At 38.2% G+C, this 144179-nt stretch overlaps 9 protein-coding genes, 2 long non-coding RNA genes and 3 pseudogenes across 16 annotated transcripts in view; 3 read left to right on the top strand and 11 right to left on the bottom strand.

Moving 5' to 3' along the window:
• The first annotated feature begins 5971 nt into the window (after positions 1-5971).
• PHYC (phytochrome C) lies at positions 5972-25565 on the top strand. Of its 3 annotated transcripts, XM_077358450.1 has the most exons (5): positions 5972-6114; positions 6629-8791; positions 9310-10126; positions 23945-24238; positions 25086-25565. In XM_077358450.1, the coding sequence occupies exons 2-5, from the start codon at positions 6745-6747 to the stop codon at positions 25297-25299; spliced, it is 3372 nt and encodes a 1123-aa protein (XP_077214565.1). In that variant the 5' UTR covers positions 5972-6114; positions 6629-6744; the 3' UTR covers positions 25300-25565. The 3 variants fall into 3 exon arrangements, with proteins under 3 accessions (XP_077214565.1, XP_077214566.1, XP_077214564.1); XM_077358451.1 differs by lacking the exon at positions 5972-6114 and having other exon boundaries at positions 6155-8791; positions 25100-25249; XM_077358449.1 differs by lacking the exon at positions 5972-6114 and having other exon boundaries at positions 6159-8791.
• A 1348-nt stretch (positions 25566-26913) lies between these two features.
• On the bottom strand, positions 26914-36026 carry MAP70-5 (microtubule-associated proteins 70-5). Its single transcript, XM_077360896.1, has 11 exons — positions 35661-36026; positions 32117-32202; positions 31844-31909; positions 31573-31743; positions 31287-31457; positions 31039-31194; positions 30288-30434; positions 29832-29903; positions 29116-29727; positions 28867-29012; positions 26914-27109 (listed from the first exon to the last, which is right to left on the bottom strand). The coding sequence occupies exons 1-11, from the start codon at positions 35755-35757 to the stop codon at positions 27067-27069; spliced, it is 1767 nt and encodes a 588-aa protein (XP_077217011.1). The 5' UTR covers positions 35758-36026; the 3' UTR covers positions 26914-27066.
• Positions 36027-47821: 11795 nt separating this feature from the next.
• LOC143850150 (two pore potassium channel a-like) lies at positions 47822-50607 on the bottom strand (annotated as a pseudogene).
• Positions 50608-59568: 8961 nt separating this feature from the next.
• Positions 59569-83329, top strand: LOC143849903 (glucose-6-phosphate 1-dehydrogenase, chloroplastic-like). 2 transcript variants are annotated; one of them, XM_077359196.1, is made up of 10 exons: positions 59569-60066; positions 60666-60778; positions 60983-61077; positions 61354-61468; positions 63592-63797; positions 64216-64365; positions 64461-64581; positions 64656-64885; positions 65002-65202; positions 82784-83329. In XM_077359196.1, the coding sequence occupies exons 1-10, from the start codon at positions 59874-59876 to the stop codon at positions 83034-83036; spliced, it is 1677 nt and encodes a 558-aa protein (XP_077215311.1). In that variant the 5' UTR covers positions 59569-59873; the 3' UTR covers positions 83037-83329. The 2 variants fall into 2 exon arrangements, with proteins under 2 accessions (XP_077215311.1, XP_077215310.1); XM_077359195.1 differs by having other exon boundaries at positions 60606-60778.
• A 4394-nt stretch (positions 83330-87723) lies between these two features.
• On the bottom strand, positions 87724-88749 carry LOC143850149 (omega-hydroxypalmitate O-feruloyl transferase pseudogene; annotated as a pseudogene).
• A 3803-nt stretch (positions 88750-92552) lies between these two features.
• On the bottom strand, positions 92553-93195 carry LOC143851419 (uncharacterized). Its single transcript, XR_013236326.1, has 2 exons — positions 93055-93195; positions 92553-92911 (listed from the first exon to the last, which is right to left on the bottom strand). It is a non-coding gene; the product is annotated as an uncharacterized LOC143851419 (long non-coding RNA).
• Positions 93196-93331: 136 nt separating this feature from the next.
• On the bottom strand, positions 93332-95682 carry LOC143850147 (putative disease resistance protein RGA1). Its single transcript, XM_077359437.1, has 2 exons — positions 93521-95682; positions 93332-93458 (listed from the first exon to the last, which is right to left on the bottom strand). The coding sequence occupies exons 1-2, from the start codon at positions 95680-95682 to the stop codon at positions 93332-93334; spliced, it is 2289 nt and encodes a 762-aa protein (XP_077215552.1).
• Positions 95683-95828: 146 nt separating this feature from the next.
• Positions 95829-96617, bottom strand: LOC143850146 (disease resistance protein RGA2-like). Its single transcript, XM_077359436.1, has one exon. The coding sequence runs from the start codon at positions 96615-96617 to the stop codon at positions 95829-95831; it is 789 nt and encodes a 262-aa protein (XP_077215551.1).
• Positions 96618-103668: 7051 nt separating this feature from the next.
• On the bottom strand, positions 103669-104354 carry LOC143851607 (uncharacterized). The gene is made up of 2 exons (XR_013236426.1): positions 103859-104354; positions 103669-103756 (listed from the first exon to the last, which is right to left on the bottom strand). It is a non-coding gene; the product is annotated as an uncharacterized LOC143851607 (long non-coding RNA).
• Positions 104355-104446: 92 nt separating this feature from the next.
• Positions 104447-106069, bottom strand: LOC143850145 (putative disease resistance protein RGA1). Its single transcript, XM_077359435.1, has one exon. The coding sequence runs from the start codon at positions 106067-106069 to the stop codon at positions 104447-104449; it is 1623 nt and encodes a 540-aa protein (XP_077215550.1).
• Positions 106070-107624: 1555 nt separating this feature from the next.
• Positions 107625-108998, bottom strand: LOC143850144 (omega-hydroxypalmitate O-feruloyl transferase pseudogene; annotated as a pseudogene).
• A 4486-nt stretch (positions 108999-113484) lies between these two features.
• Positions 113485-120977, bottom strand: LOC143849779 (omega-hydroxypalmitate O-feruloyl transferase-like). 3 transcript variants are annotated; one of them, XM_077358966.1, is made up of 3 exons: positions 120819-120977; positions 119749-120202; positions 113485-114553 (listed from the first exon to the last, which is right to left on the bottom strand). In XM_077358966.1, the coding sequence occupies exons 2-3, from the start codon at positions 120190-120192 to the stop codon at positions 113693-113695; spliced, it is 1305 nt and encodes a 434-aa protein (XP_077215081.1). In that variant the 5' UTR covers positions 120193-120202; positions 120819-120977; the 3' UTR covers positions 113485-113692. The 3 variants fall into 3 exon arrangements, with proteins under 3 accessions (XP_077215081.1, XP_077215082.1, XP_077215083.1); XM_077358967.1 differs by having other exon boundaries at positions 119749-120196; positions 120819-120970; XM_077358968.1 differs by lacking the exon at positions 120819-120977 and adding an exon at positions 120693-120808.
• Positions 120978-129203: 8226 nt separating this feature from the next.
• Positions 129204-131300, bottom strand: LOC143851242 (uncharacterized). The gene is made up of 2 exons (XM_077360592.1): positions 131029-131300; positions 129204-129666 (listed from the first exon to the last, which is right to left on the bottom strand). Exons 1-2 carry the CDS (start codon positions 131249-131251, stop codon positions 129323-129325), a joined length of 567 nt encoding a protein of 188 aa, XP_077216707.1. The 5' UTR covers positions 131252-131300; the 3' UTR covers positions 129204-129322.
• An 8426-nt stretch (positions 131301-139726) lies between these two features.
• Positions 139727-144179, top strand: part of LOC143852059 (DEK domain-containing chromatin-associated protein 3-like) — a 22511-nt gene continuing 18058 nt past the window's right edge. Inside the window, exons 1-3 of the mRNA XM_077361560.1 lie at positions 139727-139850; positions 140363-141146; positions 141244-141277. Of these exons, the coding sequence (XP_077217675.1) occupies positions 140445-141146; positions 141244-141277 (736 nt within the window). The 5' untranslated portion in view covers positions 139727-139850; positions 140363-140444. The remainder of the gene's footprint in view (positions 139851-140362; positions 141147-141243; positions 141278-144179) is intronic.

The following is a 144179-nucleotide window of genomic DNA, read 5'->3' as shown; positions in this document are numbered from 1 at the left end:
GTTAATTATTACTCAATAAATTAAGAAGAATGATAGATGCAAGGGCTCTCTTTATGCAAGGGTTAAAGAAGGGCCCTTGAATAGATCAACGTCATTAAGTGTAAGTGAATTCAGCTTCTCAACCGAGTTTTAAAATGACGTGGATCTATTCAAGGGCCCTTCTCTAGGGCTGTTCATTATTCGGTTATAACTGAATAACTAAACCGAATTGGTTTGGTCGGTTCGATTCAATTTTTTTCCTTTTTGGTTCGGTTTCGATTATTTTTTTGGAAATTCGGTTATTCGGATTCGGTTATCTTTAAAAAAAAAATTGGTTAACAGAATAACCTTTATAGATGAAAACCATTATTTTTCCAAAAAAAGTGCTATATGGGCACTCCGTAGGATGATCAAAACCGTCCATTTGATTGATCTAATTAGATTGTGCTCAAAAAATCATTTCGATAAGATGATCCTGGCCCTCCGATCCAAACCAAGATTTTTCTTTTTTTCCTCTTTTTGTCCCACTATTCGGTTATAACAGAATAACTGGATTTTTAATCGGTTCAGTTTCGGTTCAGTTTTTGGAAATTTCGGTGGTTTCGGTTATCGAAATTTGATAACCAAAATTATTTCAGTTATCAAATTTCGGTCTATTCGGTTCGGTTATAACTGAACGAACACCCCTACCCTTCTCCGGCCCTTGCATCTATCATTCCTCATAAATTAATGTTACTATTAAAATAACAGCTTAGGGAGAATGCTTCCTCTTATTTAATTCCCTCCAAACTTTGTGATAAGACTCTTGAAACAAATTTCATGGGGTTTGCAAGCGTGTCCATCGCCAAAGGCATTTCGCGGATGGTCTATTGCATCTGACAGCAGCCAACTTTGTGAATGAAGACAAAATCTGCTGAAAAGTGACCCTGTGCGGCTGCTAGCAAATCCCGATTTTCCCTCCTCTATTATTCTCTCCAAGCCCAGGTGGAACTTTTTTATGATGGTGTCGTAGTCAAGGAACTTCAAGAATTGACGTTTTAAAAGCAATGATCAAAGATTTTAAGGTTCCCCTTATGTTTTTTTTTTTTTTCATTGATCATTTTTTAGTTTTACCCAAATATAATTAAAATCATAAAGATAGCATACTTGTGTCGGTGCCGCGTATGATATTTGATCCAACAACCAACTGGCATTAAAATAGACTATCAGATCAAACACTTTTTAGAATTTCCTACTTCTGCATTGTTTGATTACTCCTGTAATCACCTTAGTTAGAGTTTTATTTGGAGGGACCTTCAATTTATAATATAAAAAGTCGGGGGTTTTCAACCTAAAAACCAGCTCAAACCAAGACTTGAGTTTTGAACCCAACCCGGGGTATTTCGAGTCATTGGGTATCATGCTCTCTCAATACTAAAGGAGAAATAATAGGAAAACATTGATGTAGAATAATGAAGCTTCATTTCCACCCCTATTTTACATTATTCTTAAAAATGGATGCTAAGTACTGTAGAACTACTCAATCAGCTTACATACAAGAGACTTTATAAGGTGTAAGCCCTTATATTCCCATATTTTTCAAAAAGTATTGTACGGACCGCATCATAGGATGATCCAAACAGTCAAAAATCTCGATTTTTTTAACTTATTTAGGGTGTGTTTGGCATACCGTTTGAAATAGCGTTTAAAACTCCGTTTTGCAAAACGGTGTTTTGCCAGACGGCACTTTCATGTTTGGTTGGCCAGATAAAAAACACGTTTTAAATTGCAAACGGAGGTATTGTGTGTTTGGTTGCAAATGCCCCAAAACGGAGTTTTAGTGGTAAAATGACCAAAAAGGGCATTGTTTGGTTGGCTTCAATGTAACTCAACTACTCTCTCATTAGGCCCAATATTAAAAGGTCATTAGGATCTCATTCAAACACTATTAAAATTTAACATCATTGCCAAAAAAAAAATGGCTATACCTTTGGGGTTCTTCTCCTTCTTCTTCTCAAAGGCCGGATTTGCCGGATTTGAGGGACGAGTGGAGGCGCTGAGGCAGTGAGGCAATGAGGCGTGAGAGGGTTTGCAATTTTGCAAAGTAGATGAAATTCTTTTATCTTTAAAGAATCAAAATTAAGAGATCATATAATGATATCAGCAGCCCCTTGTTTTGAATTAAATATTAACAATTTAACAAATTTGTGTCCTCAAGAATGATATTAACACCCCCACTTTTTTTATATTTGACGTAACGCATAAAATCACACGCATATACGTAACAATGGGTTTTGGTGAGGGCAAACATGTAAAAACCCTTAGCCCAAAAACTCCGTTCAAAACGGCGTTTTGCAAACGGACCTCACCCCCTCCGTTTGCAAAACGCCGTTTTGAGGGTTCAAAACGGTGTTTCAAACGACGTTTCAAACGGTGGCTACGCACCCAAACACTCCCAAACAGCAGTTTGGCCCCAAAACGGTGTTTCAAACGCCAAACGGTGTTTTAAACGGTACGCCAAACACGCACTTAATATTCTTCCGAAATTTCTACCGAAATTACCCAATTTTCGGCTAAAATTTCAGAATTTCAGCCGAAATTTGGGATAAGATAAAATATTCTACTTAATCATTTCATGAAATTTCAATTTCGGCTGAAATTTCGGTTTCGGACCGAAATGCATTCTGAAACCGAATTTGAAACCAGATGTTTGGTATGGGTAAAGCTACCAAAAAGCTACACGGAAATCGAGTAACTAATAATGTGCCAGGTGGCAATCCCATGTGCCTCCTATGCAAACCCACATGCACATACTTCGGGACCATGCCGACCCACGTGGCAATGCACTAAAGGATACGGACAAAATTATCCTGGCACGAAAGACTGACACGTGCTACCCATACTGTAAGCACTGAATGAAAAAGAATATCCAGCAAAACGTTCTAGTTCGACGAAATGACGACTCTCTCCTCGAGATTTCTTCAAATGACTGAAATAACCTTAATTCAGTTAATTCCCATTGCCTTTAACCTTTAATTAAATAACATCACATCGTTTATACACCAAGTTTTCGGTAAAACAAATTGCAACGGTTCATCTTTTGAGTTTATCGTGTCCGTTGTCTCCCATGACCTGTTATTGATGGGTCCCACAACTGGTTCTTTTTAAATAAGTAGAATTTTAGGGCTGTCAATGGATTCACTTCCGATCGGATCCACCTATATCTTTTCAGGGGTCTGCTGGACTGTTGGGATTCTTCATCTTTCTGAGTTCGGATCACAGTCCGTTTTGAATCAGACTGTCCCCGTTTTGAATCAGACTGTCCATTGGAGTGTCTTAACTCCTGCCTATGTTAGACCTGGCAAACGGGTGTGCCAACCCGGGTTTCACCCAACACGTACAAGTCCAGATCACAAATGACTGGGAATCTTACGGATCACTATTTTGTGAACCCAGACCCCACCCATATGGGCTGGGTGGACCTGCGGGTCACCCAGTTTTTATATTTTTTTTTTGCTGTTTTTATTCCCACACTATAGGATGATCCAAACCATCCGTGTGATGAGCCATAATGTAAATAGGCTGTGCTACAAAAAAATCATTTTCATTGGATGATCCTAGCCTTCTGTTCTATGGGAGAATTGCATATTATTATTTATGGAAACCTCTATAGATCGGAGATTTAGGATCAACCTATGGAAATGCTTTTTGAGCACAACCTATTTACGTTGTGTTCCATCGCATTCAGGGTTTAGATCATCTATGATATGATCCGTACAGTAGTTTCTGAAAAATATGGGACCATAAAGGCTTACACCATATAAAATCAGGATCATTTGGGTTTTTACGAGCACCCGCTTGCTTACCCAGTCAGGCCAATTTTTATGGGTTTAGCTGGGCATGGTCAAATTTCAATGGGTCACTAATTTTGTGATGCAGACCCGTAAATTACGGGAGGGTCGGGGTGGACCCGCATGTCTGGGTCACTTTTTGCCAGGTCTAGCCTATGCTGTGCGAGTTCTTATATGGGGTCACCACGTATAATCCAGTATTTTTCCGAAAGTACTGTACGGCTTAAACCATGGGATGATCCAAACTGTCCATTTAATATGGGCCACAATGCAAATAGGTTGTGCCAAAAAATCATTTCCATAGGGTGATCCTAGTCCTCCGATCTAGAGAGGAACGGCATATTATAGAAACCTTTATAGATCAGAGGCTTAGGATCATAATAAGGAATGAGATTTTGGGCACAACTTATTTACGTTGTGGCCCATCAAAAGGACGGTTTGGATCATCCTATGGTGTAACCCATACAATACGTTTTGAAAAATACTGGATCATATGGGTTTACACCATATAAAAGCTCACGTTGTACAGTGTGTTTGGATTACTCTAATCAGGTGATGGAATCAACATCCCATTCCAACTCTGCCCGACTACAACTTTGGTTAAAAAGTGAGCAAAGTCTCAAGGTCAAGGTATGGTGAAATTTAAAGGGTATATGCCGGAATCTATATCCCTTCCCAAGAGGTGGTATTCTGAAATTTTGATAAGATGTTTTATAAAGGGAAATGATTTCAACACAGACATGTTTTTGATACATGACGCTCATGTTTATTGTCTTTTATATTTAAAGAGCTGTAAAGGTTTTTAGTGTCCCAAAAAGCAAAGCACTTACCTGACAATAAAAACTAAAAGACAAGAAACATGAGCGTCTTGTATCAAAACATGTTTGTGCTGAAATCATTTCCTTTTACAAATTAAATGTTTTATTTAGGAAAATGATATCAGCACAACTATGTTTTGTTACACGCTCATGTCTGTTGTCTTTTAATATTTAAATGGCCAGTACGAGCTTTTTGTGAAATGTAATGACCTTTTGTCAGCTCATTAAATATTAAAAGACAAGATATGTGAGCGTCTATAAGAAAACATAGTTGTGCCGATATCATTTCTCTTTATTAAATTGTGAAAAACTAAAATTTTAAGAGTGGGATATTTTAATATTACAAAAAAACACCCTTGTGAATTTATATAAATGAACCAAAAAATACATTTTCCTTCATTTCGATCTAGGACGCTCCATCCAAAATAATTTCGGACCTTAGGATATGGATCCAATTGGACACGACAGATACAACTGTGTGTGCCCAAATCCTGTCCATTAATATTCGGATCCTTTGGATCCATCGAACCGTTTTGGGTCCATTGTCAATCTTTATTGAGTATCATACATTAGAACACAAGAATATAAATCAATCTTAACCGTCCAATTGTTGCACATCCCAGCAGGCCCAGATAATCAAATGAACAGGATTGGCTCGGATAGATCAAACGTTCAGAATAGTTCCAATCAGATCGTTAAATTCGAGAATAATCCCAATCAAATCATTCAATTTTCGATAATCAACACTGCAATGATCCACAAAATCCATTGATCAGATCCAACTATCCCACAACTGATCCATCAATTGGGCGGTGTAGATTATTGTTCATGTTCAGCAATGGAACAATCAAAATGGTTTATACACTGAATTCCAATGTATATATATATACTCAGCAACGTTGTATGTAAGGAATTGCTAGCTTCCATCGCAAAATGTATTTTGCTGGTCTGTCCCATATTAGAGTTAGACCACGCATCTCTTTAATGGAGACAAAAGTTGCTGTCTCCATTCACGAGATGGCTGTTTGTCTTCATTCATGAGGTGGCTGGTCTGAGATGCGACAGAAATCAGCGAAATGTCTTTTGCGATGGACCCTAGCAAAATTGGAATTTGGAAAATGATATATTCTCCCCCCTTTTTAATTGGGGGAACCGCATCAGTCTAAAAGATAAAAAGAATAATAATAAATACACTAGAAGGCACTGTCCCAAGTAAAAAAAGGGGGTGTGAATATATCACCCCAGGTATGATAATCTTCTTAAATCTTCAGTCAGGAGACAGTGATGTTTTCCACTGTTAAAAAAAAGAAAAGAATATAATAATAAGAGAAGAAAAAGGTAAAATCATAACCCTCTTTTTGCCAAAGAGAAGACTCTGTTTTACTCTCTTCATATTTTTTCAGCCCATTTTTTTTCAGAGTATTATTGGTTGATTGAATTTCATGGGAGATTTCACCTGTTCTGACCACACTCCTTCAGATTTAATGGTCGGTCATCCTGTTCTTCTTTCTTTGTTTTTTGTTTACCCATCTTTTCCTAAATCTTTTTTATGTTTTAGTTCTTTGGATTTTAATTGATCTTTTTTTTATATAGATTTCATGTGTATATAAGGAAAACCTTTGTTATTACTTGTATTGGATGATGGGTTTTGAAGTTCTTGAAAGATAAATGAATCTTAGTGATGGGTTTTGATTTTTGTGTCCTGTATCTGGTTTTTTAGGGTTTTGTAATTTTTGTGGGTTTGGAGGGTTTTTGAGGAATTGAGGAAGAAAAAAAAAACAGATGTTTCTAGGAGAATCAAATGTTCTTTTCTGGGTTTTGTGTGGGAATTGATTCATGGGGTCAGTGTGAACTTTTATCTGCTTTTCTATTTGGACTACTCGGATAAAAGTGGTGGATTTCTTGTGATTTGATAAGTTGGGGAGTTTGGTTTTGGATTTGATTTTGTCTTGTTATATGAAAATTTGGGTGTTATGTTCAAGGGCATTGAATTATTTACAGGAAATTGCGGGTTCAGATATTTGGTAGCTTTCATGGGTTCCATCTTATTTAAGTTGTAGCAACTTCATAAAGAGTTCTATTTTGTTGAACAAGTAGAATTGATGAAGGTCTGAAAGATGTCGTCTAAATCGAATAGACCAGCATGTTCTAGGAGCAGTTCTGCTAGATCGAAACACAGTGCTCGAGTAGTTGCTCAAACCCCAATCGATGCGAAATTAGACGTAGACTTTGAAGAGTCCGAACATTTCGATTACTCTACTTCGATTGATGTCAATATCTCGAATGCAGATAGCAATGCTCTATCCTCAACTGTGTCTGCTTACCTCCGAAGGATGCAAAGAGGGCAACTCATCCAACCCTTTGGTTGTATGATTGCTGTCGAAGAACACACATTTTTAGTCCTCGCTTATAGTGAGAACGCTCCCGAGATGTTGGATTTGGCCCCACATGCCGTCCCCAACATCGAGCAACAAGATGCTTTGACAATTGGCACGGATGCTCGAACCCTTTTCCGATCTCCAAGTGCCGTTGCCTTGCAAAAAGCTGCGAGTTTTGGGGAAGTTAATCTCCTCAATCCAATACTAGTCCACTGTAGAAATTCGGGTAAGCCCTTTTATGCGATTATGCATCGGATTGACGTTGGATTGGTTATAGATTTAGAGCCCGTAAACCCCGCTGATGTACCCGTAACCGCTGCGGGGGCATTAAAATCGTATAAACTCGCTGCCAAAGCCATTTCAAAGTTGCAGTCTTTGCCTAGTGGAAATATCTCACTTTTGTGCGATGTCTTGGTTCGAGAGGTAAGTGAGCTTACGGGTTATGATCGGGTGATGACATATAAGTTTCACGAAGATGAGCATGGGGAGGTCATTGCTGAATGTAGGAGAAATGATATGGAACCTTATCTTGGCTTGCATTATCCAGCTACTGATATCCCTCAAGCTTCGAGGTTTTTGTTCATGAAAAATAAGGTTAGGATGATATGTGATTGTACGGCACGGCCGGTTAAAGTAATCCAGGACAAAAAGTTGGCACAACCATTGAGTTTGTGTGGGTCCACACTCAGAGCTCCACATGGATGTCATGCACAATACATGGCCAATATGGGTTCGATTGCGTCTCTCGTGATGTCTGTAACAATCAGTGAGGATGACGATGAGGCGTCAAGTGAGGAGCACCGGCAAAAGGGGAGAAAGCTTTGGGGGTTGGTGGTATGCCACCACATGACTCCTAGGTTTGTCCCTTTCCCATTGAGATATGCTTGTGAGTTTTTGATACAAGTTTTTGGCATACAACTGAACAAAGAAGTTGAGTTGGCAGCTCAATTAAGGGAGAAGAATATGTTACGGACACAAACTATGCTTTGTGATATGCTTCTTAGAGATGCGCCAGTCGGTATTGTCACACAATCGCCTAATGTAATGGATCTTGTTAAGTGTGATGGTGCGGCTCTTTATTACCGTAATCAATTTTGGTTGCTAGGAACAACCCCAACTGAGGTCCAGATCAGAGATATAGCCGAATGGCTCTTGGAGTACCACAACAATACTACCGGCTTAAGTACGGATAGTCTGATGGAGGCAGCCTATCCGGGAGCTTCAATTCTTGGGGATGCTGTTTGTGGGATGGCTGCCGTTAAGATTACGAATAAGGACTTTCTCTTTTGGTTCCGATCTCATACCGCGAAGGAGATAAAGTGGGGAGGTGCTAAACATGACCCTAGCGATAAGGATGGTGACAGTAGAAAAATGCATCCACGGTCATCTTTTATGGCTTTTCTCGATGTGGTAAAGCGGCGGAGTCTACCTTGGGAAGATGTTGAAATGGATGCCATCCATTCGTTGCAACTCATATTGCGAGGATCCTTGCAACAAGACTTTGTGAGTGGCTCCAAGGCTATTGTGAAGGCACCTTTGGGTGATGCAGAGATTCAGGGGATAAATGAATTGCGTGTAGTCACGAATGAGATGGTTCGGCTTATTGAAACTGCAACAGTCCCCATTTTGGCTGTTGATGCCTCTGGTAATATAAATGGATGGAATACTAAAGCAGCTGAATTAACAGGGTTATCTGTGCAGGATGCTATTGGTATGGCCTTAATTGATATTGTTGAGGAAGATTCAGTTGAAGTGGTGAAAAATATGCTCTACTTGGCTTTGCAAGGTGAGACTACTCTTTATTTGTTGTTTCACTTTTTATCAATATATGCTCTACTTTTTATGAAGACTTGCATGCATCCTCACTCCATGGCAAATTCATATATGGTTTGTCCTGCACACCCATTGCATTCTTTTTCAAATTCGATGTTCTCCTGAACAAGGATTTAAATGTCAGTTTCGGTGTTGGTTTCGGCCACGACCGAAAATGAAAATTTTCGGTTTCGGCTGAAATCATATAAAAAATTCGATCAAATTTCGGTTTTTAAAATTTTTCTATCAAAATTTCTAAAATTTCGATGGAAATTTTGTAAAAAGGGATGAAAAACGCGAAATGCCCAAATATCGCCGAAATCTTGTACGACACTGATTCCACTTTCTTTTGGTGTCGGCCCAAACCGACACCGAAATATATTGGATTTCGGCCGAAATTTAAAACTATGCTCGTGAAAAATTTCGTCCTTCATTTCTTATAAGCTTCCAATATATTAATCTTGGCCTTTTCCATCTGATTTTCCGTGGCAGGCAAAGAAGAGAGAAATGTTGAAATCAAGCTTAAAACATTAGGCTCTCAGGTGAATAGTGGACCTATAATCTTGGAGGTTAATGCATGCTGCAGCCGTGACCTCAAGGAAAATGTTGTAGGGGTATGCTTTGTTGCACAAGACGTGACGGGGCAAAAGATGGTGATGGACAAATATACTCGTATTCAAGGTGATTACATTGCAATCGTGCATAGCCCCAATGCCCTCATTCCTCCAATATTTATAGTCAACGAATATGGTTCCTGCCTTGAGTGGAACTCAACAATGCAAAAATTGTCTGGTTTGAAGCGCGAGGATGCAATTGATAGAATGCTTGTTGGGGAAGTGTTTAGTGTTCACAATTTCGGGTGCCGTGTCAAAGGACACGACACATTGACTAAACTCAGAATAGTACTAAATGGTGTAATTGCGGGCCAGGATACAGAAAAATTAGTGTTTGGGTTCTTTGACAAGGACGGTAAATATGTAGAGGCATTGCTTTCAGCAAACAAGCGAACTAATTCAGAGGGTAAAATCACTGGAGTATTCTGTTTTTTGCACGTGGCGAGTCCAGAACTTCAACATGCTTTGCATGTTCAGAGAATTTCAGAAAAGGCTGAGGTGAATAGCCTCAAGGAATTGGCATACATTCGTCAGGAAATTAGAAACCCACTTCAAGGAATAAAATTTACTCGCAATCTGATAGAGGCTTCTGATTTGACTAAAGAGCAAAAGCAACTATTGAGGACAAGCACTCTTTGTCAGGAACAGTTAGCGAAGATTTTAGATGATATGGATTTAGAAAGAATTGAGGAATGGTATTGATCTTTCTCTTTATTATTTGGTTATTCCTTCCAAAAATTTGAATGCGTTGACAACCATTCGTTTAAATAGAATATTTCTATATGATACTATCTTGCTAAGATCTGTTGTGTGTATATGCATGAAATATGTTGCAGTTTCAATTTTAGCATATTATAAAATACATTATTATCGGAATTTAATTCCTGCTTTGGAATCTATTCAAGTACTAACTATGATCATACCATGGTTCTGTCATGACCACTTTTAAAACTTCTAGTTTTTTTATTAACATTGATTAAATAATTTCATTTTTCTGTCTTTTAAATATTGTTATAAATATGTTTTAATAATATTGTTTTGTTTGTTTCGTTTCTTCTTCTTCTTCTAGCCATCTTGCCTCCTCGCTTTGCATTCGTCTTTGTGTGCAGTTTTTTGTTTACTTCTTGTAGCTGTCTGGTCCGCCTCTCTTTGCATTCTTCTATGGGTGTTAAATTGTTAATGAATTCCTAGTCCTCGTTATTGATGCAGCAAAAATCCATAGATATTTCAAACCATAAATTGGAGAATGAAAGATGGTTTGTTACAGAAATTTTCATTAATATTGATGTTTTTTGTTGAGTTTCTGGATTAATTATATGCCAGTTTTAGAAAGTCCCAATTTCGCATATTTGGAGATTGGATTTCTTTTTCAAGTGTGGTTATAATATGCGTTAAAATAGAATTCGAAAGCCTATCTTCTCCGAAGTACTCATTGATGGAGATCGGCGCCCTTTGCGCGTCTATTCGAGACGGGCCCGCCCTCCGAGAGGCCCATAGAGTTGTTTTTGTTATTATTTAGGTCCCACATGGACCTTTTTATTATTATTAGCTTTGTTAGGGATATTTTAGCCTTTTATCTCTTAGAGTTCTATTTTAGTAGGTTTCTAATTATTAAAGTTCTAGTTTTAGTATGATTCTATTTTTGTGGGTTGTATTTGGCTATTTAAAGCCATAAACCAACGTTTATTGGTACCTTTGGATGAATATTGATTGATATTGAGAACTCTTCCTCCCCTCTTGTGTTCGTCTCTTTCTCTTCTCCTATTCTTCTCTCTATTCTCCCCCTAATTCTTCTTCTTTCTTCTTCTTCCTCTAATTTCCTCTTTCCAGCCTACATCAAATTGGTATCAGAGCAAAGGATCCAAGATCGTGTTTAATCTCCCCCTCAGCAAAGTTTTCCGCACCATTATTGCGCTGCACCTTACTTTTTGTGGTGAAAATCAGTCCCTCCTAGCCCAGTTTTTACCCTTTTACTTCAGTCCGAAGACATCTGTCCAACAGCCCTTGCATCACCTTTCCATTCTACAATTTAGCTTCCAAACAGCCCCTTGTTTTTAGCTACCAGGAACCCCGTTCACATTAGCCGAAAATCCCTTTTCCTATCTGTGTTTACTTAAACCCCTCTCAAACCAGCCATGAAATACATCACAAAACCTCCATTCAATCGTACAAAACCCAACTCTTGGAGCCAACCCAAAACCAGCTCGCAACATCCAACAAAACAGCACCATCACGTGCACTCCACACTCAGATTTTGCAGATATTGGAAGCAAGAAAAATTGAAGAAGAAGGTAGCAGATTGCAGAAGAAGGTAGTGGTCTCTTTGAATTAAACGATTGCAGATTTTTAGGTGGTGATACCACCAAAAGAGAGACCACGAGACCCTCACGCTGGAATCACAGTTGCGCCATCATCCTGCCACTTCCTATTTTCCGGCAATTTTTCCGGAATCACCACCAAGAAACCTCATATCTTCAGGCCAGACTTTGGAGTCGTACAGGGGAAGGACAATTTTTTTTTTTCCATCCAAGAAAGGCAAGTTGCTGTTGCTGCCGTGTTGCGTTGTTCCTGCCTAATCTTTTGGAGAAATAAAATAGGCAACAGATAAGTATCAGAGATACACTTGCTTGTTTTTGAAAGAGAAAGTTACAGCTGTTACATGCAAAGAAAGTTACCGTAAGGCACAAGCACAGTAGGCGTATCTCACTTGGCCATCAATAGTAAACAGAAAAAGAAAGTTTACTTTTGCATAGAAAGCTGAAGGAGCTCCCCTTCCTCCCTTACACACCCCCTTTCTTTTAATTCATACCTAAGTTGTCATCCCTTACTTTCTTCTTGGACACCCCATCTTTTCTTGTCTTATTTTGACGTGACAATCTGTCACGTGAATGAGTAGCAGCCAAAAAGAAGAGGACTTTTATCATACCCCCCCTACTTCCCCTAGACACCCCCTCTATTTCGTACAAACCAATTTAACCCCCGCTCTTTTATCTTTAGGCACCCTCTCCCAAAAAAAAAAAAAAAAAGAAAAAAAAAGAAAAAAAGAAAGAGATATAACCTCTTGTTTTCTCTCTTTACACTCTCTCTCCCCTTCTACTTAGTTTCTCTCTCTACTTTCGGGCTATTTCCGCTTGAAATTTGTCCGCGGCCTCAACACGAAAGTTGTTCGTGACAACTTTTAGAGCATCGCCAGCCTATTTTCAGCAGCGGACAGCAGGCATCGGCCCAGATTCAGGAGCAATCTCGACCGTTGGTCGTGCCCCTCATCCGATCATCAGCTTTCGCACATCCGATCGACGATCCGTGACAGATCTGCTGTCAGGAAGACCACCCGGACTTCTTAGGCTATTCGTAGGCTGCCGAGGTAAACATCTTCTTTACTGAAATCAAGATATAATATTCCTAGCAGTAGATAGTCATTAAATTTGCACTTAGGGCCCATATTCACCTTGTTTTCATCAAACCCTTATTTCCTCTACATTAGAACCCCTTTTACCGTGATTTTTCGAACTCTATTTTTACACCAACCTTAAGTAGTTTCCTTTATTACGTACTTGTTTCCTTGCATTACATTAGCATAGTTTAGTTGCATTACTTTTAGTTATTTGCGTTGTATATCAGCCAAAACCCCATCCTTTCCTTACCCGTAGTTCATGAGCATACAAACACGTTCACAAACCAAAATGGAAGAACGAGTCACCGCCTTGGAAAATGTCGTGAAAACTCTTAGGGGAACCGTACAACAAATGGCAGGACACATAGAACAACTAGAAGAGCGCCTTACGCAGTTGGGTGACAGGTCTACCACTCACGTGGATGGACCTGGGCTCCAGGCAGGCCAATCCGGCAATGCTCGTGGACATCCTGACGGTCCAGGAGGTCTTCTCCCCACCCCTGCGAGACTTCGTCCCATTGCTAGAGAAACCCCTGCTAGGGAAAGTCATATGCAGGGCAATGATAAAAGAAATCACCATGTTGGCCATCCCTACCATGAGAGATTTGTTAACGAGGGACTTGTTAACGAGGGACAATTTCAGGAAGACGACCCAGAGAATTATGTCCAGTCACCTACCCAGGCTAGGTATCTTGATAGGCGTTTTGCTACTCGACCTCCGAGACAGAGTCCAAATTGTCACCATACTGATCATATGGATATAACTAAAAAGGTCAAACTGGAGGTTCCTAGTTTTGATGGAAAGTTGGATTCCAATGCTTTCCTCGATTGGTTAGGAGACTTGGAAGCCTACTTTGCGTGGTATAAAATGGATGATTTTCATCGTGTGCAGTTTTGTCAGGTTAAGTTAGTGGGATCTGCCAAACGGCATTGGCAAACTGTTCATAAGAACGTAGTGCGTTTCGGACAGCCATACGAGTTTACCTGGGATGAGATGAAAACCATGTTAACAGATAAGTACGTGCCCCCCTTTTATAAACATCAACTGCTGGACGAATTGCTAAATTTGAGGCAATCGACTTTTACAGTCACTCAATACTTGTCTAAGTTTGAAGAGCTTTCGCTGAGATGCGATGTAACTGACGAGCTTTCCATGACTATCCAGAAGTTCATAAATGGGTTGCGACCCGAGATTAAGCGAGAAGTCGAACTCCATTCTCCTGAGACCATGGAGGAAGCCTATCAGAAGGCCTCGCATTTGAAAAATATCTCAAGTACCCCAACCCTAGAGGTGGAACATCCCAAATGAGAGAAACCCAAACGAGTAGATCATGGTACTCACAGCAGCCTGGTAGAATTGCCCAGTCCGGTCCGTCTGCTTCAAGAAACACCACCACTGTTTCTAGAGGAAGCAATAACTTTGGTCCAACAGTTAGCACTAATCGAGATAAAGGACCGGTAAATCCTACTTCTCGTCAAGGACCTGTAACTTCCAATTCCCGACAAGTACCCCAAGGTCCTGAGTGTTTTAACTGTCACCAGAAAGGTCACATTGCCTCCCGTTGTCCACATCGCACCCTTACTATAGAGGAGGAGCATGGTGAACCCTTCGAGGACCAAGATGACGAGCAAGAAGTAGAGCCTCTTGATCCTGTCGACTCGGCAGATGAAGATGACTTCGATGGCACACGTGTTGGTGTAGTGCGTTGCATTTTGTCTACACCTGCAACAAAAGATGATTGTCAGCGCACTAACATTTTTCATACTTATCTCGCCTGCGGAGGCACAGTGTGTAAAATCGTCATCGACGGAGGTAGTTCCATGAATGTTGTCTCTCAAGCGGGTGTTTCTAAAATGAAAATCAAACTTGAACCACACCCGCAACCGTACAAAGTCGCTTGGGTTGATAAGACATCCTTACCTGTTTCACAGAGGTGTCTTGTCCCCATCAACATGGGAGATTATTCAGATAAGATATGGTGTGATGTCCTACCCATGGATGTTGCCCACATCTTACTCGGTCGCCCTTGGCTTTATGATATGGACGTACTTCATCATGGGCAAGAAAATTCATATGTCTTCAAGCATCTTGGGAGAACAATTAGGTTGAAATCCGCGCTACCTGTCGAGAAAGTTAAGAGTTCTAAACCTACTACACCCTCAAAGCCAGCTAAACAAAAGAGTCTCCATATCCTGAACCGTAAAGAATTTGAAGGAGCAAGTCAAGAGACAGGACACATGTTGGCTTTGGTGGATGAAGGAGCTCTTCAGCTCTCTTCTGAGCAACCTGTTGACCTACCACCTGAGGTCAACCAGATATTGCAGGAATTTCACAACGTGATTCCTGATGAGCTCCCTGCAGAATTACCACCTATGAGGGATGTTCAGCATGCGATTGACCTGATTCCAGGTTCTCAGTTGCCCAACCTTCCACACTATCACATGAATCCTCTTGAGCGAGCAGAGTTACGTCGACAAGTGGAGGAATTACTAGAGCGTGGTGTAATCCGAGACAGCCTTAGTCCCTGTGCTGTACCCGCATTACTTACACCCAAGAAAGACGGATCATGGAGAATGTGCGTGGATAGTCGCGCCATAAATAAAATCACAATCAAGTATAGATTTCCCATTCCCCGTCTTGAGGACATGCTTGATTTATTAGCCGGGTCGCGTTGGTACAGTAAGATCGACTTACGTAGTGGATACCATCAAATTCGGATTCGTCAAGGAGACGAATGGAAAACCGCCTTTAAGACACCAGACGGATTATTCGAATGGTTAGTCATGCCCTTTGGTTTATCTAATGCCCCGAGCACATTCATGAGGGTAATGACACAGATATTACGTCCGTTCTTAAGCACATTCGTGGTGGTATACTTCGACGATATTTTGATCTTTAGTCGATCAAAAGGATTACATCTCGATCACCTTAGGCAAGTTCTTGAGGTTCTTCGAGAATCTAAATTTTATGCAAATCTCAAGAAGTGCTCCTTTATGCGAACCCAGGTGATATTCTTAGGCTTTATCGTCTCGGAAAAGGGTGTATCTGCAGACCCTGAAAAGTTAAATGATTGGCCAGTTCCTACTACACTTTCTGAGGTTCGAAGTTTTCATGGACTGGTCACATTTTATCGCAGATTTGTTAAGGGTTTTAGTACCCTTATGGCTCCCATAACGGACTGCATGAAGAAAGGTGAGTTCCGTTGGACCTCTTCTGCTACACGAGCTTTTCAAAATATCAAGCAGAAGATGATGGAAGCTCCCGTCTTAGTTCATCCTGACTTTTCTAAAGTCTTTGAGGTATCATGTGATGCGTCGGGTGTAGGGATAGGAGGTGTTTTAAGTCAAGAAGGACACCCTGTAGCCTATTTTAGCGAGAAACTTAATGAGGCTAAACAACGTTATTCCACATATGATAAAGAGTTATACGCTGTTATACGGGCATTATTCTATTGGAGGTATTATCTTTTACCTCAGGAGTTTGTCTTATATTCTGACCACGAAGCGTTGAAATACCTTCATTCACAGAAGAAATTAAGTCAACGTCACGCTAAGTGGATAGAATTTATCCAAGAGTATACTTTTGTACTCAATCATCGGGCAGGAATTGAAAATAAAGTAGCCGATGCCTTAAGTCATAAAGTTATGGTCTTACACTCCATGAGTGTCCAAGTCATAGGTTTTGATTGGCTGAAGGACGACTATCCTACGTGTCCTGATTTTGGCATCATTTTTCAAGATGTCCACGATGGTAACCGTCGGGAACATGTTGATTTCTTGATAAATGACGGTTATCTCTTTCGAGGTACTAGGCTATGCATTTCCCGCACTTCCCTTCGTGATTTCTTAGTTTGGGAAATGCATGCTGGAGGCCTAGCAGGACACTTTGGCCGTGATAAGACGATCGCGTTAGTTGAGGATAGATTTTATTGGCCATCGTTAAAGAAAGACGTAGCGCGCATCGTGTCTCAGTGTCGCACATGTCAATTAGGAAAGGCTAAGAAACAAAATACTGGATTATATACACCTTTGCCTATTCCCCACTCTCCATGGCAAGATATCAGCATGGACTTTGTCCTTGGTTTGCCTCGGACAGCTCGAGGACATGACTCTATCATGGTTGTGGTGGACCGTTTTTCACGGATGGCACACTTCAGTCCGTGTAGCAAGACAGCTGATGCCGTACAGGTAGCTAAGCTGTTCTTTAAGGAAGTTGTTAAACTTCATGGGCTCCCTCTCTCTATTGTGTCCGATCGAGATGTAAAGTTTGTTAGCCATTTTTGGCGAACACTTTGGAAACTTTTTGGCACACGGTTGAAGTTTTCATCAGCATTTCACCCACAAATTGATGGTCAAACAGAGTTAGTTAATCGTAGTTTAGGTGCTTTATTACGTTGTTTAGTTGGCGATCGTCTTGGTACATGGGATTTGTTGTTACCCACTGCTGAGTTTGCGTACAATGGTTCCATCAATCGGACTACTGGAAAGAGCCCATTTGAGAGTGTTCATGGCGTCAACCCTCGTCAGCCTGTTGATCTCATACTTTTACCACCTGATGCCCGTCCCTCTCAGTCAGCCGATTCTTTTGCCCAACACATCCATGATCTTCATGCTGATATACGTCGCAGGATTGCTACTAGTAATGTTGACTATAAGCTAGCAGCTGATGTACATCGTAGGAACCTTGAATTTAATGAAGGCGACTATGTAATAGTTCGTGTTCGTCCCGAACGTTACCCTCGCCATTCTTTTAAAAAGTTGCATGCTAGAGCCATCGGACCTTTTCGTATTCTTCGTAAATATGGCCCGAATGCTTATTTAATTGAATTACCTGCTGATATGAATATTAGTCCTGTTTTCATTATTGAAGATCTAATCCCATATCGAGGTACCTTTGAGCCTCCTTCTATGCCTACAGATGTTTCTACAGGTCGGACTGCCAGCTCTTCTGTTCCAGCACCTGTGCCAGTGGTTCCACCAGTGCCCCCACTTCCTTCGGACCAAATCGAGGCTATACTTGACGATCAGATCGTTTCCTCCCGCCATGGTGGTTGTCAGCGTTACCTCGTTCAATGGCATGATCGTCCTCCTCCTGACATCCTGGAGCAGTACCACTCTCTTCACTCTCCGGAGGAGAGTTCTTTTCAGCAGGGAATGATGGAGATCGGCGCCCTTTGCGCATCTATTCGAGACGGGCCCGCCCTCCGAGAGGCCCATAGAGTTGTTTTTGTTATTATTTAGGTCCCACATGGACCTTTTTATTATTATTAGCTTTGTTAGGGATATTTTAGCCTTTTATCTCTTAGAGTTCTATTTTAGTAGGTTTCTAATTATTAAAGTTCTAGTTTTAGTATGATTCTATTTTTGTGGGTTGTATTTGGCTATTTAAAGCCATAAACCAACGTTTATTGGTACCTTTGGATGAATATTGATTGATATTGAGAACTCTTCCTCCCCTCTTGTGTTTGTCTCTTTCTCTTCTCCTATTCTTCTCTCTATTCTCCCCCTAATTCTTCTTCTTTCTTCTTCTTCTTCTTCTTCTAATTTCCTCTTTCCAGCCTACATCACTCATCTTCAGTGACTCATCTTCAATAATGCCCCAAACATACCATTCAAAAAAAATAAAAAAAATAAACAAAAATTCCCCAAACATCTCTGAAGAACTCCGAAGATGATGAAAATTATGAAGAGTTTTCAGAAGGTATTAGGATCATTAATGATCTTAACTATGATGAGTATCCAAAAGAAGATGTCAAGGATTTGAAGTTCTATTTGGAATTCAATTTTGATGAATATTACAACCATAGTTTTAAAACTCCCCCAAGTCTGCGTCAACTCTCTTTTACCTTGGTCGCGTTCCGTGTTGCACCGCATCCGCATTCCGTGTTTTGCCCTATGGAGTCGATAAAAACTCCTTTGACTCTCCCAAGTTATGACCGCGTCAACCGCGTTATTGGCTGCGTCCGTGCCGAGTCGACAATGATTTTTCTTAGCCGTGTCTCCTGTCGCATCCGCATTTTTAAATACTGATTACAGCAAGCAAGAGGATCTCTAAGAAGTTTTTTTTTTTTTGAAAGAAGGATCTCTAAGAAGTTTTTTTGATAAGCCAATTTAATAATAAGCCAATGTCTTATTTTTAAGTTTTTGGGTTACATTCATTATTAATTTAGCACTACAAGAATCAAAGCTTTTGAACAGAGTTGTCAGAGAAGATAAGATTTTAAATTCATTTTTCATAATGATCCTGCGAACTTCCATTAAGAAGATGATATGCCCATAAAAAAAATACACGAACAAGAATTTCTAAACGTGTAGAGGTTCTTTAAAGAATGGTATAGAGTTCTATGCTGAATACATCACTCACAATATCTTTGATTGGACTTTAAGACAATCTCATATTGTTGTTAATTTGCTGGGGCTGAATTTTCTCCAATCAATAGGCAATTGTCATTGTAGAAGTCCATAGGTCCTCCAAACCATAAATTGGAGAAGGATGGCCTTTGAAGAATGAAATTTTCATGAATATTGGTGACTTTTTACTTGAATTTTTTTGATGACTTGTATGTGGGTTTTAGGCATGGTTTTAAATTTCCACCGAAACTGACACAAAACGACCGAAATGTTTTCATTTCCATCCCCATTGAAACCGAAATCGAAACCGAAACGACCGAAATGCATAAACGAAAATCGTAAGTGTAATAGTGGTACACTATAGCAGTATCTCAACTCAACCCAACAAAGCCTTTGTCCCAAACTAGTTGGGGTCGGCTACACTATATTTATAGCTATATATTACATAATTATAGGTATATGAATTGCATGCGAAATGTGGTGCATGTATTATGTATAAACATTGATTTAAATTACATTTGAAATTTAGTGTGTACCAGATTATCAAACATGTACTGGGACACTGCATGTCACTAGGTGTTCAATGTTTTAGACCATTATGGATGGTTGTCTTGCTTATGTGATATTTTCTAAGTTTGTATCTGTTCTTGTTCTAGCAGTTCTTGAAATTTCATCTTTATATTCTATCATTTGCATATGTTTTCGTATGTTTCCGTGATTTTACGGGATTTCTACCGAAATTTCTAACCAAATCCGAAAGGTTTTCGTTCCCATAGCAACTGAAATTGAAATTTAAAACCTTGGTTTAAGGAAGTCTCCATTTAACATATTTAGAGGCTAGTTAGAAGTTTATATATTGAGTATGATTAGAATGAGTTAAAACAGAAGTCTTTTGCGTTTGTTTTAAAGTTAGTAGGTGTGTGGAGTTAAGACTCCTTTATTTGGCAAAGCTTTGGGGTCATAAAAGGGAAAGCATGTAGTCTATGAGTCTAAATTAGAGGTTTTTGGACTGGTTTTGGGGTCGTTATGAAATTGAAGAGTATGCATATAATTTTACCTTTTACTCTGCTATTTTCTCTTTGAAAAGCTAATTTTTCGGGAATTTTAGACCAAGCTTACGATAAACTCAGATTTTCGGCTAGCCCCGGCTCCAACTCTTCGATATATTTCTTGCTGGAAGTATCCCTGATACCCTCTTCTTCTTATCTTTTATTGAGCTATGTGCTTGGCTTTGTTTTGAGTTGAATTTAAGTTCTGAGCTTATGGTTGTTGTTAGTTTGGCTGCACCAGTCAAACCATTCTTAAGGGCTTGTAGTTAGTTGGTTTGTTGAGAGATGAGCAGACCAATATCACGGCTAATTCGTGTTTGTCACTTCATGCCTACATTGGACATGTGGTTTGTTTATCAAACAGAGATTTACGATATCCAATACCTCTTTGTTTGTCACCCTTTTCATGTGACAATGATGAGTATGGATGAAAACATTGATAGGGGAAATACAGAAGATAGGGGAAATGTAATTAACAGTTGTTACTTGTTAGTGCCGAAGAGTTGTACATACAATCATCTGATAGTTTTTCCTCAGTTAAGAATTCCCTCAGTCTTCGGTTTCTGATATAGACGGTTAACCAGATAGTAGGTTAGATAGTAGGTTTCTCGTAGATTTTAGTAGAAGTTCAAGCATCGGTGAAGGAAGGTGTAGCTGCAGGTGATACCTTCCATGAAAAATGGTTCTGAAAGCTATCAGGAGTACCCAGCTTTCAAAGAAAAATGGGTCTCGCCCTTTGTGTAAGGTTTTTATTAAGGTGACTATAATGTCATATGTGAGGAAGAATCGTTTTGTAAAAGGATAGATTTGGAAAGTTTATCTCCGAGGGCCCTGGAGATCCTTCCTAGGCTACATGCGAAGGAGCAAATGGGGGACTCCTGGTCCATTCTAATGTAACCTTCGTATGATATCAATAAATCTTTTCACTTTTCAAAAAAAAAAAAAAAAACAATCATCTGATAAATGAATTGCAAAAACTCCCAATGGGGGAATTTGTCATCATCTTTTGTTATCATGGCACAAAATTTGCTTGAGCACTAAATAGAAGTTTTTGAAACATAGAGGTTAAAAGAAAACAATCCAAAGCTCACTGGAACCCGAACACTGATGCTTTGACATATACGTGAAGGCAGTGCTAAGTTTGAAAGGATGACTGGTTGTTAATGCTTTGAACATTGCTTTTATATTTATCAAAGGGAAAATAAGTCTTATTTGCCTCTTTGTATGAAACATTTCTCTTGATTATACCATTTCAAAAATAAAAAATAAAAAATAAAATCTCTTGCTTATATCATGCATACTCGGTTCCCTGTTTTCTTCTCCTGAAAGGGGCTCGTCACGTTACATACATTTGTTATAACCATACATACATTTGTTACCCATGTTTTTTGGCTGAGTTGGATTGAAATGCTCACTTGGCTGTGGTACCTGCATGGATCAATATACTTGGTAAAAAATGTGAGTTATTTTTGGTTCTTTCCTTTTTCTTTTCCCCCTTCATCGCTGATAAATACAATTATAAAGAGGAACCATACAATTTATATGGTAATGGGGAAAGATATTAAATGAATAGTAAGTAGTTTATATAAGTATGAAATATAGAAAAATATCCATATAAGTAAAAGTGCATTGGAATGATATTAATACCATATATGTAAATTTTGAAAGTCTGGTTTTTTCCTAATAGTCATGCTGACATGATTTGATGGAAAATTTCGGCATACTTACGTAATGAATCAGAATAGGTAATAACCTTCTGGGGAAACCTACTTACACTTATATTGAGGAGGGTTCCTAGCGAAATGGGAATCCCTTTTGGAAAAAAAGACGGGAGCCTATCTCGTCACACGTATGCAATAAGACAAAGGATGAGGCACGTTTCCGACAAAAGCCAAAAATCACTTTGAAATTGACAAAATCATCTGTCAATTTCATCATGGTCTTTATTTTCTAAACAGGAACCGGTTTTAGAAGTGTTTTCCCATATTGAGTGAGAAGAAAGAGAAAACATATGATACTCTGATACTTCTGTTGGTCAAATAATTGTCTTGTTTCAAACATCTGCTTCGCTGTTCAAATTAATTATCATGTTTTTGGCGTAATAGTGTCAAATTTGAAATTATAACTGTGAGTATGCGTGTTATAAATGTATTTTAAATTTGTTAATATTTCCATCGCCTTAATTAAATCTAGTTAAGTTTTATGATATTTTATTTATAGATGTCGCGTCTTGTCTCATGGCATTGGATACCCGTATCCGTATCTTACACTTTGGGAATGCTGAGTTTTATATCTATTCTGATGTCCGTGTCCGTATCCTTATCCAGGTAGCATAAGACAAAACTACTAAAAATAGACCCTTAAGAATGTTTCCGCTACCTAAGGTGTCTAGGAGTATCTTTTGGCATGTTAATGTATTGTTGATATTTCCAAGGACCAGGGGGCAGAGTCAGATAGCAAGAAGAATTGCCGTTGTCAGATAGCAAGAAGAATTGCTGTAGGTAATTGCATCGGTAGGGTCAGCTGGTTTATAAGTGATGAACAAGTGAAAAGTTCTTACGGGTATTTTGGCATCTTAGTCTGGCGAATTTTGCAATTTTGAAATATCAATGATGTTTCTGAAACTTTTGAGAGGGGGACATCTGGAATTTGGAAGATGTAGACACTTCTCTGAGCTTATTTGTTAACATTTGCTGCATTCAATGGTTTTTGTAGAATTCCTATTAAAACAGGCATACCAGGGCAAAGTATAGTTTTCCCTATAGAAAATTATGCCAAAGTATTTACATGAAATTGTAGAAAAATGAACAGATTTTTGTTGACATCGATAATTCTAATCTGTTCAATGTACCATTTCAACATCAAACTAATGACCTTCAAATACAAAATCAGCTGCCTGGAATCTTTCTCTGGAGAAAAAGGAATGGTGCCAAAAAAAAGCCATTGATGTACGACCGGGAGAGAGAGAAAGAGAGCTGGGATCTTTTGCTCTGATACCAAATTTGATGTAGGACTAGGAAGAGAATTAGAAGAAAGGGGAGAAGAAAAGAAGAAGAGAAAAGGAGAAGAATAGAAGAAGAGTAGGGGAAGAAGAATTGGGGAATAAGATGAAGAACTTAGGGGAGAAGAAGAGGAATAGAGGAAGGAGAAGAAACCTGTAGAGGGGAGAAGCCAATCAATCTTTATTCATCAAAAAAATAAAATTCCTAATATATGAGGCCTATATATAGGCAATGGGATGGAAATAAAATTCCATGGAAAATAAAAGCCCTAAACTAAAAATATGGAAATATAAATCCTAGGAACTAAAAACATGGAAATAAGAATCCTAGAAACTAAATAACATGGAAATAAATCCTAATGGGCAAATATGCCACTTATTGGCCTACTATCTGAATCACCCATGTAATAGTAAGCTATTTTGGGAAAGATTTGTGCTCGAATAAATGGTGCGGAAATGTGCGAATTGACCTGTTATTTTTAGTTTTAGTTGATTTCGGCATTTGGGGGCAACATATTTCCCTTCCTATTTTTTTATCAGGCTTGCTTTAATTTAGTCTTTTCTTGTTTTGTTTTCCATCAAAATTTCATTTTTAGAGTGATAATGTATTGATTAATGAGTACCAATAAAAAATATATTGATTTATGCGTCGATTGCCACAGGTGCTGTATTTTTTTTTCTGGTTGCAATTGATTGATACTCTCTTACTTTTATACAGCTATATGGAGACAAGCACTGTAAAATTCAACCTTGGTGAAGCCTTAGAGGCAGTTATAATTCAAGGGATGATTCTTAGCAGGGAACGACAAGTAGAGCTTAGTTGTGATTTGCCTGCGGAAGTATCCTCCATGTATTTATATGGAGACAATTTGAGGCTTCAACAAGCTCTCTCAGACTTCTTGCTGAATGCACTTCGGTTCACGCCACCTTCTGAAGGGTCAGTCATGCTCAGGCTAATTCCAAGAAAGGAACGTATAGGTACTGCCGTGCACATTGTTCATTTAGAATTCCGGTGAGTCTCATTTTCCAACAAGCCACCTTTTATCACTTTCCTATTCCGTAGCTAATGTGGTGGAAAGACTCGTATCATAATACAATGTTTTTTTTTGATAAAATCAAAAGATTTCTATTAAACTCGGTTGATTTACAGAGAATCAAACAGTGCTTATATAGAGCACTTAGATTAAACATAGAATCGAATATGGATAACCATGGGAAGAGATTATTCTAATCCAATCTCGTTGCCCAATCTATCTAGGTTACCCCATCTAACCAACTTGCCCAATCTAGCACCAAGATGATCCAACAGTAAGATCTTAACCTATCTAACATGCTCCCTCAAACGTATGTGGATTGAAAAATCGATAACGTTTGATTCCATACAATGGTTACCTACCAAAAAACATAAATAAAAAAAAATACTGCCATCTTTGGCTTACTAATAACCTTCATGCATGGTCTGTTGATTTTTTTTTATTTGGATGATTAGCTGAAATTTATTGAGAAAACTGAAGTGCTAGCAACCCCAAGCGAGATAATCACCCAAACTAGTCGCCCCCTCCCTATCAAATATATCTGCTTCCACACTATCTAGAGGCAATCAAGACCTTTCTCAAACACATTGTACATCTAATTAACGTTGATGGAAGGAATAACCATTTTGATCCCATTCCTAAGTTAGGGTTTACAAACATAGACTGAACCTTTTAGATTATGAGACCTATCAAAATTGCTGAACTTTATATATATACTATAGAAAATAGCTTTCATTTCATATGATGGACGATTTTCCAAATAATCTTCTGACCTGTTTGTTAAACAATTGATACTGATTTAGCTTTTGTGCTAACCATTTGTAGGATTGCCCATTCAGGACCTGGGATTCCTGAGGCTTTGATTCAAGAGATGTTCCACCACACTCGAAGCATCTCGAGAGAAGGTCTTGGCCTCTACATCAGCCAAAAGCTTGTGAAAATCATGAATGGCACTGTACAATACCTTAGGGAAGCAGAGAGTTCATCCTTCATCATTCTTGTTGAGTTTCCTTTGGCTCACCATATCGAGCCCAAGTGATCCAATCAGGTGGAAAATTTAACTAATGATCAGGCCTCTGCACTTCGACTTGGGAAGATGGGACCTGTACATAGCGCAGCCTCGAAGCAGCATTCGATCCAACAGTCAAAGAGAAACCAAAAGTTGCGTGGATTGAATTGTGTGACTGGGTTATTTTCTTCTAACATGCTTGAGCTAGTCACCCTTGTGAATCATGGTGCCCAGTTAAAGTGTTGTTTCTTATCAGTATCTTATAACAAACATAATAAATTCAGGTTTATGCTGCATTTCCTCCTTTTGCCCTCTGATTTCTTGCCCTTTATTTAGTAACCTTCTGATATATTAACAGTTGGCCTATACTTTTTAAGATTTAAATCATATTCCTGGTTAGTCTTCAAAGACCCACTTCAAAGATCCAAGTGGGAGTTTATCCAAGGTTGCAAATAATCAAGGAAAGGAAAAAGAAATTGCTCTTTTTGGGAGCCATTTAAATCATATTCTTGGTTAATCTACAAAGACCCACTTTAAAGATCCAAGTGGGAGTTAATCCAAGGTTGCATATAATCAAGAAAGGGCAAAAAATGCTATTTTTTGGAGTCTTGATCCAACAAAAGCCCAATTTCATTAGATTTCAGTAGGCCCAGAAAGCATCCTTAATCAAGATGGCAACCAAAACTGAAAGAAAGAAAAAGGAAAGAACAGAGAACAAAATGCTCATTCAATAATATCTTTCAATCTCCTTGCCTTTTCCTTTTCTACAATTTTAAATTCAAAGCCCAAAGCTCGTACAGTAAATCATCTGCATTTAATCTTTTTATTTTGGGAAATGATATCCAGCGCTTTGATATTGGCACTACTCAGTTTGTTAAACAAGATAGATTTTTTTTAACGAGTTTTAACAGCCTCTAAACAAAGACCATTATGGAATTTCTCATAGAGGAATGCTGAACTTATGGGTATACTTTCGAAAACCCGCAAGCAAGGGCACCCCATTGGATCCACATCACCGAATGATAAACCCAGCTTTTCCAATGGGGCCATTTCAGTTTAGGGGACTGATATCGGCACGACCGTGTTTTGATAATGAGACCCACCTTGTTTAAAATAGTCTAACCTGGTTTAAAGGGAAATGAGAAATGCACTATTGTTTTAATAATGAGACTCCTCTTTATTTTCCACTTTTCTTATTCGCTGTTGAAGGCTATTACAATTCACAAAAAACCTATCACCTGCCAGTTAGACCCATGTTTTTATAACGTGAGGAGTATGGTTATCAAAACAAGGGGTGTCCTTACCAGAAAAGGGAGTGCCAATATCATTTTCTTATGGAATATTTATTGGGAATGTCTAAGCAATTTTCATGTATGACCATTTCACTGCCCTTCTTTTTCAAGAGAGAAGAGCCACCTCATAGCTGAATGTCTTATTCATTTAATTCATATGAGGTGGCACATCTCTCCTGAAAAAGAGGGGCTGCAAAGGTGCTTTTGAGAAATTGCCTAAAATATATAGGAAAATGATATCCGCACAACCATGTTATTCAAATGCTGAAAACCCTTTTCCTCTTTTTTTATAAGTGAAAAATAAAAAAATCCAATAGTAATCCATTCATCATCTGAAAGCTAAGGAGAACTCCAAACAAACACTTTATATACAAAGTTACATTGGCTTTATTCATCAAATTCAATACTATCAACAAATTCTGAGTTCCCTGAATTTACATTCATCTATTTAAGTCACAACCATCACCAACCTTTTCCAATATATACAGAAGAAACTCATGAAGATTTAACTTCTTGAATTTACTGAGGCTTCGAGATATTTCGCGGCCCTGTAGAGATGCACCCATGTGAAAATTAAGAAATATCACCAATTTAAATGCTTCCCATTCAAATACAAATATGATGGAGTGTAACACATACAAAACTACTATACAGAAAGTTAAAAGAACAGAAAAACCATTCACATTTTGAGTTCAAGATATTACTTAAGAACATTGAAATAGTTGTTGGTCTCTTCAAAGTCTGCCATAAGTTTGCAAAGTGATGGACAGAAATCACAAACATCAAAATAATTTATTTCCTGGCTGAAGTTTAGCTCAATTAAGCAAGAAATCTTCCTCATTTCAAGAGAAAAAATGGAAAGAGTTTTTCATTAGATTTATAACATCAAAAAAACAAAAAAGAGTTTCCTGCACTCCCCACTCAATAGAGCCCTTTTCAGATGTACCCATGAAATTTCAGTGCCAACTCACATCACGGGCATTAACCAGAAAAATACTTTGGAAGGCTAATCAGAAAATTTTCCTTTTTCTCAATGCTACAAAGAACCCAGCACTTTGTGTCCTCAATCTATGCTAGTAAAAGGCTTTTACTGAGAGGAAATGGAGAGTAAGCAAAGCAACCAAAGTTCCTTTTGAGATATCCTCCAAAAGAGGGTGATCATTCTTCTCGGTTCTTTTCCTTTTAAAAAAAAAATAAAAATTCTTCCCAGTTCTTTAGGGCCTTGATCCCTAGTGTAGAGGAGAGTTTGAAGAATATCCTATTAGATGGAAAAGAGTTTGAAGATGATCCTATTAGATGTAGGAGATGGGTTGGTGCAATTAGGCTATTAAGCAAGGGGCTTGGATTGGTGCCACTTGGTAATTTGCATGCATGGAAGGCTAGGATCATGCAGGGATTTAAAGGTTGTAGTTAAACAAAGGAGAGTAGGTTTTCGTTATTATTATCCTACAAGTTTTGAGACGTTGGAATAGGTCTCAAGCAAGGTTCAAGATTAACTAAGCACATGGGATGGCTAGGATTTTTAAGAGAGACTTGTGGATGGGGCAGCCCTTGGATCAGGTCTGATCCAAGGTGTATATAAAAAGGTGAATTATGGCTTGGGGGATTTTGGTTAAAGATGGAGATAATGGCATAAGGGGCTGGATTCATAGGGTTTTGAGAAATTTCAAGATCCCATAAATCCCAAAAAGGTTGATTGGTTATTTTCAAAAATGGGAAGGGCAGATAGCTAATTAAGAGCTTAAGAAAGCTCAAAAGGGTCAAATCATGAACAACATGGAAATCAAGTCAAATAGAGGTCCAATGGGAATTATGGAATTGAATTATTGTCTCAGGACACAGATGAAAATTTTCAGAAATTGGTGTTTTGAAAAATCCAATGGTGAATAAAAAAGAGACTAGTTGTGTTTGGAACATTGATGTGGGGCTTACTGAATAATAGGAGTTGATCGATATAAATATACAAAGATGAAAGATTATAATTTGAGAGGCTAAATATCCTTAAGAGTGTACATTAATTTTGGGAGAATTTTTAAGTTGTTGGGGCTCAAATTTGCTCCTCATTGGACATCCAACTTCAAGGACAAAATTCTCTAACTATTGTGATAGACAAGATCCTCCAATTTGGTGTAACCACCATAGGACATTAGAAAGCCAATCCGTAGGCAAACTGATATGCCTAAATTTGTTATGGTTTATAAAAAATACACAGTGGAAGAATTCAGTTTATTTTCATTTCTAGACAGTACGTAAGCAGAATAAAGGACGGCTTGATGCAATAGAAGTGGCTGAATAATCTACTAACCTTTTAGTCATGGTTCTGCTCCTCTGTTTATTTTCCTCTACCTCAGCCAACATTACATCCTTTTCTTTAGTGGCCGCTTCTCTCTTCATCTTCCTCGACTCTATTTCCATGGCCTTTGTTAATGCATCAATCTTCCTTAGGAGCATCTGTTTAGAGAAGGAATGCAAGCACATGAAACTTATGAGAGATAGAGAGAGAGAGTCACTACTGAAAAATATGTTCCTTGAAAAAAAACTTGCAATTCCTTACCTTTATTTCTTCATCGTTAGCATTCAAAATCCCATCTTTAACCACACATGATTTTCTTAAATTGATAACCTCCTTTTGTAGCCTGTCGTACAAAAAACCGGAAACAGAATCTTCATTTTCAACATCCAAACTTCCCTTATTTTGAATGTCCACATCATTAACACCCTTGGTTTTTGTTTCTTCCGAAATTTCTACTTCACCATGAATAAAATCAGTGCCATTCACATCTGAGTTCACCTTGCTTTCCGCATTCTCTTTTCCACCATTATCAAGAAATTTACTTCTAGTAGCCGATAAATTATTTCTTACCATATTTTCTCCAGCTACATATTTCATTTTCAAGCTATTTACTCGTTTGAGATTTCCCGTGGCATTCTCAGTTTCAAAGGCCACACTCGGCTGCTTCAACACATAGCTTTTATTGTTCGTGAGAGAACCCCTTTGCTGAGATGCTGATCTCTTCCTTTGTCCCTCATTATTTGAAAGGAATCCCAAGATATGCTTGGAATTTTCGGTTTGTTGAGATTTCGGAGATGCGTTGGTATTAACTGAGAAACTAGATACGTGCTTTAAACCTTCTTCCAATGTCTTTAGCCTCAACCTCAGTTTATCCTAGTGGAGATGAAATTTGCACGAATGAAGAAATCAAAAGGCTGGTGGTAATGAAAACAAAAGTACAAATATCTGACAAGAAAAAAAGCATTCACTTTTCATACTTTGATTTGTGCTTCGGCCTTAGTTGTTCTCTCTGACAAAGCTAGCTTCTCCCTTAATCGTTGCATCTCCCCCTACAGATGCAATACATTTTTAAGCATATATACCTCAAATGTAGAAAAAGTTCGAAGATTTTACTATCCATGAAAAATTTGCTGTAATGGAATTTTGCCTTGATACTTCCCTGGGCACTTCATGATTCATAAAAATAGAAAGAAAAAAATGATCTTTATTTAGTGTTTGGCACTTCTCCTATCCAGTACTATTTTTAGCAAGAAGGTAAGATAAAAGTTTTGCAACTTGCCTAACTATATTTTGGGCAATGGACAAAAATGAAGGTTCCCGTCCCTCATAATTTGAACAAATCAAGAGAATTTTGAATTTTCAAAATTACATGGTGAATTTCTGTGTAAGAAAATTAGAGGGGGATCAAAAGGTTTTCAGCAAAAAAGTAGTACCTGCATGAACCTTCGCTCTTCCAGCCATTGCTTAACAGGCATGACTTTCTCATTGTCTTCCTTCCATTCATTTGCTACCACAGCTGCGACTCGATTTGCAGAAACTTTAACTCTTGCCAGCTCCCTCTCAAGGGTCCTCTTCTCTTCCTACAACATTGAGTATTTTTGGATGTATTGAGGGTATATTAGTCATTCTACACACACACACACACACACACACATATACACACATATAAATTGGTTAAGGACACATACGACTCTCTCTCTCTCTCTCTCTCTCATTCTTCTCTATTCCCATCTGTCATGCAACATGGTATCAGAGCCCTTGGGTTTTCAATGCCAGTATGAATAAGGTTAGCAAACAATCATGGATTATACGCCCCATGAAAATGATAGATCTGACAATATTATAACGTGTGAAACTACCAATTACTCCATAAGCTTAAGACATTAGAGATGGCGTTACTAAATCTTTTATACTTTAACACTCCCCCTCAAGTGTGGCCCCTCTTTTTTAGGGTTCGCCTACACGCGGCACATGCGGCCCCTCTTTTGGGTTGGCCATTACATGTGGATTTTTAATATCAAGGAGTTTTGAACCCAGGACCTTCGCTCTGATACCATTAAACAACCAATTAATCCAAAAGCTTAAGCTGTTGGAGATGGCGTTATTTAATCTTTTATACTTTAACATAACGGTCTTCTTAATTAAAAAATGACATTCTTAATCATATATGGGACGACGTCTTACATTTAATTCAGAAACCTGACGCTGATAAGCGCGAACGGCATTGGCAGCAGCACCACTGGCAAGAATACATTCCTCAAGTTCACGAATCGTTTGGCTAAGCTTCTCGACCTCTACAACCTTTTGACGATTAGTTTTATCAAGAATTTTATTTTCTTCCTGGATCATCAGACATGTTCAAAGGGGTGAATATATCAATTTCTAAACACATTAATTACAAAACATAATCATCTGAGAACCTGAGATTGTACCTGGCAGATCTCAATTTGTCTCTTTAACTCAAAATTCTGGTTATGAACTTCCTCTACTATCAATGCCCGTTCCAGAGCACTTTTCAATATCTTTTCAGCTTCAAATAGTGCCACCTCTTTTGACTTAGTGAGACGTTCCAAAGCCTTCTTATCTTCCTGTAGCATTGCAATCTGCCAAAAAAAAAAAAAACCTGAGCCTGTTACATAAGGAGTCCAAGGAATTAGGCATTGGACCATGATTTTTGTATTATTTAGACAAACCGTCAGAAAATTTTCATCTACATACCTCATTTTTATACAATTTAATGTTGGATTCAAGAGGTGCAATAACGGCCTCTACTGGAACAAACTCCTCATCCTTTTGAGTTGCATGAACCCTTCTGAGAGCTGCTTCTGCAGCAAATTGTGCAGCCAATGCCTCTTTCTTCTCATTGATTAATTTCTTGATTTCAAGATTCTGCAATTCATCAAATGTGAATGTTGAAAATACTACTTATCTTGTGTTAATGGAGAAAATTTTCAAACACATAACAATCTAAATAAACAGAACAAGGCACCTTGTGTTCAAGAAGATTCTCAGTTACTCGGAGCTTCTCGTCCAATTTATTCAATTCATTACTGACCTGGAAAAATAATCATAAAGCAAATTTGGTAGGGTTGATAGATAATAGAAGTGAGATGTATATAAGAAACATAACTCTTTATTTATAAAGTGTGTTGCGGATGTGTGGGCACGTAGGCATGCTGTGGCATGTTTGCCTGTCGGCGTGCACCATTAAGCATGTGTGTACAATAACACATACATACATGAGTGTGCATATATCAATTACCTCTTCAACTGCTTTTTCTTTCAGAAGTTCTGTTGCTCTCAAGGCCTTTATTTCACTCTGGGCAATTCCAAGCTCCCTGTCTTTACCTGGGATAGAGTACAAGGCATATGGAAATGTTTCAAATGAAAAATGAAATGAAGGTGTGAGTTAAAAATATTATTTATGTTATGCAATGGAAAAAAAAAGTACAATCCATAGTTTACTGAAAGCTTCCTAGTTGAGTAGGAAGCTCGCTTCCATGAAAGCTCGCTTCAGAAACTTAATTCTTCTCTCTTCCGAAATTTAGGGGGAGGTGCGCTTCCTACACACTTTCTCTTAATTAAGAGTACAATTCATGTTGAGTTGATTGTTTTTTTCTAAAAAGAGTTGTTTACTTCTTTGATAATGTCGAAGAAGTGTATTTAAAAAAATTGCATTTAAAACTTTAAAAATTCACATATAACCCTTACATTAACCCTTCCTAACTTTCTATAACTATCAACTCTCTCTTTTTTGTACACGTCTCGTTTGCTTCCAAAGAGGCTTATTACATGCTTCATGTTGACTTATCATGATGCTTACCACATATTTCCTCTTTATGTTCGATAAGAGCTTTTCACTTCTAGCACTCGCTTCCCACTCTAAAAACTATGGTACAATTTTATACTTTCTATCACGATGATTTCGGAAGAAACTTAATGACAGGACCAGAAATACCTAAAGATTCACAATTACTCGCTATGATACAGTGTAACACAAGTGAAAATTACATTGACAACAAGCAAATTTATGTGGAAAAGGCACTCCTGATAAATAAACCTATGTTAGTGTGAAAACATGGTTGCTTCCTATGAGATTTGGGCTAAATCTCAAGACCTCTCATTAAAATAGGATAGAGGACATTTAATCTGAGAGGCATATGCTAGACAACCTATCTGCACCAATGATTCCTCATAGTGGGGGCAAGATTTGCCTTAAGGACAACAAATTCATATTCGTGCCTCGACAACTACCGCAATTACTTATTTATTAGTATAATCCGAAACCCTCAAGTTCATTCTCGACAACATATCCATGGTCATTTTCTTTGGTTAATTAGAATTTTTATATTTCCTCTGTATTCTCCACTTTAAAGATTTTAGTAAGATAGGGTAATACATATGGATAAGTGTATCTATCTTAGATAAGGCTTATGAGTTAGTTGAGTTAAGAGCGGAAATATAAGAGCTTCTTCTATAAAGAAAAGGTTTGATCTATTGTTTGGTTTCCATCAAATGAAAATTTGTGATTAGATGATCTCAGCCTTGATTGGCCTTTGTGCTCCTCATCTAGGAAGATCTCAGCCTTGATTGGATCTCACCGTATATTTATTATGTGAAAATGTACTTGTGTTTGGATTTCTTTATTTCTGCTGGATAGAAACTCTATTGTCTACAAAGCAGCATGAAGTTTTGCTATCATGCCAGAGAGTGAGGCAATGTCAGCAGAGGGGTCCTACAAATTCTGCAAAATCTCTTCATGTATAGACCGAAATCTTTTAACCCATAGCAAGAATCATTTACATGAAGACAATAATCAGAATTTTAAAATACTCCCCTAGCTTAGACTCACTGCAAATCAAACTCTGTATATTGATTACCATCCCTTCAACATAAACCCATCCAATCAATCAAAAGCCCTATTCCCCTCTCAATATTGTAATCAAATTTGTGAGAACACGTTATGAAAAGTAAAAGAAAAAGGAAAGAAAACTAGTGTGTGTGTGTGTGTGTGTGTGGGGGGGGGGGGGGGGGGGGGGGGGGGCGTGTGTGTTACATATCAGGAAAGTTTTAACTAATACGAAATACAATATATTATTTGATGTTAAGAAATCCAGTGTTCTAACTAATACAGGATCAGACATCATAACTAGCTAATTAGTGCCACCATTAACCCGAATTATGAATTTGAATCACCGAAAGCACAAGGAATCACAGAGTTGAAAGAAGCCCGATGTTATCCTAATGCCTTTTCTTGATGACATTGAGAAAACAAGCGACACTTCATTCAAACTGATCATGATGGCATTAAGAAAACAAGAAACACTTAATTCAAACTAGTTGCTTCATATCACATCTTGCAGGTTTGATCCCAGTTTAACTAGCTCATAGTAAATAAATAAATAAATATTTAACAACTTAAAATGTCATCAAGGCTCTAGAATTCTTTCAGAAGAGATTCAGAAAACAGGAAAAAAAATTCCCAATCCAAGGAAAATAATAAAACAATTTCTGCCTGTTGTGCTGAAAACCTCTTCTCTACTTGGTATTAAGATAACTAATTACTAATGCTCTATCTAAACTTAGTGAAACATTATGACACCATGAAACCAAATTGTAAGACATAACCACAGGAAAGCCAGTAAAATCCCATGAAAAAAGAAGAAGAAAAAGATGAAAAGGGGAACCCAATTGCCACTTTATCATAAGACAGAAAAAATAAGCAAGCAAGCAAAATGAAACAAAGAGTATTTCTGCCTGTTGAACTAGAACACCTCTTCCACCTCTTTATAAAGATAACCAAATATTCTATTAAAAACTATATCAGGATTAAAGGCAATATCAACCTAAATTATAAAAAATAATTGCAGAAGAACTTCAAAAAAAAAGAAAAAAAGAAGCCAAAGCAAAGAGCAGAAACTCAATTGCCACTTCATGTATAAAATAAACCACAGAAGCAAACAGACAAACGAAACGAAAGTGAGAAATTAACTGTCTGATCTACAAACAAACCTATACTCTCAGAATTAAAGCCCCCAACAAACCAAATAGCGAAATATATACAAAACCCAATAAAATTTCAAGATTAAAACAAGCAGAAGAGAACAGAGAAATGCAACTGCTACTTAATGTATAAAACAGAGCGTGCGCGCACACGCGCACACACACACACACACAAAAATACAAACACAAACAAAATGAAAGAGCACTTCTGGCTATTGTATGATGTACTGAAAAACCTCTACTCTCACTATTAAAGCTACCAACAAATCAAAGAGCAAAACATATTCAAACCCCAGTAAAATTTCAAGGGTAAAACAAGCAAAAGAGAAAAGAGAAACCCAACTGCTACACAAAGCCCACACACACACCACACACACACACTTCAAAAAAATAAAAAAACAAACAAACACACACACAAAATGAAGGAGCACTTCTGCCAATTGAACTGAAAATCTTCATTATTTTTCTTTGGATTAATATAACCAACACTCATATAAATTTAAATAAGCATTAGAGCCTCAATAATTCACCCCTTTTTTTTACTTGGAACAGCCCCCTTTAGTGTAAAAGAGTAGCCATAAATACACTAGAAGGGGCTGTCCCAAGTAAAAAAAAGGGGGTTGGCAAATTTATCAGTTCTCTAAAACTGTACAGCAAACCCAGAAAGTTCCTTGACTAAAAGAAACAAAAGAGCACAAGAGAAACCCAGCTACACTCCTTACATAACACAAAGAATTCACCCTAACAAATAGAAAAACAAGCAAAGAACAAGAAAAAAAAGAGCAAAGATGTATACAGTATACCTTTGAGCTGATTTTGCAAACGGTTGAGTTCAATCACAACTGGGTCTGAGGAAGAAAAATGGAGCTCCTCCTCAACATATTCCTCAAAACCCACCATTTTTTTGTGTGTAAAACTCCTCTTCCCAACAGAACAAACCAACCCAACAACCAAAACCCAGGTTTTTTGAGGAATTTAAGACATGAGTCTTGTAGAGAAGAGCCCATTTTGTAAGGAATTGACCGCAAATAGAGGGAGAGAGTTCCCTTGCTGTGAAGCAAAAGCCGGCTAGCCGGCTTCTCTCATACTAATCCTAGTATTATATTTTTTCATCAGCAGAATGTGTATTATATCAACTACAACTAAATAAAAAACGGGTCTCTACTGACTCCCTTTTCCAACGGTTCTGAAAGATTGTCTTTTTAAACTACCTTGCATTGTTAAAAACTTATGATTTCTATCTCTTGCATTGTAGGTTAAACCTTCTTTATATTAATTAAAGTAGCTTTTAAATTCAAGACCCATGGCTATTGCTCTCTTTGTATTAAACTAACTATTAAATTCAAGACCATGGCTATGTGTACAAACTTATGGAAAAATGCTTTAAAAAAAGGGTCCTTCCTAACAATATTTTTGGACCCCATTTGTGTCATGAGTAAGTGATCGGATCCATTGATCCGACCCGCAACCACAAGTCCAGACAAATGCTATTGACAGCGGGTTGATAGGACGATCCTAGCCCCTCAATCGATATGGCCTCATTTGGGTCTCTACAAGATCAATGGTCTAGATTACACATACTTGTTACCATGTGGGACCCCAAATTTGATTGTTAGCATCGATGATGAAACCTATACACCGAAGCTCAGTATGTAAACTCCCTAACATTTGGTTGATCGATTGGCCATCTTGTATATGTGATAGCTTCAAGGTCATACTGAATGATCTAATGATCAGATTAATGCGAGTCCCGGTGTTTATGACTTTAGTTGAACAATGAAAACAGTTTAATTATTGGATATTTAGAAAAATCTGATTGGTCTTATTTTTAGGCTATAGTGCCATCAATTGGGCGGTCTGGATCAATCGGATTGCACACAAATTGGACGGTAGGCGCGGTTTATATGCTGAGCTTTGGTGTATTAGTTTGTAGAGATGATTATTAATTTCCAAAGCAAATGTAATTTAGAAGGTGGATATTTTTGTCATAGTTTGGTGTTTATGCTAACCTGCACTAGTGGTGATAGGAGCTTAGTCTGCACCTCTAGAAACTTGTGAAAATCTCTTGATGGGGACAAGACTATCAATTTACCCATTAAGCAACCAAGTTGATGTGGTCTACAAAAGAGAGGAAATATGACCATTTTGTCGCTGTTAGTCTAGGTGTTTAGGTGGCTTTGCAACCATACTTCTATGAATTCAAGTCATTTTCCCATAGGTTAAAATTTAGCTCTAGAGGTGAAACAAAACTATTTTTGATGATCAAATATACCATGCAAGTTTTTTTCTATATAAAAGAAAAAATAGTGCAGAGAGTCAAACAGAAGATTAAGAATGTAACTTTGGAATGTTAATTTGATAAATTCAATGGGGTTTGAGCCAATTTTCTCAGTTGCTTGGACACTTTGGAGGAATGGCCCCTTACAAACTACATTCCACACCCAAAAAATCAGAGAGAGAGAGAGAGTTGGGGGGGAACTTTGGAAGGTGAATTAATTTGATAGATTTAATGGGTTTGATACATTTTCTCAGTTACTAAAACATTTTGGAGGAAGACCCCTTACAAACTAAATTCCACACCCAAAAAAATAAGAGATAGAGACAGAGACGTCACTATATCAAATGAAAGCTTCTTGTTTGGTTTATTCAATTGCTTAAACGAGAAACCCTCCTTAATCCATTCATTTATGAGCAATGGATATATTCATTCCAAGAGGAAAACTAGTAAGTGGGAGATGAGATCGTGGATGAGGTTGAAGTGGCTTCAAAGAACAAACACAAACAAGTCACCATCTTTGCTTGGAAGGATGATTGAAATATGAAATACTCTCTCTTTTGACACTGCCATATGGTCATCTAGGGTTTGATGTTTATGAATCCAGACAAACAGAAAACACCAACACCCACCAACAACAACACACCCCTTAAACCTCTAAAACCACCACAAAAGTATATAAACACATCAAAAACATCAAATGGAAAATATATCAGTAAGGTGGCCCACTGATATAATGTCTAGCATTGAATATTATAAGCTAATGACATTGATATAAAGCTAATACCAAGTTTCTTGCTTTCTAATTGAGTGGATCTTCTTGTTTTAGGCATTTAAACAAGACTTAAGGAAATTGCAAAGCAGAGTCACAAATGTCTCCCACATTTTATAAAAGATAGTGATATTTTATAGTTTTTTTGATAAAACAATAAAATTCCAATTTTTTTCCGAGATTCTGAAAAATTACCAACACCAACGTATCTTGATATTTAATTTTTACGAGAAAATATCACAAAAAATATCCCGATAAATTCACGATATTATTTGTTTTCCTAATCTTGTTCAAAAAATAATATTTTTATGTATTTAAAATGTTTTATTTCCCAAATTTTCTCGATATAAACCCGAAAATAACAAAAAGATTTTAATTATCCCGAGACGCCCCCCTTCTCGAGAAATTCCCGAGACAGATACATGTGCAAAGAAGAATCAAACCCATTATCTTAAAGTGAGAAATATGTCAAATTTCAATAATGACAGCCTTATCACTAAGAAGAATGATAGGGGGTAAACAATGTATTAGTGTAATGATCAGCGTCTTATCGCAATTTGAAAGTGATCAACCTGAGGAGATGGCTACCTACTGCAGATACATACTTAAATCCATAGAAAAATTGTGGGTCCCACTTTAAATTAATCCCAATTGATTTGCAATTAAGGAATAGTGATCATTCTGCTATACATAGATGAACCAGTATATATACTACACTAGAACTAGAGCATGCTTTTGTTACAGTATCTTCCTTCAGTTTTGAATTATTTTTGGCATTACTCACAAAGGGACCATTTGTTCCTTTCTCTTTACAGGGTACAAATTATTTATCGTTTCGGGCTGTACTTTCTGAGTGTGGGTCACAGTCCATTTCGAATCGGACCACACATCCGAATGTCATAGGTCCTACTTAGTTGTATATAATTAGGGATTAGGGCATGGGGCAAGGAAAGAGGAAAGAATTTCCATTGGATTTTGTGGCTTACTTCTCTGTTACAATTCGATCCGAAAATTTTTTGGACCTTAGGATATGAATCCAATGTACACAGTTAGGATTCAACTACTATGCTTAAATCTAGTCTATTTACATTGGACCATCTGGGTCCACTGACACCCCTAGTTGGAACTAATTATTGCGGGATAGAAATCCTTAGCTAAGTTGTTCTTGTGATTGACCGTCCTTGGATTAGTTTATTTTGAAATTATCTTGTCCATTGTTAACTAACCCTGTTTGGTTGGCAGGAAAGTGGTGGAAAGGAAAAAAAATATTTAAGTTTTTACTACTGATCTTTGTTTGGTCTCACCAGTAATTGTTGGAAATTTTCAAAAAAATTTGGGTTAAGTCAAAATATTTGAAGTATTTTATCAAAATAAAAAGAGAATTAAAACATATTTTCAGAGAGGGCCGATCGACCGAGGGTTTCCGGGCGACCGCGGATTGGAACCTGGAAATATATGCGATTTCCAAAAAAGTATGGTCGGTCGACTACGGTAGGTCTGGTCGACCGCGGTTCTTTGGATCGAGAAAAAATAAAGAGACAGAAGCCTATAGGCGGGCGACTGCGGGTAGCCCGGTCGACCGCGGCAGTGCGAAAATCTATCCGTTGGGAGAAAAATAGACACAACTTTTGACTTCCAAATTTGAATTTCTTAGTGTCATTTTGCTTCCCAAAAGTCATGGATGATTCTCAAGCACAAGGGATACCTTGCGGATGATCCAAAACCTTTAAATCGCAAAGATGTGCGATCGAATGGTTATTATTCAAACCAATCCAAGAGATGTTTTGAAGGGATGTTTCCCTTAATGAAAAGACATCTGTGACTCTATAAAAAGAGCAAAAAATCTGTCTTTTTAAATAGAGTTATTATTGAACTTTTCTCTCATGAAATTCCCCTACTTTCTTGTTTTAAAGAATAAGTTTTATTACAAGACATTACACTAAATACTGATTTACTGCAGAAACAGTTTTAGTGAATTTCTCTAAGGCTTGTAATTCTTAAATGGCGTTTTGGGTTTGATTCTGCTTGTGGAAATCGCCATCAGACATTTGTAGGATCATCCTATAAGGCTTCATTGTATCTTGGAGGCAATTCGCAGATCCCTGTTGCACACTACTGGTGGGGGCGAATATTGTCTTAAGGAAAGCGATTACGCGCCTTGAAGTATCACTACTTTTGATTTTAAATCTCCATCAGCCACAGATTCCACCAACAGTAATGACTTTCCACTGTAGGAAGATTTTTCCATCTGACAAGAGAAATAGCCATTTTTTATCTTTAGGGGCCGTTTGGATACGCGGATTTTAGAATCCTGGATTTCTTCAAAATTACAGCTAAGAGACAAGAGAAGAAGCGGACTAGCAGTCGTTTTTGACTTCTCGCCCTTCTCTCCGTCAGCAAGAGAGTAGCAGATCCTCCATATTTTCAGCTCTTAGAAATCTCAGGATGCAGGAGAGATTTTTAAAACCTGAATTTCTCACTTAAAATCCAAGAAACGCTGCTAGGACAGCATGCAGCAGCTTGATCATGAACCATCTTTTACACTGTTTTCAAACTAAAAACTTGGATTTTAAAATCCGCGTAACCAAACGGCCCCTTAAAGGTTTTTTTTATCTTAAAACTTTTGGATGCGACTTTCCTTTTGCCTGGAAAAAAAAAATGTTGGGCAACATCCAAACATGTGGGTTTCAATGGTTTTTCATATCTAGTATGTTATGATATATTTGAGCCAGCTTTTTACCGTCAATTAATTAATATACATATGGGTCCATTATTTTTTCCATTAGGCTCCTAATAGTATATAACTTATTACTAAAGATAGTCCCCGTTGGTTTTTGGTCATTGGGTTCTCAATACCCTAGTAGTAGATCATTGATTAGTGTACATGTGGGGTCAATTATTTTTAATTTTTGGCCATCATATCCTTTATGTTGGCCCCACTAGTACTATGTAAGTCATGACTATATATGGACTCAATTAATTTTTGGTCAGTAGTATGGGCCCGCTGGTCTTAGCCCAACTAATAGACTAGTGATTGGTATACATGTGGGTATCGTTACTTTTTTTAGCCACTAGGTCCTCTATGTATGCCCCACTATTATATAACTAACAAATATAGATGTGGGCATCATTAATTTTTTGCTAATGGGGCGCCCTACATCTTAGGCCCCTTAGTAGATAGTTGATTTACATACTTGTGGGGTATGTTGACTTTTCAGACATCAGGCCCTCTATGTAGAGCCCTGTAGAATACAACTCATTACTTTTTATGTGGCCATTAGTTTTTGGACATTGGTCTCTTATCTTAGCACCACTAGTAGATCATTCGTTACTATACATTTAAGGTTTATTATTTGTAATGCCATTAAGCCTTCTACGTTTGGCTCATTAATGGATAATTCATTGGGATATATGTCTACCCCACTGACCAAAGTACATCATTGGATATAAGTTATATGTTCATTCTCCTTTTTTCACGTAACAAACATCCAAATAGGTTAAATACTTCTTCACAAAATGTTTACATTTCATATTTGTTGAAACTAATGGTTAAAACTAGTTTTATAGGAAAGAGATTGAATGGGGAAAGCTTCATGAGAAAAGCTCTTTCTATGTGGAATGGCCTTCCCTCTCCATACCAAACAGACCCTAAAGGCCCGTTTGGATGCCGAGAAGATTTTGATTTGGATTTCTCACATTTCCAGCCCTTTTTACATTTTAATTTGGATCGGATCAAATTCTTGAATTTCTAATTCAACAGCTGACAGTGAAAAAAAATCAGATTTCTAAATTTGTTGTGGAAATAAGAAATTGGAAATCCATAGATCTGGCAATTTTCTTCACCCTCTTTGCTCTTCAACCTCTCCCCTCCAATAGGAAGTACCCCCTTCCCTCTTTGTCTCCCTCTTCATGAGCTGTTGGATCTATTCAATTTGTATTCAAAACTTAATTCCAAATCCAAATACAAAATGAGAGGTATCCAAATGGGCCCTAAATGTAATAACATAAGTTTTGAATGGCCAACATCAAGCCTAGAGCAATCATATTGAGTATTTCAACGACGGATGTTCTATATTCAATGAAAAATGAAGGAAATTATATGTAACAAAGATAATTCCCAATGATTGACTACACATCAAAGCAATCCAACAGTGTTGATCGACTACGATCACTGAGAAATTTGAGAATTAATTCCCAATGCTAAAATAAGCATTTTTTTTAACGGATTGATATGCAAATTTGACAAAATTGAAGGTCGAGATCGATGCCAAGCCTACAATCCCTCATTTTCTAGGAAAAAAAATAGACCTGAAAAAAGTATTTTCTGAAAATATTCTTATCTTTATCTAAAATTCCAATCATAACCCAAATTCATTTGATGAACCTTGGGACAGAATTCCCAAGAATGCAGCTTTTGGTATGTTATAAATAAATAAATGTTAATCAAGTTTTCATGATGTCCTAATTCAGCCTACTAAACAAGGCCATTGATCGGATTAGAATTAAGGGTTAAATCAATCTTAGTAAAAAGACAAAAACACCCTTAATCTAAACCAATCAAAGAATGACATGCATGGAGTTCCAAAAATACCCTCCAAATTGCATGGGTTTGAAAAACTCAAATGCGATCACTCAATCAGCTTGTCGTATGTTTTAACCAGCAGTGGTAAAATGCGATGACAAGATGCATACACCAAGATTTGAATCAATAATTAGTTTTGGCTAAAAAATAAATGCATTTTAACTTCCAATAATTTGTTTCGGACTCACAATCTGTTCTCAAAATCCAAAACAAACAGGGCCTTATTAGATGTGGCTCGATCAAATCTGACTTAAAACATAATTGAATTGATCATCGAGTTGCCAGGGTTTGAATCAATTCATCTAATATAAAGATGGAGACTTAAGTCATTCAAAGTTGCATTTGACAATCCCATCACGTTAGTTACATAAACTGTTACATAAGATGGAGACTTAAGTATAGATGATTAAATAACATCAACTATAATAGCATAAGCTTTTGGGCTAATGGCTTGTTTCATGTTTGACTACCATGAGTTTTTATTTTCATGATTAATCGGTGTCTCCAAGTGGAGATGAAGGTGAAGCGGCTAAAAATCAGGAAACAAAAAAAAACGAAACTAGTGTCTCTGGTGATGAGAAGTGGCAAAAAATTCAGGAAACAGTGATCTGATTTTGAGTGTAGTTTTTGTTTCCTAATTTTTAGGCCCTACTTATCACTAGGAGTTTCCTGTATTTTGTTTCTTGATTTTTAGCCATTTCACCCACACAACCCTTCTCTCACCACATGGAGGTGCCGGTTTATCATGAAAAAATAAAATTCATGGTCGCCAGATGTGCCCAAAAGGAACACAAAAAGAAAGAAGGAACATGACCTAATTCTCATGCTTCAAATCAAAAGCATTCTCTCACATTCACTACTAAAGAAGCTAAGCACAAAGCAAACCCTATTAGAAGAATACAAAAAGGAAAAGTGGAGATGAGAATTCTTCTTTAGAAAAGCTTGTCATTCATCCCCTTCGTGGTTTTTTGGCCATTAAATCAATCCAAAAGAGGATAAAGAACATATGCCTTTCCTATTTCTCAATCCACAAGAAAAAAGTGGGTCCACTTCAATTCCAATGCCTTCTAACCCACAAGAAAAATGGGCCCACTTACATTCCTTTGCCTTTTAACCATGGGTGCAACTCGGGTTGGGTTTGGGTTCAGGTTGAGTTTTATCAACCCGGTTTGGGTTCAGGTTGAGGGCTTGGGCAACCCGACCAGAGTGAAATCGAACATTTTTTTATCATTTTTTATTTTAGTAAGTTTAAAATGTCGGGTTGAACTCGGGTCAGGTTGAGTAAATGGTTCCTCGGTTTGGGTTTGGGTTCGCCTTAGCCTCCTCAACCTGACCCAACCCGACCCGACCCGAGTTGCACCCCTACTTTTAACCCACAAGAAAAGTGGACCCACACCCTTTCCACTCCCTTTTAACCCACAAGAAAAGTGGGCCAACATCCATTCCTTCGCCTTTTAACCCTCAAGAAAAGTGGGTCCACAGCCATTCCTTTGCCTTCTAACCCAAAAGAAAAGTGGGCCCACATCTATTCCTTCCCCTTTCAACCGTCAAGAAAATGTGGGCCCACATCCATTCATTTTTCCTTCTAACCCTAGCTGACCACATGTGCTCTCCATTTTCATCACAAAAATACAAAATAAAAGAACATGCAGCCGACAAGTTAATGAATTATTCCTTCGGTAATTTTTTGGAAATGACCGGTTTACCCTTGGCGCTCCACTGTTAGCGTCTTTCACATTGTTTTCAGAGCCGTGCTACTGTCACCCGCGCCCGTCATACTATACCTCAATCCCTAACATACACGCACACGGATGATCGTCAAATACCAATTGGATGGTTGGGATCATTTGATCCCATTGACTTATATAGTCTGTGGCAGCGCTATCACCATTTGCGTGTGCCACCTGTGCAGTATGACTTAGGAGAGTGATAGTAGCATTTTCCTTGTTTCAAACTAAGTAGGATTGGCTTGGCTTGGCTACATAATTGATAAATACACCCCCATATTTGATAATCACACTCCTTTCTTTAATTTAGTACTCCAATTAGCTAGTAAGAGTTTATAATTTATTCTTGGGGAGTGATAAATTGACTCCCAAATATGATAAATCGACTCCCCATGTGTCTTTCTCTCTCCTCTGGGTTAGAGAGAGAAAGAGGAGAGAGATAGACACATGGGGAGTCGATTTATCATTTTGGGGGGTCGATTTATCACTGCCCTTTATTCTTTGGTTCACTTTCTAAAAACCCTCCAAAAGTAATCTCCATCTCCCCATTTCTTCCATGCATCCCTCCAGATTGCGCAGATCAACGGCTAAGAGTGTTAGATCATCGATCAGACTATCCGGGACCCTCGGATCGACAATCAAGTGATCTAGATTGTCAATCAAATCAATCCCACCCTTTGGCGGAAGAATGCCTTCCAAAGGTCGATCATTCAAGATCCATCAAAGATCGGATCACTAGTGAAATCAACGGTCCATATTTCATAAGGGCCCAAAATTATTAGTTACATCAATCCCTTTTCTTTCCTTTTGCCTTACTTTTCACCTCCTTATCCTTCCAAACCTTTAGCTTCCCCGTACATAAAGATAGGGCCTCCCCCATGCCTACCCATTTGGTATCATAGCTTCTTTAACTTAAAATTAACCTTGATATTGGCAGCCCTTTTCTCCATCTTTCCATGGGATGATCTCAACCCTCCCATTTTCAAAAAAGATAGAGAGTTTAAGGGTAGTTTGGGAAACAACTCTCTTTTAAAACGAACAAGACAAATCAAAACCGTACGTAATTACTATTCCAAATCTGTAAACAAACATTTCCCACAAGAGAATCTCTCTAGACAAAGGCAACCTCCAATAATCCCACCCCCCCCTCTCTGTCTCTCTAGAGAAACCCTTCTCTTATCTCTATCTTTGTGAAAATTCTCCAAAACCCATCTCTATCTCTATATTTTTTCCACCATGGATGTCTTAGAGCAGCTCATGAAGTTCAAATTCCACTTGATATTGGCAGCCCTTTTCTCCATTCTAGTTGTTTCTCTCTTTTATCTTGCACCCAGATTTGTGAACATTTTGGCCTACTTTTGGCCACTCTTTCTCTCTACTGCTCTTTTCCTTATCGCCGTCGTCTTTTTTGGCCGGATTTCTCCTCCGGCATCTGATACCTCCGGCGACTATGCCGGTGAGGAGTTAATAGATTATGTCGCCGGACGTCCGGGAGAATCAGAAGACACACAAAAATCACAGTGAGAAGGATTCCAAACCCTCTCTCTCTCTTTTCTTTTTTTGTCTCTCTATGATGATGAAATGCTGTGTAAATTTGGGTGTATAACAATAATATTAATGACGGATGGGTCCTCCCTCTTTTCTTTGTATATGTATTTTTTTAAGGTAATGATATTGGCACAACCACGTTTTAATAAATGCACGAACTGAGGTTGTTTTTTCTGTTTTATTTGCCTTGTGAGAGCTGTTTGGGAACTAGAACAACTTTTGACAGCTCTTGAACTTATGCAAGACAAGATGAGTTAGTGCAATTATTAAAACATGGTAGTGCCAATATCATTTCCTTTTCTTTTCTTTTTTTCTATTGGATGTATCCTTTTCTCCTTAAACTACGCATGATGCTTATTACGCACCTCACTCTCTATAGGCTGTAGTGCCTTCCACCTCAGCTATTAACAAAAGTCAAAGATAGAATTGGAAACACAACCGACAATATCAATTATTTATTTTCCCACACTAGAAAATGAAATGATATATACCGAGCCTTGTTTTTGATACAGACACCCCTTTTTTGGTTTTAAACTCTTTCCCTTGTTGCTTACAAACTAGAGGAATGCGACCCAATTTGGTCTTGAATTTGTTTTAACTTGAAAGTGGGACAATTTTTAATACTTTTATGTTTTCAACTACAACTTTCTAAAATTATTATAACCATTGTTTGTTAATAATCATATTTGACTTCAAAAACATTTGCAGATAATTTTTAGAAGTATACAGAGAGAGATCCTTACAATTTTTAATAATTTATTTTGGATGCCAGAATTTTTTTGGTTCTCGGGACTTTTGTGGAATTTCCGCAGGAAACCCACGTTTGGTTGCTAGTTATATAGTGGGCAAAAAAGAATCCCACAAACCAAAATAACCCCGCACAAAACCCAAAGCTGGAAAAAAAAAATCCGAGGAACCAAAATAATCCCACACGAAATCCGAGGAACCAAAATAACCAAAAGAAGAACTTTTTTCTTCCCAACAATTCAAGCAACCAAACAAAGCAGATTTTTATTTTACTGTGATTTTTTTTTCCCACCATAGTCCGGTCAACCAAACATGGGATTTTTATTTTACCGGGATACTTCCAGGAGTTTTTTTTCCCACCAATCTCCCAGGAAGTTTTTTGTTCCACAAAAGTCCCAAGAACCAAAATAATTCTGGCATCCAAACGGAGCTGTAAATCTTGCCAATTGCTCCCATTGCACTATCACTACTAGTCTGGCCGTTCTGATCCGACCAAGATGAGCTAAAACAATTGATTGACACCTTGTGGGCATGATTGCTTCAAGAAAAATGGTAAACTGGTTAGTTGTTTCTAGTATGGCTCTAAATTTCTAACCAGTTATACCCACATTAAAAGTGTATAGAATAAGGGCGGCAAATAACAAAGCGAATAGACTAGCCAGAGAGGGAGGAAAGAGGTATTGGATCATTATTTTGAAAATTTTATGATTTATGATTCAATTCTTACGATTCAAATCCGAATCTCATGATTGAATGTTAATTTGTATGAATCTTACGATTTATGATACAATTCAATTCTAATTTTCAAAACATTGTATTAGGTTGCAATAGAGCAGTCTTTAATGTTTAAGTCCGGTTTATTGTAAATGATCGATCATCTATTTCGATAGACATTGAGTAGAAAAGAAATATATCAAAATTAGATGCTTTTAACATTTAAATATTCTATCTCTAACCTCTTGGGAATGGAGAAGTATCCTTAATACGTGATGATTCTCCAAGCCTTAGATGCTTTCTAATAATGGGGAATCATCTTCTCTTGAATTCTTGTTTTTGGTTGTGACCTTGGGCATGTACTATGTAGGTAAACTTTTTGAGAATTAGGTGCTTATGATACAAAAAATATATTCTTAGAACAAGAGAAGATTGTGGGCATGCATGTAATCTTCAGTGTAAAAAGTTGAACAAGAGAAGATTGTGGGCATCCATGTAATCTTCAGTGTAAAAAATAGAACAAAAGAATATTGTGGGCATAAATGTAATCTCCATTGTATAAAGGAACAAACGAAAAAGAAATGATCTATGGAACATATTCACATCCATTTTTGGAAGCCAAACAACTTAAAATACTCATTCATAAGCCTCTCTATGAATGTTTTTATTGATGTTTCTCTTATGGAGCTGATTGTGAAAGTACCAAGTAAGAAGCTAGTTGACAATGTTGCAGACTGATCGACATCAAGATCACAAAAATCCTCGATCACAAGTGAAATATCTTCTTGGTTAAATTTCCCCATCTCTTTGAGTGTATAAATGGTAAACTCAGAAGTACTATGGAAATGAAAACAATGAATATGGTAAGTTATAAAAGAAACAAGATAATCTAAGGAACACATTTTTTTTTTTTTTGAAAAATGACAATTTTATTAATAATCAAGGTGGGGGCAAGATGTCCCACACCAAGTGCATAAGTGGAAAGTAAAGCAATTACAGGATTTGCCACATTAGTTAATTTTCAGAAGCAACGACCAACATGCTCTCCCTAAATACTCCTTCCTTTGCTAAGTTGTCAGCTGCCTCATTAGTCGATCTTCTCATATGCTCAATCCGATATTCTAAGGAACACTTGATAACAAGCAATGCACATACAAGGCAGTCATTGAAATTTGGGAACATGAAAGTACAGTTGACAAGACCAATATAAATCCTCTTCCCACTAACAACGAAAATGAAGTGCTTATTTCGATTTATGATACTCATGTTTAATAAGATGCAAATTCAACTGCACATCAATTACGATACAATTTTGGAGCTCTAATAATTAATACTGCCATGGCCACATTTTATATAAGGTATTAGGGAGTATTAATTATTAGCTATGTGTTGTTCATCACCCTCGCCCTTTACACATAACCATGTGGCACTTCCTTCGTCCAACTCTTTGCCCTTGCCCCGTCCACATATCTGTACACTAGGTTATATAGCGGTTCTATCCAGCAAGAAGAAAACTTGACAACTTCCTACTAAAACAACCAAGTGGGAGTCCCTCCTGCATCTGCTATTGGTGCGGCTGCAACTGGAATGATAGGGTCCATGCTGCTATGACTAGTGCAAAATATTCCTTCGAAGAGACTTGAGAATGTTTCCTAAGTATGTACTTTGAACATCATTAATGTTCATGGGTATATACTTTGAACAATGTTCCCTAAGAAAGTACTCTCTTATATCATATATCACTTGATTTTGCTATTAAGTATTAGAGAGAGTATTCATTATCAATATAGGAAAAATATTGGTTTCTGATTTGAGCAATAAGACATAAGAGCTTATAAATCGGGCTCGGCTCGTTAAGCTTAACGAGCCTGGCGAGCCGGCTCGGCTCGAAAAAAGCTCGGCTCGAATCCTTAACGAGCCGAGCCGAGCCGAGCCGGCTCGCCAGGCTCGTTAAGCTTAAGGAGTCGAGCCCGATTTAGGCCAGGCTCGGCTCGTTAAGAATTTAATATATTTAAATATATATATTTTATATTAATATATACACTAAAAGGGTTGTCCAAGGAGTGAAAGGGGGAGGCAAAATATGTCGCTTCATTTTTGGACCCCATTTGTTACTTGGACCACCCCCCATAGTGTAAAAAAAGTAGTCAAATTACACTAGATAGGGCTGTCCAGGGAAGATGAGAGGTATGAACTTAATATAACTCGAGCTCGGTAAGGCTCGCGAGCCTAGCCGAGCCGAGCCGAGCCCGAGCCTGAGCTTGGTTCGAGCCTGAGCCGAACCCGAGTCGAGCTTTTGAGCTTAACGAGCCGAGCCGAGCCTGGCAAGCTCGGCTCGTTTACACCCCTAATTATTAGAGTAAAGTGTTTCTGAGCTCGAGCTCGGATAGCTCATCTGAGCTCGAGCATAAAAAATTCATATTAGCCCACATTTTTGGGGTGATCCAAAGCATTCATTTGAAAGGCCCTTACATGGATAGGCTATGTGCCGAAAATCAGGTCCATAGGATTAGCCTAACCCATCCAAAATTGGAGGGATAAATGGACATCTCCATAGATCTGCCCATTTTTTTCCTCCACAAATTGAAGGGTTAGGATGATTGTATGGGCCAGATTTTTTGCAGGCACCTTATCCATGTAAGGGCCTTTCAAATGAATGGTTTGGATCACCCCAAAAATGTGGGCCCACATGTGTTTTTGAGATCGAGCTCAGATAAGCTTATCTGAGCTCGAGCTCTTAAACACTTTCCTCTAATTATTATTGCCCCAATTATACTTAAAACAGTTAACATGCCAAACTAACTCAATAATGTTATCAATGTTAGAGATCAAATTCATTAAAAAACAATCTGAGTACCATATGAATAGAAATTTACGATCTTTGGTGGTGAATTTTCTTACCTCAGAACCCCATCATCATCAACATCTGCCACCTCAAGATCTACATATGTCATCTTTCTTGTAAGAACCCATTTGGCTAGAGATTTTTATCTGCTCTCATAGTATAACTCAACAAGGTAGAGAAAGAATTGAGCTAAACAAATGGTGCTAGCTAATATCCAAAAGATGGCAAAAATATGCCCACCTTCAGTTGAGAAACTTTTGTCCCCTATCCTAAAGTGGTGATTGTTGCGCAAACACAGTAAAAGGAATCAATGAGGTTCAGTTTCTCAATCTAAAACAAGAAAATCGTCCGACAGTTATCAGCACCACAAGAAGTGTTGTGACCATGAGAAGCTTGCATTCTCTCTTTGTTTCAACTTTCAACTTCCAACTTCTTGCCCCCAACATGACGACATTTATTTAAGGCTTTAACCAATAATATTTCCTGTTTTTCGACAATATAATTCGCTGCTCTACTGGGAATAAGTCCAACATAGGCCATTTTCTGATCCTACAGAGGTAAGCAAGTTCAGAAGACTTACATATTAGCTAAGTATTTAGAGGTCCGAGATATCAATATAAGAAAGCACATGAAGGAGAAGTGTACGTTTTTCTTATAATTGCTGATTAACTGGTTCAATCAAACAAGAACCAGATACCAGTTAACAATTTTTCATATCCTTCTCTGAAATGAATGACATCTTCAATTACATGAAGAAAGATGCCCCGCCCCGTCTGTATTTCAGATGATCGGTATACTTCTCTATAGCTATAATTAACTTTAAAAGCATGGGTATGGATTCCTACAACTGGTGACAGATTGGTTGAGGCTCATCCACTTGAGTCAATTTCCTGATAATAATAACAAGAGTGACCAACTGGAATAGTTCCAAACACTTATTGACACTCATCATAATATCTGTGTATATAGCATGTGTACTCCAGCTTATGGTACTAACTAGTAAATTCTCTAACAACATTTGAACTAAAATAAGTTATTTTGATACTACCAAGTGTCCATACTTCTATTTTTCTACATGAGGCTTGATGTGATCGTAGACTCTATTGGGAATTTTACTGAACACTTGGAGGGCGCTAAATGAACTTACCTAAGGCATTTAATTAAGGGAGACTCAAATTAGACTTTTATTGAACACTTGGAGGGCTGAAAATGAATGGGCCAAGAGGAAGAGAGAGAAAGGAAATAAGGAATCAATATCAATAAAAGGAAATCAAGACCAAGAGATGTGATCAAAATCAAGAAAAGAGATCAATATCATGAAGAGGAGAATGATAAAGACAGAATAAGAGCGGTTTATAAACTCAACCAGGAAGGGTGAGAAAAGTGATGGGAGAAAAGAGAAGGAGATGGTGAAGAAAGACAGAAAGATGAGTTTAGGGATAGAAAACTGACTTAATATAAAGCATCACGCTTCAAAAAAGGCATAACATCCACATGAGAGAGAGAGAGAGAGAGAGAGAGAGAGAGAGAGAGAGAGAGAGAGAGACTTCAAATCTTTTTCATTCAATTGCATAGCATTCAAGAAAAGTACCATGAGGCTACATATATAAGAAAATAAAGAGAACTAGAAAGTTCTAAAACCCCAAGAAAAAAACCTAGTACTTTGGATTAAAATACCCTCTAATGACTTAATGACTTAAAATTTTCGTAATACCTAGGTGGGCCCTATTTAAAACACTCATAACTCAAATAACATAAGGAATTTTGATGGAAAATACCATGATACCCCTCATATAACTTAAAGGACTTAAAAACACCTAAAAGATGCATAAAAATTAGAATATGAGCCCAAGGATGGTCCCCATCATATTCCCCCTCCTGAAAAGATCTGACCCCGACGAATATAATTATGTGAACAAGGGTGGAGGGACATATAGCGTGGGGGTGGCCACGACCCCCCAATGACTTGCAAAATCCCTTTTATAGTACTGATATATGCAGGAATTATTACAACAAATTAGTAAGCCAGCCCCCCCTTTTACATTCTGCAAATGGTTTGCCCTTCTAACGCATTAGAAGTTTTGGCTTGTCGGTTTGAAGTAATGTGATCTCAAAGTTCGCCTTTGATTTACTCCTTGTACCGTGACAACTTAGGTAGAAAAAATTCTAATTATTCCCCTTCCTTAGATTTGTAGATGCTTGCTCGAGCTGGCCCGATTTAGTAGTAACAGTCTAGGAGGGATCCCTATACTACGATCAATGACTTTGTTAGAGTGATCTGAAGCTCTTGCCGATTATGCCGAACGACTTTCCTCTTCCAAGTCTGCTGGATGCTGGTTGTCGCCTATTTAACCATCAGATAGCGTTTACCAGCTAACTTTTGACGAAACCAACTCTGAAGGAACTGACTCTGGATGATGAGTGCAACTCTAGTCCGTCGCTTGATGTCAAGCACTTCTGGCACTATCAATCCTTGCACACAAGCCTGAAACTGGATGGTTAAAGTAAGTTGTCACTTGTACACTTGCTTAACCCTGTACATTCACCAAGTTTTCTAGATCCTCAGACATGCGGAATGCTTCACTGCTCTTGCCTTGGCTTTTTCCTCATCCTTTTCCTCTTGAATCATTCTAGCTTGCAATATTTTACGTTCTTGAAAAGTCTTCGGAGCAATCTTTTTCAAAAATAGGTCCCTCATGTTACATGAACTAGTGATAGGCAATTTTCCCTTTACGCATCATTTCTGCTTCAGTGCTAGCCACTACTCTAAGGCAAGCCTGGCCAAAGTTGTCTTGGTAATGGAAATCATTCAGTCATCGCTAGGATTATGTTGCATAAATACGTCTCTAGTGCTTCTACCCAATCAAGACATTCCTGTTCATTAACTCCATAAATCCTAGAATGTCTCTAATCCTCGGATCCACGAGTTGGGATCTTCTCGTCACATTCATGCTATCCTAAGTAGCCATGCTAACTAAGGCTCTGATACCAAACTGATGTGATCTTAGGCTCTATCGAGAATTTTACCGAACACTTGGAGGGCGCTAGATGAACTTACCTAAGGCATTTAATTAAGAGAGACTCAAACTGGACTTTTATCGAAAACTTGGAGGGCTGAAAATGAATGAGCCAAGAGGGGGAGAGAGAGCGAAGAGGAGAAAGATAGAGATAGAAATCAAGATCAATAAAAGGGAATCGAGACCAAGAGAAGAGATCAAGATCATGAAGAGGATAAAGATAGAGATAGAAAGAAGAGCGGTTTATAAATCCAATCGGGAAGGATGAGGAAAGTGATGGGAGAAAAGAGAAGAAGAAGATGAAGAAAGAGAGGAATATGAGTTTAGGGATAGAAAACTGACCTACTATGATGCATCATACTTTAAAAAAGCATAGCATCCACATGAGAGAGAGAGAGAGAGAGAGAGAGAGAGAGAGATACAAAGAGAGAGAGAGAGAGAAAGAAGAGATAGGGGGAGAGAGAAACTTCAAATCTTTTTCATTCCATTGCATATCCTCAAGAAAAGTGTCATGAAGCTATATATATAAGAAAATAAAGAGAACTATAAAGTTCTAAAACCCTAATAAAAAACCTAATACTTTGGACTAAAATACCCTCTGAGAACTTAATGTCTTAAAATTTTCGTAATACATATGTGGGCCCTATTAAAACATTCATAACTCAAACAACATAGTAATTTTGATGGGAAAATACCGTGATACCTCTCCTTTAAAGGACTTAAAAACATCTAAAAGACACATAAAATTTAGAATATAAGGATGGTCCCCATCAAGGCTTGAAAAGAAACTCTACCTAGGAGGTCCATGGTAGTGGAATAATTAGGACATATCACAGACAGAATTTCAGTATTTTCCCCCTCAACTTGTCATCCAATAGAAAGGAATAATTAAGAGATCAGCCACAATATTTCCATCAAGTTTAGCATAAGGGAGCCACATGAAGTATTTGAGGCTACATATAGGTGCTAGAACTACACACAGATTTGGAGTAGATGCTTTGCTTATGAACAAATTGGTGTCTCCATAAATAGGTCAATTTTGTAGAAGGGATATGATAAATTTGCCCCTTTATTTACTAGGAATGCACCTCCTTCTAGTGGTTTGTGAATTGGGTGTGTGTGGGGTTGGAGTTCGGGTTGTGTTGTTCAAGGGTAATCATTCCAAGGGAAAGTAACCTGCAAACTTCTATTGCCTTCCACATGAGATTTTCGCAGGTGAAGATGAGACATAGGACTTCACAATCCAAACCAACATTGGAATAATCCACAATTATAGCAGACACCATCCTGTTTGAATTCAACAAGAAAAAAAGGAAGGACATGTAGCATTGCATTCTCTCTATTATGCAACAGAATCCAATGCTAAAAGGTGCTACAAAAAATGACATGGGTTTCTACAATTACTTTGTATCATTCAGACTTTAAATAATACCACCAAGATTTCAGTTATGAAATATTCTGTTATTTTTTCTTCTATTTAGGTTTGATGTAAATACCAACGCGTAAAACTTCTATTTGCAAGTCTCAATATTGATCTCAACAGAGATCTCAAAGGTGGAGCACTGAAAATTGCATATTTTTTATGGAGAAATTATATGATGCCCGACTGTCAAAATGTAAAGGGCGGAATGAGACAAAACCTGCTGCCTTGGTTTTTGAACCAAGGAAAAGTAAAAAACGGTGCTTTACCTTGGATTAAAAGTCAAGGGAGAGAGGGTTTGTCTCTCTCTGCCCTTTCTTTTGACGGTCGGGCATCATATAATTTCTCTTTTTTATGAAGACGTGGAGCACTGAACATTTTCGTGTGATAATTGAAGAAGACCACACAAAAAGAATAAATGAAACACACACAAGATGCATGCGCTTTGTCATGGTATATGACTATGTCCACGGAAGTGGTAAAATGAGAATTCACTATATATGATGAGATAAACACAAGATCATAGCATAAAGTTACCTCTAACTCTTGCAAAACTTACAAAGAATCACCTTTCTTTGATGCAATTTTTAGCATCGGAAAGTGCCTGGTCCATGTTGAAATATCTATATTTGATTTGCTTTTGATGAAGAAAGATGAATTAAAGAAAACTTCTCCTCTTCCCATTTTTTTCTTAGAGAAGAAAACGCTAAAGAGAACCCTACACGAGATAATATCTTTTCCACACCCACTTAAAGAGGAAACTCATAAGCTTCCTCTTTTACTTTTTCCCTCTTTTTAAGAAATTTATCTAGAAGTTATATAGAACATGGTTTTTGTTATCACCAATCCAACATTTCTGGGTATTAGCTCGGCTGTTGTAAAGAGAGTAGAATCTGTTGAAACCCATCTGTTACATCCAAATGTATATTGCATAAAATCGAATTCATCCTAGATAAGAACTTAGGATGTTTTTAAGTTCAATTGACTGAATGAGAATGTAATAATTAGCAATTGAAAGGGATGATCAAATGTAGCATCGATTGAATGGGCTTTCCAAAAGTAAATAATGAAAATGAAATTAAAAAAAGGACAAGAAAAAGGGAAAGAAATAAACCTAAATAAATGGATCCTAGCATCATGCACACAGAACCAGAAAAAGCCTAAATAGTAAATAAACAAAAAATGCTAAACGATTTATATCCAACTTATATCCATAGTGAGCTAAACTCAGTGTAGGGAATTTAACTAGGTAGAACTCACCCCTAAAAGCTAGCCGTTGTTAGAATATGTGAGATCTCAAAAGATCTCATTGGTGGATTGTGTCGAGATCTCACCGTTGGATCATCTTATTATATTAGGCAAGTTGGCTAGTAGAGGTAACCTAGACAGATTAGGAAACTAGATTTGATTAGTAATTAGGTTAGAATGTTCTACACGTATCTTCTTCCATATTTACCTTAATTTATTTCTATGTTTATCATGTAAGTGCTCTATAAAAGCACCGGTTGGTTCTCTTGTAATGGCATCCAAGAATAATAGAATTCTCTTAATTTTGTCATGGTATCAGAGCGGGTCGATCGGACCGTGCATTGAGTTCAATCCAAGCAGTTTTCCTCTCCGGCGGACGGCCAATTTAGCCGTCCTCCGGACCTCCATCTCTCACCAAACGGTCATGTTCTCTCTGTGTTCTTTTCCTTGTTTCCCTTTGTTCTAATCTTAGACAGGGTGATTCTCTCGGATCCGCATAGGAAACGGTCATGCTCTCTCTATCATGGCCGGAGTTTAGAAGATGAGAATAGTTTCTCTTGGGTTTCATAATCCCAACTCCCATCTTGCAAATCCCATCTTTTATAAACCTTCTTACTATTGCCCTTGCAAAATGCTCAAAGCTTCTCACATTTTTACTACTAAGCCATTTACAGTTTTTTACTAGACAGGCATACGATCCTATCAGTGCTTTGAAAGTTTCCCATCTCTACTTTCATATTTGCATCCCCTCTTGGAAAAGTAACCCCAAGATTACTTTGGTCATCCCTTCTTTTGATTCTTACACCCTCTCCCTTTTCTGTAGAAGGATGGGCTCCGATTTCCAAAATAAAAGTCTTAGCATTTATTATGGATTCTTGGCATGCTCTTATGAACTTTCCTAATGCCAATTTTTTTGTACCCTCAAATTTGATAAAGCACCCTCCTTTTAATGCCTTGTCCTTTTTTTTTTTGCTGATATTTGCTTTATCATATATGCCGCTAATTGCTGCCCATCTCTCTCTTTTTTTTTCTTCTCATCTTTATTGCCCATTCCGGGATTGGTCCCATCGCCCATTCCGGCATTGGTCCATAGGGACCCATTCCTTGCCCATTCCGGCATTGGTCCATAGTATTGGTCCATAGTGACCTATTTTTTGCCTATTCTAGCATTGGTCTATAGTGACCCATTTCTTGCCCATTCCGGCATTGGTCCATAGTGACTCATTACTACTCGCCCATCGAGGTTTAAGTCTTGTCTAGCCCATTGAGGCTATGAATTGTTTTCATCCATCTCTTCACGGCAAATCAACAAGTGACGTCTTTTTCAGCAATATACATTCGGCAACAACATCAAGGCATATTCATCATTAAACTTCAGCAGTGCGCTTCATTCAAAAGATTATATTTTCTTACGGGGAGAAAATTTTATTGGGGAAACGTATGTTGATTTTCAATCCACATACGTTTGAGGGGGAATGTTAGAATATGTGAGATCTCATAAGATCTCATTGGTGGATTGTGTTGAGATCTCACCATTGGATCATCTTATTATATTAGGCAAGTTGGCTAGTAGAGATAACCTAGATAGATTAGGAAACTAGATTTGATTAGTAATTAGGTTAGAATATTCTATACATATCTTCTTCCATATTTACCTTAATTTATTTCTATGTTTATCATGTAAGTGCTCTATAAAAGCACCGGTTGGTTCTCTTGTAATAATGGCATCCAAGAATAATAGAATTCTCTTAATTTTGTCAGAGGGAGGTTGCCCATTCCCTTGTAACCCATCCACATCCACTTGTTTTTCCGATGTGGGGTGATTTTCTTTCGCGTGGAACCCCAACAATCTCCCTCTCCACACGGAAGCAACATGGACAATCTCGCCCCTCCTCTCGGCGGCGATGCAGGAACCATGAGATCCTTCATCGGGGTTTCCGAGATCTTCCCCGAAGGACATTTCGGCCCTCGGAGACAAACCAGGGTTATCACGCCCTGAGCTCTGATACCATTTGTAAGGATTTTAACCAGGTAGAACTCACCCTCAAAAGCTAGCCGTTAAGGGGAAGGTGCCCATTCCCTTATAGCCCATCTACATCCACTAAGTTTTTCGGTGTGGGATGATTTGCTTTTGTGTGCAACCCCAACAATTAGCATAAAAAATGGGTTTTTTCAAAAGTTACAATTATGTAAAATACTAATGAATGCAAGTGCTCATAGGGCTCTGTGTATGAGTTCTAACATCTAAAACATCATCTGAATTGCTCTAAAACAAATAGAAAAGGAGACCCAAATGAATGAATTGAATGAGGAGAAAGGAAATAGCCTCCAATATAGTTGTTTACGAATGCAGAGATATGGGAAGAGAAGTTACTAAAAGCATAAATTAGGGAGGGATTTTTGCTTAACTTTTTTGAAGTTGGTTTGCTTCTTTCAGAGAGTGTGAAACAACTAGTTACTCCAAAAGCTTTGGAGATGGCATTATTTAATGTCTTATATTTTAACACTCCTCATGTGTGGCCCCACTTTTTAGGGTCGGCACACACATGACCTTTCCTTTTGGGTTGGCCATTACATGTGGATTTTCAATATGAATGAGGTTTGAACCCAAGCAATTTGGTCTGATACCATGTCAAACAACCAATTACTCCAAAAGGCGCCTTTCGTTTTTGGGTTGGCCATTACATCTGAATTTTCAATATCAAGGAGGTTTGAACTCAAGCAATTTGCTCTGATACCATGTCAAACAACCAATTACTCCAAAAGCTTACGTTGAGATACCGTTATTTAATCTTTTATACTTTAACACGGGGATTTGAGATTGGGTGTCAAAGAAAAAAATCCTTTTGTAACTTTGCCCTATGAACAAGGGACTTTTGCTTTCGTTGTTTTGAAGTTGTTTGCTACCTACTCTTATTAGGGAAACAACTCGGGTCAGGTTGGGTCGGGTTGAGGCTTACCCGAACTCAACCCAAGGAACCATTTACTCAACCTGAACCCGATCTGACCATAGTTACAACCAAGGTTTAAATTTCGGTTTCATTACCGGTTTCGGGCCCCACAAAAATCGAAATTTCAACCGAAATCCGGTGATTAATAAAAACAATATTTTATCAGTTATCGAAATCCATGAAATTTAGGTCGAAATTTCGGGATAATTATAAAATAATTAAAAAACAAAAAAAATGGTCGAAATCTCTAAAATTTCACATGAAATTTCGGAAATAACGAAATTTTGACCGAAATTCCGAAATTTCATGCGAAATTAATACACGTTTCGGATATGTGCCAATTTCGTTTCGGTCTCCACCGAAACTTGAAATTTCGGATTTTGGTCGAAATTTAAAACCATGGTTACAACCTGATGAGGTTCAACCCGACCCAACCTGACGAACCCTTTTTTCCAAAACCCGACCCGACCCGAGTTCCAACCTGACCCAACTTGAGTTTTTAAGCTTACTAAAAACTAAAAAAAAAAAAAAAAAATTGATAAAAAATGCCGGGTTTCACTCGGGTCGGGTTGCCCAAACCCTCAACCCGAACTCACCCAGGTTAGGAAAACCCGAACCGACACGAAAGACACCCAACCCGACCCGAGTTGCACGCCTAACTCTCATAGTGGTTAGAATAAGGGAAATTATATATTTGCCCCCTTTTCTTCCCTGGGCCACCCCTTTGTAGCCCAAAAGGAGTAGTCATAACTCATAAATAAATACAGTAGGAACCCAAAAAAAAAAAAAAACAGTAGGGAAGTGTTTTGAATATATCACTTCCTTTTGGATAATTACCGAAAGATATCCTTTACATAGAAACCGACCTCGCCTATTATGGTGGTGCCTATCTCTTAAATGGCCCTAACTTGTATTGCCATCCTCAAAAACTAATTTAATTGGGCAATACTAACCATCTAATAGATCAGATTTTTTGCACTTGAAAGTGGACTACTCGTTCTTATCTTTGCTCACAGTCAATGTATGCCAAAGGGGATAATCTCAGATTTAATTCTATCTCTCTCTCTCTCTCTCTCTCTCTCTCTGAACTAATTCACCATCTTGCTAGATTTTGCATGGTTCTTTTGTTTCTCCAAGAAAAATTGAAAGTTTTTCTACAAACCCAATTGGATGGCTACATGTTCTTCTCCAACCATTCCACCCTCTTCCTTCAAACACGAGAAAAACCTTTCTCAAAGACTACTCTCAACAAAGAGGAATAACAGCCCCGTGTTTCAAATTCGTGCAAATGCCCATTTCAGGAGAGAGTTGCAAATCAAATCCTCAAATGGGTACCCACTAAATGCTGTTTCTTTTCAAGAAGGCAGGTTTTTTTTTTCTGTTCCTCTTTTGGGCTAATTATTTTTTGTCTGTTTCTTTGCTTTGCTGGTTATGCATTCCTTTTTACCAAACGGGTTTGCTTTTATGGCTTGACCCCTTTACTTTCTGTACCTGTTTATGTAAGAGTTATTACAGTCTAATCTCAAATGGGTTTTTTCTTGCTTGATTGGTGCACTCTTGTGTTTTTTCTCAAATTCTCAAATGCGTTTTTTTCTTGCTTGATTGGTGCACTCTTTGGGTTTTTCTCAATTTCTCAAATGGGTTTTTTTTTTCTTGCTTGATTGGTGCACTCGTGTTTTTTCTCAAATTCTCAAATTGGTTTTTTTCTTGCTTGATTGGTGCACTCTTTGTGTTTTCTCAAATTCTCAAATTCTCAAATGGGTTTTTTCTGAGCACTCTTGTGCTTTTCTTAAATTTTCAAATGAGTTTTTTCTTGCTTGATTGGTGCACTCTTGTGTTCTTCTCAAATGGGTCATTTGATTGTCCTTCTATGGGTATGCCTGCAATGGGTTTTTGGATTAGGTTTGAAAGAACCTCTTGAGAATCAAAAGAAAGATGTGACAGTTTCCTCCTCTGAATCAGAGAAAACTGAATCTACTATCAGTATCACTGTTGTTGGAGCCTCTGGGGACCTTGCCAAGAAAAAGATCTTTCCCGCGCTTTTTGCGCTTTTCTATGAAGATCATCTGCCCAAGGTTTGGTTCCCAATTATTTATTTCCTTTTTTGTTGATATTTTGGTCTAATGATATCTGAAATGCTTGGATTTCCCGCTCTTTTTGCACTTTTCTATGAAGAACATCTGCCCAAGGTTTGGTTCCCATTATTTATTTCCTTTTTTGTTGATATTTTGGTCTAATTATGTCTGAATTGCTTCGATTTGGGTCTTTTGTTTACGCAGAATTTTACAGTTTTTGGTTATGCTCGTAGTAATTTGACCGATGAAGAGCTGAGGGATATGATTAGCAAAACCCTGACTTGCAGAATTGACCAGAGGTATTATTCTCAAGTTAAAATTCCCTAGTATCATTTTCTTATTTCGCAGGGTCTTTAGTTTTATTCCAGATCTTAATATTGCATTTCTCTTTGGGAATTCTCTTTATTAATCTCTGACTTCTTGATGTTGTGCTTGTGATATTATCTATCTTTGGAATTCAGCCCATTGTCTTTTCTTATTTGAATTCCCCTGTTGAATGACGGTCATACTTGATTGGGGTGCTTATACTTATTCAACCTTCTGTTCCTATTATTTACTTTTTGTCTGGTTTACAGGGAAAATTGCAGCGCCAAGATGGATCAGTTCTTGCAGAGATGCTTTTACCATTCCGGTCAATACAACTCCGAGGAAAATTTCTCAGAGTTAGACCTAAAACTTAAAGAGAAAGAGGTAATGGGTCTAACCATTCTGGGATTTTGGAATTTTGTTCTATTTATCTGTTATTCTACCCGTTCCATGTTTGTCACGGTAGAAACAAATATCATTAATAGTCGTGTTTTGCTCTTCGCTCGTTGTAGCTTCATCTCAATATGCGCGTGTGTATATGCCTGTTTTGAATATTTCAGCAGTATCTTTACCTTAGATCAATTATATGACTCGGGTTTTATGATCAGCGTAGGAGCTATTTTCCAATCTTTTCTCCTGGTTATAATGCAACAACAAGGAGTGGATTGGTTCTAATGGTCATGAATTTCATCATGGTTAATTGAGTTCTATCAATTTGAGGATTATCGTGGTAAACTATAACTCATCTTATTAGCTTGGCCAGTGGGTACATAGAGAATAAAACCACCTGCAAGCTACTTGTATACTAACTGTACACTTAAGTGTATTACTGAATGTACATCCAAACTTCAATTTGGTTGCAATTTGTGCCTTTTTGGATTGCAGTTAGTTTACTGCATGACCTAGCAAACACAGATTTATAATCGATTAATGTTAGAATGAGTTTTACTTTCATTTACTTTCCCAAATTGTAATCTTGATGTTCACTCACACACATCCTAAATGATTGTACATACTGAAGTGTAACATGGGAATTACGTATCTCTAAGCAAGCATACTAAAACAGTATGTTATTCCTGTATCTGTTCCAGCCACATGGTATGGTTTATCTGCTATTATACTAGTCTTCATGTAGCTTTGTAACATAATGGTTGCCTTGAGTCCGGAGGTGGATGATTCTTATGAAATATTTTGGTTGATTTCTAATGCCAACATTTTAAGCCAAGGAATCTCAAATTCTCAACAACTACTTTTTCCATGCATTTCCTTCAAACTTTCTCATTCGCTGAGTGACTTTCATGAGAAATATTAGACTTTCGGTTGGAGAGAAATTTCTCTGAAGTTTGTAGCGTGTTTTTTCCCTCAAATTCCATTCTCCTATCATTCATATTCTCCTATCTAAGATACCAACCCTTGAGGAATTTTACCAATCACTAAGTCCAATTGTCCCTCGCATGCCATCTCTCACTGTAAATCCCACCTTAGCCTTACTCGTTCCGTTACTAATTAAATGGGCAAGTTATCTCAAAAACCAATTGACCAGATTGACTGCTCATGTCGATGCCTCTTCAACTTGTTATCCATCACCAATTTCACACCAACAGAGCCCGTGGCCGGTGACTCTTAGCAGCTGACATGTGGCATTGGACATCTTGCCAGCACTGCACCTACTAGTTTACAGAGGGCTGGGCAGAGTGTTCAATGAGAAACATTTTCCCATCTTCGAAGACATGGGTGTGATGGCTCGTGACCATGCCGTTAGTATGATGCCTTTGGTTGGTCAGTTGTCCGATACCGTAACTCCTATCCGTTCTTAGAAAAGTTGCATTTTTCCTTATTTAATCTCTTATTTTCTTCTACTTCCAATCATCCAGTTTCTTTACTATTCAATCTGTTCCTTTCTTCTTCTTGTTCTTTAATCTTCAATTATTTGTCTGTCGCTTTTATGCAAATAGTACCAAAGCAGTTAATCTCACAGATGGATCTGATTTAAAATTCACAATTTTTGCCTAGCCTATAACCGACCCAAATACTCGAGTCTCTCTGCCTGATTCAACGGTAACATTTTGATCTATGCTTCAATCTAGATATGAGTATTGGTAAATTCTGTAGATTTGGAAAGATCACCCATATTTGATCATTTGTAATCATATTGATCTCAATTCTTGCTATTATGTTTCAAAAGTGTCATTCCTAGTACGTCCTAAAATTTTGAAGAGAATCAACGATCAGATCTTTGCCATTCCATTTTTCCAGGAGCTAAAATTAGCTATTTTCTCTAATTCAGGAAACCCCATGTGGATTCTCTTGAAATCCTTACTGGATTCCATCCAGTTCACTCTTAGAACTCCATACTTTTCACCTTTGTATTTGTATATTTATTTTATATTAGGTCAAGAATGCTCAGCTTGGTGCAACTGGACTTTTAAAGCCTTGTGTTTTTAGAAATCCTTTTGTTTTACTGCAATTGCGAACCTGCTACATTTTGATCTCTAACATTCTTTCAGGTTGGGAGACTGCCGAATAGGTTATTTTACCTCTCCATTCCTCCAAATATATTTGTAGACGCAGTGAGATGTGCTAGTCGTTGCTCTTCCTCTCCAACTGGATGGACTAGGGTTATTGTTGAAAAGCCATTTGGTCGTGACTCAGAGTCATCTGGAGAGCTGACGAGATGTCTAAAGCAGTACTTAACCGAGGACCAAATTTTCAGGTATACTATGTGATGCCTGGAGAAATTGATACATATTTTCCCTATTTATAAAATAGAAACATTTCTTTTTTTTCAGTTACTACAATATTAATAAGAAATAATGCTGCACTTTTATTGTTGTGTAGTGTGAAACAACCAATTACTCCAAAAGCTTAAGCTGTTGGAGATGGCGTTATTTAATCTTTTGTACCTTAACACCCTCCCCTCTCACGTGTGGGTGTGGCCCCTCTTTTTAGGGTTGGCCTACACATGGCACGTGTGGCCCCTCTTTTGGTTTGGCCATTATATGTGATTTTTTAATATCAAGGAGTTTTGAACCCATGACCTTTGCTCTAATACCATGTGAAACTACCAATTACTCCAAAAGCTTAAGCTGTTGGAGATGGCATTATTTAATCTTTTATACTTTAACATGTAGGATTGATCATTACTTGGGCAAGGAACTTGTTGAGAATCTCTCGGTGCTTCGCTTCTCCAACCTTGTTTTTGAACCACTATGGTCCAGGCAGTATATCAGGAATGTGCAACTCATATTCTCAGAAGATTTTGGAACAGAGGGTCGAGGCGGGTAAGTTAACAAAAAAAACTAAAAAAAATCCCTCTTGTTAGATAATTTAGTTGTGTTTTTGGTGAAGATCTTACCGGGTTCCTTCTCATCTACAGATACTTCGATAACTATGGAATTATCCGAGATATTATGCAAAATCATCTCCTTCAAATTTTAGCTTTATTTGCGATGGAGACACCTGTCAGTTTGGATGCGGAGGACATTAGGAATGAAAAGGTTCTTGAAATTAAACCTTTACGGCAGAAATTCCATGAATTTATTTTCTTATATTGGATATGGTGCGTGTTCAGGTGAAAGTTTTGCGATCAATGAGGCAACTTAAGCTTGATGATGTAATAGTTGGACAGTATAAGGCCCATATAAGGGGTGGAAGAACTTATCCAGCATATATAGATGACCCAACTGTGCCAAATGATAGCCTTACCGCCACATTTGCCGCGGCTGCTCTTTTCATTGATAATGCACGGTGGGATGGGGTGCCTTTCTTGATGAAAGCCGGCAAAGCCCTGCATACCCGGCGGTATGATTATATTTATTTATTTATTAGACTTAATTATCTCGTTATATTTCCCGGTTTTGTTTTATATTGATTGTGTTTAGTGGGTGACTGTAAATGTTGTTGCATTGAGAATACAGAGCTGAAATTCGAGTTCAGTTTAGGCATGTACCAGGTAACTTGTTTAAGAGGAATTTCGGAACGGATTTAGATAAAGCGACAAATGAGCTCGTGATTCGAGTACAACCTGATGAAGCCATATATCTGAAGATCAACAATAAGATTCCAGGACTAGGCATGAGACTAGATCGTAGTAATCTGAATCTACTTTACTCTACAAGGTGAGAAACTATCAGAAATACATTGTTGTTTAGAGATGTTGCTATGCATTCCCTTCTTGTTACTTGTGAGGGTGACCTCCTTATTTCAGTATTCTCTTGGATCTTTTTTGAAGAATAGCATAATTAATACCTGAAAAATGCTTTATCCATTTATCCTTATAATCCCTAGAAGGGACAAAAACAGTTACAGCAAGGGATACAATGTGGAAAGTTCAAACCAATACATCTAAACAAGGAAACCATTTTTTTTATTGTCATGGTTGTGTGCTGAAAAAAAAGTAGAGGTTATCATGGTTAATATATATTATACATTATAATATAATGCCAATGCTTCAGTAATACGCCATCTTAATTAAATGCTAAGCTTAGATTAAAAAAAATCTCGTACATCTACACTGATTTGGTCAGTAGGTAAGCTGGGGCCTAAAACATGACTAGGTTGAGACACAAGGCACCGCCTAGTTGTGTTATGGGCTCGATCTTAGGAAACCTATACTACTACATAATTATAGATGATGTGATCTGATGGGGGTACCATCACTCACGAAAACCATTTCTTTTTGTTGGTGTTTATTTATGTTGTATGCATGGTTTTAAATTTCGACTAAAATCCAAAATTTCGGAAATTTCGGATTTCGGATTTCGGTGGGGACTGAAACCGAAATTTTCCGAAATTTCATTTTTCGCCATTGGATTTTGGTCCGAAATTTCGGTAATTTTGGTAATTTCGGTCCGAAATTTCGATTAAATGCCATTATTTATTTTTTTAAAAAAGTGTTACAAAATTTCGGCCGAAATTTCAGAATTTTGTCCGAAATTCCGGAATTTCGAACCAAATTACCAAATTTCAGACCGAAATTTCGGATTTCGCTGAAATTTTGGTTTTCGGTGGGGTCCGAAACGGTTACCGAAACCGAAATTTTAAACCATGGTTGTATGTTTGTAATAATGTATGTAGACAATCATTGGGTGTCATGTGTCGGTCTTTTTTTCTTAAGGAGAGAGCCTTAGGTAGTTATGCCCTTCCAGAACTACTCATTGTACAAAGAGAAAGTCCCAAGTAATTGTCCTACAAAACCACCCATTACCTTGTGTCATTCTCTCTTTTAAAGGGAGAGCTCCATGTAGTTATGTAACTACCAGAACCTCTCATCTCTTAAAAGAGAAAGCCTTGTATGTTTTTGAAGAATGATAGAATGAAATAAAGATTAAAAGCTTTTACTCTTGCGTGGATGTGACTTCCATCGCTCTTAGACATGGCCGTGATGCTCATGATGGCCACAACTCCTTTCCTTTCATTTTTAGAAGTTCTAATTTTCTTCTAAAAATCACTATTTCTCTTCTATTTCAATCATACAATCTTTGTTCATCAATTGTCCCCCAAGCCATCATGCTTCATGATCTAACTTCAATTGCTAGGGAGCTAGTTGCACAAAAAGCCTAAGCATTCTTGCTGACCGACATCGACCATGCTTTCTTTTATTTTTAACCCCATCATATTACAAAAATTGAATGACTGATTTTGGTGCGATGGAGCTCCGATGAGGTGGGGATCAGAGCCTTATACCACATCTCTCCTGATAGGCCTATCTATATAAGCTCTAAACCTGTCATACTGCAAAACTTCTATATGTTTTATACCTTTATTTACGAAATGCCCACCCCAGTGAGATTCAAAATTTCTTGCTCCATTTAATTAAATTCACAATTGATTACCTTAATGTCCCTACCAACTAGTTTGAAACCTAGGAACCCAAGTGATTGTTTTTTACATTCCCAAAATTATTCCTCCACTCATTAGATTGAAAAGTTGCTTACTGTTTGTAGAGTTCTTTTTCAAAATGGTCTTATCCATTAAAATGAAGATTTGTATATAAACACATTTCTCTACCCCATAGATTGCCATTTGGTCCTAAGCTTCTCCCACTCATCAGATTGCAGAGTAGTAACCTATTTAAGTATTTGTACCATGTATTTGCAAGATGCTCTGTTTAGGTTGAAAATTTGCGTCCTTATTAAATTGCATCTTTCCTAGAAGGTATAAGATTCTGAGTGTACAAGGGAGTGATGCAGGTGCTTAAGAGGGAAGAAGTAGAACACGAGAACACAGCCAAGAGAAGAACAAGGAAACAAGAGCAATGCTAAGCCAAATTGATATATCATCAATAATATAACAATGTCCAAAATCCCCCACTCCATCTCCTACAACACATTCAAAGAACTCTTATATAGGAACCTCCACACAACATTAACTATTAAAATTCTCAACACCACAACTTACTAGACGGACTTAAAGAAACACAACTTACTAGACTTAGTTAACGAAATACAACTTATTAGGCACTAGTTAATGAAGCACAACTCACTGAACCTCTTAATGAAATATAATTTACTATGACTAATAAATGAGGTAGTTATAGAAAAAGTCTTCAACGTATTCATTGCAAAACAACCTTGAATACTCCTCCCAAGCCACCTAGGCGTGACATGGCTGTCAAGTTGGCACTGCATCATCATCTCCGGCTAAGAACCCATGAGTTCTGATCAAACTCTCCATGATATGTTGTCAAGTCTTGAACATTGAAAGTTGGGTGAGTGTTGATATCTGAAGGGAAATCAATCTTGTACGCATTGTCATTGAACTTTTTGAGAATTCAGCATGGACCACTCTTCTTCTTGTTGAGCTTGTTATATTAACCGGAGGGATACATTCCTTTTTCAAATAAACCTACACAAGATCACCTTCATTGAAGATTTTTGTTTGGCGATGAGTATGGCCGATTTTTTATACTTCTCGATACTTTCTTCAAGATTCTTCATCACCTCTTTATAAATTCTTGCTATGGTGGTAACAAAATCTTCAGCCTTCTTGTTTGACAATGATAGATTAGGAATGGGTGCAATACCAAGATAGTGTTTTGGAGCTTTTCTATATATTACCTCAAATGGGCTCTTGCCGGTGGAATGATTCACCACATAATTATAAGAAAACTTCGCTTGAGGAAGCATCATATCCCATTGCTTGGGTCTCTTTGCCGCCAAACTCCTAAGCAAATTTTCCAATGTTCGATTCACAACCTTGGTTTGTTCATCGGTTTGAGAGTGATAATCACTACTATAAAGCAAGCTAGTACCAATTCTTTTCCACAAACATCTCCAAAAATGACTAAGGAATTTAGTATCCCTGTCCAATGAATTTGGGAATATATTGATGCTTAACCACCCCTTTGAAATAAAGATTAGCTACATAGGAAGCATCCATTGTCTTCTTGCAAGGAATAAAATGAGCCATTTTAGAGAAGCGATCATCAACTACAAAAAATAGAATCATTACCTCTTTGAGTTATTGGCAAGCCAACTACAAAATCCATCCAACATCTTCCCATGGAGTCGTAGGAAGTGATAGTCAGACTGTAGGAACCGTGTTTTATGTATGTCCTGTGCAAGTTCGGCACCTCTTCACATAACAGGTAACATCTTGTCAAATGGTATGCGAAAAATATTTCTCTTTCACTAGCAAAGCGGTTTTGTCTCATCCAAGATGTCCTCCTAAACCTCCTAAATGTAACTCTTTAATAACATGTTCTCTGAGGGAACAATTTGGAATGCATAAGTGAATCCCCTTAAAGAGAAAATCAGCTTGGAGAAGATAATCTTCATGTTGCCCTTCTTTGCAAAGCTTCCAAATTTTAGCAAATTCTTCATCATTGGCATACATGTCTTTAATGGTGCCAAACCCTTCAAGTTGCACACTCATGAAATTAAGAAGAGCTACTCTTCTACTAAGAGCATCCTCCACTTGGTTGCATTTTCCACTCTTATGCTTTAACACAAAAGTATATTCTTGTATGCAAACAACCCATTTTGCATGTCTTTGGCTTAGGCTTCCTTGATTGTTGATGTGCTTGAGTGCTTCATGATTGGAATTTAAAATAAACTCCCTTTGAATAAGATAGGATCGCCAATGCCAAAGTGCTTGAACAAGGGAATAAAATTTCATATCATAGGTAGGGTACTTCTTTGCTTCATTGAGTTTCTCATTAAAGAAAGCAACGGGATGACCTTCTTGGCTAAGTACTTCGTCATTGCCCATGTGAGAGGCATCACAATCAACCTCGAGCATCTTCTCAAAGTTCGGCAAAGCAAGCACAACATCACTGGACAACTTGAAAACTCTTTTTAGCCTCTATTGTCCACTCGAATTAATCTTTCTTCATGCAATCCGTCAAAGGGTTGATATAGTGCTGAAATTTCTTATTAACCGACGATAAAATGAAGTCAATCCATGGAAAGTCCTCACTTCTTTCAAGCTTTTTGGTATATGCCATTCTTGTACAACTTTGATCTTCTCATCATCCACTTTAATTCATGTGGAAGTCAATACAAAGCCTAAGAAAGCTATGTTAGTTCTCATGAAAGAACTCTTTTTGAGGTTTACATAGAGTTTTCACGTCTCAAAGTGGTTAGAAAGACCCTCAAATGCTCTACATGATCACTTTTATCATGACGTAAATAAGAATAACATCAAAATAAACATCAAGAGACTTTCCACTGAAAGGACGAAGGACTTGATTCATTCTGCATGAAGGTACTTGAGCATTGGAGAGGCCAAATGGTCTCCCATTCATCATCCTGCTTGATCCGAATTTGATGGTTGTTATTTCTAAGGTTAATCTTAGAAAATATCTTTGCATCGACAAGCATGTCAAACATATTATCATTTCTTGGAATGGAAAACTAGTATTTGATAATGATTCGGTACATGGCATGGTTGTCCACGCACACGCCATGTTTCATTCTTGCTTTGGAGTTAATAAAGCCGGCACTGCACAAGGGCTTATGCTTTCTTTGATGTAACATTTCTTCCACAATTCCATGACTTGCGTATTCAACTCTTCATGTTCTTTAGGACTCATATGGTAGTGAGCTTTAGTAGGGTGATTAGAACCGGGAATCAAATCTATTTGATGTTGAATGTCTCTTAGAGGAGAAATCCATTGGGTCACTCCTGAGTAACATCCTTGAATTCCTCCAAGAGAGGTTCTAACTCTCTAGGCACATTGAAAGACTTCCAATCCTTGAGCAACTATCATGTACACAATACCACTACTCTCACTTTCTTTTGCAAACTTCGATGGAGTGAGAAAATTTCTACCCTCCTTTTGTAAAGATTTGGGTACCTTTTTTTCTTTACTAGACAAAAGAACAATTTCTAATTTTCCCATCTTAGAGGTGTATGTGTTTATACGTCTATCATAGGTGACATGTCTATCATATTGCCATGGCCTTTTTCGGAGTATGTGGCAAACATCCATAGGAACCACATCACACTAAACTCGGTCATGATAATTTTTACCACTAGAAAATGAAACCAACCATCGCTTTGTAACTTTTACCTCATTACCCTTCTTAAACCATGCAATCCGATAGGGCTTTGGATGGGGTTCGGTTTGAAGCCTGAGCATGTTCATCATTTCATGAGATACAATGTTCTCAAACATGTGAAACAACCAATTACTCCAAAAGCTTAAGCTGTTGGAGTTGGTGTTATTTAATCATTTATACTTCAGCACTCCCCCTCACGTGTGGCCCATCTTTTGGGTTAGCCGTACACATGGATTTTCAATATCAAAGAGTTGTTGGGTTTTGAACCCAAGACCTGCCATGAGGCAATGGCTCTGATACCTTATGAAACAAGCAATTACTCCAAATGCTTAAGTTGTTAGAGTTAGTGTTATTTAATCACTTATACTTCAACAAATCACAATGGTACATACCTTGTCATGAGATTTGCATCGAGTCTTGAAAATGTTGGAATGAAGCCAATCATCACTGGAATTAACCTTTGCTGTGGCAAGTTCTCTTTAGATCACTAAGCTCTCACCTTCCTCGGGTTCAATCTTCTCGTGTCGTATGCATGGTTTTAAATTTCGACCGAAATCCGAATCAGATTTCGGTGAGGACTTAAACGAAAAGGTACTGAAACCGAAATTCCCGAAATTTACCAAATTTCGTTCGAAATTTCATTCGAAATTTAGTAAATTTTGGGAATTTCATCGAAATTTATAATAAAATAATAATTTTTAATTCCGTTAAAGAATTTTGATAGAAATTACCGAAACTACCCGAAATTTCGGTAATTTCGATCAAAATTTCATCCTAAAATCCGGCTTTTCGTTAGCCAATACCTTCGCCCGAAATTTCGAGATTTCAGCTTAAATTTCGGTCTAGGATAAGTCCGAAATTTTAGCCGAAACTGAAATTTCAAACCATGGTCGTATGTCACCTTCCTCATCATATGTGGGATTCACATAGAACTCGTCACTAGAATTTCCACAGCTTGATCCACCACGCTCACTATGAGCTTATTGGCGTTCAAGTTGCATAATAAGTTGCTCAACTTGTCTTTGAAGTGCTTGAAGTGCAAATCGTCCATCATTTGGTTACCATGTCTTTCTCTACCTCTTCGTGCCGTCATGAAAAGAAACTAAATTGAAGCTAGCCCGAGAGAGTAACATTGGCTCTGATGTTAGATGATGCGAGTTCTTAAGAGGGGAGAAGAAGAAAGTAGAATACAAGAACACAACCAAGAGAAGAAAAAGGAAACGAGAGCAATGCTCAACCAAATTGATATGTTATCAATAATATAAAAATGTCCAAAATCCCCCACTCCATCTCCTACAATGCATTTTATAGAACTTTTACATAGGGATACCTACACAACATTAACTACACATAGGAATCTCTTTACAACATTAACTACTACAATTCTCAACATTACAATTTACTAGACTTAAAGAGATACAACTTACGAGACTTGGTTAATGAAATACCACTTACTGGGCACTGGTTAATGAAACACAACTTACTAAATCTCTTAATGAAATGCAACTTACTATGACTAATAAATGAGTTAGTTGTAGAAAAAGTCTTCCAAGCATTTATTACAAAACCACTTCGGATGCTCCACCTAAGTCACCTAAGCGTAGGTGTGACATGGCTTCCAAGTTGGTACTGCTTCGTGAGGTGTGTGTGTGTGTGTGTGTGTGAGAGAGAGAGAGAGAGAGAGAGAGAGAGAGAGAGAGAGAGAGAGAGAGAGTTAGGTTCTAGATGGTTATGTGGTGAAAGAAGTGCAAGAATGTCTCGCTTGTGGAGTATTTCCTGACCGCACATTATGGCCAGTGATAAAGACGTCTTGATCCAAAATGCATTCGAGCGGATTGACAATCATATCTCTTAGAAAGTTAGGCTCTGGCACAAATTTTTCGACAGAGAAATTGATAGGTTGCAGTGTTTCTAAATACTTTAGAGCATGATTTTATCAAGGAAACGACAAAAGGGTTTGGATTTGGATCTCTACCGAGGTCTTTAGCATAAAATCCTTCTACCTCCATGTTGCACCTGCTTCTCCTCCCTTTGCCTTGCACAGAGTGTGGAACATTCCCGCCTAGAGTACGTGCTTTTGCTTGGACATCATTCCTTGACAAGATCTTAACGGTGGACCTTCTCCGCAACTGACTGTTTCTCATCGTTGATGATTGTGCTCTTTGCCTTAGGCGGGTGAATATGTAGATCACCTATTTTGCATTGCAGGTTCACCAGAGACATATGAAGCCGCATTCTAAGGAGATCTAGGGTGTCTTGTGCCTTCCCTTTTCGGACTGCTGAGTTGCTTGATAGTTGAGAGCTTTCGCTCCTTGGCCTACTAATGGGAGAATTTTGTGGAAAGTTGTCCTTCTAGTACTATCTAGGTTGTTTGGAAGGAAATGAATGATAGCATTTTAAAAATTCCTCCAAAGGCCCTCGCTATATGTTTTGAAGATAATATTCATAGCTATCATGCGGGTTAAGATCTTACCTTGCTTTAGAAATATCCCTAACTATGATCTAAGATACTTTTGGAGAGAGTTTTGTTCCAGTAATGAGTGAACGGATGCTCCTTCTCCAAGGTGTGCCCCTCCAGATCCAGGAAGGGGTCAAGCTGAATTTCAACAGCTCTAGTATTGTAAATCTTGGACCTGCTAGAGTGGGACTTGTCAGAGATGAGATGGATGTCACTAAGTGGGCCTTCTTCATCCCTATTGGATTCAAACTCCAACGAGATGAAAGTTACAACGGTTTTGCATGGTATTCGGTGCATTGATTCCTGTCTTTTGTATTGTTTGATTGTTGAATGCAACCCCCTTGATGTAATTAGATGGATGATCCAAGGAATCCCCACCCTTGGAGGTTTGTGGATGCCATCGAAGTAATTCACGATTGGACAGAGGGACATGATGTTGATTTCCATCACATGAGTTGTTGATTTCCACTACATCAGGAGATCTGCTAATAGTGAAGCGGACCATTTGGCCAGATCGGGGCTTGATAGGAGTGGGTTTTTTTTTTTTTTTTTGCCTCCTTGATGTTGTAGTTCTTATAATGTCTTAGTGTTGTTCTTTTCGTTTCTTCCTCTGTACCCCTATTTCTTGACCATCTAGGTCCAGGGCTTCTTTTCCTATTGACCATTTATTCCCAAAATGCCAACACAATTAGATTGCAAATTTTATATCATACTCATGGTTGGTTGATACATATCAGATTCTGAGGACCCCATTGTGCACCAAAAATCAAAGGTGTATTAGCTCTGTATCCGTAGTACTAAGAAGCACGGGTACGGGTGCGGGGTACGACACGACACGGGTACGCGGGTACGTGATTTTCCAAAAAACCCGGGTGCGGGTACGTTCAGGTACGTTAAATATAATAATATTTTTTATTATTTTATTATATATTTATAAAAATTAAAAACAATTAAAGAACAATCAAATTACAATTAACATCAGCAAAATAGCAAAATCTAATATTACTCCATATTTCATAAGTTCCAACTTTAAGTACAAAATGTTACGATCGCATCATTCATTAGATACAATGTCCGTCGCCTCATCTCCAATATCATCATCTACATCATCGGTAAAAACAACGGCTTCCAAATCCGGCTCATCGAGTGAAAGGCTAGCAACTTCAAGCACCCCAACATCCTCAAAAGAGTCAAATGAATCTCCACCTATGTCCCACATCCTCGTCTCTCCCTGTGCATACTGTGGAGATCGTCTTGATAGAAGACGGAGATTACTATGAACAAAAACCAAGTCCTGAGCCCGTTGTGGAGTTATCTTGTTCCTTCTCAAAGAATGCACAAAGGAGTAAGTGCTCCAATTCCTCTCGGCACAAGATGAAGACGAAGGCTGCATAAGAAGCTTCAAAGCTAAGCTTTGAAACATAGGAGCACACGTACCGTGGACAGCCCACCAATCATGAGGCTCTAAAGTAGCTCGGTCATTGATAGAATCAACGTCATTGAATAATCCAGACTTCATAGAGAAGTGGGCAAACTCCACATTAGCCTTCGTGCGATCTGCTGAATTGGGAAAGTACCTTTTGAGGCACTTTACCCTCTCTGCATAAATCTCTGTATCCTTATGTGGAGGAACACGATTTGAACCGGCACTAAACCATTCTTCGCTGTAATACCTTTAAGAATAGAAAAAATAATTTAGTTTCATGTTAAAAGTAGGAAATAAAGTTTACAATGAACATAACTATTAATCTAAATAAAATTTGAAGTTACCTAACCTTGGATTCAATGAATGAGCCAAGCAATGAAGCGAAGTGTTGCTCTTGTTCCAACGATCAAAAAGAAGTTCTTGCACCACTTCATAAAAGCTAGACTCTTCTTCTTTTCTCTTTGCTTCCTTCCTATAGATTGCCGTCTTCACTTTCTCAATCATCGTGTCCCACATATCATAAACCAAATGAAGACAAGGCTTATCCGTGTCACACTCTCTTAGCATGTCATACATAGGAGATGTAAAAGAGAGTATGTAATCGATAGAATCCCACCAAATGTCATCCAACACCTTCTCTTTCACAAACTTTGCTTTTCCTACATCATCATCTCGATAGCAATTCCATTTGTCACTAATCACCATCGATTGTAGACCTTGCTTTAAGAGTTTAAATCGCTTAAGCATCACAATAACACTCGCAAAGCGAGTCTCGGCAACGGAAAGCAACTTCAAACTATTGAAGTCGTTGAATATGGCCAATCTCATCGAATGATTCATGATGAAATTCTTCACTAGCATGACATCTCCCGCAATATCCGAGATCCAACTACATTCTCCATAGACAATTTGATTTACTTCCACATTCTTTGCCGCACAAATGTTCTTCAAAGCAAGATTGAGTGTGTGCACCACACACGGGGTCCAAAATATGGAAGGAAATTGAGCTTCAACAAGTTGTCCGGCCGCCTTGCAATTTGGAGCATTATCGGTAACTACCTGGACAATCTTATCATGTCCAACCTCATTAATGACTTCCTTCAATAAGTTAGCAATGAAATGCTTGTCTTTTGTCTCCCCCGAACAATCTATCGCCTTAAGAAACATAGCTCTACCTTCCGATACCGCCATGAAGTTAATGAAAAGCCTCCTCTGTGAGTCGCGTGTCTCTAATAGGTTGCAACAACCTATCAATATTAGCCCTCTCTCTTTGAAGTAGAGTTGTCCTAAGCAAGTTGTACCTCGGAGGCAAATACCCCGAAAGTGCATTGTTGGCGGCAAAAGTGTAGGAACTAGCATAGTATGGGTTTCTTGCTAGGTAAAAGGGCAAGCCACCGGAGTAAAATATCCTAGCAATCTCGGCATGTAGTTGATCACGGGCCGCCATGTTGAAAGCTTTTTCAAGTGCACTCACATTTCCACTTGTCTTTCTCTTCTTCAAATCATAACTTGGAGCCACAAACATACTTGTGCAACCCAATGATCCAGTACTCGACGATGGCGGCAATGGCACTTTCTTGGGAGCATTTTGCTTCATAATCTCTTTGCATTCTTCCTCAAACCTTGCATTGCAAGTAGATCACTTGCTTTCACTTTAGAACATGGTCCGATTCCTTGTCCCGCTATCTTCAACAAGTGCGCCCTAACCCTTGTGTAGGAGCTACTGAAGCTCTTACTGCAAAAATTGCATTGCCACCTCACATTCCCTCCACCCTTAGGATCTTTATCAAATCTAGAGACATGCTTCCATAAAGGCTTCGACAAATCTTCATCAGTAGAAGACGTATGTGCGGTTTGGGCGGCGCTACTAGCACCGGATGAAGACATTCTAAAATCTATTAAACAACAAAAACAATTTTAGTACGCAACGCTGCAACCCAACAAAACAAAGGACTCTAATTCTCAATTACACAAATTGAAACAAACAAGGTTACAAGGCAACACCAATTGTAAATTTGTATACACAACCAAACATACCCATGTAAATTAAACAATTGTATACACATTACACAACCAAACATACCCATGTAAATTCAAAAGGCAAGTGGCAAATGACAAATGGCAAATGGCAAATGGCAATCCAATGCAATGCAATTATAAATTTATAATGAAGCAATTTTAGACTCTCAAGTCTCAAGTCTCAACAGGTACTGGCGTATTGCATCCAAAAATCAGTTTTGGACTCTCAACAGAGTAACAGACAACAGGTATTTGCACCCAAAAATAAGTTTTGAACTCTCAACAGCCAACAGGTATTCCACCCAAAAATCAGTTTTGGACTCTCAACAGCCAACATGTATTGCACCCAAAAATCAGTTTTGGACTCTCAACAGCCAACAGCCAACAGCCAATAGTTATTGTACCCAAAAATCAGTTTTGGACTCTCAACAGTCAACAGGTATTGCACCCAAAACTCAGTTTTGGACTCTCAACAGCCAACATGTATTGCACCCAAAAATCAGATTTGGATTTTGAGAACAGATTGTGAGTCCGAAGCTGATTCTTGGACTCAAAATTAGATTCAACAGACTTTGAGTCCAAAAATCTGCTCTGGACTCACAATCTGTCCTCAAAATCCAAAAGAAAGAGGGCCCAATAATCTGTTTTTGGACTCAAAATCGATTCACAAAATCCCCAAAAAAACAGATTCACAAAATCCCCAAAAAGAGAGAGAGAGACAGAGATACACAGATTTAAGGCCCTGTTCGTTTCAGATTTTGACAACCGATTGTGCTCCCAAAAAGGAAAAAGCCCAAAACCTATTTGGAGATTATGACAACTGATTGTCAGCCCTAAATAGGTTTGATTAAAATTTAAAAACAATCAGTTGGCAAAATCTCAAACGAAAAGGGCCTAAGTTTGGAGATTATGACAACTGATTGTCAGCCCTAAACCTATTAATCTGAGGAAATAGGTTTTGGGGAACACAATCGGTTGCCATAATCTGAGGAAGGAAAAAAAAATAAAAAATGGGAGGAATAGAGAGAGAGAGAGAGCAGTAGAGAGGGAGAGAGAGAGAGAGAGAGAGAGAGCAGTAGAGAGGGAGAGAGAGAGAGAGAGAGAGAGAGAGAGAGAGAGAAATACCGGAGGTTCCGTCGGAGGGAGAGCCGGAGGGAGAGGGAGCCGGAGCCGGAGGGAGAGGGAACCGTCGGGAGAGCCGGAGGGAGACGGAGACGGAGCCGGAGGGAGAGGGAGCCGTCGGGGCCGGAGGGAGAGGGAGAGCCGTCGGGAGAGGGAGAGAGAGAGAGAGATATGTTAGGGTTTTTAAAAAACCCAAATCGTGCATTTATACTTTTTTTAAAGTTTTAAACCCCCCCCATTTTACTCCACACACACCCCTTTTACTTAAAGTTTTTTTTTTTTTTTAAACGTGTCAGGTGCGTCGGGTGCGCACCCCCAACGCACCCGACACGCACCCGAATCACAAAAGTTTCTTTTTTTTTTAAAAGTTTCTTTTTTTTAAAAAATTTTCTGGGGTGCGTACCCGGGACGTACCCGAGCGTATCCGCACCCCATACGTGTGGGGTATGGGTACGGGACCCCCGAGAGAGTACCCGTGCTTCGTAGCCGTAGTATCAACAACAGATATGCAACATGACTCGGTGATACTGCTCTTAGCTCGAGTTCATGTTAATGTGTGGTATATTCAAATTGCGTACAAATGCGACCAATACCTGATTATTTTGGTATTTTTAACTAAGTGACTTGACCAATATTAGTTTTTTTTTTTAATTTTTATTTAACATATGCTATTTTTTAACTCTTATTGAGGTAGATGTACCTGTTTTGAGAATGATCCATGTGCGTTGAGTTTATGTGCCCAATTTAATTACTTCTTTTTTTTTACAATTTTCATAATTTTTTCTTCAAATTTTTAACAGTTATCTTTCTTTTATGTTTGATATTTTACATTTTTTGATCTAGATTTGTGTGTAGGGCCTGTAGGCTTATTCTTGCTAAAATGATTATTTCAACAATTTTAGTTAATAAAGAACTTGACAGACATGCAACCGATGCTTGCCAACATACTACAAATCTAACAAATCAAGCTAAAATGATCAAATCATTATTTTAATTGCACAAAATATGTCAAAATCATTAAAAATGAATGTAAATGTAAAAGTTTGGTCGGAACATGTGTATCACTATTTTTGGGCCCGTGAGAATTTGTATGGCCTAATTCGCTGGCTTATCGCTGATTCAACCGATAAGTAACACTGATAGAGCTAATCTCAAGGTTTTAAATGTCAGTTTCGGTATGCATGTTAATCGCCCTAGAAATGGAAACATGTTGATTACGGTCATGGATTTCGGTGAAAATTTTATAAAATCTTATTAGGAGACTAGGTGGAGTTTTAGATGTTTAAGGAGGGGAAACCGTTTCGCGCGCGCGGGGGGAGGGGGGGGTGGTGTGTTCCGAAGAAAATACAAAAAAATTGACATGTGTCTAACGATGAATAAGGTCCAAAAAATCTCACCTTTTCATCATAGTTTATAGTTGTATAATATGAAAAAAGATAAACAAGAATACATCTATAGTCTACAAATACCATAAGTGCTACCATAAAAATCAATGTATCACTAAAAGGAAAAGATCATAACATCAATACTTGGTGAACAGGTGAACAACTATAATGAGTATCAACAAATGGTTATCGTTATTGATGTGCCTGAAAAATGCAAATCAACAAACGCTTTATTTAAAAAGAGAGATATGTTTCATTTAATATTAGTATGTTGCAACTTGCAAGGCACTAATATTTATTAAGAGAGAGAGAGAGAGAGAGAGAGAGAGAGAGATCACTTTTTAAGACACACACACACACACACACACATATATATATATATATATATATATATATATATATATATATATATATATATATAGGGAAAAGTGTTTGTGAGCTAGAGCTCATAGAAACTTATATGAGCTCACAAACACAAGGGGCCCAAACAATGTGGAGGTTTGTACCCACCCATTTAACCTCCACAAATGGAAGGGTTAGGATGATCTTGTGAAGCTGATTTTTTGGGCACACCCTATCTATATGAGGGCCTATTAAATGAATGCTTTGGATCATCCAAACAATGTGGGCCCCCTATGTTTGTGAGCTCTAGCTCATATAAGCTTATATGAGCTCTAGCTCACAGACACTTTTCCCATGTGTGTGTGTGTGTGTGTGTGTGTGTGTGTGTGTGTGTGTGTGTGTGTATATATATATATATATATATATAGAGAGAGAGAGAGAGAGAGAGAGAGAGAGAGAGAGAGAGAGAACGGTTTCTACACACAAGTGTAGATAAATTATCTACACACTAGCTTAAAATACAGTGAAGTCCCACATTGTTTGGGTGATCCAAACCATTCTTTTGATTGGCCCTCACATAGATAGGGTGTCCACAAAAAATCAGCTCCATAGGATCATCCTAACCCTTCGAACAGTGGAGGCAAAAAATGGACAGATTTGTGAAGGTTTATACATGTCCATTTTACCTCCACAAATCGTAGGGTTGGGATGATCCTATGGAGCTGATTTTTTGTGGACAACCTATCTATGTGAGGGCCAATCAAATGAATGGTTTGGATCACCCAAACAATATGCCCTCCACTGTATTTTAAGCTAGTGTGTAGATAACTTATCTACGCTTGTGTGTAGAAACCGTTTTCTCATATATATATATATATATATATATATATTTTTTTTTTTTTTAAAGTTGACATTTTATTGAATAGTGGTTGGAACAAGTTGTCCCTGCCATTTTACAAAAGTGGGTCAAAATCCAAGTACAATCCTTAAGAGGATTACAAAGATGTAAGAACCATTGTTTCCTCCTTTAGGACTCCTGCTTTGGCTAAAACATCCGCCTCTTCATTCGCTGATCTTCTCCGGTGCTCAATTCTAGGGCGCAACACCCTTATGAGGTCAAGGACTTCCGCTATCATATCCTGAAGGCGCCATGGCCCCTTTGAAGTACCCGAAGCCCAACCCACTGCATTAGTCGAGTCCCCTTCCACTGTTAAAGATTGCAGGTTGTTCTCATAAGCCCATCGTAGGCCAAAAAGAAGAGCCTTGACTGCGTCATTAGCATCACACACACACACACACGCACACACACACACACACACACACACACACACACACATATATATATATATATATATATATATATATATATATATATATATATATAAAGGTTTCTGAGCGATACCTCAGATAGCTTATCTGAGCAAGCTCATATAAATAGGGTAGGTAGCTATGTTGTTTGGGTTATGTTACATTTTGATTCTATAGGACCTAACATACATAGGGTGTCCCTAAGAAATCATCTCCATAGGATCATGGTAAGCGTTGATTTGTGGAGGTTTAAAATGGACGTCTAGAAAATGGTCCATTTTGTGCTTGTACAGATTGAATAGTTAGGATGATTGTATGGAGATGGTTTGTTAGGAACACCCTATCTATGTGAGGTTCTATGGAATGAATGGGTTGGAAGAGTCAAAGGGTGAGGTTCTATGGAATGAATGGGTTGGAAGAGTCAAAGAACATGGGAGATGGTGTATTTATAGTGGCTTGCTCAGATAGCTTATCTGAGCTATAGCTCAGAAACCTCGCTCCCTATATATATATATATATATATATATATATATATATATATAGAGAGAGAGAGAGAGAGAGAGAGAGAGAGAGAGGAAAGTGTTCCTGAGCTCGAGCTCAAAAACACACGTGGCCCTACATTTTTTGGGGCATCCAAAGTATTCATATGGAAGCCCCTTCCATGGATAGCGTGTGTACTAAAAATCAGATCAATAGGATCATCCTAACCCAATCAAAGGTGGAGGGGAAAATGGACAGTTTGTCCATGTTTCTGCCCATTTTTTCCCTCCACAAATGGCAGAGTTAGGATGATCCCACAGGGCTGATTTTTGGTACACACCCTATCCATGGAAGGGCCTTCCAAATGAATGCTTTGGATCACCCCAAAAATGTGGGGCCACTTATCTGAGCACGAGCTCAGGAACACTTTCCTCATATATATATATATATATATATATATATATATAAGGAAAAGGATTGTACGCTCGAGTGTACCAAGCTTATGGTACACTCGAGTGCCCAATCACATGTGGGCCCACTTTGTTAGGATGATCCAAAGCATTCATTTGAAAGGCCCTTACATAGATGGGGTGTGTACCAAAAATCAGCTCCATAGGATCATCCTAACCCATCCTTTTGTGGAGGTCAAAATGGACAGACACTGTTTGTCCACAAATCTACCCATTTTTGCCCTCCACTTTGGAAGGGGTTAGGATGATTCAATGGAGCTGATTTTTGGTAAACACCCTATCTATGATAGGGCCTTGCAAATGAATGCTTTGGATCACCACAAAAATTGTGGGACCCATGTGATTGGGCACTCGAGCGTACCATAAGCTTGATACGCTCAAGCGTACAATCCTTTTCCTCTCTCTCTCTCTCTCTCTCTCTATATATATATATATATATATATATATATATATATATATATATATATATATATATATGAAAAAGTGATTCTGGTCGATCGACCAGATAACTTATTTGGTCCGTCGACCTGAAACAAAGTGGGGCCCGTGTTGTTTGGGTGATGCATGCAAACCATTCATTTGATGCACCTTGACAAAGATAGGGTGCGCCCAAAAAATCATCTCCATAGGATCATCCCAACCCTTTGATTTGTAGAGGTTAAAAATGGACAAATTTGTGGAGGTATGATCCTATGGAGCTGATTTAACATATATATATATATATATATATATATATATATATATATATATATCACTTATGTGCTACATATCTTACGACTCTTATTTACCTGTAAATAGAAAAATAGTAAGTTTAATATATATAGCTTTGTATATGAGGTGGGTTGGGTTTCTCAGGTATAGCCATGCCCAACCAGAAGTCTAAACTCAGACCAGATACCGGCACAAGGTGGGTTACTTACTATGACTTTCAGGCTAGCCCAACCTAACTTTCACCCGTAGTTATAGGTGATCCAAACTGGATCATTCCCCTTTAGAAAAACCCTGAAGAAAAATAAATATTATACTTATTTTTGGTTATTATATTTCGAAAAATGCAGTCGTTTCTCTGTTCCTCGTATCTGCATCTATATCCATGTCTTTGGTTATTAGATTTTGAAAAATGCATAGTTGTTTTACAAAACAAAAGAAAAAAATTGTGACTCACTGTTGGTTTGTCTTATCAAAGGTATCCAAAGGAAATACCTGATGCATATGAGAGGCTACTCCTCGATGCTATAGAAGGAGAGCGCCGACTTTTCATTAGAAGTGATGAACTCGATGCGGCATGGGCACTTTTTACACCATTGTTAAAGGATTTGGAAGAGAAAAAGATTGTGCCAGAGCTGTACCCATATGGTAGCAGAGGGCCGGTGGGTGCGCATTACCTTGCTGCTAGACACAATGTCCGCTGGGGAGATCTTAGTGACGAAAACTTATAGAAGATCAAGTCTATACCAGTATTCTGCATAAACAGGTAGGCTCTTTCCACCTCATTGCTACATATATGCTTGCATAATGTGATAGAATTGATTGTCACACACAACCTCTGGAAATTATTTGTTTTGCTGTTATGATTCTTTTCATTGTATGATGTGCATGTACATATATCAAATTTTTTTTAAAAAAAAGGCGAACCCGCTTGGGCCTTTAGGAAGGTTTTTTCTAGTTTCTTGTAAGGAGAATGATATCTACTGTCTCTAATATTCATATTGTCACTCTCTTCTTTCTTTTACACTTATCTCATTAGCCATCCACAGCCAATCAGAAAAGTCTTTGGGAACGCCATTATCAAAACATGATAGTGTATCAACATTTTATTTCATGTAATCTATGTATGTGATTTGCTTTTGTAACGGAGTAAGGGACACATGCTATCAAACTTCATTTTTTTTGGAGGAAGAATTGATTTAGGAGGAATTATATGATGCTTGGCCCGATCAAAGTGTTCAGGCCAGCAAATCAGGTAGGTGGGTCTCATTGTCAGTTGATCCGAAGAATTCGGGTGAAAGTGTGAAGGATGGTGCTGAAGGTGCCCCTTGTTGCTGGGATGCGAATGTGAAATTTGGTGAAGGGAGTGTCTCTTGTGCATATTGATTCCCTATGTTATGATGAAACAGTGGTGGGAAGACCTCTTGCATCACATGCGTAGATGGTTGAGATGGTGTTACGTGCCTAGATGGGTCCCAATGGAGTGGAATAAATTAGTTTGGATTGAGCATATATCAGATCTGATCTTCTAAGATCTGATCATTGGATTAATTGGATGGTAGATTAGGCAGGTGGGGGTAGATTAAGCAACTAGGATTGATATGGATACTAGTCAAGATTAGGTTAATCATTATTTTGTTATTTCCATTATTATTACAAGATCTTTCTATGTTTATCTCTTGAGTGTATTATATGTTTATCTCTTGAGTGTATTATATAAAAACTCATTAGCTTTCTGTAATTAAATGAAGAAATTTATCTCCAAATTGTGTCTTTGCACACGAAGGACTGGACCACTTAGAAATGGGTCAAGAGGTTGTGATCTTCCCTCTAAGAGGATCAATTCTGTTGCGAACCAATTTGGTTGCAAAGTTGGTTTGCAACAGATGGACAGATATAAAAACTTTGAGGCATGGTTCGAGGTATGGTACCGGGCCATACCTTGATGGGTAAGCGGCTATGTTGCATGGATTCTTTGCCCCCCTATGCAGAATCCGTGTCGACATGTCTCTGCATCCGAATCGGACATGGATTCATGTGGGACACACTCGGATTCTTGTCGTAGCCGTGTCCCACGAATCGTGTTTTCCTTGGGTGAATCCGTTTAATCGTTGTCTCTTTTGAAATGCGAATCCTCTATATTTTCCCTTTAAATGTATATTCTTAACTTTTTTTTATATGAAAGCACAACTCGTACACTTTTAATGAAGCCCTAGCCCCTTGACCCTCAAACATTGACTCCCTTCCTCCTTCAACTCTCTTAATACAAAACTCACCTCAATCTTCTACGCTCAATTTTTTCATGAATATATATGCATAGACATACATATATGAGGAAAGGGTTGCTGCTAACGTTAGCAGCTAATCTTAGCTGCTAACGTTAGTATAAAACAAGGTCGGGCCCACAATGTTGGGGGATCCAAAGCATTCATTTGGAAGGCCCTTTCATGGATTAGGTGTCCATAAAAAATCAGCTCCATTAGATCATCTTAGGGTGTCCATTTGTGGGGTGAAAAAATGGGCAGATTAGTGGACAAACAGTATCTGTCCATTTTCACCCCCACAAATGGACATCCTATGATGATCCAACGAAGCTGATTTTTGGTACACACCTCATCCACGATGGGGCCTTCCAAATGAATGCTTTGGATCCCCCAACAATGTGGGACCCACCCTTGTTTTACGCTAACGTTAGCAGCTAAGCTAGCTGCTAACATTATCTCTCTCTCTCTCTCTCTCTCTCTCTCTCTCTCTCTCTCTATATATATATATATATATATATATATATATTTCAAATTTTATTTTATTTAAAAATTACCGAATTCTACTTTTGGGGGTTTGTCGAATCCGTGTCGGATCCTGACATGCGAATCCGAACCCATGCAACATTGGTAAGCCGGTGTTTCATCGTCCTCAAGATTAATCATTTGAAGCTGAAGGTCGGTTGTTATGAGGTGAATTATGATGCTCCATTGGATTAGGAACTACGGATGAACTGAAGAACCGGCTTCACGCTCTTGATGTTGAGATGTTGCCTTCGAGGTAAGAATCATTTGGGCCTTGGATGAGAGCAAGATCATCTTGGAATTAATTGAGAGCAAGGAGCAGATTTTTCATGCCACTGTTGTGGGGAGGACTTGGCGAGGTTAGGGGTGCAACTTGGGTCCAGCTCAACCCGAACCCGACTGGTTCAACCCAATTTCGGCATTTGTAGGGTTGGCATTTTTTCGGATCAGGTTGGGAAAAGCTGTTAGGTACCTAATCAATAAGCCAAAAGCTCCAGTGCTGATGGAACGCATTAGGCAAGGCCCTTTAAACTTGTCCCATACCAGGCTTCTCACTCAGCCCCATACCTAGGCAATCCCCACTCAGGACCATAACATTCTACCACGCTTCCGCGCCTTCTGTCCTCGCTGGCTCACTCTGTGACGGCTTGCACCCTGGCCTTTTTTTCCAGGTAGTCATTTCCACAGGTCGTCCTTTCCTCGACGGCCCACTCTGTGTCAACTTCACTCTGGCAGTTTTCACTCTAACTTTGTTTTTTTTACCAGGTAGTCCTCTTCAAAGGTCGCCCCTTCCGTGATTCGAACACAGGACGTGGTGGCGACTCTGATACCAAATGTTAGGTACCTAACCAATACACCAAAAGCTCAAGAGCTGATGGAACGTGTTAGGCAAGGCCCTTTAAACTTGTCCCATACCAAGGGCCCACCCAGTCCCATACCTATAGAGACAGATTGCAGTATCGGCAGGAAACTGTACACGCTAAATAGATACTAATAGTGGGACTTACGGATACCGTTGCTGAAGAGTTTAACACTTGATGAAAAACACCAACGCCATATGCCATTTATAGCGACTAAATTTCTGTCACAATAGGGTGTTTTTCTTGTAGTGGAATTAAAGCTTTTAAATGATTGTCCAAACCTGTTTTTCTCGTAGTGTTAAAGCTTTTAAATGATTATCCAAACTCAATGAGACACATCTACTAGGATGTCATCTTTAGATTTCTCTAGTGACCTTTCGTTGGCTAGAAATGTGGGATAAGCTTGACCACACCTCAGTTTAGACAGCGAGAGTGACAACCATGAAGAAATGTTTTATTTCGTTTGCGTGTTGGGTCACATGAAAGGCAACTCTTAAATGCCATTGTTTTCATCTCCGTAGGCCAGAAACCTAGTTTTATCCCGTGTTTATGCGGGATGTGGAGCGGAAAGTGGCCAAAGAAAATACTAGTCAACTCGGCACAATGCGGTCGAGTATTCGGCTGACGCAATTGAGTACTCGGTTGATGCGGTCACAATTCAGGAGAGTCAAAAGGAGTTTTTATTAACTCTGTAGGGTAAAACGCATAATGCGGCGGCAAAATGCGGAATGCATCCAAGGTAAAAGGGGGTCGACTCGGGCAAGTCCACGCAGGCGTAGGGGAGATTTCAGTGAGCATAATGTTCGGAAAAATGGAGAAATATTGGGAAGATTTTCTATTTACCGCTCAATATACTCATTTTTTAAAGTAAAAAGCTAAAAAAAGAAATAAAGAAAAAGAAAAAGAAAGAAGGGATGGTTAGGTTCATACACTAGCTAGAGTGTGTTCAGCTTTCGTTACAATGTCTTTTTCAATAAATTTATATTTCTCAAGATATTTAAAAATATGAATTTGCTAGGGACTGTCGCAGAAAGGCATTTTGCGGCTGTCTGTTGCACGAGAGAGCAGCCGCATAGGCTCACTTTTCAGCAGAGTTTGTCTTATTCATTTAATTCATCAGATTGCTGCTCTCTCGTGCAACAGCCAGTTGCGAAATGCCTTTCTGTGAAAGTCCCTAGCGAATCCTTTAAAAATAATATAGGATAATTTGACAAATTATTCATCAGATTTGTTTCTGTTATGGAGAGTTGGAGGTAATTTCAGAAAATTCACATACATTATATCCGAAAAAAGTGAACTGGGTATCAAATTTTTGGGTTTTTTTTTTTATGGGTAAGCTGGGCTAGGTGGAGTAGGTGGACTCCTAACCCTAGCTTACTCATAAAAAGAAAAGAAAAGAAAAGCTGGGCTAGGTGAACTCCTACCGGAATATAAATAAAGAAAGATGATACAATACTAGGAGCAAGACCACTGCCCGGTCCTTAGAGCAATGTTTTGGGATTTGTCCAATAATATTTCAATTATTCCAAGAAGTATCTTACTTTTGTATCATCAAAACATACACTTTACACAGAGAAAGCTGATATCCTCACCCCCTTGTTTTGGTAATATAACACTCATTCTCCTCTTTGGATTTTGATTTTTTTTTATATTTTGGTGATTGGCTATAAGAGTTGAATTCCTCCTTTAAAAATATAGTGATTATTCTAGCAAGGATAGCCAACAAAGCTACTAATCCCCCTATGTTCATTTTATTTTTTATTTTTTACAAACTTACAGCTACACTTTCACCCGTTCTTGGAAGATCTTCATGGCAGGAGCAGGCAAACCCAATAAAAGATATGTACTTTTCTTCTCTTTTCCGTCGGGGAGGAACAGGGCCACTTCCTTTCCCGGCAGATTCGCGGGCCCCGATTGCTTAGGCTTCCCCCAACCAAAATCTATACTATGGAAAGCCATTCTAGTCCATGTTGTGATCAAAAGAGTAGCTGTTAATGAAGGCCTAGCTCTAGTTACTTGGAAATAATCGATTACCGATCGAATATAATCGTCGGTCACCAATTTGATCGCATTTTGTACTAATTTAACCGCGAAAGACAATGGATTTTCCAGTAATTCGCCTGCGGTACATAGACAGCAAGTGAGAACAATGCCATTCTCCAAAGTAACCCATAGGCAAATTCGGGTTTAATTTAGACCTCACGTCCACGGCAAAGAGAAGCTTTGTTTGTTGGTTGGGTTCCATTTTAAGTGCTTTGCTTCGGGCCGCCACACAAATGCTGAGAGTACTGTGAAATTGGTACAATTTTTTATGATACCATCTTCCATTGCTAATTTTTTCAGTTGATTAAGCTTTTCGGGGTCGAAACAGAAGGATTGGTATAGAATTTCTTTCTCTTGGAAGAGAGAAGAGAGGTTCCATATATATCGGTCATCTCGGAAAATTCGTGGCGGGGGAATTCTATCTTGGGAGGTTGTCTAGATCTCAGTAGGGTTCTGTCTAGAAATGGGGGGATGGTTAAGGGTAATCCTCTGGCAATTTCATGAAAGGGTATATTTGGAACAGGTGTAAACAACAAGATGTTTGAGAGAAGGGTCAGCGTGATGAAGAGTTGCATCCATTCTCTCAAACGTCTATAAGAGAAGCCTTCGGTCCCTGCTTGTACACAACTAATTTTTTCCATTCTCTGTGAATCCACGTCTAAGAGAAGAGGAAAACAATTCCCATCACTGTCTGTTGTGGAACAAGGAGATATCTGGAGTGGAACCATTTCAAGAGACAGTAAGACAATATCCATGGCTTCCGGTATGTTCTTTTACTATTTCAATTTCAATCCATATGGTTAATTGTGATTTTCTCAAAGTTGGAGCGCCAAAGATCCGTTGCTCGTGTTCATTTTATGATGAACACTTACATGTGGTATCAAAGCCACGGTTCCGGCAAGAAAATGGCGAGAAAATCGCAATAAAAGTGATTGAAATAGGGTTTGTGAAAACTTATATTTTGAGTGCCGCCATCAATTCTGGAGTCAGATCGATGATTAAATGGCACTGAAACGTTGCTTGTGTTCCCACGAATCCAACGCAACAAACGGTTCGTCGATCCAATGTCTGGATTGCGTTTGGCGGCGATTTGAAGATGAAAATTTTAATTTTTGGGATGTTTTGCACATCGCCAGAAAACGGCGTGCCTCTGGAAAACGGTTGCTCCAACCGGTGATTTTCCGACATGGTTGCGAAGTTCGACGAGAGACGAGTCCAATGGCGTATTGTGTGCCTCAATCGGACTTCAAACGAAACCGCAATGATAAATCGAACTTTGAGTGATTTTTCGGATTTTGCTGGAATTGTTACTATTTATGAAGAAGACGATGAATAGTGTCGGGCTTCGCGGGCCGAACCTGGCCGTGCTGGCCCATCAAGGATCCGCAATCGGTTTTTCAATTAAAAAAGGCCCAGTAGACCCTCTAAGCCCACCAGACCGCTTGGCCCAACCTGACCCGAACCGGCCCATAGGCCCAAACGGCCCAAATCTGTGTTTGACTCGGTTTGGCCCATTTTTGTGATATGTTTTGTCGGATTATAGTGGTTCTGGGGGTTTTGCACCATTCTGAATCCATTTTTGGGTGTTCCTTTTTAACAATATTGCTCGGCTAACAACGACGCTGATCGGTTAGCAAGGGACCGGGTGAATCGGGCGTCTCATTAGAGTTGTCTCATTAGAGTTTGTTTTTTATTTCCTTCCGTAGTACGTGATTTGTTATTTCTCTGTGGCCAGTCATATTATTTCTGTACCAAATATCCTTAGAGCAATGTTTTGGGAATTTTTCAAGAATATTTCAATTATTCCAACTAGTTGCTGACCCGTGCGATGCACACGGCGATAAAAATAAATGCTTTAAAACTGTTTTAAACAAAGATGCATTCTTAAAGAGATCCATGCAACCCACTAAAAGAATATAATTGCATATATAAATCACATACAATGAGACATAAGATCTGGAAAAAAAATGCCTAAAACGCACGGGAACGACAAACAAAGAGAAACAACAATCAAAAAAAGGAAAAACTAAAAATAATCATCATCATAAATATAACATCTATCTCTATTAAAACAACGGAGAGGGAAACTAAAAAAATCAAGAGGAAGAATCTACTCACCTCTACCTCGAGCAAAATTCGTTATGTCTGCAAATAATAACTAAAATAAACCAATCAAAACTATAACAACTTATGAATGGGACTTGAAACAAATATATCAGTACTGATCTTAAACAAACAAAGTGAATAACATAGTAAGAAATAATCAATACCTTTAATAGTTTATACATGGTAACTGTCAATGACACATCTATTTAGCATTTACAAAACTTTTTAGAAGCGTTTCCTCCAACCTCCATCTATGTTGGTTTTTTTTTTATGGTTCATCTATAGTGATGTGATTAACGATGGTAACTACTGCTGAAAGAAGAAACATTCATAAGGAGGGTCTAGAGAAAATTTCAACATAAGAGGCCATAAAACCATCTAAAGAAGCAAGGAAATATTTTATAGGGAATAAATTAATTTTGAGTCCAATAATCAGGTTGAGTTTTTTAGTCCAATAACTAGGTTGGGACTCACAAACGGTAAAAAAAAGAAGAGAAAACGTTATATTTTCTCTTTTCGTATGCCTTTAAAACTCTTGGCGATTGCAATTAAGTGTGAAAAAATAGGAAGGAATCCTGATCGTTGGAGAGAGTATTTGCTACAATCGTTGGAGAGTTTAGTTTTGGAGAAAATTTACACGTCAATTTTGGCGTTTTATAAAGGAAGTTATGGAGGAAAATAAGTAAAAGAAACGTTTGGTAAACTTTTGGAAAGAACCACCACATTGGCTCACTTTTTAGAAGATTTTGTCTTATTCATTTGTTAGGCATGAGATGGCGTGTCCACCGGCGTAAAAAAAATGGGCCCCACCCTTAGTTATAAATTCCGTTCCGGTCGCCGTTCCGTTTTGGCTACCGGAACGGAACGTTCCGGTATTCCGGCCGTTTCGTTCGGCGTTCCGGTCGAAACTTTCCGTTATGTAAAATACACTCCCCAACAACCATAAATGAATTTATGTAATTTTTTGGATTTTTTTTTTTATTTCGAATTTTTTGGAAAAAGACGAAAAATGCCCTCCCAACAACTATAAAACGGTCATAAAACGAGGGCAAATCTGTAAAAAAACAGTCCCAACAGCTATAATGGCATTTCTGTAATTTTTTGGATTTTTTTACTATTTTATTTCGAATTTTTTGGAAAAAGACGAAAAATGCCCTCTCAACAACTATAAAACGGTCATAAAACGAGGGTAAATCTGTAAAATACACTCTCCAACGGCCTTAATGGCATTTTTGTAATTTTTTTGAATTTTTTTTGAATTTTTTCGAATTTTTTTGAAATTTTCAGCATTTCCTGCCGGAATAGTGAATTCCGGCCATTCCGGCCGGAATTCCGCCGGAAACCGGAATTCCGGCCGGAACGGACCGGAATTCCGCCGGAAACCGGAATTCCGGCCGGAACGGACCGGAATTCCGACCGGAACGGAAAATATGCCCATTCCGTTCCGGAATCCGGTCCGGAACCGGAATTCCGGTCCGTTCCGGCCGGAACGGAACGGAATTTATATCTAAGGCCCCACCCCATCAAAACATGAGGTAAAATTATGGATCCCACTGTTCAAATGGGTGAGATGGCGGGCTCAGTCGTGTGTAAAATGTAGGGAACCATGTTGATGCAATGGGGTTTGGGTAGACATGGTGGGCACTACCATGTCAAAACATTAGGCGTAATTGGTGCCCTACATCTATCTTGATCTTGATCCAATGGTGTAAAATGATGGGTCTTACCTTCTTTTAGGCATGGAGAATGAGTAAGGCAAAGGTATTTCAAAAAATCTCCTTCTGCTAAGCTGTTTTTGAATATTTTCTTACTTTTTAGGCTAAAAGCTAGGATTCCAATGATTCTCATCGATCCATCTCTCACCCGTTTAGCATTAGAAAGCTTCGAGAATGACCACTTGTCCGAGGCCCTTACGAGGACAGCGCAAAAAGAAAGGGGATGGCCACCCCATTCTCCAATTTGGGATGAGTAGTTGACGTGAATGGTTATGCTATAATGAAAACAACAAAGAGGACATGGTGGTTATAGCTGACTTTGTATTGCACTCCTCAGATTGCTAGATAGCCATGTCATTAGCAGGAACCTTTTTTTTCAAGCTTCTAGCTACGTGCTTCTCGAGAAGGAAGTGATAGATGAAGGGTAATTCCTACTGGGGATTAAGAAGGTTTCAAGTGGGGATATCTGTTTCTGTCTTTTCAAACTATTTTTCTCACCAATCCCTTCAACTAAGCCCTCGTTTGAGTCTAATAAACAGTTTGGCAGTGGAAAAAAAAATTAACAGGATCAATTCAATGGTATCAGTTATACTTTGTGCCTTGTTCCTTTTGGATATTGAGAATCGAATTTGAGTCCAAAACTGATTATTGGAATCAAAATTATCAGCATCAACAGAAGTGGGTACAGAATTTAGTGATACAAATAAGCCTCTAGAAAAGTTGAAATAGAGATAATGTTTATCAGAAATACATTTCACTAAATTTTGATGAAGAGAGCCTTCATAAACCACAATCTCCACACTAGAATCCACATCTGAAATCTATTGAAAAATCCAAGAGGAGGAGGACTAGCCACCTTGCCTCGGATATGACAAGCGCAAACACAATACAAGAAGAAAGAGGCAACCCTTATCAAAACTACCACAACAGAGGCTTGGTATATAACTGAAAATAGAAGCAAAAATCAAATAGCAATCCTCTGCCCCAAGAGCAGACCACAACTTCAAAGAAACATACAAAAACCAACATAGGCCTCTGAAACCATAGCAGAGCACATCTCGAACAGAGAATTCTACCCCCAAACTCAGCCACAAATCTGTAGAAAATCCTCCAAATTGCGGCCAAAAAGGCAGCAGAGCATTATTTGGTAAAAATTGGTTAGATAGATGAAGGAAAATTAAAGAAAGAAATTGCGTTATATAATTAATAGATGAAAGAGGGGATTATGAAATAACGAACCTGGGATGGTAGAGTGAGTTGGAGAAGGGTACGGTTGAGAGATAAAATCACCGTTTCAGTGGCCACGGTAGCATGGGAGTAGGGTACGTCTGCTTTTTCTTGGCACAAGTTAAAATCACCCAAACATTGTGATATAGGGTACATGGGAATATGGGATATCTTGTGCCAATCCTCTCCTCTCTCCCTTTCGCATCGTCTCCCCAAATTTGGACAAAAGATAATATCCAATTCTTGGAGTTGGGTGAGGCGTTGTAGTCCGGCAGGCAAGGAAGTCATTTTACCACAATGTTGGATGGCCAAATGTCGAAGTGATGTGAGCTTTTCGACCCACTCTGGCAAATTCACCATGCTCCGACATTTTACAATAGATAGACTTTGTAGTGTGGTGACATGCTGCAGCCCATCTGGCAATGATGCCAACACATCACAATAACGGATTTCCAAGTTTTCTAGGGCAGTGAGGTACCGCAAGTCATCCGGCAAAGAAACCATCTTTTTACAGCTAAAAATCTCCAATGACCGAAGAAATTTCAAACGCCGCCCATCTAGCGATGATGCCAACTCATCCCAAACACCAATTTTCAGAATTTGGAGGGCAGTGAGGTACGACAAGTCATCCGGTAAAGAAACCATCTTTTTACAGCCATCAATAACCATTGATTGAAGAGATTTCAACCCCCTTAGTACCCCATCCTCCTCGGGTAATGATGCCAGGTTTTCACACTCTCTAATCTCTAACTTTTCGAGAGATGTGAGGTTTCGCAATCCCTCCGGCAAAGACACCAGCTTATTACAACGCACAATGATCATTGACTTGAGAGCAACGAAATTGTCGAGCTCCCTAGGAAGACTACTCAACTTGTAGCAATCTGAAATTTCTAAACGTTGGAGTGCATTGCCGTCTCGAAGAAAGCTTTCTGGAAAGGAAGACATATCAACAAGATGATCAATATCAAGGGAGGTAAGATGCTGAAAACATGGCAGGGTGATCAACTTTGAGCAGTCTTCAATCTTCAATTCATCGAGGCAAGGAAAAGCTTCTCCTTTCTCCACTGATGCCCACATCTCTAAATTTTCCATTTCACATAGCGAAAGGCTTTTCAAAGATGGAAAGGAAAATCCATTCAATGTGCTATTACCGTAAAACTCATTGTTGATCTGCTTCAATGCAGACATTCCAGATATCACAAGATTCTTGAGCGAGGGAAGTTGGCCAAGTGGTGGGAGATTTTCACATCTCCGGTAATTTGAAAGAGAAACATTAACTAGATTTGTGAGCAATGAATTCTGTATCCATCTTGGAAATCGAATACCCTCATAGTCTGTTATCCGCAAATCTTTCAAATCACAGTGTGGTTCAAGGCCTTCTAACACTTTTTCCTGCATTTCAACATAACCACGATCATCCCCCCATGATAACTCCAATTCTCTGATGTTTTTCTTGCGTTTCAAGTTGGCTTGTTTCGCATCACTTTCATTTCTCACAAGGTTAAGTTGTTTTATTGATAGTTCTCCTCTAAGCTTTAAATTGCTCAACTCACTGAGGCGGCGTCCTTCCTCGTCACCCACAATGAAAATGGATAGCATCTGGAGACAACTCAGCTCCCCAATCCCAATGGGCACACAAGTTAATGACCTACAACCATAAGTGTCTACATGTCTGAGGCTCCTCATTTTTCTCATGTCCCTAGGCAAATTACGGAGGTTATCACAATCTCTCAGTTTCAATGTTTGCAAATTTTGTAGCTTGGTAATCAATTCAGGTAATTTTTCAATGCGATAATTATCGGAGAGGTTGAGGTATCTTAGCTGTTTCAAATTGCATATTGAATGGGGCATCTCATCAACATTTATGTGACTAAGATCTAGGCATCGCAAGTATCTAAGTTTCTTTATGTTGCTAGGGACAAAATTATAATAAACATGGCCCAATAGTATTGTTCGTATGGTTTTGGCCTTGTATAACCTCTGCTCTTTTAATAGTGAAGGCAAATGAGAATAGACATATCGGGTCGATGTAGGAATATCTACAATTTTTTCCCGATCCACGATATGACACTTGTTCCCAATAACAGACTGTGCAAGATCGTGAACCAAATCATGCATTTTGCAACTTGTTATATTTCCAGAGTCGTCTTTTTCTATGTCTTGGAAGAAAGACCTCCATAATAAATCATTGAAAATCTCATTTCCAATGTCTTCCAACTCCATAGTTTCGTTAGGGGTAACAAAGCCATTAGCCATCCACAAAAGAATAAGTTCTTCTTTCTGAATGGTAAAGCCTTTAGGGAATACAGAGCAAAACGAAAAGCATTGCCTTAGATGAGATGGCAAATTAATATAGCTCAATATTAGAGCCGGCAAAATTTCATTTTCTCCTAGTTCCCATATCTGACTGTCTCTTTCCCACTCCCACCGTGCTTCCTGTTTGCCACGCAGGAGTCTTCCTAATGCCTTTGCTGCTAATGGCACACCCCCACATTTTTCGACAATCTGTTCACCAATTGGAACCAAATTTTGAGGCTCTTCACTTCTCTCTGATCCAAATGCTTGACGTTCAAACAGAGACCAACAATCACTGAATGATAAACCAGTTAGGTGGAGGAGGGATCCATGAAGCCCACCCATCATCGATGCAACCGTTTCTTTACGAGTAGTCACAATGATTTTGCTTCCTTTAACGTTACATTTTAAGATTTGCTTCAGATTATCCCACTTTCCTCCATCTTCGTTCCATACGTCATCAAGTACAAGCAAAAATCTCTCCTCACATATTATATTTTGTAGTTTTTTCGCATCTCCTCTAACTGTGTGACATCTGTTTTACTTCCAATTGCAGATTCTAAATTTTTTTTTACAATTCCATTAACATGAAAATCTTGAGACACATAAATCCACATTCTTAGCTCAAAATGGCCTATTACAATCTCATGATTGAAGGCCAATGTAGCTAGTGTGGTTTTCCCCAGACCCCCCATGCCAACTAGGGCAATAACTGGGACTTCATTTTCATTATTATTAACATCGGCTTGCAATAGCCGCACAATCTCTTCTTTATGCTCATCTCTCCCATAAACTTCTAATTCATTTACATCGGACACAGATTCATGCACATCGGACACAGTATGTGTTCTCTCTTGACTCCCAGGACTAGTAGTTGTTACATCCAATTTGAACTCCACCCTCGCTTGTACAATTTTTTGTATTCTCGTGAGAATCTTTTTTGTCCTAGTTGCTATATTATGGCGTTGGAATTGAAAACTAGGTAAGAAGGTATTACTTACCTGGCCACAACCAATTGAGTGTAATCGCTGAGGTTCCACAGCCCAGTCTGATAAGATGTCGTCCGCCTCATAGACCGCATCTATAAGACTTGAGAGCCAACCCTTGAGCTGCCCATTCTTCATGGCCATCTCCTCTGCGTTTGGGAGTACATCACCAATCAATCCTAACTGTCTCTTAAGCTCTTCCAAATCATCCTTAACACCCACGAGTAAATCAACCTCGTTTAGGATTAGAGAGTTCAAATTCCCAAGCAGTATACTAACAATAGCATCCGCCATAATTCCTTGGTAACAGAAAAGAAAAAAAAATTCTAGAGCAAGAGCAAGTAGAATCACAAGGATATCTTCCAAGGATATCTTCCAAGCTTCTTCCTGTAAGATGGTTTGTTATATACTCTTCAACTTTTTACTATTACTTTTTTATTTTCATTTTTTGGGTGGTGTTATATTTGCTTTATTCTTTGGGAAATGTTATCACCACTACTGTATTTTGATGAGGGCACTCCTCACTTTATTAAAAGTACGGTATGGCCCGCACCATAGGATGATCCAAACCATCCATTAGATGGGCCACAGCCTAAATAGGTTGTGCCCCAAAAATTATTTCCACAGGTATCCTAACCCTGCAATCTGGAGAGGGTTAGGATCAACCCTCTAACATTTAGATCGGAGGGTTAGGATCAACCTACCCGAGATTGAGTCTGGTTTTTCAACCTGAAACCCTACTGTACCCAAGACCCATGATTTAAGAACCCGAACCAGAGTATTTTCGGGTCGGGTAGATGCGGGACGAGTAAAACCCGACCCAAGTTGCACCCCTACCAAACACTACGTTTAAAAACTATTTTTTTTATAAAAAATGTCCACTTGTTTTATAAAATAATAAGATCCCTTATTTTGGCACAAGCGACAACCATGAAGTTGATAGGTGTCCAAAAGTCTAAACTCATTTTCCATATATTTTTTTTAAAAATGCTATAATTTGCTTTGTTTATAAGGAAAATTTCAAAGATTTTTAAGGGATTTGCTCGACAATTTTGCTGAGAGACATTTCCCGAATCACTATCGGTGGAGAGAGCAACCACAGTGGCTCACTTTTTAGAAGATTTTGTCTTAATCCTTTGTTAGGCATGAGATGGTGTGTCTACCGGTGTAAAAATAACGGGCCCCATCCCATCAAAACATGAAGTAAAATTATGGATCCCACTGTTCAAATGGGTGAGATGGCGGGCTCACTCGTGTGTAAAAATGTAAAATGTAGGGAACCAAGTTGATGCAATGGGTTTGGGTAGACATATTGGGCACTACCATGTCAAAACATGAGGCGTAAATTGGTGCCCTACACCTATGTTGATGCAATGGGGTTTAGACCTATGTTGATGCAATGGGGTTTAGGTAGACATGGTGGGCACTACCATGTCAAAACATGAGGCATAAATTGGTGCCCTACACCTATGTTGATGCAACGGTGTAAAATGATGGGTCTCACCTTTGGCATGGAGAATGAGTAAGGCGAAGGTATTTCAAAAAATCTCGTTCGGCTAACTGGCCCACTAAGGCCGTTTCTGAAATTTTTTTCTTACTTTTTATGCTAAAAGCTAGGATTCCATGGAGCGACTAATAGGCCCTTGTGAGGACAGCTCAAAAAGAAAGGGGACATGAATGGTTATGCTATAATGAAAACAACAAAGAGGACAGTGGTTATAGCTGACTTAAATCGACTTTGGATCGCACTCCTCAGATTGCTAGACAGCCATGTCATTACCACTGGCTACGTGCTTCTCGAGAAGGAAGCCAGGAAGGGATAGATGAAGGGTAATTCCTACTGGGGATTAAGAAGGTTTCAAGTGGGGGATATCTTTTTCGTCTTTTCAAACTATTTTTCTCACCAATCCCTTTTTATTTTTGGGTTTTTTGGATCTCTCTCTATGACTCCACATGTGTTATTCTTGGGCGGTGGGGGCCGATCGAATGCACTGAAATGTTAGAAATGTTAGGTCAGAGGTGGCAATCCATGAGGAGGGTGAGTTTGGGTTTCAAAACTTTTGCCTTTGTTAAAATTAATTAACAAATTAAAACTAAAAGCAAATTTAATTTATGAAAATGAACACCAAGATGCAAATAAAGATAAAGAGAAGAGTGCATCCGTAGGGAATAGTCCCACCCTAAAAATTGGGTAGGGTCGGATTTAAAGAAAAAAAAAACCCGAAACCTGACCCAACTTATGTAGGTGTACTATGACGTTTTTAATTATATATCTCTTGAATAACAAAGCAAATTATTTTTCAATATATTGATATAATTGTTTTCATTGAGGTGATCATGTCTGTGATGTGGAAATATAATTTCCTTCTTAAACTTATACACATGATTACATAAATTTAGAGATTTTTGGTGTGAAGATTTGTTTTTTTTTTTTCTACAACGCGTCGACATGAAAAAACCCAACCCGACCCGAGAATTATCATGGGTAGGGCCGGGTTTGGGAATTGTGGGTTTTCCGGAAAAAAACCCAACCGACCCGAGATATTTCTCGGGTAGGGTAGGGTTCTTCAAAACCCAACCCACCAGACCCGCCCGACCCGAGTTGCACCCCTACCTGCGAGCATCCGTACACCGTTTACAAAGAAGTAAAAGCAAGATGAAGAGCAATGCCTTCTCACATGGCAAATACAACAAGATAGCTCACTACAAATTTTTCTCTTTTGAAAGGTATACTATTTGACGTCTGCGATCCAATCCCTCAAATATTATCCAGATTCCAAAGCGGCTCAAGATGTGAAATCACTCAATAAATATGTTCCAAGGATCTTTTAGAGTGAGTGAAAAGCGATTAAGTAGTGGAATACCTTTATATAGAGAAAATGACCCAAAACTAACCATTTGTAGGCTCTAACGGCTGGTGCGGGCAACCCTCGGTCGACCGGGACACTAGTAGTTACGGCTTCACAAAAAAATCCAGGAGTTCTCTAGCAATCGACCACGGTCAACTTATTGGTTTTTAAAGTTTTGTGTAGTTATCTTTGACAATTCATAACTCGCTCATTTCTTATCAGACTTTCATGATCTTTTGCTCTACGGAAATAGCGGTGTTCGTTCGGTTATAATCGAACCGAATAGATCGAAATTTGGTAACCGAAATAATTTCGGTTATCAAATTTCGATAACCGAAACCGAACCGAAATTTCTAAAAACCAAACCGAAACCGAACCAATTAAAAGTTCTGCTATTCGGTTATAACCGAATAGTGGGAGAAAAAGAGGGAAAAAGCAAAATCTCAGTATAGATCAGAGGGCTAGGATCATCCTATCGAAATGATTTTTTGAGCACAACCTAATTAAGTTGTGATCAATCAAATTAATGGACGGTTTTGATCATCCTATGGAGTGCCCATATAACACTTTTTTTTGAAAAACTAATGGTTTTTATCATAATTTCGGTTATTCGGTTAACCAAATTTTTTTTTTGAGATAACTGAAACCGAATAACCGAATTTCCAAAAAAAAATAGCCGAAACTGAAACGAAAAGGAAAAAAACCCAACCGAACCGACGAAACCAATTCGGTTCGGTTATTCGGTTATAACCGAATAATGAACACCCCTATACGGAAAGCTAAGAGAGCTTACTTTCTGTCAAAAATAATTTCAAAAATATTTGAAAATTCTCTATTCATTATCTATAAGATAATGGACTTTGTTCAACCAAGCAAGTGCCAATATTGTTTTTTTTTTTTTTTTTTGAAATGGCAAATATTATAAAAGAATCATAAGGGACACCCCAAAGGGAGTACCCGAAGATATGGAACAAAAAATAAAAAAAAACTAATTATACAATGGATAGGACATCAAGTAGGTAATTGGTCAGACCAATTCATCGAGTTGCATACCACCTCTCTTCTTGCTAGCTCATCCGCCTTCTCGTTAGCAGACCTTCTAACATGAATCAACTCAATATCTGATTCCGCCAATATATTGTTCTTTTTCACATTTAACCTATCTTTGGCACTAGGGCTTTGGGTCCACATGATTTTCTTTACATATTTAACTTATTTAGTATTATTTTAAATGCCTCTTGACGCCTCTTGTGGATTCTACTTAATGGATTGGACTTTTTACAATCTAACAACACGAAGACTTGGTTTTTGTTCTTCCATTTGAACTTTAACTTAAAATCTTAACATCTTCATTAATTCTCTTGTATTCTTTTGGCTTCCTTGATCTTCAAGCTTGCATCACTGGTTTGGATCCATCTTTCCTTCATTGCTCCTTGACTTTTGTAGTTTGGAGTTTGCTAAAACACTTTCACTTAAACAAATACACAATTAGAAGATTGCCAAGGGTTGAACGATTGGACTTACACACTGATTGTCATTCATGGGTGATCAACCGGGATGCGGTCTGTACTGGCATGACAATTAGCTGGACTGAGTCAATAATTCGGGCAGATGTCAATCGACACTCGTACTTGTACTGATGCGCATAAGGTGTAATGGTATTCCTGAACTCTGCAACAAATCCAAAATGTAAAATTCTCTTTCATTAACAATGTTAGATCTGAAAATAGTTTATGTCATATATAATTACATGGTAGAACTCATAATGCTTGAGAAATTTGACAAAGAACCCTACCGCTCCAATGGGTTATGGATTTGCAACTCTAAAAGTCTTTCTTCACAGCTATTCTCTTAAGCGCATATCTTTCACTCTTCTTCCAAAAATGGAAATCTATACGCAGGAAAAATTCTATAAAAGTAAAAAGTGTTGGATTTCATTTAAGCCCATTCTTAGAGGAAGGACACTACGAATACAAGTATATTGAAGATGGCAAATGGACATGCAATAAATACAAGTTGACAATGTGTCCCAACAAAGATGGCCATGTCAACAATTAAAACTCCAATTCACTTGGGCCCTGTTTGTTTTGGATTTTGAAACCGATTGTGAGTCCAAAACTGATTATTGGACTCAATTTTAAGTTTAATTTTCAGGTCCAATGATCCCTTTTGGACTCACAATTGGTTCTTAAAAAAGACAAGAAACAAAAAACAAGGCCTTAATTAACAAATCTTGAACTACTTATGTTTCTTTTTTGCTCTTTGATGCAGGGAGCGTGGAGTGTCATCACCAAGATGAAGATCAACACAAGAAGCGACTAACATAATCTTGCAGGCACATGCCATGGTTTGGAGAAAAAACTTCAATATAACACATGAAAGGAGGGAAGCTCCTTCACCCATGTAAAAGATCCACAATGCTCTCGTCACAAGTGATGTCCCAAAATAAAATTTATTCAATCTCTTTCTTTCTTTCATCATATCATTACATTATATAGATAGCTAAACCAAAAAAATAGAAACCCTAAATACTTGCCAAACCATTATTCTCAATCTTCTAACTAAAACAACATAAATAAAAAAGTAGAAACATGATTAAAATATTCCTAAAGTAGTAATCCTGTAATATACCTATACCATATCCGTAAAATACCTATAACTTAGCCAAATTAAGTTCAAATCGTGTAATCTTGGGCTCTTTAGGTAATAGAAAAACCTTTCTTGAAACACCAAAATCAGGCTAAAAGAACAATTTTTGATGCCCTAATAAACTACCAATAAAATGACGAAAATAGAAAATAAAAAATAAAAGACTTGTTCGACGCCGTGCATTCTGCATCACTCTTGCTTTTTGAAGGTTAATAGCAATGATTCTATCTAAACAAGGAGGTTAGGAACCGTTTGATGGTTTTGAATCATCCGATGAAGGTGGGACAAACATCATTAGACTAATCTTCCATCTATAGGATGATTGTTTCATCAAGGCTTCCTTTCTTTCGACCAAAAATGGGTGTTTGGCAAATTTTACAACCATTTTTAAGGTTCCATATCTTTCCACGTACAATGGGCATAAAACTTTATGCTCATTTTTCCACTCCAATGAAAAATGGGTGTAAAATTTGTACTCTTATTTTATGTCGAAAGAAAAACTATTAAGGCTCCGTTTCTTTCGACGTTAAGTAGTCATAAAACAAATTTTACAAAAATAATGATCGTTCAAAAAAGTTTCTCTACTTGTAGTTTACCAAAAATTGTGTTTTGAATCATCTAAATACGCACAAATTTGCATTAATAACAATCGTCAATTAAGCTCGTGAAATGATTAAAAGTATATTACATGTAGGCTGCACGGTTGCCTTTACATGCATGAACGAGCGGGGAAGAGTAGTGTACTATACAAGTGACGAGACCGATGGACAGGGCGAGTTTGAAATGATTGAGTGTTGGGAGATACATCAATGGTAAGGAATTGAAAACCAGAGATTGCTCCGTGAGGCTCGTGTCATCGCCAAAACCCTCCTGTAACATCCTCACTGACTTTGCCGGAGGCCGGCAGGGGTGAAGCTCAGTCGACCCTCTCATGTTTATGGAGATCAGATCAAGTATACACTGGGGCCCTTCTACTTCACATCTCCTATGTGTGATGAACCTGATACCACTGAATTGCCTAGTAAAAGAGGAAACTATTGATTATAGTGTGTTTGTTTTGTTGTTGATTGAACAATTACATTCTTATGTCTAATTAATTTTTTGTACCTTCTATTGAATAATAAGAGCAAGATGTTTTGTTCAGGCCACCGGTATTGGCATTACCATGTTTTAGGAAATGCACAAACTTAGATTGTCTTTTCTGTTTTAATTGGTTTTAAGAGCGTTTTGGAAACTGTAATAACCTTTGACAGCCGTTTAAATAATAAAAGAAGAGAAGTACATAACTAAAATAAAATCTGATTAGAATGAATTAAATCAAATCAAATGCCCTGATTGGATTGGAGGAAAAACATTTCTCGTGGAATTTCTTTTCCTAATTTTCTTTTTTCATTTCCCTGATTCATAGGGAAATTATATGATTATGGCTTATTTAAAAGGATATCACTAAAAATTGAAGATCCCTCTAAATATTGAACTACAGTGGTTCCAGTTATTGGTTTTATTTTTAATCAAACGATGGAAAAACAAGAAATTTTGGTAAATCTTTTCTTTTCCAAAAAATTCATGCAATACAAACAGTGCCTAAAACTACACTAAAAGTTCCAACTCATTACAAATTTTAATTAGGTAAAGCAATAATAGGATCCAGCAGAATTTGGAAAACACACTAAAAATAGAGACACTACAGAGAGTAGATAATTTAGTGATAATAATCAGCATCAACAAAAGTGGGTACAGAATTTAGTGATACAAATAAGCCTCTAGAAAAGTTGAAATAGAGATAATGTTTATCAGAAATACATTTCACTAAATTTTGATGAAGAGAGCCTTCATAAACCACAATCTCCACACTAGAATCCACATCTGAAATCTATTGAAAAAAACAAGAGGAGGAGTAGCCACCTTGCCTCGGACATAACATGGGCAAACACGCTATAAGAAGACAACAATCAGATAGAACAGAGGCTTAGTACATGAGTGAAAATAGAAGCAAAAACCAAATAGCAATCCTGTGTCCCAAGAGCAGACCACAACCTCAAGAAGCATACAAGAACCAACATAGACCTCTGACACAAGAGCAGAGCAAAAATCCCGATCAGAGAATTCTATCCCCAACCTTAGCCACAAAACTGCAGAAAATCCTCCAACTTGCAGCAAAAAAGGTAGCAGAACATTATTTGGTATAAATTGGTTAGATGGATGAAGGAAAATTAAAGAAGGAAAGTACGTTGTATAATTAAAAGATAAAAGAGGGGGATCATGAAATAACGAACCTGGGATGGAAGAGTCAGTCGGAGAAGGGTACGGTTGAGAGATAAAATCACCGTTTCAGTGGCCACGGTAGCATGGGAGTAGGGTATTGATGCATCTGCTTTTTCTTGGCCGAATGGTGATATCCGGTACATGGGCTATCTTGTGCCAATCCTCTCCTCTCTCCCTTTTCGCATCGTCTCCCCAAATTTGGACAATCGATAATATACAAATGTTGGAGTGCGGTGAATCGTTGTAGTCCAACGGGCAATGAAGTCATTTTACCACAATTATCAATTAACAAATATTGAAGTGATGTGAGCTTTTCGACCCACTCTGCCAATGATGCCAACTCATCACAACCACGAAATTTCAGAATTTGGAGGGCAGTGAGGTACCGCAAGTCGGCAAAGAAACGATCTTTTTACAGCCGTCAATAACCAATGATTGAAGAGATTTCAAGCCCCTTACTACCCCTTCCTCCTCGGGTAATGATGCCAGGTTTTCACACCCTATAATCTCTAACTCTTCGAGAGATGTGAGGTTTCGCAATCCCTTCAGCAAAGACACCAGCTCCTTACAATCCCGAATGCTCAATGACTTGAGAGCGAAATTGTCGAGCTCCCTAGGAAGACTACTCAACTTGTTGCAATCCGAAATTTCTAAACGTTGGAGTGCATTGCCGTCTCGTAGAAAGCTTTCTGGAAAGGATGACATCTCTTCAAGCTTATGAATATAAAGGGAGGTAAGATGCAGAAAACATGGCAGGGTGATCAACTTTGGGCAGCCTTGAATCATCAATCCATCGAGGCAAGGAAAAGGTCCTCCTTCCTCTAGTGATGCCCACATCTCTAAATTTTCCATATCCCATAGCCCTAGGCTTTTCAAAGATGGAAAAGAAAATCCATTCAATGTGCTATTACCGTAAAACTCATTGTCGATTTGCTTCAATGCACGCATTCCACATATCTTAAGATTCTTGAGCGAGGGAAGTTGGCCAAGTGGTGGGAGATTTTCACATCTCATGCAATTTGAAAGAGAAACATTAACTAGATTTGTGAGCAATGAATTCTGTATCCATCCTGGAAATCGAATACCCTCATAGCCTCCTATCCACAAATATTTCAAATTACCGTGTGGCTCAAGGCCTTCTAACACTTTTTCCTGCATCTCAACATCACCACGATCATCCCCCCATGATAACTCCAATTCTCTGAGGTTTTTCTTGCGTTTCAAGTTGGCTTGTTTCGCATCACTTGCATTTCTCATAAGGTTAAGTTGTTTTATTGATAGTTCTCCTCTAAGCTTTAAATTGCTCAACTCACTGAGGCGGCGTCCTTCCTCGTCACCCACAATGAAAATGGATAGCGTCTGGAGGCAGCTCAGCTCCCCAATCCCAATGGGCACACGAGTTAATGACCAACATCTATAAGTATCTACATGTCTGAGGCTCCTCATTTTTCTCATGTCCCTAGGCAAATTACGGAGTTTGTGACATTCTCTCAGTTTCAATGTTTGCAAATTTTGTAGCTTGGTAATCGACTCAGGTAATGTTTCAATGGCATAATTATCGGAGAGGTTGAGGTATCTTGGCTGTTTCAAATTGCATATTGAATATGGGATCTCACTACAACGAACTACACTAAGATCTAGGCATCGCAAGTATCTAAGTTTCTTTATGTTGCTAGGGACAAAATTATAATAAACATGGCCCAATAGTATTGTTCGTATGGTTTTGGCCTTGTATAACCTCTGCTCTTTTAATAGTGAAGGCAAATGAGAATAGACATATCGGGTCGATGTAGGAATATCTACAATTTTTTCCCGATCCACGATATGACACTTGTTCCCAATAACAGACTGTGCAAGATCGTGAACCAAATCATGCATTTTGCAACTTGTTATATTTCCAGAGTCGTCTTTTTCTATGTCTTGGAAGAAAGACCTCCATAATAAATCATTGAAAATCTCATTTCCAATGTCTTCCAACTCCATAGTTTCGTTAGGGGTAACAAAGCCATTAGCCATCCACAAAAGAATAAGTTCTTCTTTCTGAATGGTAAAGCCTCTAGGCTCTGTTCACTTGTTTTCACGGGAAAGGAAAAGAAAAGGTTTCTCGGGATTCTGACGTGGCATTAGGAGAAGAAATCCAAGGAAACTGTGTAGGAAAAGGTTTCCCGCACCTGTTCACGTGCGCAGGAACTGTGCAGGAAAAGGTTTCCCGAGAAACTGCTTGCCTACCTTTTTTCACTAGTTTTCCCGGGAAAGCAAATCCGACCAAAATAGTGGGATTTGGTTTTCCACACTTGCAAGAAAAGGGACATTCCCACATCACTTTTGGCAATTTCCATGTCATTATTTGACATTTTCCACCTAGGCTTGTTACTTTCTCAGGAAAGCAAGTGAACACCAGAATTCCGTCTTGTCAAGGAAAAAAGATGTTGTTTTCTAGGGACTTGCTTTCCCGGGAACGCAAGTGAACAAAGCCTTAGGGAGTACAGAGCAAAACGAAAAGCATTGCCTTAGATGAGATGGCAAATTAATATAGCTCAATATTAGAGCCGGCAAAATTTCATTTTCTCCTAGTTCCCATATCTGACTGTCTCTTTCCCACACCCACCGTGCTTCCTGTTTGCCAAACGTTTGGGAAAGTAAAGTAGAAATAACGTTTGGTAACTTACCATGTAGGGAAACGGAAACGATTTATTTATGGAGTTTTATATCGTAATTTTTTGAGGAAATAAATTTACGTTTTGTAACTGCCAATAAGGGCCTTTGAAATGAATATAAATTTTTTTTCTTTCAATTCTTTAAATGAGATGTACACACTGAAGTTAATAAAATTAGGGAAGAGAAAAGATACACACGGAAGTAAAACGAATTTTGAAATTTCGGTGGAAAGAGGGGGGGCTGACACGTGGCACAACTACCGCTTAGAGGATTCCGCTTTATATATATATATATATATATATATATAGAGAGAGAGAGAGAGAGAGAGAGAGAGAGAGAGAGAAAACTGTTGGTGAGCTTAAGCGCACCAAACCTACGGTGCGCTTAAGCTCCCCAATCACATGGGGGGCCACTTTGTTAGGTGATCCAAAGCATTCATTTTAAAGGCCTTATGATAGATAGGGGGTGTACCAAAAATCAGCTCCATAGGATCATCCTAACCCCTTCATTTGTGGAGGATAAAAATGGGCAGATTTGTGTCTGTCCATTTTTGTCCTCCACAAATGGAGGGGTTAGGATGATCTTATGGAGCTGATTTTTGGTACACCCCCTATCCATGTAAGGGACTTTAAAATGAATGCTTTGGATCACCTAACAAAGTGGGCCCCCATGTGATTGGGGCGCTTAAGCTCACCAAAAGTTTGGTGAGCTTAAGCGCACCAACAGTTTCCTCATATATATATATATATATATATATATATATATATATATATATATATATATATATATATATATATATATATATATATAGGATACGTATATGACCATTGTATCATCAAAACATAAACTTTACACATAGAAAGCTGATGTCCACACTCCCTTGTTTTGGTAATATAACACATTCTCCTCTTTGTTTAGGGATTTGTTTTTTAATTTTTTTTTTTGTGATTGGCTACTAAAAACATACAATTCAAATAAACTCTATAAGAGTTGAATTCCTCCTTTAAAAGTATAGTGATTATTCTGGCAAAGATAAACAACAAAGCTACTAATCCCCCTTGTTTACTTGCCCATTCATACAGACATTGATTTTTGTAGAAACTTACAACTACACTTGTATCAGTTCTTGGAAGATCTTCATTACAGGAGCAGGCAATCCCAATAAAAGATGTGTACTTTTCTTCTCTTTTCCGTCGAGGAGGAACACGGCTACTTCCTTTCTTGGCAGATTCGCGGGCCCCGATTTCTTAGGCTTCCCCCAACCAAAATCTATACTATGGAAAGCCATTCTAGTCCATGTAGTGATCAAAAGAGTAGCTGTCAGTGAAGGCCTAGCTCTAGTTACTTCGAAATAATCGATTACCGATCGAATATAATCGTCGGTCACCAATTTGATTGCATTTTGTACCAATTTAACCGCGAAAGACAATGGATTTTCCAGTAATTCGCCTGCAGTACATAGACAGCAAGTGAGAACAATGCCATTGCCAAAGTAACCCGTAGGGAAATTCGGGTTTAATTTAGACCTCACGTCCACGGCAAAGAGAAGCTTTGTTTGTTGGTTGGGTTCCATTTTAAGTGCTTTGCTTCAGGCCCGCCACACAAATGCTGAGAGTACTGTGAAATTGGTACAATTTTTTATGATACCATCCTCCATTGCTAATTTTTTCAGTTGATTAAGCTTTTCATGGTCGAAACAGAAGGATTGGTATAGAATTTCTTTCTCTTGGAAGAGAGAAGAGAGGTTCGATATATCGGTCATCTCGGAAATTCGTGGTGGGGGAATTCTATCTTGGGAGGTTGTCTAGATATCAGTAGGGTTCTGTCTAGAAATGGGGGAATGGTTAAGGGTAACCCTCTGGCAATTTCACCCCATGAACTTATGTACTCCATTGCACATATCCCATCAGCCATACAGTGATTCATTGCTAAACCCAGAACAAAGCCACCACACTTGAACCTTGTCACCTGATGATAATAAGACTTGATTTTAGAACCACTGTATTAAGAGCAGTTAAAGGAAACAAATACTCTTATAAGGCCTTGCTTGGATTGGAGGAATATTTAGAAACCACTGTATTGCTAGGAACTCTCTTGGAAGAAATTCAAAATGAGGGGCCATGTCGTTCAGACACATAAATGCATGTGCACGTTCTACAAATTAAGTGCTCATTTTGTTGGAAAAAAAGTTTGTTGGCAAAAAAAGGTCTTTCCACCCCAAAAAGCTTTGCCAAGAAAACCTTTTCCTTTCCATTACTTTTTGGAGAAACTATATTCAGTCATTTGGTTCAATATACATGATAAATTTTTCTTGGGAAGTAATTCCAATTTTCGCAATAATTATTGTCTAGAAAAAAGAATTCTAAGCTACTAGAGTTGTTGTTATTTATTCATTTATACTTCAACACCCTTTACGTGTGGCCCCTCTTTTTTTTATTTTATTGAGTGCTGGCTGTCGATTTTTAATATCAGGGAGTTGTTGGGTTTTGAACCTAGGAGCTGCCCTGAGGCAATAGCTCCGATACCATGTGAAACAACTAATTACTTCGAAAGATTAAGCTGTTAGAGTTGGTGTTATTTAATCATTTATAGTTCATCATATGCATAATACTCAGTAGGACTCATGTAGGGTAAAGAACTTAAGATAGAGGACATAAGACAAAAACCAAGTAGGACTCCTGTATATAATAATTAATAGTATACTAGTGCAGTCTACATGGATGCCCTAAAGGCAACAAAAAATAATGAACCACAAAAAATATTGTAAATATGATAGGCTTAATAGCACAAAAGTAATGTGGCCCGTCTATAATAATAGTTCATATGATAGTGGCACCTATAGAAAGAAGTCTTAATGGATAAACAATGGAACCCACACATATATGTACTAACTGTGATATACTAGTAGAGTTAATAGTGAAGGTCAAATGGCTAAAAACTCGTAGAACCCATCCAAGAAATAGTGGGAAAACTACTAAAAGGTATCTACAAGAATCTCCTAAACATTTTCTTAATTACCAATATCACTATCATCTACCTTTAATAGTTAATAAGTCTTAATTTTTTTCTTTACCAAATTTAATCGTAGTTTGAGATAGAGTTGGGTGGAACCATCAACTCTGGCGTGGGGCTACCATTGTTTTTTCATCTTTTGATGCGTAGTGTCCCATCAACTCTTTTCAAACCAATGCATCATGTGGGGCCCACCATTGTACTTCATTTTTTGTGTGGCAGGCGTCATGATCTCCAACCAAGCCCAATAGCCCATGCATGGAGTGGGGCCCACCATTTTATATCTCTATGTTTGATGGGTGGAGGCGTGGAGCCTACCCCATCTCCACCAAACTCATGAATAGGGGCATAGGGCTACTTGCCTACTTGTATGGGGATTATGGTGCATCTATCATTGCTCCGTAATAAATGGTCTGCAGTAGGGCATAAGTGCACCCCAAAAAAAAAAAAAATCGATTTTTGTGCATACCATAACTCACTATCAGATGTATAAATCAGACCATAAGGTGATTGTAAGGAGGAAGGTTCAATGTTGAAAAACTTGTGACTTGGTTGCCAAGTCCAAGCAATTTAACTACATATATGACATGTAGTTAATTTATACACGTATATGTGTACATGAAATACGTACATATGTACATAAACCTAGATACATAATATTATGCTCCATATGTAAATGCAATTAGCAATATGTACATATGTACATGCAATATGTACATATGTACATAAACCTAGATACATAATATTATGCACTACATGCAATTAGCAATTAGCAATCAACAAATATGTACTTCTATGTGTATGGGTATTATCTATATGTGTCCACATGGGTTTAAGAGCTCGGACTCAAACAAGAACTCGGTCAAGGTAAAATGGAGTCAACTCAGAAGTTATATTAGTCAACGATTGATTTGGCAGCCCAAAAATTTGACCCAAAAGAGAACTCGGTCGAAGGCTAATTGATGATCCACTTAAGTTTATCAATAAAATTAAGTAACCTTCTCAAAAAAAAAGAAAAAAAAGATCGACCTATATATGTAAAATGGGTATAAAATTTGTTACCTGCTCCTTTTACTTAGGCTCCGTTCCTTTCGACGTAAAAATGCACGTAAAATTTGTTTTATGTTGTAGAAATGAACATAATACAAATTTTACGTGCATTTTTATGTCGAAAGGGACGGAGCCTACAATCTTATAGAAAAGTTGTTCCACAGAATAATCATGGGTTCAAGTATACGATTGCGAGATGGGAGCAGAAGGAGGGAGACCGAAAGACCTAAGTTGGTGGGAGTGGAGAGAGCATCATCAATTCCTAAAAAATAGTGAAAAAGTAATACCTACTTAAAATTGGTATTTTGTATTCCTTATTTTGTTTCATTTCGATCAAAATGGTGTCCGGAAAACCAGAACGGAACACCCCTATATTCCGTTTCGAAAAACACTTGTCCATTTACTTAAGATTTACATGTAAATAAAGGAATACGCTCAATTTGGATTTATTAAAAATAGTTTCGAAACCTAATTCTTAGTTCTAAAAGGATAAAAAGTCAATTTTTTAGTTCTAGTACAAAATTCAACATTTTTCGATCATTTCGAAATGGATCAAAATCTTAACTTCCAAATGATGGGGTATTTTTCTAATTTTAAAAATTCAAAATTCTATTATGTCCAAATTTTATTAAATTCCAAAAGTCCAGTAAAAAAATCTCATGACTCGGTCTCTAAAAATTTTCCATCTAGTCAAGCACTGGTCAATACATACATTTTCCTTTAAGTAAATGTTGGATCTTTACAACCTTGATATTATGATGAATTTTGTTTTAGAGGATGATCTAGTTGTTTCAATTTTTAGCAATCTCAGGGTTTTCTTTGGGATTTTTTTTAAAAATTTTAACTATTAAAAAAATTCTGGTCGTCGTAGCTTCTTTTCTGAGATGAAACGCCGAGGCGTTCCATTCCACTGGCCAAAACGAAATGGAATTCATAACTAAGTTTCTCCTTCTCCAGTTCTCCCCCCATCTCTTGCAACTGGCACTACAAATCTTCAATGGAATATTTTTTCAAGGCCAAACATTTCCTTAAGAATTTTAAACACCCACGTATGTTTTATATGTGCGTGTGTGTTGTGATGCATGCATGCGTGTATCTTAACTCATCATACCTGCACTGATTTGATTGAAATGATCGAGTGTTTAGGAGAAGCAAAAAGTAGTTGAAGAATTGTTTTCTTATCAATGCGGAGGCCTACATCCCTTAAATAATTCTACTTTAAGATGGGCACATTATTTGAGTGAAACAATAGACTAGCATTCTCCACCCAAGCCAATCATCCAGTGGGGCCCACCATTTTATATCTGATGGGTGGAGGGTACCCCATCTCCACCAAACTCATGAATAGGGCAAGTCCCACCATTAACACCTAATAAATTGACGTGGTGCGGTCACTGTTTTACACCTCATGTTTTGATGGAGTGGGGCCATCTATTTTATACCCATGCATAGCATGAGCCAAGAATGCTAGTCAGCTTAGGCATTAATCAATCATTTAAGAGAGAGAGAGAGAGTTCTGTATCAAAAATGGAGATTAGATGGGATTCTATTCGGTCGAGAGAGAGAGAGGGTTTTCCAAGATTAGTGTTTTTAATGTGCTTCTAATACCATATATAGGAGATATTTTAGGGGATTTGTCTGTTATTTTTCTTAATCTTCTAATTAAATGTAAACAATATTTATAATTAAGGGTAAAATTGTTAAATAAACATTTGAAAGCTATTTAAGGCAAAGGATGGTAGTAATCTGTAATCGTAATTAAGAAAATTTTATGGGGATATGTTGCATCTATCATTGCTCGGTAATGAATAGTCTGCTAGTAGGGCATAAGTTTATAATAGTGAATAATCTATCAGTATCTTAGGTAGATGGCCTAAGGGCAAAATAAAAGGAACTGCATGTCTGCTAACAAGTGATCTATTCAAGGCAGATGACAGTGGTATTCGTAATTAAGAAAATTTTATGGGGATTACGGTGGATAAGATTTGATGTAGGGTTTTTAGTAGTTTTCCCTAGTGAATAATAGTAGGGCAAAATAAAAGGAGTGTCTTCCGTAGATGGCCTAATGGCAAAAATAAAAGGGATCACATGTATGCTAACGAGTGATCTACCAGTGGTGCTCACATGGAGGACCTTATGGCCAAGAAAACATGTTATACCTACTAAGTAACAACATATCACAGAAGTTCAGGTGGGGCCAACATGGATGTAGTTTCATGATTCTAGCCCAGTGTTCCTTTTTAACAATTTGGCTCGGCTAACAGCGACGCTGATCGGTTAGCAAGGGAAGGGGTGAATCGGGCGTCTCATTAGAGTTGTTTTTTAATTTTCTTCCGGAGTACGTGATTTGTTATTTCTCTGTGGCCAGTCTTATTATTTCTGTACCAAATATCCTTAGAGCAATGTTTTGGGAATTTTTCAAGAATATTTCTATTATTCCAATAAGTATATAGTGTCTATTCCATTAGGAGAGATGCAATTGACTCTAATCCCGAATTTCCCCAACTCGGCACAAAAGTTCTAAGTCAGACCCACTACCGCATGCTTAGATGCCTTATAGGCGTGCAATGTGCCTACACTCGCCACCGAAGAAACACTCGAAGTGAAGAGGATACACCCCTTTCTCTGTGGAATCATCACCTGTTAAAGTATAAAAGATTAAATAACGCATTCTCAAATGGCTTAAGCTTTTGGAGTAATTGATTGTTTCAATGTATCATCAAAACATACACTTTACACATACAATTCAAATAGACTCTATAAGAGTTGAATTCCTCCTTTAAAAGTATAGTGATTATTCTGGCAAAGATAAACAACAAAGCTACTAATCCCCCATGTTTACTTGCCCATTCATACAGACATATTGATTTTTGTAGAAACTTACAACTACACTTGTATCAGTTCTTGGAAGATCTTCATTGCAGGAGCAGGCAAACCCAATAAAAGATATGTACTTTTCTTCTCTTTTCCGTCGGGGAGGAACACGGCTACTTCCTTTCCTGGCAGATTCGCGGGCCCCGATTTCTTAGGCTTCCCCCAACCAAAATCTATACTATGGAAAGCCATTCTAGTCCATGTAGTGATCAAAAGAGTAGCTGTCAGTGAAGGCCTAGCTCTAGTTACTTCGAAACAATCGATTACCGATCGAATATAATCGTCGGTCACCAATTTGATTGCATTTTGTACCAATTTAACCGCGAAAGACAATGGATTTTCCAGTAATTCGCCTGAAGTACATAGACAGCAAGTGAGAACAATGCCATTGCCAAAGTAACCCGTAGGCAAATTCGGGTTTAATTTAGACCTCACGTCCACGGCAAAGAGAAGCTTTGTTTGTTGGTTGGGTTCCATTTTAAGTGCTTTGCTTCGGGCCCGCCACACAAATGCTGAGAGTACTGTGAAATTGGTACAATTTTTTATGATACCATCCTCCATTGCTAATTTTTTCAGTTGATTAAGCTTTTCATGGTCGAAACAGAAGGATTGGTATAGAATTTTTTTCTCTTGGAAGAGAGAAGAGAGGTTCGATATATCGGTCATCTCGGAAAATTCGTGGTGGGGGAATTCTATCTTGGGCGGTTGTCTAGATATCAGTAGGGTTCTGTCTAGCAATGGGGGAATGGTTAAGGGTAACCCTCTGGCAATTTCACCCCATGATCTTATGAACTCCATTGCACATATCCCATCAGCCATACAGTGATTCATTGCTAAACCCAGAACAAAGCCACCACACTTGAACCTTGTCACCTGATGATAATAAGACTTGATTTTAGAACCACTGTATTAAGAGCAGTTAAAGGAAACAAATACTCTTATAAGGCCTTGCTTGGATTGGAGGAATATTTAGAAACCACTGTATTGGTAGGAACCCTCTTGGAACCTAGGAGCTGCCCTGAGGCAATAGCTCCGATACCATGTGAAACAACTAGTTACTTCGAAAGCTTAAGCTGTTAGAGCTGGTGTTATTTAATCATTTATAGTTCAACATATGCATAATACTCAGTAGGACTCATGTAGGGTTAAGAACTTAAGATAGAGGACATAAGACAAAAAACCAAGTAGGACTCCTGTATATAATAATTAATAGTATACTAGTGCCATCTACATGGATGCCCTAAAGGAAACAAAAAATAATGAACCACAAAAAATATTGTAAATATGACAGGCTTAATAGCACAAAAGTAATGTGGCCCGTCTATAATAATAGTTCATATGATAGTGGCACCTATAGAAAGAAGTCTTAATGGATAAACAATGGAACCCACACATATATGTACTAACTGTGATATACTAGCTAGTAGAGTTAATAGTGAAGGTCAAATGGCCAAAAACTCGTAGGACCCATCCATGAAATAGTGGGAAAACAACTAAAAGTCCCTACATCAAAAGGTATCTACAAGAATCTCATGAATTGTCTGCAGTAGGTGCATCTATCATTGCTTAGTAATAAATGGTCTGCAGTAGGGCATAAGTTTATAATAGCGACTAATCTGTCAGTGTCTTATTTAGATGGCCTAATGGCAAAATAAAAGGAACAACATGTATGCTAACGACAGATCAGCAGAAGGTCAATTTGGATTTATTAAAAATAGTTTCGAAACCTAATTCTTAATTCTAAAAGGATAAAAAGTCAATTTTTTAGTTCTAGTACAAAATTCAACATTTTTCGATCATTTCGAAACGGATCAAAATCTTAACTTCCAAATGATGGGGTATTTTCTAATTTTAAAAATTCAAAATTCTATTATGTCCAAACATTATTAAATTCCAAAAGTCCAGTAAAAAAATCTCATGACTCGGTCTCTAAAATTTTTCCATCTAGTCAAGCACTGGTCAATACATACATTTTCTTTTAAGTAAATGTTGGATCTTTACAACTTTGATATTATGATGGATTTTGTTTTAGAGGATGATCTAGTTGTTTCAATTTTTAGCAATCTCAGCGTTTTCTTTGGGATTTTTTAAAAAAAATTTAACTATTAAAAAAATTCTGGTCGTCGTAGCTTCTTTTCTGAAATGAAACGCTGAGGCGTTCCTTTCCACTGGCCAAAACGAAATGGAATTCATAACTAAGTTTCTCCTTCTCCGGTTCTCCCCCCCATCTCTTGCAACTGGCACTACAAATCTTCAATGGAATATTTTTTCAAGGCCAAACATTTCCTTAAGAATTTTAAACACCCACATATGTTTTATACGTGCGTGTGTGTTGTGATGCATGCATGCGTGTATCTTAACTCATCATACCTGCACTGATTTGATTGAAATGATCGAGTGTTTAGGAGAAGCAAAAAGTAGTTGAAGAATTGTTTTCTTATCAATGCTGAGGCCTACAACCCTTAAATAATTCTACTTTAAGATGGGCACATTATTTGAGTGAAACAATAGACTAGCATTCTCCACCCAAGCCAATCATCCAGTGGGGCCCACCATTTTATATCTCATGTTTGATGGGTGGAGGCTACCCCATCTCCACCAAACTCATGAATAGGGCAAGTCCCACCATTAACACCTAATAAATTGACGTGGTGCGGTCACTGTTTTACACCTCATGTTTTGATGGAGTGGGGCCATCTATTTTATACCCATGCATAGCATGAGCCAAGAATGCTAGTCAGCTTAGGCATTAATCAATCATTTAAGAGAGAGAGAGAGAGAGAGTTCTGTATCAAAAATGGAGATAAGATGGGATTCTATTCGGGAGAGAGAGAGAGAGGGTTTTCCAAGATTAGTGTTTTTAATGTGCTTCTAATACCTTATATAGGAGATATTTTAGGGGATTTGTCTGTTATTTTCCTTAATCTTCTAATTAAATGTAAACAATAATTATCATTAAGGGTAAAATTGTTAAATAAACATTTGAAAGCTATTTAAGGCAGAGGATTGTAGTAATCTGTAATCGTCATTGCTCGGTAATGAGTAGTCTGCTAGTAGGGCAACTAATTATCAGGGAGTTGTTGGGTTTTGAACCTAGGAGCTGCCCTGAGGCAATAGCTCCGATACCATGCGAAACAACTAATTACTTCGAAAGCTTAAGCTGTTAGAGTTGGTGTTATTTAATCATTTATAGTTCAACATATGCATAATACTCAGTAGGACTCATGTAGGGTTAAGAACTTAAGATAGAGGACATAAGACAAAAAACCAAGTAGGACTCCTGTATATAATAATTAATAGTATACTAGTGCAGTCTACATGGATGCCCTAAAGGCAACAAAAAATAACGAACTACAAAAAATATTGTAAATATGACAGGCTTAATAGCACAAAAGTAATGTGGCCCGTCTATAATAATAGTTCATATGATAGTGGCACCTATAGAAAGAAGTCTTAATGGATAAACAATGGAACCCACACATATATGTACTAACTGTGATATATTAGTAGAGTTAATAGTGAAGGTCAAATGGCCAAAAACTCGTAGGACCCATCCATGAAATAGTGGGAAAACAACTAAAAGTCCCTACATCAAAAGGTATCTACAAGAATCTCATGAATTGTCTGCAGTAGGGCATAAGTTTATAAGCGACTAATCTGTCAGTGTCTTACGTAGATGGCCTAATGGCAAAATAAAAGGAACAACATGTATGCTAACGACAGATCAGCTAGTGGCGCTCACATGGAGGGACCCTATGGCCAAGAAAATCAATGGAACCGCATGTCTAAGTAACAACATATCACAGAAGGTCATGTGGGGCCAACATGCATGTAGTTTGATGATTCTAGCCTAATGTTCATTTTTAACAATTTTGCTCGGCTAATAGCGATGCTGATCGGTTAGCAAGGGAAGGGATGAATCGGGCGTCTCATTAGAGTTTTTTTTATTTCCTTCCGGAGTGATTTGTTTTTTCTGTGGCCAGTCATATTATTTCTTGGCCTGTATTTCTTCCCTAGGCCTTCTCAGTCTTGGGGTTTGTTTCTCTCTTTAATATAATTTTATCATTTAAAAAAAAAGTTCCTTTTTAATAATATGTATTTGACTTACTTTATTTTTAAACTTTCATTAGATTAATTAAAGTGTTAAGATTTTTTTACTTTTGTGAGGATTTATTTTCATTTTTGTTGATTTAAACACTTGTATCCTAGCTTTGTATAAGTAAGGCTTCAGTTTTTAGTTTTTTTTTTTTTTTCAGATTTATTTTTTTGTTTTCATTCATTTGCTAAATGCTTTATTACGTTTAAATAATTTTAATTATTCGCGTATATATGTTGCCTGATATTTCTAGCATGGAAAGGTCTTTGCACCCAAAAAAAAATTGATTTTTGTGCATACCATCACTCACTATCAGATGTATAAATCAGACCATAAGGTGATTGTAAGGAGGGAGGTTCAATGTTGAAAAACTTGTGACTTGATTGCCAAGTCCAAGTAATTTAACTACATATATGACATGTAGTTAATTTATAAACATATATGTGTACATGAAATACATACATACATATATATATATATATATATATATATATATATATATATATATATATATATATATGTATATATATAAACCTAGATACATATTATTATGCACCACATGCAATTAGCAATTAGTAATCAACAAATATGTACTTCTATGTGTATGGGTATTATCTCTATGTGTCCACATGGGTTTAAGAGCTCGGACTGAAACAAGAACTCGGTCAAGGTAAAAAGGAGTCAACTCAGAAGTTATATTAGTTAACGATTGATTTGGCAGCCCAAGAATTTGACTCAAAAGAGAACTCGGTCGAAGGCTAATTGATGATCCACTTAAGTTTATCAATAAATTTAAGTAACCTTCTCAAAAAAAAAAAAAAAAAAAAAAAAGGAAAAAAAGATCGACCCTTATATGTAAAATGGGTATAAAATTTGTTTCCTGCTCCTTTTACTTAGGCTCCGTTCCTTTCGACGTAAAATTTGTTTTATGGTGATAAAATGAACATAAAACAAATTTTACGTCCATTTTTATGTCGAAAGGGACGGAGCCTACAATCTTAGGGAAAAATTGTTCCACAGAATAATCATGGGTTCAAGTATACGATTGCGAGATGGGAGCAGAAGGAGGGAGACCGAAAGACCTAAGTTGGTGGGAGTGGAGAGAGCATCACCAATTCCAAAAAAATAGTGAAAAAGTAATACCTACTTAAAATTGGTATTTTGTTTTCCTTATTTTGTTTCATTTCGGTCAAAATGGTGTCCGGAAAACCAGAACGGAACACCCTTATATTCCGTTTCGTCCGAAAAACACTTGTCCATTTACTTAAGATTTACATGTAAATAAAGGAATATCCTCAATTTGGATTTATTAAAAATAGTTTCAAAACCTAATTCCTAGTTCTAAAAGGATAAAAAGTCAATTTTTTAGTTCTAGTACAAAATTCAACATATTTCGATCATTTCGAAACGGATCAAAATCTTAACTTCCAAATGATGGGGTATTTTTCTAATTTTAAAAATTCATAAATTCTATCATGTCCAAACATTATTAAATTCCAAAAGTCCAGTAAAAAAAATCTCATGACTCGGTCTCTAAAAATTTTCCATCTAGTCAAGCACCGGTCAATACATACATTTTCCTTTAAGTAAATGTTGGATCTTTACAACCTTGATATTATGATGGATTTTGTTTTAGAGGATGATCCAGTTGTTCCAATTTTTAGCAATTTCAGCGTTTTCTTTGGGATTTTTTTTAAAATTTTAACTATTAAAAAAATTCTGGTCGTCGTAGCTTCTTTTCTGAAATGAAACGCCGAGGCGTTTCGTGCCACTGGCCAAAAAGAAATGGAATTCATAACTAAGTTTCTCCTTCTCCGGTTCTCCCCCCATCTCTTGCAACTGGCACTACAAATCTTCCATGGAATATTTTTTCAAGGCCAAACATTTCCTTAAGAATTTTAAACACCCACATATGTTTTATATGTCCGTGTGTGTTGTGATGCATGCATGCGTGTATCTTAACTCATCATACCTGCACTGTGAATAAAGGTACTTCCAAGGGACTCCTTGCTCCTGAAAATGTATGAACAAGCTTCTCTAGTTTATGAATATTTGGCATGGTAAGATCACCAACCACATCCATCTCATGGTCTGCAACTGCTTCAACAAACATCACACCTTCTCCAGTGCATTTCACTATCAACTTCCCCTCGGAACTTATCGTAAGATGGCCCGCAAACGGATAAAAATGTACCAAGATCTTAGCCAGGGCTTGCTTAATTATATCACTCGCATAGTCGCTCTTCTTCGTCTCATCCGCCTTAAAACAATAGACTGTCTCCATGATCACGGCTATGTTCTGGTCGAGGTTCGATAGGAAATAGAACCCTTCGTCGGTTTTCCCCGCCGGAGGGACTAAAACGGGTTCGGACTTTGTTACGGTAAATATTTCTCCATTTTTACATAATCCCTCCATTAAGCTGCCCCTTCACATGAAACAATGTATGTTAATCAGTATTATTTGCTGCTTGAGCATATAAATGAAACATAAGCTTAAAATATGGGTGCAATTTGGGTCTGGTCGGGTTGATTTTTTGCTAAAAAATGAAGTGAAACCAACCCGAATCGGACATGATTTTGTGGTAAAAGATCAACCTGAATTCCCAAAAAACGACCCAAGTTGAACCACTTACTAGAAACATCATAAAAAAAATAAAGAGATAGATGGATTAGTGTTTCATTTTTTTATAACCCAGAATAGAATGAGGCCCAGAGCTGACCTCGAAATTTATATAATAGTACTTAGAAATAAAAGAATAGGGCAAAAGGGCAAGGCTCGAGAACCAAAAAGAAGGCAAACCCTAAAAAGCAACCACAAAAAAGAAGAGAGGCACAACCACCCACGCAAACCCCCCAACTGTCAGAAGAACATAGAAAGGAGAAATCCAAAGCAACTAGGGCAACCCTCTAACATACCAAATAATTGCGAACTTGGGCAACCCTCTAACAGACCACTAATCTAATAGATCAAATAATGGCCGGGATTAGTGTTTACTTCTATATGCACGTTTATAAGAACATTAATAAAGTAGCTTAGTGTACCTGTGAAGAAAACTACTCTCTTGTCTGAGACACTAGAACAAGCAAAGTAGAGGTTGTTTCTCTGCCCACATATATAAGAAAGGTAATATGTGTGAAAGGGTGTCTGATTTTATTGAAATGAGTGTTTAGGAGAAACAAAAAGTAGTTGAAGAATTGTTTTCTTATCAATGCTGAGGCCTACGTCCCATAAATAATGGTACCTTAATATGGGGATATTATTTGAGTGAAACAATAGACTAGGCCTGAATGTCAAATGGGTTCAAGCAAAATGACAAATGACAAAGGAATTGAGTGACACTTCCTTCTGGTTTCATAAATGAGAACAACCAAGGATCGGTTGCATGTTAATTGAGCTATTGATGACGTTTGGTGGGTACACTGCTTGTATATATATACATTCTTTACCTCGTATAGTTCAATTGGAAACTGTAACAAACCCCATGTAAAAGAATTGTAAGATGGGTGTGTTGGGTTTGTCATGTTTTCTAGTTAGACTTCGAGAGAACTTTTTTTCCTAGTTTGACTTCGTGAGAACTTTTTTGTCAATGTTTGGCTGCAGGTATTTACGTCGGAGAATAGTGGTGTAAGTAGGTCAGCATGGAGAAGACAAGCATTGGATTTACTTGGAACTTACATGAGAGAAAGGTGGTATGTAGTGTTTGGTTATCAACCTCGTTGAATAGTGCTCAGGGTGTCATCAGCAATATAGAGAGAGAAGAGAAGGGAGTCGGGTAAGAGAGAAAGAGAGGAAAAGCACCGTTCCCAATAAATTCAAACAAAATTCTACCTTTATTTGTGGATTCTGGGATGAATTTCATAGGGAGAGGACACGGGTGACATGTCAGCATCACTAGACATGCAATGATTAACTAGGAGACATCACTGGGAGTCTCTAGAGATTTCAATGCTATATGGGCAACCAAACAAGGACTTTTGCTTACGTGGCACTTAAATGCAAAGTAAAATCCCTAGGGGGCAAGGACGAGGATGTCATTTTAGAATTTATTTTATTTTTTGATTTTGATTTTTGCATCACACAAGATTCTATAGAATGATCCACATACACTGCTCCCTTCTCCCTCATCTATGTTCGAAGGTCTCGATTTGGGGATAGACCTGAGGGCTTTCCTGGTAGCGTATGCTTGATTCCGAACTTCCCATTCACGTCCGGCTATGAAACCTCAAAGTATGGTTGCTCCAAGAAGACCATACTCTACCTATTTCGGCATTTACACTGCATCCAAACAGGCCCTAAGGTACGTTTCTAAAGGGTAGTGGGCTCACCACTACATTGACCTACACAAACATTAACCCAATATACTATTTTACAAGAAAGAAAGCCTCGCTATCATCACCATCATCATCAATATTCAACCCCATGGTTATATTATTATTTATGGATATAAGAATTAACAAGAATCCAACAATTATCTTCTAAAACAACTATGCTAACAGTGTGAACATCATTTTAAGAAGTGAAACAAAAAGAGACCTAAAAAAGAAAGGGAAAAAAGAAGAAAAAAAGCTCAGTGTTTAGGGCATGAGAGATGAGAGAAAAAACATCAATAGCAATACCTTGAAAACGCAAATCCGAATCGATAAAACTAGGGTTTAGGGCAGAGAAAAAAGGCTTTCTAGTTCTAACAGAGTAGAGTGGGGGTTTAGGGTTTTAACGCTCAGTGGCTAGTGGGGAAAAGCAAGTCGCATATATCCCGCTTTTATATTCACCGCCTCACCGATATTTTCAATTGTTATCACGAGGCGTGCGCGTATCAATTTGACATCTGCGCTATTCTTTCCAAGTCCCATGCAATGACTGCATGAGAAAATCTGATAATAAGAAAACCATAGTGGTGAGAGTAGTACTAGGATGAAATCCTGGAAGTCCTCGTGTTGCGCGTATCAATACACGAAAGCTCCCCTATGATTTTCTTTGACTTTGTACTAGGATCTTTTTTAACACTTTCATCCTTTGGAAGACAAACCCATTTTAAAAAAGTTTACACTCGTTTTGTTAGAGTTTCCTATTGAGTTGTAAGAGCCAGGGAATGAATATATGAGAAAGAGGAGTGTGCCTACCAAATCAAAGGGGTCAAAATATCATCTCCCTTTACATGATTGCTGTATTTAAGCATGGGACCTTAACTCAACGAATCACCCAACCACCCTAAACGGATAAAATCCACCCCCTCTCTCTCTCCCCCCCCCCCCCCCCCCCCCCTTTTTTTTTTCTCCTTTAACGGTTTCTGTGAGAATGGTTCAGAATTTGAGGATAAATTCACCCCTTTTAAAAATCCATAGGATTTCCCTAATCCTCCCTTCCCGAAAGGAAGAATTCTTTTTCCTTTCCGCAGGGCATGGCTTCTCCAGTTGTAGGGAGCTCCGAAAGCAACTAGATGAGCTATTGGAAGCAGGCAATGAAAAATGCAAGCATGACTTGGGGAGGGGTCTTTTTCTACTATTGCAAACAAGGAAATTATCTACTCCATCCGACTAGTTATGGGGGCAACCCGGTTAGGTCCCTAGCTTCAGAAGTGGCAGCAAAGCACTTGGCTAAATCATCATCGGCAGATCAAAGCGCAGTAAATAGAGTCCCAGGTGCAAGAGTCAACGTTTTTCTTTGCCTTTAAAACTTAACGAATAACGTTAAAGGGTTTTTTTTATCCGTCAGAGAGAGAGAGAGAGGGGGGGAGGCGGGGGCGATAACAGTCCCCCTTTTTATCTCCATCAATAGTTTTTCCTAAAAGAAATTCTGCTGAAAGGTCTATCCCATACAGTAACAAATATTGGCTGTGGATAATCTGAGTGTCCACCAATTTGATGTATGTTTCGATAATCTCTGTGTCTACACCAGTTTGATGTATTGCATATAGAACTCTGACCTGAGTTAGAGTTTTGAAAATGGAATTGGTTGAGAAACAGGTGAAATATCAGCATCAGATTACAAAAGATTTTAATGAAGTTCAGACGAGCTTCCGGATGAGGACAAAACAAAGTTAAGAACAAGAAAAAAGGATAAGACGAAGGCAATGACGATAGCAGATAAGGGATCCTTCCTCTTTTCAGAGTCCATTAAAATCATTGCTCTGTTTCTACCCTTTTAGTGGGAAGAGAATGAGACACCACGCAGCATGTGGGTGGAATGATTAGGACATTTGGACCACCTCTTTCAATCCTCTAGCTACTAGTACACTTCCCATGTGGTCACCCCGCGTCCACTTGAAACCTAAATGGCTGAAATTGTATATGTAATAGAAAGGAGTGTAAATTGCGAAATGTAAGTGATGTGAAGGTAGAGATTTTACATGGTGTAAGCTGTCACGCACCGAACCGAGCCATATCACGGGCACGTGACAGCGCCACATACTTGTAAGCAATCTCACAGATATGCAAGGCAAAAGTAAACGTAGCCACAGTAGAATTGATCTAACCATTATCTCAGATTAATCAACTATGAATCCCAAACTAAATAATATTTAAATCCATGTTGTTCTCACAACCCGAGTCCCAAACATAATAACCCAATAATTAGAGTCTCTAACAATACTCACAATAAACAAATAAAGTAAGCAAGTCCAAGGGTTCAAGTGATCCATCTACACTCGAACTCCAAGCCGCCAAGCCACGAATCGATCTAACTCACATGATCTGTAAAATGTTATCAACAGTCAACTAATAGCCTTGTACGTTTATATGAGGATCCATGATGGATTCGGGCATGCCATGAGAAAAACGAAGATCACGAAGATACGATAATCAACAAGAGTAATGATAGAATAATCGTGAAGGATAACAACAATGTAAACAACTAATACCCACAAGACCTTTGTTCCCTCGAACCGAGCAAAGCAAACACCACAAAATAACCATATTACTCCACCTAGGTACCCAAGCCATGTACGCATCGTCCTCAGTATTCAATACGTAGGATCTACTGGCCAAAGTAAGCCATGTGTCATGTATACCAAAGTAAGCCACGTGTCAGGTACACCGCACAATTCCTTTACCCGGCACCGTAGGTTATGACTATTTTTCCAAGAAAATTAAATGTTGCTCTCCCATCTCCAACTAACTCATATGTGGAAAATACACTTCTATCACTACATATGTGCGTGGTCAGCCCAAGATCCACCCATTAGTCCTCTATATTATTGGAAGATTCACATTGCATATTACTGATTACATATACTCTAATCTTCAACCATTTTTGCTTGAGGAACTCTATTATCTGCCACATTTACTTTGAAGTTTATCTTCCCTTTCTTATGCCTACAATCTTTAGTATAATGACCTAGTTTCTCAAAGATGAAGTAGTTACTATTCTTAGAGTTTTTAGGGTTCTTGAAGTTACCATAATGATTCTTTCGTAATTTAGTCTTCCATTAGAACTTGGGCGTTTCGTTTTTTATGTGGAATTAATCAAAGTTACCTTTGAAATAAAGTAAGAAGACTTCAATTTCTTCTTTCTAGACAAGTTATCATCTTCTGTCTTAGACAAGCAAGTCTTAGGAAGGGAAGTTATTTCAGTCATGTAGAAGTGTGTCTTATTATTTTTCCCAAGAATGTGGTGATTTTTCCCTTATAGCTTGTCGCGCCCCGGCACCTTGCGGTTGGTTCCAGGAGGCATGTGCACTCTAGCGATGGCTTTGTCTTTCTTTGGTCAAATGTTTCATATCCTTTTAACGAAAAAATTGCCTCTGTGAAGAGTAGACCTGGCAAACGGGTGGGCCGGGTCGAGTTTCACCCGACCCGTACTGGTATGGGTCAAACGGGCCGGGTAAAAAATGACCCAGAAATTTACGGGTCACTAATTGGTTGACCCAGACCCAACCCGTACGGGCCGGGTTGACCCACGGGTCATTTTCAAACGGGTCACAAATGAGTGACCCGGACCCGGAAAATACGGGCAGCGGGTCGATCCGCGGGTCCGGCTCACTTCTTGCTAGGTCTAGTGAAGAGGGATGCACTCTTTAGGGCACATGTGGGGCGCACTGATCCTCATGAGAATGAGGTGGCACGTCCTTATTTTTGCTCTACAATTGCCACTTAGGGACTACATGCTCTAAGCCGCAAATATGATTGTCTGATACTGATCCCTGTAGAATTTTGGAGATTTTCACTAATTCTTGAATTTCTTGGATGCTTTACAATAATCTCAAGGTGTGCTTATATAGAGCACTTAGATGATAAACATAGAATGGAATTAAGATAATTATGGAAGGAAATAATCATAATCAAATCTACCTAATCAAATCTACTTTCCTAATCTCTCTTGCTTGCCTCTTCTAATCCACTTGGCTAATTTATCTAGTTGCTTCATTTAGCCAACTTACCCAATCTACCTCTAAGATGATCCAACGGTGAGATCTTAACCCAATCCAACCGTTGGATCTCACACACATATTCTAACATGCCCCCTCAAACGTATATGGATTGAAAATCGATATACGTTTGACAATAAAAATCCCAATACAATAGAATTCCCCAAATTACAAATGTAATCAAAATCAACCGATTTGATGCACACTTCCAGAAATCGATGAAGAAATCCTTTGATGAAGACTGATGTTGATGCCAAGGATCGTAGACGATGGTTGCCGAAGAAGATGTCGCTTCACTTGTTGTCACGAAGAGGGCTTAAAAGCCAATAGATCATAGCCTCGATAGGGCTAGATAATACTCAAGCCTTGATGGGTGAGTAAATATGGGTCACTATGAACCAAATGCCGGAATGGGCAAGAATTGGGTCACTATGGACCAATGCCAGAATTTGCAAGAAATGGGTCAGCAAGTACCGATCATCTTGGAATTTGACTCTCAGGCACGAACCTCAAATAATCGAGGCCCCTCAACTGAGTAGATAAATCAATTTCAGGCACGCACCTCAAAGAGGTACCTCAACTGAAATAGGACAAGGAAAAGGGATGGAAAAGAAAAAAGAAGAAGAAGCGACTACTATAATTACGGCAACAACACAAAACTTTGAAAAAGTCGAGAAAATGAGTTTGCACATATCGAAGTTGGGGATTTCATTTTACTAAAGATAGAAGAGGATATGCATTTCAGAAGAGACAAAGGAAGTGGGTGAATTGAGTAAATTGAGGAGATGACAAGCAATGCTCACTCTTGGGTTTCTGTGTAGCACTAAGCAACAAAAATATATTGTTTTGAAAAAGGTGGGGTAAGAACCATCACTGATATCTCCTCACTAAGCAACAAAAATATATTGTTTTGAAAAAGGTGGGGTAAGAACCATCATTGATATCTCCTCAAGAACAGAACCCCCTCTTCTTTTTTTTATTACGAGATATTACCCTTGTGATGTTTTGTAGAAGCAACAGTGGCGGGGACATGTCAGGATTAAATCAGCGACTTCTTGCCAGTGAGAAGCGCATAGATTGTCGCATTCGGGAGTGCACCTTACATTGCCAAGAACGGTACCTGGGGCTAGTTTATTTAGAAACTCAAAACAGCAACAAAACTATGGCCGGGAGATGTGGTAAGAGGAGAGAAATGGGACACACGATCCAGGCAGAGATAGAGGCAGAATAGAGAAAGGCCGAGCAAGATATCAACGCAAGGACGAGGACAGAAACAATGGCAAATGCAAAAACTGAAGTTATTTTGAGAAAAAAAGAAAAAGAAAAGCAGCAGGCAGAGGCTAGGGTGGCCGGGCGGACGGCTAGATCGGCCGTCCGCCGGAGAGAGAAGCTACTTGTGTTGTGGTCACTCCAAGATCGGAGGCTCTGATACCATGTAGAATTTTGGAGATTTTCACTAATTCTTGAATTTCTTGGATGCTTTACAATAATCTCAAGGTGTGCTTATATAGAGCACTTAGATGATAAACATAGAATGGAATTAAGATAATTATGGAAGGAAATAATCATAATCAAATCTACCTAATCAAATCTACTTTCCTAATCTCTCTTGCTTGCCTCTTCTAATCCACTTGGCTAATTTATCTAGTTGCTTCATTTAGCCAACTTACCCAATCTACCTCTAAGATGATCCAACGGTGAGATCTTAACCCAATCCAACCGTTGGATCTCACACACATATTCTAACACAAGACTGGGTAAGTGGTTTGGGTACAAAGCCGGAAGGTGTTAGGCACTGGCTCCATCCGATCATAGTGTTAGGCACTATCTCAATCTGATCGGATGATCGGCTTCTACTGGGGAAAATCCCTTTGGTAGCATGCTTTATTTTATTTTACTCAAGGCTTGGGTGGGGGATAAAACGTGTGAATTAAGTGGTGATGTAGTTGTAGAGAGGGAGAAGGAAAGAAGAGCACCCCAGGGGAATAGTGTCTAATCGACCTACCGACCATAGGGCCGATTGGTATACTTTCCCGAAATAGTGAAGATTTGGTGGTTCGGCTGGCTTTTTGTTTTGCCTGCAAGGCTATACTACTAGCAGGGTGGTGCCTAGTCTTCTGGGGCGGCCGATTCCCTTTTCCTCTAACCGGTTTTGGCCTTACCATAGTTATATTCTAAAGGGAGACACGGGCACCAGGGAAACAAATGGATCATCTGTGGGAGTTGTCAGGCCAAGGCCAAGGCTGCAAGGGGAAAGACTCTCACTTGAGCCTTCGTCTGGGCTGAAGAAGTACTAATGAAAAGAACCAGGGAGATGATAAATTCGCACCCTCTGTAGGATTATTCGCACCTCTTTAGGTTGAATTGACGCTTTTTGATGTCAATTCAAGCTAAAGGGGTGCAAATTTTTCATCACCCGACAAGCAATGCCAACTATTAAGTCTATTATGATGTTTCTTGCTAGGATGTGGCTTTTGGGTTATTTTGTCACAACTTTTCCCTTTTCCCCTAAAAGAGGGGAGGGGGACCTCTTATCTTTTATGAGATTGACCACTTTTTATAGAGCTAGGGAAACTTGGCTGGTCTAGCCGATTGGCCAGCACCACTAGTCGATCAGTCAAGTAGGGTTTCCAGTTGTAATCCTTTCACCATTGCTTTATCATAATAGAAGATCTTGATCTCACCAATGGGCATAGGCCTCCATGCTGAACCATGTACATTGTAAATCATGTGTTCCCTTTGAATATTGTCATTTTGAATATCTTGCCTTTGATCGTGATTTTGATCAGATTTGTACGTAGAATTTTTACAAAAACTAATTTAGTAAAATTTGTATTAGTGTTTTTTTTGAGAAATATATGTTTGATAAAACGAGATGGGTTCATCTCAACTATCAAATTTTTGTCTATCATGAAAATTTATATTTACTGATCCATTTATTGGGTTTTATTATTTATATCTCCTAATAACAGAAACACATTTATTGGATTTTTATTATTTTGTATTTGTATTGGGTAGACCATAGTACCATAAGCCATTTTCAGAAGAAGAATGGAGACACATAGACATGTACACGGGCATCTATTCCATTGTAGAATGGTAGAGCACAATTCAAGCACATGAATCATATAGCAAAAGCTTACAAAAATATTCACATCTTTCATCTTCCTCCTCTCTTCTTCCTCACCACGACCTCTCTTCTTCACCACCCCCTCCTTTCCTTAAGCACACATGCGAAGGCTTAGATGGCCATTCGAACCTTATGACTCCGGTTGTGTAAGTTCGGATTCCATTCCCGACCGATGACAATCGTATTTCTCTTGTTTTCTTGAGGAAACCTTGCCGGCATGACGAGCTTTTCGGCAGCCGGAGAACCCTAACCATGCATAACTTGTCTAGTTTGGGAATTGCATGGAGGTGGGAAGGAAGATCAATGATGAAATCTCCATATTCATCTGTACTTGCTCGTGCCCCTTTCACATTTCCTCTTTTCCTGCCAGTTTTACATGTAACTGCTACAAGTGCACCTACAAAAGTTTCAAATTTGGGTTAGGAGAGAGGCAGTTTTATCATTGTGAAAAATTGGAAGTATTTGGTAGGAGAAAAACCAAATATTTAAGAGAGTGTAAATAATTGTTTTATGAGGTATGCTAATGTCACTCTCTGCCTTCCATTTTGCAGCCCCCAATAACACATGGAAGATTTTATGGTGGCCAGGATTATGGAATGGCGGGATGCGGGCCATCTTCAATTTGTAGGTTTTTTCTCTCTAATTCTTCAATTTATTGGTGTCTCAAAACACGGCCTAAATAAATCTTAGTCTCACCGAAAGCAGTGCGATTAAGTACTCGGACGAGAACTCGGCCAAAGTAAAAGGGTGTAAACTTGGGCCAGTAGACGATGACACGGGGGAGTTTCGAAACTATGATCCAAACCGTCCAATTTTCTGTTAAACAATTAAGGTATGTGCCTATTGTGCCATTTAAACTATTTTAGCACAGAAGAATATTCGAGTGTCGTGATAAATAATTACATAATCAACATATATTGAAATTACACGAGGAAATGCTATTTCCACTCCCATTCCCAGCATTTCTACCTCTTTTTATTTGTCTCTTCTTAAAAATGACAATATTTCCCCTCTCATTTGTTTGTCTTTTTATGAAATAAAGTTATTTTTACGGAAATAAAAATAAAATGGGATGAAATTGCTAGAAGTTGGGGTGGAACTATCATTTCTCATTGTTTTATATGCTGAAAAAATTACCTATATTTAGTTATTATTATAATTCATGGGAATTTTAAGCACTTTCACAAAAGCAGCTAGCAAATATATAGTATTAAAATCATTTATTTGATAATTAATCAATCTGATCTCGAGATTGCAACATAGAGCGCTATCCAATTTAGCCAGTAGGTTAATAATAAACCAAAACTAATAGGGATAAATTCTCAAGTAAAAATACAATTATATCTTATTTATATGTGATTATTGCATATTAATCATGGTTAACCATATTATCCAGAAAAAAAAAAAAAAAAAAAAAAAAAAAACCAGTAAGTTTTCTAAGTCACCACACCCCATGTTGTAAAGTATGTGACGTGCATGGAAATTGAGAAAAATGCATGGAAAATAAAAGAGAGCTGGAAAATAACTTTGTATTTACATTTACTTCTCTTCTCTCTGGTATTAATTCAAATGATCAAAGAATGAAAACTAAAAAAGAGAGATATAAGGACATTATTTACTCATGTAACTTGAGAAAATGCAATGAAAAAAAAAATGAGAACTGTAAAATAAATTCATATTCCCATTTGGTTCTCTCTACTGTCAATTCAAATGATCAAAGAATGAAAACAAAAAAGAGAGATATAAGTTAATTACACACCTCTCACTTGCCATGTACGAGTTTGAGTCTCTCCATGGAGACATGAATCACATAAGACCGTGCCAGTGACTAGTACAGATGAAAGCTTCTCCTCTCCATACCCAGCTTCAAATACGTGCTCTGCTCGTGATAAAATCTGGTTTTGGGGTTGAATTATGGAACTTGCAGAGGAAAAGAGAAAGAAGAAGAAGAAGAAGAAAAAGAAAACACAAACACTTGTCATATTTTTTGGGTGCTCTTTTTTTGGGTGAAGGGAATGTGGAGAATGAAAGGTTGTCTGTTTGATTTTATAAGGAGAGGTATTATGAGAATGCCCTTGATACCCTTCTAAATAATGAAATTGCCCTTGGGGATTTCATTTTGATTTTGAAGGTAGGAAAATATCATCACCCTTATATAAAAGCTTACAAAAGAAGGAGGAAATGATACAAGAGAGTTGCCATAAGTTGTAACAATTGGGCCCACCCACATGACATTGGCATGATCTAAGCCATTCATCCAGTGTTCCCTGCTTTGAAAATTAGATGTCCCAAAATCCACCACCATTAGAGAATCCATTCGATTGGAGGGCTTGGCCCGCTAACTTTTTCTCAACCATCCATTTGAAATCTATCCCTGAAATGGCTGCCATTATCAAATCCGAGTAATTCTAGGGATATGGTTGGTGCACTCAATTTCCATGTTACTTTCATAAAAGAAGAGAAATATGTAATATCATGGATTAGAGGGGGTGTATTTAGTAATTTAAGGGAAAAAATGTCATCCCCTTATCGTGGGCGGTAATTTTGTAGTTAAGTTGAACTTGAAGGCCCTTTATGTGGGAGGTATCCTAGTTTCTAACGAAGACGTGGAAGGTCCAAAGAGGGTGGTGACAGTTGGTTGGTTGCCTACTCTCTCTCCCTCTCATCAAATTTTTGATCTCAAAACACCTCAAGTAACAAGCTTCAGAAACTGCCACGTGTCCACCCTTAGAGAACAAGAAAAGTCTCTTCTCCATTTTCAAGCCTTTCCCAACAATACTAGCCTCCATTTTCAAGCTTTTTCTCAACCAGATTACCTCTCTTTCTCTCTCTAACTATTTTCAAGCCTTTCTCAACCAAACTCTCCCTATTTCAGTATTTTCTGCCTGATAGTTTTGATAGCAGAAGAAGTGCATGTGAAGCTTCTTCATCTGGGCCATCCTTATAATTAACAGGAACATGATATGAACCCTTCATCTTGCTGTTGCAGGTAGGGTGGGAGGGGAACCATGGAGATTTTATAGCCATAACAATTTTAAAGTGCAAGGGTTTGAATGGTAGTAGCCAGCAAATGTATGGTTTTGAAAAATATTTCAGGTGTAATTGGAAAGAGATATTTAGTGAGCCCCCTTCTCCACCCCTCCCCTGGATCATGTTAACTTCATTTGAGTGGGTTAAGATTCTCACAATAAGAGGAGAGAGAGAGAGAGAGAGAGAGAAGAGAGAAAAACGAACATAAAACTAGAGAATTAAAAATGTTGAGATTGGGAATGATAAATTCGACCCCCTTTCTCCCCGCTCTCGCCCCCTTTTTATCGGCTATACTACGAAGTCATTAATGTAACTCGGTGCACCATTGTTACAGTCCTATATTGGGGCCGCCTAAGTATGGGACTGGGTGGGACCCAACCTGGTATGGGACATGTTTAAAGAGCCTTGTCTAACACGATGGTCTGGAGCTTTTGCCATATTGGTATAAGAGCAGACACCACGTCCCGTGTCTAAGTCACGGAAGAGGAGACCAGTGGAGAGGACTATTTGGAAAGGGCTACGTGGTTAAAAGGCCGGAGTGAAGCCACCAAAGTGAAGTTACCACATAGTGGGTTGCAGCGTACGGGGCAACTTGTTGAAAGGGCTACCTGGAAAAAACGTGAGAGTGAAAGCTGTCACAGAGTGGGCCACCGAGGATGACACATGATGAAGTGCGGTGGAATGGTACGGTCGTGAGTGGAGGTCCACCTAGCTAGGTATGGTATGGGGTGGCACCCAGCCTGATATGAGACAGGTTTAAAGGGCCTTGCCTAACGTGTTCCATCAGCTCTGGCACTTTTGGCGTATTGGTAAGGTACCTAACATCAACTTAATGGGAATCATGCGATGACGAGTTTCGGTGGACTAAGGGGGCTTGGTGGAGCAAGTTTTGTGGTATTTTGTACCAGATAAGTTCTCCGTTGTATTCACATGTTTCAACCGTGATCAATGCAGCTTTGGCTCATGGTCGGAGGGGGTCACTGTGGAGGCTACATGTGCGGGATTTGGCCAAGAGCTTTTGGGAGGTGCTTTTCTAGTTTATTTTCATTGGGAAGTGAGTTTGTCGATTTATGTTTCTCTTCTTTAATTTGCCTCAAATCTCCGTTAGAGCATATGAAGCACAAATAGAAAATGCAAAGAAACATCCTTGGGAGAATGCACCACAATTTTACGGTAGATCTGTTCAAATGACCATAGAATTAATTCAACGTTGATAGACATTGCAATTCCTAGATCTATCCTTCTGTACAAATGTCTTGTAGTCTGAGAGTGATTCATCACTTCGGCGGATTCATGTGCGTGATGCATATGCTAGTTAAGCTAAGCTGCCAACTAGCTGGGGGGTAGACCTGGCAAATGGGTGGGTCGGGCCGGGTCAACCCGCGGTGATGCGGGTGCGGGTCACACGGGTCAGGAGATAACCCGCATTTTTGAGGGGTCAGAATTTAGGTGACCCACGCGGCTCGCGGGTGGGCCGGGTCAACCCGCGGGTCACCCGCAAATTCAAACAGTTGTTTATTTTGAAGAGAATTTATATGATGGGTGGCCGTGAAAACACGTGAAGTCTAAAAAAGTAGGTACGGCCCACTTTTTTTGATGATCCAAACCGTTCATCTGTTTGGGCACAACGTAAATAGGTTGTACCACAAAAATCATTTCCATAGGATGATCCTAGCCCTCTGATCTGAACTGATTTGAATATGAAGATTTCCAAAAATCATTTATGGAATCTTCTGCAGATCGGAGGGTTAGGATCATCCTATGGAAATGATTTTTTGGGCACAACCTATTTACGTTGTGCCCAAAGAGATGAACGGTTTGGATCATAAAAAAAGTGGGTTGTACCTAGTTTTTTTGGACTTCACGTGTTTTCACGGCCACCCATCATATAAATTCTCTATTTTGAAAAATGTTATCACTGAATTTTGATGAGGGGGGTATGGCCGGCACCGTGGGATGATCCAAACCGTCCATTAGATGGCCCACAGCCTAAATAGGTTGTGCCCCAAAAATCATTTCAATAGGTTGATCCTAACCCTCCGATCTATAGAGGGTTAGGATCAAAGTGGTCAACCCTCTAACATTCAAATCGGAGGGTTGGGATCAACCTATGGTGCTAGCCACAACCTATTTATATTCTATGGTGCCTGCCATAACCTATTCAGGCATCAAACCCTTCAAAAATAGATTTGCATGACAAAATCACCATCGTTTGCATTAGAAAAAAAACGCAATCTAACTAGATTAGCATAACAAAATCACCACCATTAAAAAAGCCAAGTGACTTGCGGGTGCACGCAGGTTGACCCGACCCGACCTGACCCGTGTTTTTGCGGGTTGGGTCACCCGTGGGTTAGTTTTGACGGGTCACTAAAACTCAGACCCGTGCCCCCAAATTTGCGGGTGGGTCGGGTCGACCCGCGGGCACGGGTCGCGTTTGCCAGGTCTAGCTGGGGGTGCAGGGCAGCTCTCCCTTAGCAGGATTTTAGGGGGCAGCATCCCAAGAAAATTTAATTTTTGGTTTGCACTAGGGATATTTTGCTAATTTTTGATGTAGTGGTATTGATGTATCTATAATATATATAGTAAGCATGTTTCTTTACATTGTCAATCGTTGTCTTTCCATGAGAAAATTGTTTCTATAAAAAATTTTGCCAGAAATTTTTCTATAGTTATTTTTTTCACACATCATGCATAATATGGATGGGGCCCTCCTTTTACAACATGTGGTTTGATAAGGTATGACCATGGTTTCAAATTTTGGTTTCGGAATGCGTTTTGGTCCTCACTGAAACTGAAATTTCGGAAATTTTGAAATTTTCGATGAAATCTAACGAAATAAAAAAAAAAGGGAATATTTACCTCGTACAAAATTTTGGTCGAATTCGGTAATTTGGGCTGAAATTTCGGGAAAATATTAAATAATGAATAAAATTCTGATTTTTTGTGATATTCCTGACCGAAATTTTGAGGAAACAAAATTTTGACTGAAATTTTGAAATTTCAGTCGAAATAAAGTAATGTTTCAGTTATTAGGGATTTCGCTTTCGGTCTCCACCGAAACCCAAAATTTCACATTTCGGTTGAAACTTAAATCCATGAGTATGGCCCATCATTGTACACCATGCATATGGTGGAGCCTATGCGTAGGGTGGGTCCCCCAACTCAACTGGAACCCATGCATCGGGTTGGGTGAGCTTTTACCTCATTTTATGGGGTGGGTCCTATGATCACTAATCCCATTCATAGGGTGGGGCCACTATTTTAAACCTCATATTTTGATGATGTGGAGCCTATTATTTTACACCCATGCATACCTAGGGGTGTAAATGGATCGAATTCGAATCAGATATGGTTACATCTGAATTTGATTACAGTATACACTATCCGAATTCGGATTCAGATTCGAATTTGACGGATATTTAATATCTATTACCGAATTCGTATCCGTCGGATATTGTTCGAATTCAGATATTATCCGTATCTGTTTATCCGGTAAATTCGAACATTTTATTGCAGCACTTTATCTTTCTTTTCCTTCTTACTCCTCGAATAAATTTTCCAAACCCTAAAACCAGACCTCTACCATCTTTTCACAAAATTAACTCTCAAACTCTGAAATATATGAGATCCTCTTCTTCCTTTTAAAACAAAGGCAAAGAGAGAGAGAGAGAGGCGGTGGGATGGATGATGATGTTGGTAGTGGTTTTTGGGTTTTTTTTTTTTTTTTTATGTATATGATGGAATGGGTTTGGGCTATTTTGAACAGGAGAAGCGGGAGTGCTGATTGTGGGAGATGAAGATAGGGGTTGGGTTAGAGATGGAGGTGACTGGCGGTGATAGAGGTGGTTGTGAGAAGGTGGAGAGGTGCGGTGGTGGATTTTGGTGGGGTTGGAGGCACTAAGGAATGGCGAAGATGGTGTCTCAGCCTCCTCCTTTCTCCTCTCTCTTGCTTCTCTTTGCAAACCTTAGAAGTCCCCTCTTTTAATTGCTTTTTGGATTTTTATATAATCCTAAGTTGGAAAATTGATCTGAGCCGTCTATTTACCATCAATGACTATGGCCTTTTTGCTCTAGAATTCCCTAGAAACTATGACATCTTCTTTCAATCACCATCATCCGTTTGTCTCTTTCATCCTACAACTCACATTTGTTGCTTCATAAAGAAGCCATGTCAAACTCCAAAAATGCCCTTAAAATGAGAGATTACTTCATTTCCTACCCAAAACACTTTTTGCTTTTGTTTTTTTCTAAAAAGAAAATTCACTTTTCTTTTAGAAACAAAAGATAGTGTGTCATTACTAAAAATAAATATCAATGATATTATTAATAATAAATAAAAAAGGATTTACTTCTCGGATTCGGATGTTAAACGGATCGGATATACCGTTTACCAAATTCGCATCCGCTAAGAGCCAGATGTCTCATAAATAGATTCGGATAATATCCGCTTGAAACCGATCCGGATAATATTCACTTTAAACGGATTCGGGTTCGGACGATAATTGAATTTTCGAATATTCATTTACACCCTTATGCATACCATGGGCCAAAAAAGCTTGTGTGTGTGTGTGTGTGTGTGAGAGAGAGACATATTAGGATTACGAGCCTCAGTCTTTTGACTCAGATAAAAAAGTAGAAAAGTGAGTGTGACTCTATATAATATCCATATAGTGAAACTCTCTTCTCATGTGGCCTATACAAAACATACCAGGGATATCATTAGGGGCACATGCTAGCCCCCAAAAGTAGTCAGGTACAAATAAAAGTAATATGCAAAGAGTTGTTGCCGTTTTCAAACTCTGAACTACTCGGTGCATCAAGAGGGACAATTTGACACGTCAGTGCTGAAATTTTATGAACTTAGAAGTCAATCTTGAGTAAAGATTGCGCTTTTCTCATACGAGATATTAGAAAATAATATATTTTTGAAGCTTATCCTTTCACTATCATGATTATTACTAGCATCTAAATGTTACATTAGATGGTAAGGTAAGGTTCCCTGATGCTAAATCTCATAAACCTACTAATAAGGAACCGCCCCAGATGCCCAAGTACTCCCCCACTCAAACTCTCAAGGATGCTTACCCCATCACTACCAGAAGTGAAGAAGGCACCTCTGAAGATGAGGAATCACGGGAAGAAGAAGCTCGAAAAAAGAAAGTATCCTGGGCAGGTGAGGACCATCTAGTCAATCTTATCCCAATTGAGCAAGAGGACAGTGAAGAAGAGAGCTCAAAACTAGAGGAATCAATTAAATTATGGCAGGAAGTTCTAAACAAAAATTGGCAAAGATGCTCACAAAGAGCCCAACACACTCCTATCAAATTAGCTGATTATGTAACTCTCAAATATTAAGCATTTCTATCTCTAGGCTTAGCGCTCGCCTATCTTGAATTTTGGATCTCCCTCTCTCATATGTTCCGAGTTAGGGATGGCTTATTGCACCCATAATTGTATCATCTTTCTTTTTATCAAATAAGCTAGTAGGGTCCCGCCGAACGCCAGATTACCCTTCAAAAAAAAGAAAAACATAAGGTTCCCTAGCAACATTCTAGGAACATAATGTACACGATTTGTAAAAGTATAGGTAAGAGATATGGTGTTCTAGTTCCTTGTAGAGCTAAATAAATTTCAGTTGGAAATATTGATTGGATGTCACATTCTAGTATATCACACATGTTGAGTTGATCATGATTGATGAGTTGATCATGATTGAGGGTGACTTATCTCAATCAAATGGGTTTTGCGCTATTGGATGCAAACTCTCTATTTCTCATCCATTGCAACCTTTGGCTCGTTTGCCTCCTTCTATCTCATTCATCCATAGAAAAATGCAAAAATGGAGAGTGACCCAAACGGGTAGACTCAAAAGGATATTCATCTCGTCTTAGGAAAAATACTTATTATAATGAAAAAATTTATAAAAGAGATGAATCATCATGAACCCCATTACAACTTGGTTTGTGCTTACTAGTTTCGATAAGGTATTTCATTGAATGAACAAAAAAACTTAGGTTGTATCCGGGTCATGTGACATATGGTGTAGTCTCATCACATAAATGGTGACTTCGGCAACATATAATGATATATAGAATGGATAAATTATATGGCGGCCACCCTTTACATATAAAGGGCAGGAGGGCGGAGAGAGAAAATATCAACTCTTTGATTTTTTTTATCAAGGGGAAGATCAAGGAGAAAGTAAAAAAAGGAGAGTTTGACCTGGATAAAAATTAAGGGGCGAGTTTTTTCTCTCTTTGCCCACGGTATAAATTCTCTTAGATATAGAATATACCCTCCTCATAAACTATCTTCTATCCTAAAATGATATTAGGAATTGCTAGCGTCCATCCCAAAAGGCATTTCACTACAGCTAGTCTATTGCACGTCAGACCAGCCAGCTCATGAATGGAGGCAAAAGCTGCGAGGTGGCTGATTTAACGTGGGACAGACTGTAAAATGCCTTTTACGATGGACCCTAGCAAATCCCATGATATATAGAATATTGTAACCCAACATACAGTTAGGCTGCTTAAATCGGCATGATCATATTTTGATAATGGGATGACTCACTTTATTTTACAAGTCTCTAATTGGTATCATTAGGCATATAGGGACAAAAAATCAATGCCATTGATCTTGTAGACATCATTAGGCAACCCTAATCGTCTTGGTCTCATGCCAAATGGACATTTGATCCGTAAGATAAAAGGCCTATAGAAATCAACGATTCAGCTCTTCTCGATGAAACCCTAGTGGTGCTTAATAGATCAAAGACATAGGATCATCAGATCAAACTTGATCAATGGCGATGGGATCAACTTGTGGTTACAGGTAGAATCAACGGACGAGATCAAGTCCTCATGGCACATGTAAGCCCAAAGAGTGAATGTTAAGAAAGAGTCTAAAAAGCACCTTGTTCTTAGCATTTTTACAAAGAATATTATTTGTTGCAAGTCACTTGCGTTGAATTCCAGCTAAGTAATTAACTATAATTAAAGGGCGATGATATTGTCACCCCCCCTAAATTACGCATTCGCTCCCCTTTTGGCTTGATTTGACGTCAAAAAGCATTAATAAGGGGGGCGAATGCGTACGCAGGGGGGGTGACAATATCATCGCCCTAATTAAATTCTATTATCTTGAAAAAGTTGTACAAAACGACAAAATTAAAGAGTGTCATACAAATATGATATTCACAATCCTAATTTTTGATAAACACACTAAATCACCTTGTCTTATACTATTTAATCAGCTGTAAAAGGTTATCACAATTCCCAAGAAGCTCTGGAAGTAAGAATCCAGTTAAAATAGAAAAGACAAGATGATTTAGTGCAATTATCAAGACATGGTAAATTTCAAAAATCATCCGACACGGAATTTAGTTAAACTCCATTTAAATCCATGTTTGAAGTCCGAACTATAAAACCCTAGAAAGGTCCGAGGAGGGAAAAAAAAGCTCCCTTTTTTATAGTGTAAGACTCAGAGAGCTTTTTAACGCAAATCTCTTCGATTTTTTCTGATTTCGTGAAGATCTCGAATTCAATTGTAAGGCGATCTTCTTATCTTCTATTTTAATTAATTTTGATCTGTAGAATTTTTTCTCTTAAAGTTTCTTTAATGGCGGAAATTCCTTGTCTTTTGCTTAGGGTTTTGTAATTTCAGATAAATTTGATAAAAAAAAAAACTTCTTTTTTATTCGAATTTAGTCTTTCTTTTTGTATTTTAGGTTCTGGTTTAAGCTTACATGTATTTTAATGGCGAAGATCGAGGTTTTAGGTCTCTGGATTTTCTGATTTTTCCCCTTTCTGAAATTCTCTGTTTTCCTTTTTTTTTTTTACACCATAAAAAAGATAATTTGAACCCACGTATTCAATTTTTACATTGAGGAACCTTCAATTTATGATAATATCCATCGAGATTAACCATAATCATATCATTTATCCATGAGGGCCTTATTATAGTACGCAAGGTTTAGTTGAAATTATCTTTTTAATGTATGTTTGGTGAAGAAAATTGGAATTGAATCCGTCTGAGCTTCTATGGTTTGTTTTTTTCAGGGGAATTTTTCTTAATCTTGTTTTGAGTTTTGAGCTGTTAGTTGCTGCATTGGTTGCTGAAACTTGAATTTATAGAGTAGAAATGGTTGAACCAGAGGCAGAGTGTGAAGCTGCTGTGACGTCGGATAATGGGATTGATCCTACTGAGAATACGGGTGAGACTGTTATTGAAATTAAAGAGGAGGGAAAAAATGGAGTCGAAGAAGTAAAAGAAGAAGGAAAAAAGGATGGTAAAGCCGATGATGTGAAAATGGAGGAGGGTCACGATCAGAAGGAAGTGAAAGTGAGCGAAAAAGAAGAAGCTGAGTCTGTTAGAATGGAGGTAGACGATGAGTTAAAGGAAGAGGAGAGCCTAAAGAATGAGGAGAAGGCTGATGAGAGTAAGGTGGAAAAAGGGGAGGAGGAGAGCGAAAAGAGAGAGGAGAAGGCTGGTGAGAGTAAGTTGGAGAAACGATCAAATAAACGGAGCAGAAAACGTAAAGCTGGTGGGAAAAAGGGATCAGACAAAAAGGAGGTAGATTATAAAAAGACCCAGAAAGTGGAAGTGAAGAAAAAGGAGGTGGATGAGAAAATAGTTGAGTCAGAAGCAAATACCAAGGAGACAGATAAGGAAAATGCTGAGAAAGGGGAAACAATGAAGAAAGAAGCGGATGATAAGAAGACCAAAGGTTTGAGTACACCTGTTGCTTCCTTTATGGATCGCCCTGTACGCGAAAGAAAATCTGTTGAGAGGTTGGTGGCTTCGATTGAGAAAGAACCGTTTAAGGAGTTCCAAATTGACAAGGTATTTCTTTTGTCTATTTTTGTGGTTCCTTGTTTGTTCAGACTGAATTCTGCATGCATGTCATGCTGAGATTGTCTTCCCCTTTTGCCTCTTGCAGGGCCGAGGCACACCTCTAAAAGATATTCCAAATGGTATACTTCTGAACTGATCTATTTACTCCCTTTTTTTGTGCGCATTAATTTTTTAACGGAGGCTCGTCATATATTGTGAATAAGCACGGCAATCATAGTTGTTAATATTTCTTTTCCATCCGTAAGCTACGTTTATCTGCTTGTAATTTTTATTTTCACTCATTCTTTTGGAATCATACTTTTTTTTAAAACTGAGTTGCCATAAATTCAGACTGAAGGATATACTTGGAACAAACCGCCATCACTTATTTTTTGAGGAAGGGACAGAACTGTTTCTAGTAGTTTACTGGTGCCATCTTAATTGCTACTGTATGAGTCCAAATCATACTGTTGTCTAATGGTCAAATTTTACCTGAGTGACAGTTGCAACATGTGCCTCTCTACCTCAGTTATTTCTTCCTTTGCTTACACGCTATGTTGCATCATTTCCTGGTCTTTCCACATTTGCTTTCTCAACTCTTAGGATTCATACTGTTTAGTGGATGTTCTGGTTTTGCTAGCTCAATCATGGTAACATATAAGTGTTAGAGCAAGGTTTTGAGGGTACAAGGTTTAGGTGGAAAAGTTCACTAACATGCAAGGGAATGAAGAACGGTGTCGGAGAGCACGGAAGACAAAGAGATGAAAGAGAAAGGGGAAGAAGAAAATAAGAGGGAAGAGAGAGATCATAAGAGGAGAGGAAATGTGCTCTTAATTAATTATACAAAAATTGAACGTCCAATACATCAGCCCCTATATATATGGGCAATTTAAAGCAATCGATAGAAAAAAATAAAATAAAGTAAAATATCTAAAGGGCAATTATGCCACTTATTGGGCCCAACGGGCTTGCAACCGTGCCTAGAATAAGTTTGAAGTGGGCGCCTATGATTTCTATCATTTCTTCTTGGCTGAAAAAAACTCTCCTCCGGAGAGTGAAGAAGGCGGTACTGCTCCAAGAAGTCAGGGTCAAGGTGGCGAAGCTCCAACTCTGTAAGCCAAGTGGCGTCTAAATCGGGCCGCCGACGCCAATTGACAAGATAATGCTAGAATCTGTCATGTCGTGACGTGACAATCTCATTGGCAATTATTGTCTCAATCTAGTCGCAAGGTTTTAAATTTTGGTTTCGGTGTCGGTTTCTGCCACCACCGAAACCTTTCGGGGTTTCGGGTCGAAATTTCTGCCAAAATCATGTAAAAATATGATTATGATTTCGTTTATTTTTTTAATTTCGACCTAAATGTCTAAAATTTCAGTGTCAATTTCGGCGATTTCAGTTGAAATTTCGGCTATTTCGGTGGAAATTATAACATTTCGGTATATATTTTTAAAATAAAACGTCCAGAAATGAAATTTCACATTTCGGCGGCATGGTTGAAATTTCGGTGCAAATTATAACATTTCGGTGTACATTTTTAAAATTTTGGTGGAAATTTTGTAAAAAAATCCAAAAATGAAATTTCAGTTCATTTCAACCGAAATTTTGGCGATATTTCATCGACATTTCAGAATTTCGGTGAAATTCTAGTAAAATTTCGGCGAAATCTTGTAAAGGAACGACTTCATGTAAATTTCGTTTCGGTTTGTGCCGAAACCGAAATATTTTGGCTTCAACCGAAATTTAAAACCATGTCTTGTCGGCATAAAACTACGAGATAGGTGGAACAATAGGCACCAGGGCTGGAACAGAAGAGTTAGCACCGAAGCTCATCCTATATAATCCTAGTGGAGTCTGAATCGGGTAGACGACGCCAGTTAACAAGATAATGTTAGAATCTGCCATAGCTTGAAGCGACAATCTCATTGGCATGCATCGTCTCAATATGGTCTGCATGAGGCTACGAGATAGGTGGAATGACAAGCACCGAGATTGGAACAGAAGAGCTAGCACTTCGGCTTGTAGAAACAGTCACGAAGCTAGAGGCAATCACGCCCCCTCCCCTCGAAATTTTGATTTTCCCCTAAAGCTTTGAATTTTTTTCGTAAGTTAGCATTTTTCTTGGCTCTCTTTCTCTTTCTAAGATCCCACCAAGGATATTCCTCTTTGGCTTTGCTGAGATTTTATTAGGTTTGGGTGCCAATTCCACTCTCCATATTGGTGTTTTTTCATCTCTCTTTCTCTCTCTCTACAAGATCCCACCAAAGATGACTCTTTGACGAGATTTTATAAGGTGTGTGCGTGTCAATTCCGCTCTCCTGATGTAACAGTGGGCCCACTTCAAAGAATTATCCAAAATTTTTAGCTCTCTCTCTCTCTCTCTCTCTCTCTCTCTCTCTCTGATAAAACGAACAAAGGTGAAGGATGACCCTTCTAGAGATAACTTAAACAGGTAACCGAAGTCCAATTTTTTTCAAAAAGTACTGTTGGCCCACTTCATAGGATGATCCAAATTGTTCATTTGATGGGCCACAATGTAAATACGTTGCACTTGGTAAATCATCTCCATAGGATGACCCTAACCCTCAGATCTATAATGGGATTGCCCTTTATAGAAACCTCTATAGATTAGAGGGATAGTATCATCTATGGAGATGATTTATCAGAAACTTCAGCTGAACAACACTGAAATGTGTACTTTCGGTGTTGGTCCCGGCTTAAATCCGAAATTTCGGTTGAAATTTTGGCATTTCGGGTGAAATTTAAAACCATGGGATCATCCTATGAAGTGGGCTCCATAATACCTTTTGAAAAATACTGGACTTCATGTGCACAACATTTAAAATCTAGAAAATTATTGGGATTTTCATAGCAGAAAGCCATCCTTTTTAGGGGGCATGGGATTTATTAAAACACTACCATTCTTTAGCCATGCTATGCATGGGTGTAAAATAGTTGGCCTCACTCATTATAACATGAGGTGTAAATAGTGGGCCCAACCACATCAAAGTATGAGGTCTAAATTGTGTGGTCCACCTTATGCA

The sequence above is a fragment of the Tasmannia lanceolata genome, unplaced genomic scaffold (genome assembly GCF_043159265.1).
Source record: "Tasmannia lanceolata isolate RefF3 unplaced genomic scaffold, GAP_Taslan_0.1 ptg000018l, whole genome shotgun sequence".
In the NCBI taxonomy this organism is placed as follows: Eukaryota; Viridiplantae; Streptophyta; class Magnoliopsida; order Canellales; family Winteraceae; genus Tasmannia; species Tasmannia lanceolata.
Note: the sequence above shows the minus strand (reverse complement) of the source record. Positions and strands in the feature narration are given on the sequence as shown.

What these genes read in the sequence shown, in the direction of transcription:
- LOC143850145 (XM_077359435.1), bottom strand. Translation starts at nt 106,069, where the DNA reads ATGGAGTTGGAAGACATTGGAAATGAGATTTTCAATGATTTATTATGG.
- LOC143849903 (XM_077359195.1), top strand. Translation starts at nt 59,874, where the DNA reads ATGGCTACATGTTCTTCTCCAACCATTCCACCCTCTTCCTTCAAACAC. An exon ending in ACTTGCAGAATTGACCAGAG is followed by an intron (nt 61,078 to 61,353) that starts GTATTATTCTCA and finishes TCTGGTTTACAG; the next exon opens with GGAAAATTGCAGCGCCAAGA. An exon ending in AGGACATTAGGAATGAAAAG is followed by an intron (nt 64,582 to 64,655) that starts GTTCTTGAAATT and finishes GTGCGTGTTCAG; the next exon opens with GTGAAAGTTTTGCGATCAAT.
- LOC143851242 (XM_077360592.1), bottom strand. Translation starts at nt 131,251, where the DNA reads ATGACAAGTGTTTGTGTTTTCTTTTTCTTCTTCTTCTTCTTCTTTCTC. An exon ending in TCGTACATGGCAAGTGAGAG is followed by an intron (nt 129,667 to 131,028) that starts GTGTGTAATTAA and finishes AAACTTTTGTAG; the next exon opens with GTGCACTTGTAGCAGTTACA.
- LOC143850146 (XM_077359436.1), bottom strand. Translation starts at nt 96,617, where the DNA reads ATGGCGGATGCTATTGTTAGTATACTGCTTGGGAATTTGAACTCTCTA.
- PHYC (XM_077358450.1), top strand. Translation starts at nt 6,745, where the DNA reads ATGTCGTCTAAATCGAATAGACCAGCATGTTCTAGGAGCAGTTCTGCT. An exon ending in GCTCTACTTGGCTTTGCAAG is followed by an intron (nt 8,792 to 9,309) that starts GTGAGACTACTC and finishes TTTCCGTGGCAG; the next exon opens with GCAAAGAAGAGAGAAATGTT. An exon ending in ATTGTTCATTTAGAATTCCG is followed by an intron (nt 24,239 to 25,085) that starts GTGAGTCTCATT and finishes AACCATTTGTAG; the next exon opens with GATTGCCCATTCAGGACCTG.
- MAP70-5 (XM_077360896.1), bottom strand. Translation starts at nt 35,757, where the DNA reads ATGGTGGGTTTTGAGGAATATGTTGAGGAGGAGCTCCATTTTTCTTCC. An exon ending in TTTGCAAAATCAGCTCAAAG is followed by an intron (nt 32,203 to 35,660) that starts GTATACTGTATA and finishes ACTCTATCCCAG; the next exon opens with GTAAAGACAGGGAGCTTGGA. An exon ending in TTAAATTGTATAAAAATGAG is followed by an intron (nt 31,458 to 31,572) that starts GTATGTAGATGA and finishes TTTTTTTGGCAG; the next exon opens with ATTGCAATGCTACAGGAAGA.
- LOC143850147 (XM_077359437.1), bottom strand. Translation starts at nt 95,682, where the DNA reads ATGGGTGGGCTTCATGGATCCCTCCTCCACCTAACTGGTTTATCATTC. An exon ending in TCTTTGCCGGATGACTTGCG is followed by an intron (nt 93,459 to 93,520) that starts GTACCTCACTGC and finishes CATCATTGCCAG; the next exon opens with ATGGGCTGCAGCATGTCACC.
- LOC143849779 (XM_077358966.1), bottom strand. Translation starts at nt 120,192, where the DNA reads ATGGAGGGATTATGTAAAAATGGAGAAATATTTACCGTAACAAAGTCC. An exon ending in TACCTTTATTCACAGTGCAG is followed by an intron (nt 114,554 to 119,748) that starts GTATGATGAGTT and finishes TATTATCATCAG; the next exon opens with GTGACAAGGTTCAAGTGTGG.